Source organism: Notechis scutatus, chromosome 6, assembly GCF_049901735.1.
Source record: "Notechis scutatus isolate UNSWTSFEM ecotype Mainland chromosome 6, rNotScu1.2, whole genome shotgun sequence".
NCBI lineage: Eukaryota > Metazoa > Chordata > Lepidosauria > Squamata > Elapidae > Notechis > Notechis scutatus.
The window spans coordinates 45,946,539-46,071,320 of record NC_142014.1 but is presented as its reverse complement, the minus strand read 5'-3'; the positions used below and the strand labels follow the sequence as shown (position 1 = coordinate 46,071,320).

General features: G+C 37.1%; 2 protein-coding genes across 3 annotated transcripts; one reads left to right on the top strand and one right to left on the bottom strand.

Moving 5' to 3' along the window:
• Positions 1 to 10,234: 10,234 nt before the first annotated feature.
• Positions 10,235 to 51,626, top strand: CEP83 (centrosomal protein 83). 2 transcript variants are annotated; one of them, XM_026693834.2, is made up of 16 exons: positions 10,235 to 10,353; positions 13,419 to 13,682; positions 14,370 to 14,520; positions 19,194 to 19,286; positions 20,639 to 20,770; positions 22,678 to 22,929; positions 24,419 to 24,550; positions 29,574 to 29,688; positions 31,931 to 32,075; positions 32,743 to 32,892; positions 34,748 to 34,823; positions 42,854 to 43,011; positions 47,847 to 47,976; positions 48,350 to 48,453; positions 50,170 to 50,347; positions 50,940 to 51,626. In XM_026693834.2, the coding sequence occupies exons 2-16, from the start codon at positions 13,531 to 13,533 to the stop codon at positions 51,123 to 51,125; spliced, it is 2,154 nt and encodes a 717-aa protein (XP_026549619.2). In that variant the 5' UTR covers positions 10,235 to 10,353; positions 13,419 to 13,530; the 3' UTR covers positions 51,126 to 51,626. The 2 variants fall into 2 exon arrangements, with proteins under 2 accessions (XP_026549619.2, XP_087824237.1); XM_087968111.1 differs by having other exon boundaries at positions 10,297 to 10,469.
• Positions 51,627 to 56,392: 4,766 nt separating this feature from the next.
• Positions 56,393 to 122,395, bottom strand: PLXNC1 (plexin C1). The gene is made up of 31 exons (XM_087968113.1): positions 121,212 to 122,395; positions 103,810 to 103,938; positions 102,710 to 102,844; positions 99,679 to 99,779; positions 97,906 to 98,020; positions 96,896 to 97,052; positions 89,685 to 89,760; positions 89,317 to 89,401; positions 89,153 to 89,212; positions 88,321 to 88,457; positions 86,882 to 87,061; positions 85,473 to 85,557; positions 82,118 to 82,324; positions 81,825 to 82,013; positions 74,861 to 74,951; positions 74,091 to 74,192; positions 73,077 to 73,180; positions 71,923 to 71,970; positions 71,501 to 71,601; positions 70,489 to 70,687; positions 69,451 to 69,597; positions 67,635 to 67,812; positions 66,330 to 66,433; positions 66,099 to 66,153; positions 65,431 to 65,462; positions 65,233 to 65,340; positions 64,454 to 64,617; positions 60,311 to 60,458; positions 58,909 to 59,049; positions 58,584 to 58,658; positions 56,393 to 57,363 (listed from the first exon to the last, which is right to left on the bottom strand). Exons 1-31 carry the CDS (start codon positions 122,289 to 122,291, stop codon positions 57,259 to 57,261), a joined length of 4,638 nt encoding a protein of 1,545 aa, XP_087824239.1. The 5' UTR covers positions 122,292 to 122,395; the 3' UTR covers positions 56,393 to 57,258.
• Positions 122,396 to 124,782: the final 2,387 nt, after the last annotated feature.

The following is a 124,782-nucleotide window of genomic DNA, read 5'->3' as shown; positions in this document are numbered from 1 at the left end:
CCCTCCCTTTAGCTTCCTTATTCAGCTATCTGTCATTCTCTATGATACTGAGCAATACTGCTTTCGTACCAATCTGCATAACATTGGGGCAGTATTCTCAAATTACTGTGTTTCAGCCTACAGTAACACCGTAATCACTGTGAAGTTTGTATAGAATCAAGACTTCATCTAAGAATACTCTTGTATAATCTTATTGAATAGAATTGGCTGGGAAGTGAAAAGATGGGATATGTAATAGTGTGATTATGTTCCTTGTTTTAAGGCATGTATTTTATTTTTAGCACTTTCTTGTATCTAATTGATTTGGTTGACCTTACGATATGCACTGTAATCCTTTTGCACATTTTCTGTTGGGTTGTGTTTCTACTGTGTTTCATGAATATAATGGTATGGATGCTGTAATAATAACAGCATTGCCCAATATGGTTTTTCATCTTTTGAAAATTTGGATGTGTTGTTTCAAAATGCACATGAGCATAAGCACAGCTCTCTTTAAAGCATCCACATCTTTTTTTAAGGTTTCATATAAACTTGAAAAATAGGCAAAGCTCTTTTAACAAGTCGAAAACATGTGACTACTTTAAAGAAATGCTGTGAAGTATTTCCATGCAGAACGAAGCAACTTCTCCAAATCATGTTTAAGTATGTGCAATGGTTTTATACAATGTGTAAATAGTTATAATGCTTGCACTATAAAAATAGTCTATAAACAATATGTGCAATTTTATTTTTTAAAGTAGAACTGGACTTAACAGTAAAAATGAGAGCCCTTCACTGTATCAGGCAGTGCTAATGTTAAAGTTGATCATACTGAATCCTGCAAACAATTACTAGCAATCTGGTAAATACAAGAGCATTGTTTTAAGTATGTGCATTTAACAAATTAGTCCTATGAAATTCTGATCAATATCTCCATAATTGACATATCATACCTTACAATCTGTTCTTAATATAATACTTTCTTTCCCTCCAGCGATTCTTACTAGATGAATACATGGCATAGAAAATTAAAGAATTCATATTATCTTAAAAGGGGGGAAATAAAGAGGATTCATATTGTATCCTATTTTCCACATCTCAAATTCATACTGTATCCTGTTTTTCCACACCTCAAATTAGTAAAATTCTAAAAAAAATTAAGAATCTAGTTTTTTTTATCACATTTCATTATTTCCCTCTTATTGTATATTAGGAGCATATAATTCCTATTAAAAATTATGTTTGAACAAATTTTAATCTAGTAATTGAAACAAATCACATGCGATACTATAGTTTATTTTATAGTTTTGTGCAAATCATAGAATATTGGGTTAGATGGGCCTTGGAGATCATCTACTCTTTATATCAAAGCTGAGAGTTGGCTTTATTTTTTTTCAGCTCATATTAATGAAGTTATTTCTGAATTCTTCCCTGACCGTGATATCACCATTTCTCCCTCTCTGTCCCTCTCTCTCTGTGTAATAAAAAATCATAAGATGGTTCAAAATTCTAAGCCAAGAACTAAACTCCATGTTCAGAAATATTTTGTATTCTTCTATTTGCAAAAAGCGATTTTCTCTTTTAAAATTTTGAAACTATTTTTCTAAACTACTGATTATTCTTTTATAAAGCCTCTTTCTGACTCTAGTTCAATACTTTCGAATTGTTGGATAGAATAATGGACTGATTCAGGCTGAATATCCTGGCTCTTCCTCTCTCTGGGAAGGCAGTGTTTATATCATGCAGCCTGTCTTGAGCTATAAACTAGTTAAGCATAATGGAAAATATTATTTGGTCACTAATATTGTGACATGATTCAATTGCCACTAGTTTCTACATGTGAGATGTAGGAAGGCAGGAAAACGCCTTAGGCTACTATCTCTCAGGATACAGTAATATTGTATATATTTTTCTTAATACATGGCCCATTGCTGTGAATGACGATCTCTTGTTTACATTTGATATATATATATATATATATATATATATATATATATATATATATATATATATATATATATATATATGTGTGTGTGTGTGTGTGTGTGTGTGTGTGTGTGTGTGTGTGTGTATGTATGGCCTTCAGCTTTGTTGGGTATTTTCCCACGTCATAGTAGTGGTGCTTTTAAAGTTGTAGCAACGTTTCAGCAGAATCTCATCTGCCATCATCAGGCTTCTGTATTGTCAGATGATGGCAGATGAGATTCTGCTGAACGTCTCTTTAAAAGCACCACTACTGACGTGGGACAACAGCTGAACCATACATGAATACCGATGAAAACTTAAGAAAATATATATATATATATATATATATATATATATATATATATATATATATGTATGTATGTATGTATGTATGTATGTATGTATGTATATATATATATATATATATATATATATATATATATATATATATATATATAATACATACATACATACATATATATATATATATATACACATACATATATATATATACATACATACATACATACATACATTCATAAGTTTTCGCGGGTATCTATATGTATGGTATTCAGCTTTGTTCGGGTATTTTCCCACGTCATTATAGTTGTGCTTTTAAAGTTGTAGCAACGTTTCGGCAGAATCTCATCTGCCATCATCAGGCTTCTGTATAGTGTTCATCTGTGAGTCAGACTTTCACAGCCGTTTCTGTTTTAAATTTGGTGCTAACCTACTGCTGTGCCAGAATGGTTTTTTCTTCATCCTGATTGGTTGGGAGTCTTGGTCTGTGTTTATTGGTCTTGGAGTTTGCTGTTTTCTGCTTGATTGGTGTTTATAATATCTTCTGTCTGTTTTGTAGTTTTTTTTGGTCTTGATTGGCTGGCAACATTGTGTTTCCTGTATTGGAGGCTTTTAGTGCGGCTTGGCTCCAAGTAAACGGATGGCTATCATTTATTAGGAAGCAAGGTTTCATCCAGGCGGGTTCATCCAGACAGACCAATAGTACCCGCCTGGATGAACACAAAAATGCAGTAAAAAAGCTGGAACACACTTCGTCACTAGTCCAACACATGAAAGCCACAGGTCATAGCATCAACTTCAATGGCACCAAAACCCTAGCCACTATAGAAAACCCCACCTACAGAATTATCAGAGAATCCATAGAGATTGAAAAAAGACCTGAAAGCATGAATAGAAGAGATGACTCCACCAGACTGTCAATTATCTGGAAGCCCGCACTCTCAAACAAAAAAATCTCCACACCACAAGCCAGCCAAACACCTGGGCACAAACAGACACCCCCCCCCCCGATACCTCCAGCTCAAACACACCCCAACCAAGCACCCAGATGAAACCTAGCTTCCTAATAAATGATAGCCGCCTGTTTACTCGGAGCCAAGCCGCACTAAAAGCCTCCAATACAGGAAACACAATGTTGCCAGCCAATCAAGACCAAAAAAAGGTACAAAACAGACAGAAGATATTAGAAACACCAATCAAGAAAAACACAGCAAACTCCAAGACCAATAAACACAGACCAAGACTCCCAACCAATCAGGATGAAGAAAAAATCATTCTGGCACAGCAGTAGGCTAGCACCAAATTTAAAACAGAAATGGCTGTGAAAGTCTGACTCACAGACGAACACAATACAGAAGCCTGATGATGGCAGATGAGATTCTGCTGAAACGTTGCTACAACTTTAAAAGCACAACTACAATGACGCGGGAAAATACCTTGCTGCTTTATAGTACAGTCCTCCAAGTTCTTTTGCTAAGTGCAATCCTCTGTTTCACTGAGCGATATTCATGTTCTTGAAATTGAGTTTTTTCAGAAGTGCTTGAAGCCACAGAGAGTGCACAACAGTGAAAATGTAGTTATATTCACTTATTTGTGTGAATGATTAAAAAGTGTTAACCTAGAGCTTGTCAATCACCACATCAGAGCTATCTCTGTTTTCTTGAATCTTAGATAACTTCTTGTATATTTTTGGTTCTCACTTTAGTTCAAAAATGGTTGCAATTTTCTAACCAGAAAACTCTGGCTTTAAATTTTAACACCATTTAGACATATGCCACACAGCCAATGTTCCTGTGTCAAATACAGCTTGCTTAATTAAATTACTGCTGCTTCATAGAAATCTTTGACTAATTTAAAAACTAAATAGTGATGCAATTGAATTTAGCACTGCTGAACAAAGCATGCTAAAAGCATTGAAGACAGTTTGCAATCAGGTCACCTTGCTATAAATAAATTCCATCCATAAGCTTTGTCAGATTGCTTATATATATAACAGTACAGCTTTTCCTGAAGTTGGGCTAAACGAAGTATCCAAACATTAGGTCATAACATGTCAATGTCCTTACAGTTCCTATCTGAAGGGTCATTTAGACTGAAGCCAAGAACCAGAATATTCATTTGAAGCTTATTACATTTTTCCCCTACGCCAACATTTTTTTTCCTTTTCTATTGCTTGAAGAGTCAAGCAATCGGGAATGTAGGGGAAATCTTGAATCCTGGAATAACTCACCATTATAGCATAACTATTGCTTTAGATACCTTGAATTAAAAAAAAAACTATAATCATTTTAAATATTAGATTTAGAAGGCAGATCGTTCTCTTGTATTCATTTGCCCATCTGACCAGATCAAATAGGACCAATTTCTTTCATCCCTATTGGATTGCCACCTGAGGAAGCCTTGGAAGGAAGCATTTCCAGTAGATGCCCTCAACTTTTAGAACTCCTTTCATTGAAGATTTGACATGCTGTGTTCCTCTGGTCTTTAGGACCATGGCGAACATTTAAGTTGTTCAGTCTTGCACAAGAGGGGGGCATAGTATTACTGAAAGTGAGATTTGCAAGTGATGGCATATTTCTTGATTCTTTTTTTAAAATCCTTTTTTGATTTTGTTATTTTATATATATATATTATCTGGAGGAGTGGTCTTTTATTTTAAGATCATTAGCCACACATAGCTTCTGGAAATAGATAGCAAACAACTACAGTAATACAAACACAAATACCCCTTCTGGAGCAACCTCTATGTGTGGAGCCCAGTGAAATTGCCTTAATTGACTGCCATAGCTCACTTCAGTTTACTTAGTGAGGCTATAGGAATTCTGAAGTTACCAACTGGAATATGTTGGCAATATACCAAATCTAGAAGCCTTTAACATTTTAATCTCACAGAAGGGAATGCAGCAAATAAAGAACTTCAAACAATTATTGGGATCAAGGAAAATCTGTTTCCCGGGTTACAATTTGCAATTCAGGTGTTTCAGAAAAAAATGGAGAGCAGAGATGCTAGACTGTAAGCAGGAGATTGGAAGCAGAAGAAATATGAAATTGTCTAAAATCAAAAGTGCACCTCAGAATTAGTATGATCACACAAGGTTCTGATTTTCATCATTTCCTACAAATGTGCATCAAACAAATGATGTGGCAATGTTGGAAAGATTGCTTATACCAATAATTCTGTTTCTCTGCATATATGTGTGAAGAGAAAACAGTGATCTGATAATGAACAGAAAAACCAAATTAACAGATTAATGAATTAATATAAAAATGTTCAAAAAGTGTAATGTGCAATTTTAGTACAGACATTTCTACAAAATTGATAAATGCTAAGGGATAGCATTTAAATCAGTTTGTTAAATTGTATTATAAAGGAATAAATTAGTTAAAAAAGCACTTTGAATAACAACTAATCCTAAGTATTTTTGTTTGAAAAAAACCTTCAATTTTCTTACGTCAGGTCCCATCCTGCCTTGTTAATCAGGTTCTCTCTGCTTAGTAGTGATGCATATTATATTAGCTTTAGTCAAGTCAAGTCAACATTTAATTACAAAACTACACACACAGACATACAGTACACCACAGTATTTGTAGACTATTTTTATTAATAAAATATTTCCAAGAAGTGAAAATAATAAGATAAAACATAGTAATTAAAGAGCAACAAACATAGCCAATGGTGTGATACAACAGAATCATGTGCACAGGTGATAACAATTCAACAGTACAATTTAACAGAACCATATCTTCAAAACCTTCTTAAAAGACGTAAGAAGGTGCCTCATAAATCTTCAGAAAAAAATTCATTCAAATTACAACACTATCATTTTTTTCTCATTTCTACCTTAAATTGCTAGTGGACGAGGGAGGTAAGTCATTTCTTGCAGTAATTGCACATTTGTATATACACTGTCAAGCCAGCAGTAACAGCCAATTCCAACTTATTGAGAGATGTTCTAATAAAAAAACCAAGATTAGCTGAGGAACAGTCTTGAAATTTGTTCATTCTTCCTTTGTACAATATATCTATTGGGAATATGACGGACTGTTTCTTTGCTATTAGACTGTCTTTGCATTCATTTTGTTGTTTCCTGTTATTCTTATAAAAATGGACATGAAAAATAGAGAAGAGGCAGATGGATTATGGGACATTGGTGTTGGCTTAGGGAGGGAGGGAGGAAGAAAAATTGTGGGAAAACAAGTGCCAGTGTAAGAGTATGGATAACAGGTAATAGCCTTATTCTACTGCTCTGTAAAAACACTCTTCAATCTCTGAAAATTTTGTTTCAGCTGAAACCAAAAATAATAAAACTTCTAGGTTTTGTTTCTGCTGAACCACAGCTATTCCAAAATGATTTGGCAGAACTTAAAGAATATGATATTTTATTAGGGTTCAAAACTTTTTTTCTACATTTGATGAAGACTCTTAAAATATATTATTTTTTGAAAACGTATCTGTTTGCCAGCCTCCCATATACTGGATTGTTTTAATTTTCATTACTGTATATTATTTTCTACTTTTATTATTCTCAAATTTTATCTCATTTATGGAATTATATGTTTTACTTCCTCAAACGATCAGTGATGACTGCTTCACTATTGAACACAGTAACCTACAGTTTTGTCAATAAGAATCAAGGATTTAAATTCTATATGCATATTTTATTGTTTAGCTCCTGAGAAAATAAAGTCTTCATGGTCAGAATTATTTGTACTATAGATTCTATTGCATCATGTTAATGACATTGATTATAGAATGAAAATGTGCAATATAAAACTAAACAGGTAATGTGTTGCATACAATTTTTGCATTGAATAAAGATTCATTTTAATAACGTTACAGACTACTGAAACATTTATAGAACTATCTCATGATAGGAATTTTAAAGACAGTGCACATACTATTTGCATGGTGAATGATTGAACTGTTGAACTGTTTTGTAGATTTTAATTTATTACCTATATTTCATGGATTAAATTGTACCTCAGGCAGCCTTTTTTCCTCCTTATCTTTCCTTTGTAAGATAATGACAACTGGGCATCATTGATAAATGTTTAAAAATCTACTGAATCCCTTTGCACTGAACTGACATTTTGTCATTGTATATGTAACAAATATTCATGCCATGTTTGTTTTGTAAGGCACTGCAAACATATAAATGTGCTACTATTCTTTATTGTGTTGTACAAATTTCATAGGGAATTAGAATTGCCTCAAGGACACACTGACTTTTATTTTTAAATAAAGTTTTTAAATGTAGTTGGTATTGTTTATTTAAAATAGCTACTGAACTATCCAATGTGATACACAAAATAGTTTATATTTTCATGTATACCTTATTTTTTATTACAATTGTTTTAATTATTTGTGAAATAATTTATTCAGTCAGATAAAGATTAGAACAGCAGTGAAATCTGCATATCCCCTTATAGGAAATAACCCCCCCAACTCCAGATTAGAGGAGATGTAATCATTAGATCCAGTTGATTTCTCCAGGATGGGAGGATGTTGGTATTTACAGATATTGTGTTGGCACAGGCAAATGTAAAATGGGTCACAAAGCTTGAGATCTGTATCTGCATTGCAGGAGATTGAATGAAGAGTTATAGAGATGTGCCAGATTTTTTACTTCCCATGAATAGATTAAAAGTAGTCTGTTATTCTATCCACAACTATTTGCACTTTGATTTATTGTAGGGTAGAAAAATTGATACAAAGTGGTATAAATAAATATTGTACTTAGCACCAGGCTATTCCCTAATAAGTATACCTACAAAAACCCTGGCATATTCTGAAAAGGATGTTCCTGGCACTTGGTCAGAATAAAATGAGATTTAATATATAAAAGGCAGTCAGAAATACTTGTACTTTTGGGGGCTTAAGTGTAAATCATCTGGAAGGTTCTTTGCAACAATGGACTGGTTGCAGCCTTGAATGGACATGTTTTAGAAATATTTCCCTTGTGCTTCTCTCTGATCTTCAAATGTCATAGCAAACAATCATATAGGCATTGCCCATGCTCCTTAGGCATGGTTATTACCCATGAACCTAAAAGAACTTCTTGGTTTGGCCAGTAACTGATGCTAAAGCAATATTATAATGATACATGGCTAATAAGTGATATGCTGTTTAGTCAAAGGGATGAAAAAGAAAAACTTGAATAATAATAATAATGGTAATAATACATCAAGTAACTACATTAAGAGAGTGAGATCTTAAAATCCAAAGTCAATGGAGGAAATGCCATCAAAGCAATTAACACCTGGGCAATTCCAGTCATTAGATACACGGCAGGAATAGCGGACTAGACTTAGGCAGAACTAAAAGCAATGGATAGTAAGACCAGAAAAATAATGACAATCATGCCCTTCATTCTTGCAGCAACATTGACAGACTACCTACTAAGGCAAGTAGGTGGGCATGGAAAGTTGCAGGTACATCAGATCAGGGTGGATTTGATTTAAATCAAGTCGATTTAAATAACAATTTAAATCACTAGCAAAAAGGCTTGATTTAAAAAAACTCGATTTAAATCATAATTTTTAAAGAGCAACTGTCATCTGTCCCGTAGCGGCTCCTCTGACCTGCTGTTGACTCACCAAGTCCCAATATTGCAGAATATACAGCGTCATGTTATATAACTAAGCTCTATTTCACGCTGAATAAACTAAATTGTTAATGTATTTTAAATAGAAAACCATCTTTTGATAGAGTTTTTTACTCCCCCAGAATAAAAAAATTCCGATTTAAATTAAAAAAATCAATTTAAAAATAAAAAATAAAAAAATTATCGACCCTGCATCAGATGGTTGAAGAAGAAAAAAATAGCCTTGGAAGAATATCTGAAGGAGAATGATGAAGATGCACTGAAATTAGTATATCAGGAAAGTTTACTGACTACTGGAGAGACCAAACTGGCCTACAAGAAAAACCAAATGAACAACAGAACAAAGGCATGGAAAGTCAAAGCACTACATAGACAGTACATTGAAAAAATAGCAGGGAAAGCAGATAATAAGACCTGACAATGGCTAAGAGCAGGAAAGTTGAAGAAAGAGACTGAGGGACTAATTCTGGCTGCACAAGACCAAGCCTTAAGGATAAATGTATACAAAGCTAGAATTAAGAAGACAGCAACAGACAGGAAGTGCTGCATATGCAAAGAAGCTGAAGAAACAGTGGATCACCTGGGCTGCCACAAAGAAGAGGGGGTCAAATTATTCTCCAAAGCACCAGAGGGCAGGACAAGAAATAATGGTTGGAAAGTAATCAAGGAGAGAAGCAACCTGGAATTAAGGAGAAACTTCCTAACAGTGAGGACAATTAACCTGTGGAACAGCTGGCCTCCCGAAATCGTGGGGGCTCCATCACTGGAGGTTTTTCAGCAGAGACTGGACAGTCACTTGTCTGAGATTGTATAGGTTCTCCTGCTTGAGCAGGGGGCTGGACTAGATGACCTCTAAGGTCCCTTCCAACTCATCTAAAGTTGGCAGCTTCCTTGAGGGAAGATCAATAAACAGAAACTTAGGACATGTGATGACAGGCGGGGGAGGCAGGTGGAGTTATGCTTAGGAGACTGAGGAAAGTAGGACAGGGAAGTCAATGGGCACATTGATGGATGGGACTATATATATACTTTGTAGTTGTGCTTTTAAAGTTGTAGCAACGTTTCGGCAGAATCTCATCTGCCATCATCAGGCTTCTGTATACTTATGATGGCAGATGAAATTCTGCCAAAACGTTGCTACAACTTTAAAAGCACAACTACAATGACGTGGGAAAATATCCGAGCAAATCCGAATGTCCTCCACGCGCTAAATAGGAGTTCTGCACACAGCACGGAACCAAGGAAATTAACATCAGAACGAAGAACTTTCTATCCCAAACAGACTCCAAATGCCGTTTCTTTGCCATAAAAGCTACCTTGGCAACAATACGATTGGCTGAACGCTAGAAAGACAGGAAAGAAGCCCCGCCTCTTATCTTCCCGCGTCACTTCGCGCTTCGATTCCCATTCCAACGCGGCGATCTCTTTTCCGCATTCCCGTGGTGCTTAGCGATGAAAACCTAAACCGATGAGGGGTCCAACCTGCAGTTTACAAAATGGAAAGGTAAAGAGTGCATACGGGTCCCGAGAGGTCTCAAATAAAAGCAAAGGGGCGGGGCAATAGTCCTGAGGCGCCATTTTTAAACAGCCGAGCAGGCGTCCGACGCCTGCTCTGAGCTGGTAGGTGAGGGAAAGAGACGGCGAAAGGGGGCTGGTAGGGTTAGCATACTTCCCGAGACATTTGGCGACCCACGGTTTTCTTCTACAAATGTGACTTTATTGCAGAATTTCGTAATGTACAGGGTTGTTTTTAACGAACTCCTACGCTTTCGCGTTAACTCTGCAACAGCCTCTCCCGACCTGCTAAATATATGGAAAGTCTCGAATTTATACTGTTGATACTTCAGAAATGACGCTTTCTTTTACTGACCAATGAGGGGGGGAAATACTATTGGGTGTGGTCTTTTACTTGATAATCACTTGAATGTTGGGGAGTTGATGTCCTGTACAACTTAAGGAAAATTGGTGTAAGACATCTCAACTGAGCTGAAATCTCCACAAGAACCCTTTATTGATATCCTAAAACAGACTCTATCCCTTTGCATGCTCATTGGGTGGAGGTGGGAACGACTGGGAATTACTGGGGTTTATATCTGAGCAGCTGCTTATGAGATTGTGCTAAATCAGATTGAATGCGACAGGATCTTTCACTACCTGAAGTTTAGGAGGAAAAAAAGGCAGGAAAGCTTTGTATTGTAAAACTCAGCTGCTTACTTATTTTTGAATGTAAAACAAATTTCTGCAATTATCTGCTTGGTTAGGTTGATAGTGATAAGATATAAATAACAGATTTATACTGATAATTATTGTACCCAAAATATGTTATCTAAAATGACTCAATTTTCCCTGTTAAGCCACCTTGATGCTTATTTTGATATTGTTGTTTTTTGAAGCCCAAAACAATCAGGTTTTCGTATATTCATTATCACAAAACCCTTAAAATGTTCAATGTTTTTATTCACTCTTTTATTCTCGTGAATAAAATGAAACAATTTCATCAGAATTAGAACTAGACAAGGAATAAAAATACCACTTCTATGATTTTCACCATAGCTTCTTGACATAGGCTTGCTTTTATCCCAACAGTGATTTTTAGCTTTGCTGTTAGTGTCACAAAAACTTTCCATTTTAAAATAATGGATCAAAAACCGGGACTTCATTAACAGACTAAGCCAGTATTATTCCACACTGCGAGGCTCTAGGTCTGCAACTATGATTGATAAATTGTTTTAAGAAACATAAAATTAGCATCTCTCAAATTTCACTTTAGGTTTGGCACAAGCTTAGGCTGAGTGAAATTGTTCTCAAAGCCTACTTTGTAGAAGCCAGCTACTCCCAGGACAAGCCTGTTCAGCTTTTAAAAAAAAATCCTCCCCCTAAATTGCTTGCAATCAAGGGTGTGATCCCCAGTTTGGGCACCTGTACTGTAATTTCTTTAGTATATTCTTACGAAGGTAGTCATTTTTAGTAATCCATAATAGTTTAGAATTGTATATAAATCCAATGTATTGTACTTTATTAATTAATCCAGTGAGTATGTTTCAGTAGTTTGTATGAAAAGGAAAAGGTGAAAGAAGGGGATAGGTATCCTCATCTACTTTTGATTCTGCCTATAATATTGCTTAATTCAGTGAAGTCTCATTGTACAACCACAGCTGTTATGGAGTGTGTCACAATGAAAAATAAATTACCCACATTTTAGTCTAGAGGAATTATTTTATTTTTATTTCTAAGTATTTATAAAAGCTGTCAGTAAAATCTGAATAATTTTATTATTTCTTACTAAATCATTATCTTTAATAGTTAACACATAATTTTAAAAACAGTTTATAAAGAAATAAAACTAAATTTGAGTATTATATCATAAGTAAATGTTTAAATAGGGACCCCCATACATATTACTGTATACAGTGGTACTTCAGTACTTGATGTTAATAGTTTTCAGGAGACACGCTGAGTACTAAAAACAATGAGTGAAATAAACCAGGTATCTTACCATATGATCCTTTGTTTTGGCTGGGAGGAACTTTTTGACTATCCTTTTTCCTATGTCAATGACCTTCCCAGCATGGCCGATTTCCTATCCACCCTCTGTGGCTGTCCCCCTTCTTCCTTTTGTAGCACACCAAATACCAAAGAAACTACAAATACTGGGACAACATTTTCACATCAAAAATGCAATCAAGTACCAAATTCGACGAGTTTTGAAGCAGTCAAATACTGAGGTACCACTGTAGTTTTCATATATTTGGTATTTATAGTTAATAATTAGGTTGGTATCCGATCTTTTCCCAGGAACTCAAGTCAGTATCCAAATTATTAATTATGGCAGCTCTACTTTTAATGTCCATAACATTCAGTTGAAACTCCATATATTTCAGACAATTATTGCAGACAATTTATAGATAATAATGCTGCACAACTCAGGGTAGAATGGTATTTTAAGGATGAAAATACAAAACATTTTACAATTTAAAAAAAAAATCACAGCAAAAAAGTCCTGCTCTATTTCAGAGTTTGAGATTTTTTCTTTTAGCTTGAGATTTCAAACTAAAAATTTGAAATTTTTTATCTTTTTAAAAATGTATTTCCTCCCTAAGATAATTTAAAATCCTGCAAGGTTTAAATATGGCCTACTGTACTCTGTATACTCTGTTACTTTTAGGTTTGGCGCTCATAACAATAGGATATTTTAGCAAGAATAGAATAGAAGTAAGGGATTCAGATGTTGTAATAGCTGAGTTTTTGTAGTTAAGTGAGATACATTCTCATCAAAGAACATGGTCAAACTTGACTGGCTTTCATGCAAAGTTCACAGTATCCCTTAGGAATAGCTCTTTTACACCCATAGGAACAGCCAATACTCTTGTAAAGAAAAAAAGTTCAGATAATGGTGAATTGCATGTATTATTCACAATTTAGCATATTTGGTTTACTTTGAATTGAATTGTTTGGCATGAATTCTTACTGAACATCTGATCGCAAAAGGAAGTTTTCAACATGTATTTAAGAAAGTTTTTTTATCATGATGTACTAACTATTTAATTGGGTGCTTTTTTGTTTGTACAGATAATTTGGTCTCTGGGGATGTCCTTAGGAGAGAAAGCAGTCTCTGTGACGGTGATAGTCTTGCACTGACAGCATTTTTACCTGATTGTCATCTCATTAGTATTCAGTCAAAATGGATGCTTTGCCGAATATCCTTTCTTCAGTAGGAGGAAGTGGTGATCTTGTCAGTTCACAAGTAGAAGTGCAAAAATTGCTAATTGATGAAAGGATGCGGTGTGAACATCATAAAACAAATTATCAAACACTAAAAGCAGAACATACTAGGTATCACGTTTACTTTAATAAAAATGAATTGGTCTCAATAGATTGAATATATCAAAGCTATTCTTTCATGAACTTTTTATAATAATATGGTTTAAAAAGTTGAATTTATACGATAAACTATAACACAAGAACAGTTTGCCCACAGAGCAAGGGGCTGTAAGAAGCCATTCTAAGGCTATTACCTTGTGCAAAATAGATATTAGTTTCTTGATCTTGAGTTTACTATGGAGAAAAGCACTTTTACTATTTTAAGCCTTATTAACATGTTTTAGCACAAAAAAAATTTAGTTGTCATATTTATTAACTAAACTTAAACATGTATTTGAAACGGTTATACCTCAGTTTATTCTATTTCTCTTCCTTCGTTATTTTTGCTGTAAGTTATGGATGATTAGTCTTTTGCAAAACCTTTGATAAAAGTCTCTTCTTCCTGCACATTACAAAGCATAAAACAGTTGCTTGGCTGCCTTTATGATCCCCTAACATTTTCTGGGCATATCTGAGTTAACTGGTGAAGCAAAGTAAGTACTGCTTAGCTTTGGCAGTTGTCTTTGATAAATTATATTCTGCGTATGCATGCATGTACAGAAGTCCAAAAGCTAAAAAAGTAGCAACACCAAGCCTTCAAATACCTCCTTCATGCACATATTTGTTGCATGATTTAAATTTTTATGTTGCTTTTTGCAGGCTACTTGATGAATACACCAAATCACAAAGTGAGTTGAAACAACTGTTACATGAAAAGCAAACTGTCCATGATAAATTTCAGTTGCTGCTTGCTGAACTTAGAGGAGAATTATTAGATAAAACTAGAGAAGCAGAGGAATTAAAATTACAGGTAAGACAATATTTCCAAGTTTTGAAAATGTCAAATGTCTGGTATATTGTTCAATACCATAACCTATAGGCCTGATAATTTATAGTTAGCATGTTTTCATCGATGCCTATCTTTGTTAGACTGGTATGTCATGAACTGCTATGGCTAATCTTTTGCTAGTAATTTGTGGCCACTTATAAGACTGAGAACAAACCAGGCTCAGTTTATCCCATGCTTGCATTTTGTGGGGGTTTCCTCAGACTATAGAGTAGTACAGCAAAACTGTCAAAATGATGGCTCTGATAGTTGATCAGAGCTCCTCTATTTTTTATCTGCAACAGCTTTGGCATTTAAGAGCAAAGATAAGTTAGTTGCTTTTCTATTAATCCTTAAAAACTCTCCTGTAGGGACCCTGCCATGGTCTAATTCAGACTGGAAATATAGCCAAGGAAAATATTTTTCCCCAGGGTGGGGAAGGCCGTGGGGAGCCTAGTGATAGAACCAGCCCTCAAGGCCTCCCTGACCCACTATGATACCTCATGCTTCTTCCACCCTTCCGGTCACATCTTGCAAACATCTGTCTCCTCTCTTTGTTTCTCTGCTTTTCATGTCGAGAATGGATGCTCCTGTGTGCTATTATATCATGCAGATTCAGGCACCCATCCTTTTTTGCAGAGTGTCAGGGACCCAGAAACTTTCATTCTTGGCACAAAAGGTGTTTGCTGATCTCGTTTAAAGCCTTTATGACTTTATGACAAGATGCTAAAAAACGAATTTTTTTCAGAGATAAGGGGTAAGATAATTTTATAAAAATGATTCTGCAAAAGTACCGTATTTATCGGCGTATAACACGCACAGGCGTATAACACGCATCTTCATTTTAAGAGGGAAATTTCAGGAAAAAAAATTAAATTTCTAAATAAAAACTTTGAAGCAAAATAAGGGTAGCTCAGAACTTTTTTTATTAATATTATTACCACTTATAAGGTAAATCAGTGGTCCCCAACCTTTTTGTACCAGGGACCGGTTTCAAGCAGAAAATTTTTGCAAGGACCGGGGGAAGAGAAGAGAAGGAGGCTTTGCTCTCTCGCTGCTCCACCATCCAAGGAAGAAACTGCTTCAAAGAGCGGGGGCTTTTCCTGTCGCCGCAGCTATTCCGAGCGCCCGTTTCACCCCCACTCCCACCCGCGCGCTTCAATCCACAGTGTCCCATTCTGCCTGCCTGCCTGCCTGCCTTAGTTTCTGGTTGTTTGGGAGCAGCTTCGGCTGAAAATAATAACTATTCGCCTCTTTTACTCAGCCGAAGCTGTTCCGATTCAACCATTAACGAGGCAGGCAGGCAGGCAGAACGGAGCACTGCGGGCGGGCGGGCGGGCGGACGGGTGGGGTGGGGAAACGGGCGCTTCAGGGAAGCTGCGGCGACAGGAAAGCCCCCGCTCTTTGAAGCAGTTTCTTCCTGTGCTGGTGGAGGAGCGAGAGAGCGACTGAGAGAGCTGACCCAGAGAGAAGGACAGGCTCGGTTGCTTCCTCCCTCCCCTTCTTTCATTTGTGTCCTTGATCCCCGATCCCAGCAGCATTCACCGAAGGCTTCTTAACATATATCGGCGTATAACACGCATACATCATTTGCCCCCTATTTTCAGGGGGAAAAAGTCGTGTTATACGCCGATAAATACGTACATAAGAATGTATTGTAGACATTAGTATTTGAAGCTGAGTTAGAAAATTAAAATATTATATGAGTTAAAAATGTATTAAAGGGAAGCCATGATTTAATTATAGAGTTTAATTTCTTATGAAATATTGTTTTTATTGTTTAAGAATTAATAATAGAATCTAATTTCCTATGAAACATTGTTCTTATTATATTATAAATTTAATATTCCTTTTTCATTTTTTTTTAGTTTTATTATTACTTATTAAATCCAATATTATTTGTTTGTTTTATTATTTTGAAATGTAATACTTAGAATGTACGGAGCAGAATCAGTACGGAAAATATGTATTATTTTAAGTGTTAGGGGAAAGATAAAAAGTTGTCATACTTCAATCAGTGTTTACAGGAGAAATATTGTATTAGATAGAAAGGATAAATAGGTGATTGAAAGAAAACGGACCAAAGATGCAAATATAATTATTTAAATTGAGATGGAATAAATAAAATAGAATTAAAAGAATGAGTAGGAGAGAGAAAATATATGGAAAATAGAGAATGTTAAATAAGATATGAGATAGTATATTAAGAGAGTATAAACTTTGACTGATGTCTGTATAAAAAGAGTTAACCCGGGGTAAGCCGCTTTCCAAAAAGAAGTTTTATGTATTTATGTTTTGTGTAATGTTTGTTTAAGTTTGACAGGATGTGGAAGAGCACTAATGAAATTATATTCAATGAGTATATAACTTCAAGGCAGAAGAAATATGATTAAATAGAAGGATTAAAAAAAAAGTGTTTGCTGATCTCCTGCTCCCTCCCCCACCCAAACTACTTTCCAGTTAACTACTTATGAGATCTTGTCCCACGGAGCACACTTGAATGCAAATGGAGTAAGACAGAGCACTCCAATGCAACCTCCGTTTGTGTTTGTTTGTGTGTTTGTTTGTGTGAACCAACGTGTGTGTGTGTGTGAGAGAGAGAGATCTTCAAGGCAATCTGCTAGCAGTGGCGTGGGTGGCAAGAGCCACCTGAGCAGCAAGGCGATGGGGGATAGAGTACAAAGCAAAGCAGAGGGGTGCAGAGCTGCCCCCCCTTGCCCTACACTGGCTTACCTGAAAGCCCTGCCAGACAGGCACTGAAGCGCCACAACTGCCACTGCAGAGAGAGAGAGAGGAGGGGCGGCTCTCCAAACTCTGTCAGTGTCTGTATAAGAGAGAGCATGCAATCCCTGCTTTAGTTGGAACATTTAAGCTGCTGGCGGGAGAAGGGGGCAGGAGCCGTTTTTCTCCTCGTTCTCCCTACTGAAGCAGCGGCAGCCACCTAATGATTGCCCCCTCCCCAACGAGCCAGCCGGCACTGCCTGACCTGCTCCCTGCCTGGCCAGCAGGTGCAAATCCTCACTGTTCTCCTCCTCCTCCTTGTTGTCCTCCCCGCCCAAGCGCCAGGCCTGTGGGACAGGGTCCCATTCCTGCCCTGGTGCAGTGAGCTCTAGCGACCTGGACGTGGGTGTGATGGGCCTGGCCCCTCAGTGCTTCCTCATTCAATTGAAGGCTTCATTCAGCCTTCAAAAAGTAAGACCGGCCCTGGAATTGGAATCAGTTGGATGCCGGAACCAATGCCGTCATGGCCCTGATGCGCCGCTCACTTATGTGAGCCAGCCTTACTGTTTGAAGGCTGAACAAAGCCTTCAACTGAGTGAGGAAGCACTGTGGGGCCAGGCCCTTCACATCTGTATCTAGGTTATAGAGGTGAGCAAGGAGAAGTGGCGAAGATTGAAGGAACGTGAAGGCGGGTGGAGGAGAAAGTAAGACTGAGGTGCAAAGCCACCCTGTGTTATTTGAGGGCCCGCCAGCCAGGCCAAATCCTCACACACACACACAAACATACATACACCCTGCCACCCAGGGCAGCTACATCTCTTCACTAACCTTTCCAGCTCCTTTCGCTGCCACTATGTGCAGAACAACTAAATCTCGCGAGGTTGGAAGGTCTGAACTATTTTTTTTAATTATAGTCCCACAAACTAGTTTCTCTGCACGTGGCGATGGAGAATAGGGCCTATGTCTGCGTGCACACACCGGGATGGCGTGGGCCAGGCTGAAGTGACATGGGCCGACCCTTACAGTTTTCAGGATGGCCAAACGGGCCGGATTTGGCCTCATCGTGGACCAAATTCAGCCCGTAGGCCCTGAGTTTGACACTCCTGTCCTAGAGTATTATCTTTGGGGATGTTATACTTGCAGACTTTGCTTTCTTTACACATCTCAAAAAATTTGCCATTGCATATTCTTAAAAAGCAAATATCATAGGCTGTCACAGTTCTCTGTGGTTTACTATGCCAACTTAGTTTGATTATTATCCACATTCAACTTTTTGGGGATTGTTGAAGAATTGTGTAAAATTATGTTGCTTTTATAAATGTTTTACTCATCTGTTTTGGATTTATAGATTAGAAAATCTCAATTTGATTATAATAATTTAAGAGAATTAATTTTATGGCTTGTAGACCTAAGAGGATTTGTGATTTGTGTCATATAAATGATGTTTCATGCTATTGTTCCTCCAAAAGCTTATAGGAGATATATTATTCTTTCTGTTTTTATTTTATCCTCATGAAGTTAATGTAGGATAGTTGCTGGACTTGTACATCATGTAAATTCATTTTATGGATTTTTGGTGTTATGCTTTACTAAATGAGTTGGACAAATCTAGCACTATATTTCCTTGGCCCATGGATTCCTTTCCACTAACCCCAATATTGTTCCCAGGGTCTCTAGTAACCTTGACTGGGTAGTGTACTTACTTGCTTCTTCCCCATTTCTGCAATCGGTATGGTTGCTGCACTCATGTCATCAAGTAATGAATGGCTAATGTCCTATGACTTCCTTCAAATTTGCTTGTCCCTAGATCTTCCCTCACAAAACGTTGGGAGATAAAATGAAATAGAGACCCACTGAAAGTCATCCAGTCATCTAATAAACAGTTCAGTACCACTGCAATTTAGTTATTTGCTTTATTGCTATTTCTCGTCCTGTAGGTAATAACGCCTCAGAAGCTCGAATTGCTGAAAGCACAAATGCATCATGAGTTAGAAAGACCTATGAGAGAACGCTTTTCCAAGCTGAATGAAGTAAGTAGAATGGAAAGAATTTTACTATAACAGCAATTTGTTAAACATTTCCTGAAAATATGAAAGCAAGATTATTTGACAGATTAATTCCATTGATGAGTTTTTTTTAATGGATAACTCAGACATCTCCCAATCAAGTCCTGCCTGATTTAAGTTGTATGCCTAATTTAAAGCTATATGAGTTGTGTACTTTTAAGGTTTTTTCATTATCAGTTGTTTTCCAGACTTCCTAAATGCTTCATGTTTTTCTTCAAAATCCCATTAAATATATTGCATCCTCTATAAAACTGAAGTTTAAGGCAAACATTACAAATCTTATGTTTTCAGGTTGTGTTTAATGCAGTGGCACCTGTATGAGTATTATATTTATTATAGACTAGTAGAATAATGAAAATAGGTTGAAATCTACAATGGACCAAACCTTCTACAAGAAAAGGCATAGAATGGTTATCTGGCTTGGTTCTATTTCATGGCAATATAACTTAGTTATGATTATACAGATAGTAGTTGGTTTATGAATGTAATTGAGCCTGGAATTGCAGTTGTAAATTGTTGTGGTTGCAAGTCAAGGAATCACATGACTGGATCATGTTTGACATTTAAACCACAATTAAGATTGGTAATATTTATTTTATTGTTTCTCGGTATATAAGCTATTCAAACATTATAATCTTAATTTTTAATCAACACTGTATAAATACCATTGTGTTAGAATAATGTAATGTAATTTTTACACCAATGAAATAATGTTTAATGTTTTTTAAAAATCCCCTAATATTAAGCATAACCAATCCTATAGTTCAAATGTTAGGTTAACCAATATTTTTAAAAAGTTTGTCTATATTTTGATTTCTAATAAGTCCTGTTTCTTTTCAGTGTAGCATGTTTGACATTTTATGTACATCATTTATATAGTTGCCCATTTTATACAAGTAATTCTGGGCAGTTTACAAGATTGGAAACCAGCCAGCTCTCCCAAACAAACATAACACAGAGAACTTTAATTAGTTTGCTTTTAAGAAGAGACAAAACTCTTCCAAGGGATTGACATCTGGGGTTGATTAATTGAGGTCCATAAAGAAACTGCACAACATCTTGACCTCAAATAATTTTAATGTTCCTGGGAAGTACTATAAGGCACAAGCAGCTTTCCTTGCAACTCTATTAGGCATTTAGTAAACTATTAGTAAAAAAATACTTCATGTGGTACTTCAATAAGAACACTAAAATAATAAAAACTTACAATTCTAATTCTGTTTATGCTCCATATAATTTGTCCACTGGGAAGGCCAATTTTTTGTATTTTTGTTTGCTTTGGTCCAATTGAATCACACATGCTGTTTTTAATTTAGGAAGTAGAAAAATATAGAACAGAATATAACAAACTTCGTTATGAACATACTTTCCTCAAATCAGAATTTGAACATCAGAGAGAAGAGCATGCCCGTATATTACAAGAAAATAAAATAAAATATGAAGTTGAGGTAAGTCCTAATATAAAATTATATCTGTAGAATCATATTTTAGATTTTTTAAAAAGAGATTGATCAATGTATCCAGCTTACAGTATGATTCCGTGTTGGTAATTTCATTTTTTTTTCATTGAGCTTAATCCCAAATAGGTTTGCTTAGGATTTTAATTTTAAATTGTAATCATGCTTTGAGATGTGTAAGTGGATTACTTTGTTTTTCTTCATTTCATTTGTAATAGGGCTGTATATTGAACATAATTTTCAGTTCAGGGTCCATTTCAGAAAAAAAATATGTTTCTGCTCAGATTGAAACAGGTAGCTTAATCCAAGACAAGATCTATCCCACTGACTAGCATGCAAAGAATACAAATGGCTCATCTTTTCCCCTTATGGAAGGGAATTACCTTTGAAGGAATGTGAGGATACTGAGAAATTGAAGACTGCTGTTAGGGATAACATGGTTACCTAACTTAGTTTGGGTAAAATAACATATATAGACTATGATTGTGATTATCCCTAACAACTGCCCAAGTGTTAGTTATTTAGGTTGAAAGTATCTTGTGGTGAAAAGATTTTTACAAATGTTTATTTAAAGTGTGTGTGGGAAAAGGTACTGCAATGCACACCGGACATTGGACAGCAGTATTACTGGTATTGTGCAGGGTGCTACTATTACTACTGCTTCTGTTGTCAAGAGCACTATAAACTGGCACAGTGAATCATTTTCTGATTATAAAATTGATAAAGTAAGTGTTTTTGTCTCTATCATCTTCCTAATCCTGGTGTTTTATTAAAAATGAACAAAAAAGAATGGTTTTCAGATTGAGCTACTTCCCCTTTAAAGAAGCACAGTAAAGAACAGAATCATTCATAAAATGTTTTTAATTTTGATTGTGTTATAGGGATCCTCTTAAAATATAATCAGTGTCCTGCTGGATTAGACCCCCTGGCCAATTTACTCCAGCAATCTGTTTTTACAGTAGCAAATGAACTATACAAGGAAGCATTATTAATCTCCCAGCAGATACCTTCAGAAGTAGTAATTCGCCCCTTGACTTCCATTAATTGATTCAAACTTTTGAAGTTAGCTAGGTAATTTGGAATAGAGGTTAAGGCACCAGACTAGAAACTGGGAGACCAGGAGTTCTAGCTCTGCCTTAGACACAAAGCCAGCTGGATGACTTAGGACAATCTCTCAGTCCTAGCAAGCTACTTCAGGAACCTTGCCCAAAAAACCCTGAAGAGACATGTCCAGGCAGTCAACAGTGATTCAATGGCACACACAGACATGTAAGCTGGTAGCTAGCTTCATGGTAGCAAATCCCAAAGTTTAATTATGTCTTGAGTAAAAAAAAATTGTCCTGATTCTTCCAGGATTCAATTCATAACAATTTATTGTCATCGGCAAACTTGGCTATTCATGAATTAATGTTTGATTATAGATCCTTTAAGAAATTGGAGAAAATGTTAGAAATGTTTTTAAAAGCACCAGTCCTAGGCCTTTTCTATCTTTCTGGATACAGATTAAGTCTAAATCTGCCTGCTTGGATTCGTTTTTCAGATTTTGTCTGAATTTGATATATAGATCTGATTTAACAGATGTACTCATACTTTAGAAGTATTATCCCAAATATGACAAGATGATATTTCTTGTCATGCTTTTGCCATTCTCTCTATGCTTTATACTTTGATCCCCTTTTCCCCGCCATTCCCTGATACTAATTGCTTATCAACCACATTTCCTCTTCGACTGCTATTTTAATAAAGAATGATGAGTTCTGATCAAAACTTAAATCTCATATGTGGTGGATTCTTGTATTTTCATTTCCCCGCATATTGTAAGCTTTGATATTGCTTCATATGTGACTACCCTGAGGATAGTGTTGGGACGTTACTGTTTTCTGTTCAAATTCTAATAGTTAACAAGGCTGGATAAAGATAAAGAAGAATTGCATAATCAACTGCTTAGTATTGATCCTACAAGAGATAACAAACGTGTTGAAGCACTATTAAGAGAAAAGGCCCAACTATTGCAGAAATTGAAGGGGTTAGAAGCTGAAGTGACAGAACTAAGAGCACAGAGAGAAAATTCTGGCATGCAAGCAGAAAATGTGCAAAGAATACAGTTGCGACAGCTAGCTGAGATGCAAGCTACAATGAGAACTTTGGAGGTAAAAAAAAACACTTGAATTGTTTCTGTGTAGGTATAATAAAAAAAACATGCTATGTGTATGAATTTCAAGAATTTGGCCAATAGTTTAAATGCACATCAGGCTATCAGTGAATCTTAATAATCAATCTTTTTTAAAAAACAGAAAACCAAATTGTACAGTACTATAAAATGTATAAATGGTTCCTTTTACATTGATGAGATATTATGTGACTAAGTTTTCATTTTTGCCTTCTGAGAGGAGGCTTCTTGGTATCTGAAACAGAACAACTAGATTCTGGAACAGCTTTGTTCCATATAGTATCAAACTTTTTAACTCTCAAGACTTTTTTCCGCTAGGTATTAAAAATGGACTGTGATTATAAGTTTTTGTGCCATTTTTGTATAACTTGGCGTTTTTGGTATTGTTATCCTTGGGATGGTGACATTGTTCAGTGGGTGACGTTCCTTTTGGGAACGAGGCATCAGAATTTCATTTAATGTGTGCTATTGTGTAGATAGGTAAATGGCAATAAAGGTTATTTTAATTATACTTTTGGAAATTTCTTAACCCCAGCTTAAATACTTTACACCTATATAATGAAGTATGCATAGTGTAGTAGAAGAAGCATTTTCTCTCTCAAATTGTGCACATCATAATCCTTAATTAGTACCTTCTGATTCTTAAAGTAAACTCTTAAGGATTTCAGAAAGTCATTGCTTATGAACTGTTCTTTTTAAAAGTTGTGGGTTATTTTCAGCTATGAAGCCTAATTCTTTGGAGAATTGAGTGACACAGCCCTTTCCTTAAATCATAATTAGCACTAAGCATAATTCTTAGCTATAATAAATTGCCATTAAAAATGAAAGTCATCTGGAAGAGAGAAATGATAGTAGTCTTACACAACAATTTTCTTGTACTTTAGGCTAAATCATGAGTTAATACTGAATGCTAGCTAGACTATTTTATTATATTAGATAAGCTTATATAAACTAGATGACTTATTTTCCTTAGTCTTTTCCCACACACACCCTTCTTTTATCTTGACCGCTGTCAGCAATCTGTAAAATTCACAAGTGCTTTTGAAACAGGTTTAGGAGCATTAAAAACAATATGTTTCATTTACCAGTATGAAGCTACTATTTCCTATTCTGTGCTGGTTCTCTTTGGTTCCAAACTGATGGAGTGTCAACTGAGCTTGCTGAGGTTTTTTTTGCTTTTTAACATTGTACAAATATCTACTTTTGCTTTGTAAAAGGCATAATAGCATCATAGCTTTACAAAGTTAAAATCTATTATTATCCAAATGAACATTCATCATAATGTTAATAAAATATTATGTTTGGATAAATACTCAAGACTACAACCTAAAGATAATGTAAGATAATATAAAGATACTTTAATTTACATCAGTAGAAATGCTTCAGTTTAAACAAATTTCAGATTATAATTCAAGCGTAATTTTTCCCAATGAATTCAATTTATTAATACATTTTTTTCTAATTTTAAGGCAGAAAAACAATCTGGTAAGTTGCAGCTTGAACGCATTGAAAAAGAATTGCAGCTAAGCAATGAACAAAATACAGACTTAATAGGCAAGCTTCACAAAGCTGAACGAGAGATTGATGCCTTGAATACTAAAGTAAGCATTTTATGTAGTCTAGCATGTATGTTCAGGTGTATTAAAGACATGTCTAATTGGGTCTATTACATTTACTTTCTTTTTGCCTTCATAATTTTATCTTTTACAAAGTGATTCTACTGATCATATTTTTTTTCATAAGCCATATTTAATAGCTATTATTATGAACCAATGAAGCTGCCTTATATCAAATCAGAATATTAGTTGATCTCAGTGTTATCATATCCAGGATTTAGTTCTCATTTGAAGTAGTTATACTGATTCTGGTAGAGTCATATCTCGCAACAAATCAAAACTCAAATGATTAAAATATTTTTTCATTTGACAGTTTTCCATTCACATGGAAAAATAGATGCCTTGGAGAATTTGAATTTAGTTTTTATTTTGACATACTCATTTTCTATTTGGAAAATGATACGGAAAACATTACATTCAGTCATGTGAATCCTTGTCAATACAGTACAGTACTACTATTCCTATCTCTAAAAATCTGGAAGACCACCAGGTGGCAGAAAAGTTACATATTCTTGCAGCCCTGACCCAAAAATAGGCCAAAAATAATAGGATGCCTAATTTTTGAGAGCTTGAACCAAAAATGCTAAAGACTGAGCCTGGTATCTTATGTGTACATTATTTATTTACTACCATTCAAGCAAACAACTAGTAATTTATTCCTAAAAATCTCTGAGATTATATAAAGTCATTTCTCCTTTAGAAATAAAACCAAAATGTCAGTGTAAAATGGAGGCTTCATTCTCCATTTTAAAACTAAAAATATATATTTATATTTCATAAAATGCATGTGTTGTAATACAGAGATTCTGTTCTACTCTACTCTATTCCTATTCATTCCTGATTGGCCCAATAATATAATAATATATAAATGCATTATTTGCTATGTAATTTTCTTAAAAGTTTATTATTGAAATTACATATTTTTAATCTTATTTTACTTTTTATATACCACAAAGGTTTAAATTAGTTTAAAACTACCTATGAAAAGTAATGGATCACTAGGTTTTGTTGAATCTATCATTCTTTGGATCCAAGCCTATATATATATATGACACAGTCTCAAAATATAATGAAATGTATATGTCATATATAATATTTAGAATAATAGAATCACAATAATGTAATATTCTAATACCAATTGAAGAGAATATACATAGCCCCAGGTTGAACTCTGGCATTGGTGTTCCCTGAATTTAGTTGTTTCTTTACCGATATTTCAGTAACAAATTAGGGGACATCTTGGTGATAGCCGGGAGTGGGGTTTGCTTTCTTACTCCATCCTGTGAAGGCTTGCATTTAGAAAAATCTGTTCTTAGATTTCTTGGTTAGCTCAACTAACCAATGTAAATTTGCGTACAGAAATTTGACCTGTGAGTATTGGTGGGAGCATTGTTTTCTCCTTGGTAGTTCCTTGATCTCTTTACAATATATTATAGTGTTCTTTATTCATAATGTAGCTGTCATTTTTATGGGGAAAAAGTGATAATCAAAATTAAAACATGCTTAATATTTTTGAACTTCCACACAATAGCAGATTTTAGAATACATTTAACATTGCAGATGGGTTTAAACAGTTTTCTTCTTGCTATTTAATTGTCACCAACATGTAATTATTGTACAGAAAGGCTTAAACTATAGAATGTCTCAGTTCAGACTGTAATTGTCTTTTGGATTTAAATTTTCTATTGAAAGCTAGATTTGTGTTGTTTTTTAATGAAGCAGGAAGATAAATATATTTAGCTTCCAAATTGTGTTGAATTGTAAATGAGCATGTTGTCATTTCTTTTCTAAAGATAGCTATATTCAGTGCCTGCAGAGTAAATGGAGGAGGGCAAAAGTATCAGTGAAGAACATCACTGGGCACGATTTAAGTGTAGTTAAGCGGAACATTTTTCTAACATAAATATGCATGTTTTTGAGTTGACATATTGCAATTGTAAGCATAAAGAAAGAGCAAATTGGCTGTATCAGAGACTGCTTACTGGTGCTCACAGAATGTTTTAGAATGTTTTGCTTTCTGAAATACTCATGATCTCAGGGCTTCACAACCAACTTGCATTTACAAAAGTTGCAGTATCTCATATCGCATGATTGCAATTTGTGACCTTTCCTGCCTGTTTAGCACAAGCAAAATCAATTGAGAGACTGGCAGGGAAGGTTACAAAGTACTCACATAAGTCTCTCTCGCATGCAAATCTTACCCCACCCCCCTCTGCACTTGTGTCTTGCTGGCTGGCCACCCTCACCTTCCCTCACCCACCAGCAGCCACCAGAAGTGCCCTCACCCCACACATCCCCCACTACGCACACACTCATCTGCACTCACTTTCACCTGGTGGTAGCCACCCTAAACTGAGCCATGCTCACATCTTCCCTGACATTCCTGCACCCTCTTCCACTTGTGGCCACTTCCACTAGTGGCCACTCCAAGCTACTCCATTCCTTGCCACTCTCACATCCTTTTGGGCACCCCCCCATCTTGCAGCAGCCATATATCTGCCTACTGGCCTGCCTGTTAGCCGCCTGGGACTTCAACTTCTTGATTGCTTCCCCACTAACTTTGATTGTTAGAAGATAGCAGGAAGCCACGAGGAGTCATTGTTATATCAGATGGCAATGAAGAGTGCAGGATTGCATTTGCTGAGCATTGCAGTCACATAATATTTCACTTTATGATTATATTGCTTAGTGATGGAAATTACCATCCCTATTGCCGTGGTAACTTGAGGACTATCTGTACATTTTAATTTACTGTAATAGGCTGAGTATATATTCCAGTGATACCATTGCTGAAAGGAATGCATGCATCAGTATAAAGTTACATAATAAGCAAAAACCTACTTCCTGATTTGAGAGCTAACTTTAATGGAGTTCAGTTCACAGAGCTATATCCTTTTAAAAAGTAGAACAGGGCAACAAGCAAAGAGTAAACATGAAAGATTGGGGTATGATAGATTAAGGTGTATATATTTTGTAGTAGGTAGAAATGAGAGTTTCTGATGAAAGTTCTGATAAGATGGAGGAAGGAGGTAGTCCGGAATAAACAAATTTAGTAGTGATGGGAAGAGTTAAAATACTAGAATGAAGACAGGCTATTTTAGGAGGAAGAGAATATGAAAATTTAGAGGAAAGGGGAAGTTTTAGGGGAAAGAAGAAGTGAAAATTAACACCCAGCAGGGGTTAACCCTAGGATTAATAGCTGGCCCATGATCAAGCAATAAACAATACTCTAATCAAGAAATTGCCAACTCAGATAAACAATCAAATAGTGAACAACAGCCTAATCAAGGAATTACAAAGAAGAAAACAACATTTTCATCAACACCAACTGAGCAAGCCACTGTATATAAACAGTAAATACCATTCCATTCTAGCATTGAAGATGTTACTAACTGGGTGATGAAAGATTTGCAAGAAAACAATCAAGCTGAGAGAGCACCAAGAACTCAAAAAAAATATGAAAAGTGTGGCTTATTTATGGGGCCTTTGATGCTCTCTCAGCTTGGTTGTTTTCTTGCAGACATTTCATTCATTATCACAATATAAACTATAAATCACATTTATAAAAGGTGCCCTATTCATTAAAAACTAAACTGTACAATAAAATTAATGATGACACTCAGTAATACAGTCAAACTAGATATTAATAGGATTTAATCTGGGACGCATATCCCACTTGGGGAAAAATGAGATATTCAGGACCCATTTAAAGGATGGCAGAGTAGCTTAAACCTTGGAGAGCAGGCCCTGCAACCGAGATGGCACATCTTCTACCTCCCATTAGATGTCACTATTTTAAAAAAGGAACTTAGAACACATGCCCACTCTGTCAGCTCTAACCTTATGGGCAGAGACAAAAGGAGGTAGGAGTTTTGTATTAGTGCATCAACATCAATCCCAAGGAAGGCATAAGGCTCATCCATTGGGAGAAACTCACATATATCAGGAATTTCTTCTAAAATAATTAGGTGGGAAGTTTTATATGTGTAATTGAGCCTGAGGCATAAGCAGAGAATATTGGTAATAAATTGGAAAGGATGGAAGGATGTACATGCCTGAAAGTCCCTGCATGTTGCTTCCCAAATATGACTCCTTTAAAAAATTTGTTTATATTTACTGCAAAGATAAGAAAAAGCTTGTAAGCACTTTTTAGACACCTATCCTTTGTAATATACATACAGGTAGTTCTTGGATTACAACCAATTGTTTAGAGACAATTCAAAATTATGACAACACTGAATAAATAGTATTTACTGTGGGTTTTCCAGCTATTGTATATCTTCCTGTCTTTCCCATACAACCCTTTGGCACCCGTGATACTCCCATGCTCCTTACCTGGGATTCCCACCTCTTTCCATTTAAGGATCCACACTATCCTAGAGTTATATCCCCAACAGCCAATCACTGCTATGGTCAAGCAATGTGGTCCTTAGATATCACACTTCATGACCATATTACTTGGCAAACCCAGCCCCAATTGCTTTCATAATCCAAGGATGCCTATAAAGAAATAAAATGAAATTCCCTAGTATTAAATTCAAAAGCATTGAGAAATATCAATATAGGGCTGGTCATTTTTGCACTAAAGTAAGAAGATACAAGAAATCAGAAAAGGAATCTAGTTGTAGCGAAAAGCCCAGAAAGAAAAATAAAGGACAAGATTTAGAAAATCTCTTTAGGGAAGAGGGTTTTTTTCAGTGAAGACCACTTGAGAAAATATCTTGCTCTTAACAAAGCCTTACAAAGTCTCATTTGGCAACAATACCTCATACAAAATATTTTATAAGAGCAGAGGAATGCAAATATTATTTCGGATTTTTAGCTAAAATTAGTTATTTTTCTAAAGCGGAAAGCTCAGAAGAACCATTGGTAGTGTTTGTGAATCTTGCCAGTGAGATAAGGTGGAATCGGGTATAAATCTTACCATTTTACTATCATTTCAAGAAAGATAATTTTGCAATATCTTTTTATCAAAACTAAAAAATGATTATACATTCTTTTTCTATAGATTGAAGAACTGAAGCATTCACAAAAGATAGAAATAACAAACATCAAGCTGGAGACAGCAAGAGCAAAGAGTGAGATAGAAAGAGAAAAGAACAAAATTCAAAGTGCATTGGATGGTAAAATATTAGTATTTCAATTATTTAATATACCAACTACAATTGTTATATTGGGTGAGATATAATACTGTCCTTGTTTAGTGCTGCCTTGGAGAGCGATCATCTGCTGTTATGATGGTGATGAAAAAGTAACTTTGCAACCAATGCTGGCATTTACAATCTTTGCAGCATCTCTCTGTCTGTGTCAGCTCTCCCAGGTGTTCACCAACCTGAAACACAACTATTCTACTATATAGAATAAGGCTATATTAACAGAATCTTCCAAGTCTAAAAGTTGAAACTCTCCGCCACCACTTTTTAACTGCTTGATCCATTTGGGCAGGTCCGTCCTAAGTTTCTCTCTGACTGTTAAAGCCTCAGGGGCTACTTCCTTTCTTGTCTGATTGTTTTCTAGGTGACATCTCTTTCCCTCATTCCCCAGGGTCATCCACACATTCCCTTACATTCAGTCACATTTTACCTTTACAGTTAGCAATTGTCCTGCGCCAGGCCCATTCCCACCCCACAGAGTGGAGAGATTGCTTAAAACAAGGAGCTGCTTTTCTCTGCAGTGCAGTGCACCCCTAAAAAGTGCTAACAGCAAGTTAACAAACTGACCTCTAAAGGCTTTCATTTGCTCTTAAGCAGCGCATGCTAATTATCCCAGTGCTGGGGTGACCACCCACTGCTTGGGATTGTTTCATTCCAATGCTGTAAAGGGAAGACTAAAATAAAATTAGCATAGTTGCAGTCACGTTGTTTTTAGTTTAGCGACTGTCTCCCTTCATGACTGAGTTGATGGTCTCAGATGTGGTAGCTAAATGAGCAATATCTGATAACAACAAGAGCAGTAATTGATATTTATTTGCTAACTGCCCAAATGCACTTTGTGTATTTTTGCACAGGTATGGCTGGTGCCTACTGTTAGAACATTAGGCACATTCCTTGGTGTACAGTAGGCTCACTATACTATTTTTAAAATGTTTAGATTGTTTTTATTTAAAAAGAAGAAGCTGGCATACTGCAGAGCATAAGCTGGCAGAAACAGCATTATCCAGCAATGGCTTAGTGCCACCATAGGCTTCTTAGAAAATAGAAGGCATGGGTGACACTATCTGGATTATTTTTGTGCCTACCTGTCTTTCTGGATGGCTAGATTGATGGATGGAGAATTTTATTCAGTAAATATGGGTTTTGTGACTGGCCGCACCATCTGTTTTGTCACTAGAAAACTCTTTGACTGTCATTTTGTAATAATGCCTACAACTTGTCCTTAAAAGTTCCAGTGACCCCTGTTACACTTCGTATGGAATCAGTCAAATGTAGGCAGTTATTCTATATAGCAGGGGAGGAGGATTATGTTCATTATTTTTTTTATATTAAAATTTGACTATTAATTTGACCATTCATGATCATGAGCTTCACTTTCTCTAATTATCCAAATATTACCTTTACCTCTAGCTCTATGCTCACAGAGATAAATGTAGTAATTGTGGGTATAATGATAGTAATTCCTAGAGGAGAGGAAATGTCTGCCTGGCTTGAAAATATTTCTTATACATTTCCAGTGCAAATATTTCTTTAAAATTTGTGACATTTTGTTTTTAGGTAAGAGGCATGTGTGTGTATCCATAATAAATTATATTTATATATTCCTACTAAGAAGTTATGTTATATGAACAGTGCAAGCCTATACAGGTAGTCCTCAACTTATGACCACAATTAGGCTCAGCATTTATACTGCTAAGTGAGAAATTCATTAAGTGAATTTTGCCCCATTTTATGACTTTTCTTACCACATTTGTTAAGTGAATCACTGAAGTTCTTAAATTAGTAACCCAGTTGTTAAGTGAATCTGGTTTCCCCATTGGCTTCGCTTGTCAGAAGTTCACAAAAGAGGACTCCAGGACACTGCAACCGTCATAAAGATGAACCAGTTATCAAGCATCTGAATGTAACTCACATGACCATGGGGATGCTGCAATGGTCATAAGTATGAAAAATGGTCATAAGGTACTTTTTTCAATGCCTTTGTAACTTCGAATGGTCACTAAATGATCTGTTGTAAGTCAAGGACTACCTGTATAGTATTTGGAAAAAAGAATGACCCAAAATGTCATTGGTTGTCTGGTTAGGCAATTATATGTGTGATAATTAGGAGTCTCAATTCTATGTTCTCGGTGTTTGCACAAAGATTTTAATATTTTTAAATACTCAGTATAATTGGGACTATAGAACAATAACTTTTTAAAACATATAACAGGATTACATTCAGATAACGAAATACTGAAGACAACTCTTGAGCGGCACAAAGCGCTTTCAGTAGAAAAGGATCGTGAATTAATACGTAAAGTACAAGCTTCCAAAGAAGAAGGCTTCCAAAAAATTGCAGCATTACAGGAGGAGAAGTAGGTACATTTTTGTTTGTTTTTCCCCAGCATTTTTAAAAATAAAAACTGCAATGTCTGCCTTTGATTCTCTTTGATTATAATTCATTGTGCTTCCTGTCCTGGCTATAAAATTTATATTATTTCAGTTGCTGTTGACATTTCTATTTACACTGTTTTAGATTACAATGTCTCATTTCTTGCTTCCATGTCCTTTCCATTGCCCCCAAAAATGTGTTGCCTTACAGCAACATCATCCATGAGGAAATACAGTATATACAGTTTTTGCTTTACTCCTGGGGCTTTGTCAATAAAAGTAAGTTGTATGTATATAATGATACCAACATTTCTTATGGCATGGGTATCTGATACCTGGTCTGGCTATGAAAGTCAAGTTAGTATAGTGGTGAAGACATCAGACTAGTCGCTTGGAGACTGATAGTTCTAATCCCATTTATGGCAAAGCCAGCTGGGTGACCTTGGGCCAGTCCCTCTCTCAGCTCTAAGAAGGAAGCATTGTCAAACTACTTCCGAAAAAATTTGCCAAGAAAATTGCTGGGACTCTTTCAAGCAGTTGCCAAGAATCCTTGCTGACTTGAAGACACCCCCTCCCCCACAAAATCTGACCTATGAAACATAATCCTATAATTTAAACAACGGCTTTTTACAGCTATTCACTATATTTCAGGTTAGAACTTGAAACTAAACTAACTGAACTAGAGAAAACCAGAATGGAGCAAGACGCTCAGAGGCAATCAGAGAAAGATCAGTATGAAGAAAAGATATCTGCTATGCGCTTGGAAGAAGAGTCCACCAAAAGGGAAATCCAAAATCTTAGGTAAGGTACTAACTATATAAGGATTTAATGTATTTAAAAAGTTAGAATGTAACAATTTAGTTACACAAGAGGAATATTAAAGCAAGCACTTAGTTTCCAATAAAGATAAAGCAGAACTATTACTATTTTTTATAAAGCAAATTAATTACATTAATTTGATAAGAATGTTTGTTTGCAGCAATTTCTTATACAGATTTTGCTATCCATGTCTAATTATTGAACATTTTTATTCCTTCAGCCTTATTATTTTAGTTTAAACAAAATTTATTAAACTGTATCTTAGGGTTGAAAACTTAATTGAAAAATCAATTTTCAGTTAGGAAGAATGAACACAAGAATAATAATAAAGATGGGATAAAAGCGGGGGGGAAACAAAATGTTTTTATTTTGCTGTTTTATAAACTCAGAAAATGTTTAAAGTTCTTTATATCTCCCTTATATCTTTGTCACTTCTTCCTTGGCTACCAGATTATTAGCATTTATAACATCCAAGGATAAATTTATAATTTGGCCTTACTTTATTACTTATGCAATAATAATGCTTTCCTTGAGTATAAAGCCTTGGCTGCTTCTTTATTTAATTTCTTGAAATTCAAAAGTTAACTGATAGCCCTAATATTTTTCTGTATCCCAAACAGTGTGGCATTTTATGCTCAATTAAGAAAGGAGAATTTAAGTTATTCAGAATATTTAAATACTTCAATTCTGTTATTTAATGACTGTTTGAAGTTACACTGGCACTGGACATGTGATACTTACAACCAGTCCCTGAAGTTACGCAGATGCAACTCCCTGTGGTCATGTGATCAAAATTTGGGTGCTTGGCAATCTACCCACATTTATAATGTTTCAGCTCTTGGCACCCACTGATCTTTCCCCCATATCTCTGCCATTTTGACCACTCTGCACAGCAGCCCTGCACAGCAGGACTCCTTAGTGGCACGATTGGGACGCCTCGTTTTCGCCCTCCATGGCCTCCTGCAGCACTCTGCCAGCCAAAAACAGGCCACGTGGCCCGTATTTGGGCTGTTTTTTGGGCCCGGTTTTCAGCCTGGGTTTCGCCCCTGGTTTCAGTTGGCAGAATGCTGCAGGAGGCCATGGAGGGTGAAAATGAGGCAGGGCCCCCCGCACGTGGCCCATTTTAGCTGCCAGAGGCACCGCGGGCCAGTCCCTTGATATTTCCAGCCCAGCCCTGCGGGCCAGATTTAGGCATCCCGCAGGCCACATCTGGCCCGTAGGCCTTGACTTTGACACCCCTGCTCTAAATAGTGCATGATGAGAATGGAGCAAGCTATTTGCAGATAGTTCAAGATAAGGTGATGGTTTGGAAAGCCTTTGAAAAGCTTCTGAGATATTCTGAAGCATCGAGAATGGCACACTTGTTGTTCTCCAAATAGCACAACCTGTTCTTGCAATGCTCTAGAAGGCCTCAGAAGCTTTCCAAAGCACAGGTAGGACAGGGCATAGCATTTGAAGATAAGCCGGTGGGACAGATTCAATAGGAAGCAGTTTCTTACCTTATCAAAGCTCAGGACCAGGAATGGCTTGGATCAGAGTGGGTCCTTGCCTAACAACTGGTGGGATTTGGCTAACAGCAGCAACAGGGAGTGCTAGGTTTTCTGTCACTGAGCAATAAGGTCATATGATATTTCCCCTAGCAACTAATTAATGATTGTAACCCACTCAGAATCGCTTCTAGGTGAGTTGGATGGCATATAAGTTGTATGAATGAATGAAAAATAGCATTGCTTAGCCATTGAAATTTTAGATCCAATTATCATTTAACTCAAGGACTTCCTGTATAGACATGTTTTTAAGGAAATATTTTACAGCTCTGCTTCGTATTGACTTGTAGAGTAAAGATTCAAGAACGAGTTACTGCTTCTGAGGATCTAGAAAAAGAGAAAAGTGAGAATGCAAATCTAAAGCAGGTACAAAGTTGGCTTATATTCTTTCATCTATTTTAATTTGTAGCAGTTCACGTGATGGTTTTATTTTATTTCATATTTTGGTTTTTTTCTGTTTTGATTGCCCTCTTCAATTTCAAAAATAGAAAAAGAGGCTCCTTGGATACAAAAGTCCAGAAGTCATCAGCATCACATACAAGAAAAAATATATACTTTTTTTGGTGGTAGTATTTGATGTTAGGAAGAATGATACAATTTTAAACTTTGATTTTGTTTTTTTTACATGTCAACCTGTTGTTCCCATGAAGTTGTAGTCAAAAATTATTATGCCATCGATTCTTTCCATTCTACCAGGTTTCCATTCTCATCTCTAACTCTGTAGCTTGGCTTGGAGGTTTCTAGTGTTGGAATGAGCCCTTTTCACAACCTTTTTAAACATAATTATCATGTATATCCATTAACCCGCTTCCAATATTGGCCTTTTTTTCTTGTATCCATTATTTCATTGCACTTTGCATATTTTATTTTTACTTTTTTATTATTTCTTTGACTGCTAAGAGTCGGGCAGCATACAAGTTTAAAAGACGCTGATGTTGATTTTCTGAAATGTCTGCATCTTTTTGAACTGGTTGGTGCCATCACTTGCCAACTTTCTCTCAGAGACTAGTTTAAAAGTTGCTTTTTGATGTCACCATCAGAGCTTTAAAGATAACAAGCAGCACATTAAGTTGCACCTGAAATATACTGGAAGCCAATGTTTCTCATACAGCTATGGTGTTGCACAGATGAACTTTGGAGTACCAGAAAGTGTGTTCATTGCCTCATTTTGAACTAGTTTAAACTTCCTAATATTGTTCAAGGAAAGGCTCATCTAGAGCACGTCTGAAGACCATTTTCTGGGAAACTGCTAGATTTTCGTACTCAATTTTTTGGCCGTTGTAAGAACCGGGAAGGGGAAAGAAGGAAGAGGAAGAAGGAAGAAGAGACCAACAGAAGGCTGGGAAGGATTGACTTCTTATTGCGATTAATCAGCACATTATACCATTCGCTCCCCGGAGTGCTGGGAAGAAACTCAAAACTTAAACCTTTAGCTTGAAGACTGACTATAAAGTTTATTTTATATTTTTTCTCTTATCACATTTCTTTATTTGTTGGAATTTCTATTTGGTAATACTTTAATATTACCATTTGGGCACTATTTTTACAATTTGAACCTCTAGCCCCTTGCTTATTGACTGCCTCAAATCAAGGTAAACTTTTCCCTCTTCTCTTCCCCCATTGTTCCAGTCTTTCTCCTTCCTATCTTAACCCCTTAAAAAGCCTGATAAATTTACCTACTCAAAAGGAGGGGGAAAAAAAGGTATATTGTCCTTATAGATTTCAGTGACAATTGATTTGATTGTCTTAAATAGTAACAACAAAGAGTGAAAAATAGTGTTGATTTAGATTATTTAGAATACTTAAGATTAATTCTTAAAGAAGTAACTGGGTTGGATTTGATGTATTATTGATGATTAATATTGATATTCAGTATATAAATTAATTATAAAGATTATTATATTATTAGATAACATTTTATAATATAGGTGTACAGACTGCCTATCTATATATTTGATTGAAGTATTAGAATAGAATTTTTATTTTAGGGTTAAACACTGAATGGTGATCTGGGACAATATATCCAATATAGTGCAACAACAAAAACAAATATTAAGAGAGATGACCTCCACGACAACTATGGCTTTGAAATCGGGAAAGAAGACCACCCCGACCCTAACAACTACTTTAACTTCTGCTTCACCAACAATCCAAAAAACCATTGAAGAATCTCTAATAGGGGAAAAAACAGTCCAATGTCTCTAACGTTAATATACAAGCTACCCTACTATCCTTGCAAGAAGCAATATCCAAGATGCAAGAAATAATGATTAAGAATCACAAAGAAACCAGAGCGGATATTAGCGAATTAAAAGATGAGATGGGAAAGCTTAAAGTGGAAATGAAAGCAGATTTACTTAAGGTGGAGGATAAGATAGGGTCCTTGCAACAGGCTATGGAGAAAAACGAAGTTAAGATAAGAGAAATAGAGAGTAGGACAGAACGGATGGAGACAAACTTTGAAAGGATAGAGGAGGAATTTAGAAATGTAACTAGAGAAACCGAAGACTCCTCGTCCACCTCGAAATGGATAAAGCAGCGGCATATTTAAGGTTTCAAAATGTGGTAGAAGCGAAAAATGAAGAACTAGAACAATTAATGGCAGAACTATTGGCTGAATGGTTAGGGAAAGAAAAAAGATGATCTAATCAAAGAATTTGACGAGGTGTATAGGGTCAGCACAAGTTATGCTAGACGCCATAACTGCCCAAGAGAAATTCATATTCGTTTCACAAGGAGGTGTGTGAGAGACCTAATTCTTAAAAGGTCCAGAGAAGAAACAATAACATATAGAGGTAAAGAGATTACGATCCTAAAACAAATCCCAAGGAAAGTGAGGGTCATAAGACAGGATTATAAATTCTTGGCCAATTATTTAAATAAAAAAGAAATTCCTTTTAAATGGTTAATCCCAGAAGGGATGTTAATAACTTGGAAAGAGAGAAAAATCAAAATAGATTCTATAGAACAGGCCCAAGACTTTCATGATCAGCTAATAGGCACGGATAACCAATACACCAAGGAGGAAACTAAAAGGAAACCACAGGATGATCGTAATCGCCATAGAAACCAAAAAGAAGGACTTCCTCAAAATTTAGGGAACGACAAACCACAACCAGGGAGAGAAGAACCAATCTCACAACAACAGCAAGAAGAAAACTGAAGCATCACTAGACAAAAAACTAAACAGACCTAGATAAATGGAGATAGGAAAGAAACTCCTCTCCATTAATATAAATGGTTTAAATTCAACATCTAAAAGGAAAAGGATATTAACTAAATTAATTAGACAAAACGCCGACATAATATGCCTACAAGAAACACACATTAGGAAAAAGGATGAAAGATATTTAATTTGCCGAAACTTGGAAAACTTTTTACAGCACCAGCAGACAAACATAAAAAAGAAAGGAATTGCAATATTTGTGAAAGATGATGTAAAAGCAGAACTAATCTGGTCGGATCCGGAAGGAAGAACTCTGGTTATACAAATTTGGATTAATCATATCACATTTTTATTGGTAGCAATCTACGCGCCAAATGAAGAACAAGGGAAATTTTTTAAAGATCTTCATCAGAGAATAATAGGTTTCGAAAAAGGAATATCTGCATGATGGCGACTTCAACTCCATTGCTGATCATCAAAAAGACCATAGTAATGTGAATAAGAACAAGAAAGGGAAAAGAGAATTTTCTATGCCCTGTAAGGACATGATGAAAGAATTAAACTTAATAGACTTATGGAGAAAACTAAACCCAGAAGAGAAACAGTTCACATATTATTCAAATCCACACAAAATCTGGACCAGAATAGATATGGCCTGGATGGATGGGGAATTGGCCAATGAAATAAAAGAAATTAAAATCCTACCAAATGAATGGGCCGACCACAACCCAATACAACTAATTTGGAGAGATAGGAGAAAAACAAAGAAAAGATGGACACTAAATACTCAGTTAATAAACGAAGAAGAGTACATTAAGAAGCTGAAAGAGGAATTAAATTATTTTCTAAAAGAAAATAATAATGAAGCAACCACGAAACAAAATATTTGGGATACAATGAAGGCAATTATAAGAGGAACAACAATCTCCTATAATGCCATGAGAAATAAAAGAATACATGCCCAACAAAATAAATTCCAACAACAAATTAAAGAATTAGAAATACAACTTCAAAAATCCCTAAAAACCAGAGAACACAAAATCAGTTAATAACAATTAAACATAAATTGAACTTACTTGAACAAGATAAAATAGAAATTAACTTGAAAAGGTCCAAACAAAATTATTTTGAGCATGCAAATAAACCAGGAAGATTGCTATCCCATAAACTTAAAAAAGTGAAAGAAAAGAGATTGATACACCAACTAATGGATGAGAAAGATGTCTTACAACATGAGATAGAGAAGAAAAAGATATCATTTACAACTATTTTCAAAGATTATATAAAAAGGAGGAAGTTAATGAAGATAAAATAAGAACTTATTTAGAGGAGACGAATGACAAGGTAATTGGAGAGGAATGGATAGAGTTATTGAATAAAGATATTACATGGTCTGAATTGAAGTCAGCAATGGAGAATCAAAGTAATAACAAATCTCCAGGACCAGATGGGATTCCGGCAGAACTATATAAAGCAATATTGGAACTAGTAGGACCACTGATGCTGGAAGTGTTTAATGAGGTACTTCTGGCAGCCAAGATGCCGGACTCGTGGAGGGGGCGCTGATTTCGCTAATCCCGAAGGAGGATGCAGATCATAGATACATCAACAACTATAGACCGATTTCACTTTTAAATGCGATTATAAATTGTTTACTTCTATCATAGCTAATAGAGTAAAACAAGCTTTAAATCCACATATACACGAAGATCAAAATGGATTTCTTCCGTCCCGACAAATAAAGAACAATTTAAGAACCGTTATCGATGTCCTAGAATATTATGAAGCCCACCCGGAGAAACAATCCGCACTCATGTTTTTAGATGCTGAGAAAGCATTTGATAACTTAAATTGGCACTTTTAATTCAAAAAATTTACAATATGAGTCTTGGCACCAAATTTGAAAACATTATAACAACTATTTACAACACACAACAGGCTAATATACTAATCAATGGCGAACAAACAGATCCAATAAATATAGAAAAAGGTGTCAGACAGGGCTGCCCTCTCTCACCTCTTCTTTTCATTTTTGCCCTAGAATCACTCTTAACACGGGTTAGACAAAACTCTGAAATTAGAGGAGTGAGGGTCAAATCAGAAGAATATAAACTACAAGCGTTTGCTGACGATATGGTTTTCTTTTTGGAGGAACCCATGGAAAAAGGTTATAATCTAATAAAAGAATTAGAACAATTTGGCACAGTGGCAGGATTAAAAATTAATAGAAAAAGACGAAATTAATGACCAAAAGTTTAACAGAAAACCAGAAGGAAGAATTAGAAACAATGATGGGGATACAGGTAACAAAAAGGGTCAAATATTTAGGAGTATGGTTAACACCACAAGGTAAATCACTCAAAGAAAACAATTATGATAAACTACTTCAACAAACAAAGAAAGATTTAGAATCCTGGAATAAGTTGCAGCTTTCCTTATTGGGCAGGATTGCCTCGATTAAAATGAATATATTACCAAAATTTCTTTATTTATTCCAGACAATCCCAATTAAGTTGTCAAAAATTTTTTTGAAGAATTAAATAAGATCACACTTAAATTTATTTGGCAGGGGAAAAACCCAGGATCAATGTAAAGGCCTTACAAGATGCGAAAAGTAGAGGGGTCTAGCCCTTCCAAATTGGGAATTATATTATTCGGCAGCTATCTTATTATGGATAAAAGACTGGGTGAACTTACTTAACAAAGAATTTTAGCATTAGAAGGGCATGACCTCCAGAGAGGGTGGCATGCCTTCTTATGGGAAGTGGGGAAACCCAAGCAGTCTTACTTTCATAGACACCTCATTAGGGACTCATTATTAATTAATTGGAAAAAAATATGCAAAAAACACTATCTAAAAATTCCGATCTGGCTATCAACAATGGAGGCAATGGTACATCCCAATAATTTGGACATAACAAAAATGATTAAATATAAAGATTTATTAGATCCGCAAGGGAAATTAAAAACTCGACAAGAACTACAGGAACAGGGATTTAAAATTGATCAGTGGTTATATATACAAATCCATAGCAGATACAAACAAGATATAAAGGACTTTGGAATTTATAACAAACTGCAGTATTTAGATAAAATTTTACTAGGATCAAACAAAAGAACATATCCAAATTCTATAAATACTTACTGGAAGTAGAATTAGAACAAGAGATAGTCAAAGGGAACATGATAGCCTGGAGCAGGAATGTCGGAAGAAGTATTACATTATCAGAATGGGAAAAGATTTGGAACAGAAATATTAAGATTACAAAATCGGCAGCATATAAAGAAAATACATACAAAATGTTTTATAGATGGCACTTGCCCCTTCGAGGTTGGCGAAAATGAACCCAAACACGAGTCCAAAATGCTGGAAATGTAAAAGCATAGAAGGAACCTACTTTCATATGTGGTGGTCTTGCAAAGAAACCCAGAAATATTGGCAAAAAATCAGAAAATGGTTGGAGGAGATAACCAAAGAACAAATCGAATACAAACCAGAGTTCTTCCTACTAGGGATCTCTGATAAACATTTACCCAAAAAGATGAAATATGTAACAATTCATATCCTAACTGCAGCCAGATTAGCGTTTGCCCAGTGTTGGAAATCACCCTATGCACCTACAGAACAAATGGGCATCCAGAAAATATGTGATTGTGCAGAAATGGATAAATTAACTATAGCACTTAAAAACAAAGAGGCTTCAACATTTTACGATAATTGGAACTCTTGGTATAATTGGTTAGTCCAGAGATAAACTGCTTAATGGACAATGGGTAATTTAAGCATAGATATCGATAAGATGTGTGTATTCAAATTAAGGTAGGAGAATTGGATCTTGCAGACTGTCAAAAAGGATATTGTCTGTTTTTAAACGCATCTTTTTTTTTCTTTTTTCTCTTTCTCTTCCTTTGTTTCTTTCTTTCTTTTACATCTCCTCTTCTCTTTTCTTTCCAGTTTGTAAGACCGAGTGTTCTTTTTTTGTTTTTTTCCTTTTGTGTATGTAATGTCGATATGTTTTTAATTGTAAATTTAATAAAATTTATTTAAAAAAAAAAAAAAAAAAACTTCCTAATATTGTTCAAGGAAAGGCTCATCTAGAGCACGTCTGAAGACCATTTTCTGGGAAACTGCTAGATTTTCGTACTCAATTTTTTGGCCGTTGTAAGAACAGACTGCTGGATCAGATGGGCTGGGATTTTACAGAAAAACAACTGACAACACAACATAAATCTGTACAAAGCCCTCTCTGGCTACAATTCACCTGTTTTTTTTAGCAGAAGCCATGAATCTATGAGGGCTCCTAAATTATACAACTATGTATAGGGAATGCTCCATATTGTCTTTCTTTTTGATGTTGGTTTCTAGAGATAGGAAGTCAGGATACTCCTCCTACCATCTTCTCTATTGAATTCCCCATTTTGCTTCCCCCATCATTAATTCTCCTGTTCCTATTTTCTCTCTCGTTCTCTTGCTCTGGTTACAAGCTTTCAACTGACTTCACATAATTAGAAACATGTAAGATGAAGGATATCTAAATAGGGTCATCTATCATTATAATCTCATTTTTAAATGAGCCATATTTTACGGTGATGAGTTGTGGTAAGTGGTTTCTGATTTTGATGAAATGTTTCTGCTTTAGTGCCAATCAATTCTTTTAGCTATTTCTGACTTACAAAGTTGTGCGAAGGGTAGTATCTTAATGATGATTTTTTAATATCTAACTGATTGTAGAGCAGTGTAAACTTTTAACACTGAAATATTCAATGTTAATTGTTCAGAATTCCTATTCATACAGAGATCTCTTTCATATCATAATGTATGTTCAGTTGAATCCCCCAAAACATCTTTGTTGAAATAAAGTACATATTTCAAAATAGCAGATTTGTGTGTTGGTGGCTACACTAGGGATCATAGAAACTCTATCCCTACAATAGAACAGGGAAGCCCAACCCCCGGGTTGCGACCCACTATTGGGCTGTGGCCTATTTGAAACTGGATTGCACAAGTGGCAGGCAAGTGTGTGCTCCATTTGCATGAGCAGCAGGTGCTTGTGTGCAAAAACTCCATTTGCATGAGCAACTGGCTCGTGCAAATGGACTTACATGCATTCAGATACACGCTTGCTACTCGCATGGAAACACACACAGCCTCGGGCAGGTCTCTCAAGCTGGAATGTTTGGGGACTGCTGCTCTAGAATTTGATAAATTGATTATTTCATTCCATTACAGCAACTGCATGATCTGCAACTTCGAGTGGCTTCCCTTTCACAGTCAGAGAATGATTTATTGGATTCCAATCAGAAACTCAAGGAAATGCTGGAGAGGTTAAAACATGAATGTCGTAATGCACGAAGTCAAGCAGAAAGAGCTCAAGCAGATTCAGAGAAGTATGAATTTCATTGTTAATGCAATGCTACTGTTGCATTTGGATGACATGAAGAGCAACTTGCCCTAGACATCTAGTATAGGTTAATGTCTGTAACAGAATTTTCTCTTGAGAGATTCAGAATATGGATTTATCAATAATTTTTCCAGTCTATTAAGGATCGACCAAATCTGTATCTTTGTTTCACTTCTTTTTAACTTTTTAAAAAATAAATATCATAATAAGTCATTTCAATATACACTTTATGCATTTACACAGAGAATTGTTGGCAGGGAAACATTCTATTTTATGCAGATAATGCGGCCTTTCCAGGATTCCCATAAAGCTCAGAAGACAGCTGGGAATCCTGGTAGAATATGGTTTGGAAACCATTTCGACATATCATAAAATTACGGCCTTTGTTGAGAGATCAAAGACTTATTCCTAACATGTAAATAGAAATATGATTGAGTAAGTTCCATGTTTTACATTTTGGGATAGTGATTTTCTGCTTCTAGGAAAGCTGCCCAAATTATTCAGAGAAGTGTTTCACCAGTCTAACATTTTAAAAAATCTAGATATTAATACACAAAGACCTTAAATTATTTGAAGCTAAGCTTAAAATCATCTTTGTAGAGCCTAGCTGTTTGACATATTTTTTCTAACTTTGTCCCTTTAGCATTTGTCTAGTACAAATTTTTACGTGCAGTGTTTTTGTACCTTGCTGTGCTTCTTAATGCCTGCACATGACTGGAGACAAGTGAAAGTCATAATATTTTGTACTCTATTTTGGTGGTGATTATTTTTTTTCTCAATGGATGTAGCCTCCCAACACTGAAGAATACATATGAATACTCTTGGAATTGAACTTTGTCAGTGAAACCAAGATCCCTTGGGCTCTTTGCCACCTGGGCTTCTGGCAGACCAGAACTCTTCTTAAATGGTAGACCTAAAATATCAAAATTATTTAACCATTTAGGGTCAGAACATTTTAGTCTAGCTTTCTCTGCAGAAACAAATTCTAAGTGGTTCTTGTTGGGAAAGTAAAGCAAAATTGATGTGCACTACTCCTGTGTCTCTTCTTCCTCTGATTGACCTATTTGTCAGCCTGCTCATTGATCTCAGCACATTCTTGCCCATAGTTATGGCTGGTCCATATAACTCTCCTCCAGCTTCCGTAAGCCAACACTATTCAAGGCCAACGACTTCTCCCTATAGTCTCCTACTCCTAGAATATTTACTATATATTCCAGATGCATGCACAAACCCAACACACATGATCCAGCTCTTTGTCCATAAAGAAGCATAGTTTGATCTCTCTAAAATTTGGCTTTTCCATGCTAGGAAGATTTTGCAAAAATGTCCTGACCTTGGGAGTTCTCACAAGCCTTCTTGGTTCTCTCAACTATTGTCCTTCCTTCCCCAAACATCTACCTCCTCAAACAGTAATTAATTGTAAATGAATAGGAATATGATCTAAAGCTGATACATAGAATTAAGTGGACAAAGTACTCTTGACCTTTTGTACTCTTCAGATTGGGGTCTCATATCACATCAGTTGTGATTGTCAGTAATTATCAATTGTAATTACTGTGTATTGTAGAAGATGAAGTTTACTTAACCCTTTGTCATCAATTTTAAGACAGTGGTATGCTTAAGTATTATGGGTATGTTAGTTGACAAATCGTTTATAGAAAAAATAAAACAATTGAAATTTTAAAATGCTCACAGTTCTTTAAACAATCTGTTTTATAAAAAGTGGTATATGCACAGTTGATGCCTTCTTAAAGTCACTTGAGAAATTAGGCACATAAGATTTTCTATAACTGTATATTTTGTATTTTAAATGCACCTAAAAATTTTAAACACCTAACTTTAAAACATCTTATTCTGTGCATGCAGCCTAGATGAAATTATTTGGAACTGAAACATTAGAAGAAGCTCCCCCCCATGACATATCTCTGCATATCTCTGTGAAGAATAGAGAACCTGATTTAAGATTCTGAAGATTTTATGTTTATTGCCTGATTTTGGGCTGTCTTCAAACATGATTCTCTTATATTTGCTTCATGCCATTTGTAATAATTGTAGCAACTCTTTTTCTTTTGGTCCTATAGCACGGGTCGCCAACCTTTTGGACCTCAGGGACCACCAAACTCATACTTTTAAATCCCGAGGATAACTAATACGATTTTTTTTTTAAAAAAAATAACATATTTAATACAATTTTTTATTTTAAATTTAGTATTGTGTGTGTGTGTGTTCTTATTTAATTATAATAAAATCATAAATGCTTAACTATAACTGGGGCAGAGCAAAGGGAAAGGAGGGGCCTCTCTCATCCTCTGGGGGGAAAGATGATTTTAAAATTGGGATTTGGGATTCAAAAGAAGCCACATGGTGCCTGGGGGCTGGGAAGATCTGGACGGGGAGGAACTCCCCCCCCTCAAATGGAAGAAAAGCAGACCCCGCCCCATCTGGTCTCCTGTCATGTCTCCCCCAAGTCAGAGAAAATCTCTCCCTCCTTTGCCAGGTGTGGTTTCCTGGAGGGAAGGAGGGCTGGGCTGGAAGCGCAGAGGAAGATGGGCTCCTAATAACCAGGCAACAACCCCCATGCCAAAGTCTCCCCAAGACTAAACTCCAGGTTTCTCCTGCTGCTTCCAAGCAGAGAATGGTCCCTCCCTATGTGGAGGCCGAAGGGGGAGGTGTCGAGCCCAGAAAAGCTCAAGCTCTCGCCTGCACAAACAGGCTGGTTATTAGGAGCCCGTCCTCCTTAGCACTCTTTTGGTCTGGGCATTTGGTTCCCCCCGCCCCATGCCAAAGGAAAGCCAGCCAGGCTTCTCCTTCCCTCCTACCCTTCCCCCTGCTCCCTTCCCCTCACTCCATCTTACTTCGGAACAGAGGAGAACGCGCTGGAAATGTGTGTTGGCATTTCCAACACGCATTTCTCCAGCGCTCGCCTGCAATTCTTTGCATTCCTCCAGGCCTGGTTTGCTGAGGGGGGGAGAGCAGCCCTGACGTCTCAGCTGCCCCCCACCCCCGAAAAGAAAGAAAGCAGAAACATAGCTCTCGCTGGGGCAAAAGAGCAGAGATTGGAAGGCACAGGCAACAGAAAGTGGCACTTTTCAGAGGCGGCAGCTTCCGTCTTCTCTTGCCTGTGCTTTCCCTGACCTCAGCTCTTTCGCCTCAGTGAGAGCTATGTTTCTGCCTGCTTTTCCTGTACGTTCACTGGGCAGCGATGGCTGGGGCCATGGGGGGGCAGCAGAGCAGAGCACCGAGAAGGAAGAGGAAACTGCTGCTGGTGCCCCATTCCAGACTTCTGAACTGGATGGTGAGCGCAGACTCCGCCTCCTCCCATCACCACCAGCCGGTACTTTTCCTGCCCTGGGCCTTCCCTATAGCCCGTGGCCATTGAGGAAGAGTCCAGGCTAGGAAAGGCGAGCTGGAAGGTGCGGGAGTGCCATGCAAATGCAAGTAGCGTGGCACTGCTACACCTTCCGGCCATCTCCATCGCCGCTTCAGCCCTCCTGTGTCGCCAGCCCCCTCTTACTGCAATAGCACTATCAACTCGTCCTGGCTGGCGAGGGATGTGCTGCTTTTTGCAGGTTTGCACTTGGCCGAAGGGTGGGGGCCATGTGGGCAGCACAGCCTTGTGTTCCCCTGCAGCCTGCATTAATTGCTTTGAGGGGTGCTTTGAGGGGATATTTCTCTGTGGCCCACCAAAATTTTCTCGCGGCCCACCAGTTGGTGCCCACTATCCTATAGTACCTATGACAGTGGCAACAGTGTATGGTGGCTGAGTGAAGAGTTTGCTTCTGAAGGAGGGAATTTGAGAACCCGATATCTTAAAATCTGTCTTACCACCAAGGTGTGTCTTATAACAATATTTATATTCTGTGTCAAAATGTTATTACAGTATTTAATGTAGGTGACCCATTATTTCCAGAATTTTTCAGTAATTTAGTAGCACAGTCCGTGCTTAATTCCCAATTAATAATGTTCTTGAAAAGACATTCAAAACAACTTATGAAGCAGCTGCCTATGCCTGAAAAAAGACTAAAAATGCAATAATATATGCTCTCATATATTATAGAATACTATATATTTTTCAAAAGATTTACACAATCAATAAAAATAGGTAGCAGGGTAATGGCAAAGATTTGCATGAATATTTCTGTATTTATTTAAAAGATTTATGTACCTTCCCCCAATCTTTTGTACCATGTATCCTGTGTTATGCTGGCTTAGTAATAAAACAGCCCAAACAAAACAAAAACCAAGAATTTCCTGCTCTCCCAAATACATAATACTCCCATATATCAACATTCACCTTTGTTTAATTCCTATCTCCTTGTACCCTAATATTTGTAGGAAAAGCCAGCAATTCAAGGCATTCCGGAAACCTAGGCGTAGGGGCTTGCTGGATTTCAGGGAGAAGGGATGTTTTCAAAAGGACAGCGATTCCTCTCAAGAAGACATGCTGCTAGGGCCCACTAGAAAGCAGCCTTTATGGGAAGGAGATTCACAGAGCCCCTTCTCTATAGCTGGGTACAGTTTATTGTAGCTTAAAGCAATGTTTTTCTGAAGGAAGTTTTTGAAGTTTTTCTGAAGCATAAGAAATTCAGTTTCTCAGCATGAAACCCTTCATAGATTATCTTTTTTCTTAGTGTTTATATTATAGACTAATAAGAAACATGCTTTTTAGGATTGTCGGGAATTCATCTGGGTATATCAAGTATTCTTTATGTTTTCAGGTAGCAAACAAAAATGTGACTCATATCTGTGGATTTATAGTGTTCATTTCTGTGAAGAAGTAGAATCGATTTGTAAAATAACCACTGTTTGTTTGTTTTTTAGGTATTTGGAAGATAAACAGGTAAAGTGGCTAGAAGACAAACATAAACTTACTCAGCACATCACAGAGATAGAAGACAAGTATAAAGTAACAAAAGAGAAATTGTATCGAGCATCGGTTGCTCAGAAAAAGGTATGTCTCATATGCATAATTTTGAAAGAAGCTCGTGCCATAATATAGCTAAAAGAAGATCCTAATCTGTAAAAAACATAACATAATTATTACCAAAGTTTATTTTAAGTTTGTAAGGCTGAGAAGCCATGATATATGAACTTAATATAAGCAACATGATGCTAATTTTAATTGTGCTAAATGTGGCCTTTTTCATATGAAGTTACTTTCAAAAGAACAAGAGTTGGTTCACTCATTACTATTTCTCCTGATGAATGTTTGTGATAGGGAAAGTTTTGGGCCAGGCTGCAAATATGCAACTACATAACTACAATATTTAAATGTGGGAGTCAACCTTAAAAATATAAATTTGTATATTGTATTAAATATGTAGAGAAAGACACTTAATGACAACAAGCAAAAGAAATTACTGAACAAGATAGAGCTCTTAGAAGCCAAGAGAGAAGAACTAGAAACAGAAAACCAAGTGTTAAACAGGTATAATTTTATGTTGTTTGATTCTGAATTGCATAATGTTTTATACTGTTGCTGTTAAAACGTTTTAGGTATAGTCTTTGCTGTCTTACTTAATGAGAAAACATTCTATTTTAAAAGGAACTTACAGCTGGCTATATATTAGTCCAACTTGGTCAAGACCCACAGCCTCATTACATTCATTTACAAATTTCTGAAAAACAAACAAACCAGAAAGCTGTATGTACTGAATATACACATGTTTTCTTAGCGCTAGTGTTACCTTGAAACTATGATACCATATATCATAAACTGTTTTATAAATAGAAAAAAAGGCTTCTAACTAAAAGAACCCTTTTTCAATTGGGTGCCTCTGCCAGCAAAGACAGAGCTCGGGAGGTCTGCGGGTGGCCCTCCTGAGCTCCATTTTTGCTGGCAGAGAGTTTCAGGAGGCTGTCAAAACCAAAAACAGAATTTGGGAGCCCATTTTCACTGGCAGAGCGCTTGGACCACCACAAGCGCCCCCAACACGAGTGATGTCGAACTGGCCATGCCCACTTTGGCCATGCACACCTCAGCCTCCTGAGGTCAAACGCAATCCTGATATGAACCCTTAATGAAATTGAGCTTGATACCCCTGGGTTAGGACATCAGGCCAGAAACCAGGAGGCTGTGAGTTCTAGTCCTGCCTTAGGCATGAAAACTGGCTGGGTGACTTCTGGCTGATGTTGCGGCGAGATTGAACGTGAGATTTCCACATTGGAGGGCTCCAAAAGGAGATAAAGCCACCCAGTAGTGGTGATGAAAAAAAGAGGGGTGCCCTGCCTGGGCAGACACTCTGGAGGTGTAGCAGCATAGGAGGATAGAGATGGGAGAAATATTTAGACTGAATAGTAAAGATATAAATGTAGATAGAGATAAAGATCCAAGACAGGGGTATGGGAGGGAAGGTAAAAAAACGAATAAGAATTAAAGTATTAAAACTGACGAGATGATGGATAGAAAGTAAATATATTTTAACATAATGTTGGCCTGATTAAAAACTAGAATAAAGGTAGAAATAAGAGTACACACTTTTATATAAAGCAATAGCTAGATGGAAAGATTTGAGGTTGAAAGATGGTATTATTATGTAAGTTTAAATAATATGGTAATTGGCACTAGAATGGTGCATTGAAACATTGAATAACTAAATAATGAAGTATTATGTCTCACTATAAATATGTATTAACACTAGCATTAGTAATAGTGGCCTGATTAGAAGCTAGAATAGAGGTAGAAATAATGGAATATTAACATAAAAGAAATAATTATATGAAGAGATTAGAGGTTGAAAGAAGGCATTACTATGCATGCTCCAATAATATTGTGATTAGCATTAGAATGGCACATTGAAACACTGAATAATTAGTTTAAAACAAACGCGTGTATTAATACTAGGATTACATAAGTTTGACTAATGTAATAAATATTATTAACATTACTGCTATTTATATCAAAATGAATGATACCCAGATACCACACTGTTCATATATTGATGTTGATGTACATTTAAAAATAAAATATATATACAAAAAAAAAAAGAAAACAAAAGAAAACTGGCTGGGTGACTTTGGGCCTCAGTGTCAGATATGAGTGACAAGTTATCAATTCCTACCACAATCAATGGGTCAGCTCTGCGCTTCAAGGAAAATATTAGTAGGAAAAGAATTTTTATTTAGTTATATATATTTGTTATAGGCAAAATATTCCTTTTGAAGAACAGCTCCGTCTTCAGAAAAGATTAAAAGATCTGCAACGGAGACATAATGAGTTCCGCAGACTGATCCTTTTTCCCAACATCCCAATACTGAATCCAGCTAATTTATTATCTTCATCTTTGATTCCTGGGCCAGAATTACCCTTCCCTCTCCTTCAGGTATGTAATATTCCCATATGACAGAGTAGGTAATAGTGTTTCAAAAAGCATACAAATAAAGTTTCTATTTTTCCAGTTTTCAGTAATAAAATTTAACGAAACAATATACTAGTATTGAAAGAGAACTGAGAATTTTATTTGTGACTGTGCCATTTTGCAGCTAAGATGCTGCCATTTTTGCAGCTAAGATGCTGCCATTTCTAACATTACCATGTTGAACCAAAAGTTATATGATAAATCCTAACCTTAATTATGCAGAAAAGTAGTAATGCCATTTCTTTAATTCTATTGATTTTGCTTAAAATCTTACAATTTCTGTATGATTTTTACAGTGACGGTTATCTAAACTTTTAGATAAGCTATATAATATTCTCTTAATTCCTCTAGTTACACGCAAGTTCCTATAAATCAATATAGGCGTCTTTATTGTCTCCATGGTATTAAAGTACTGTTTTTGGTTACAATCAGAACATATTATTAAAAGCCAGAACCAGTAGCCTGAATCTTCTATGGTTCTACAATATCTTTAAAAATGAAAGTGTTAAATAATGTACTACATTCCCTCTACCCATCTCCTTTATCTCTTATGAAGGAGGAGCAACATCAAAGAGAACTTTCACTGCTTCGCAAACGTTTGGAAGAACTAGAGACCACACAGAGAAACCAACTGCGAGAACTTGGTGCTTCTACTGAACGACCTCAGTCAGAAATAAGTACTGAATCAGACAGAAATAAGTTTGTGGAACAATATGATCTGTCATCTGGAGATGCCAAATAAACCATTAAACATTTTTCATCTTTTGCCAAAAATTCATCTACAAGTGCCGTGAAATAGGTAAAAGCTCTATTTTACATCATTTGTATTATTTTTAATACTTTTTTTAAAAAATTATAATTGAAATATTTGGAAAATAATTTTCTGATTTTACACTCTAAGAATCATGTTGCACTGTAATGTTTTGCTAACAATACTTTTCTCAAATTTTATATAAAATTTCCATTTTTTTGTTATTCACCAAGCTGGACTTTTATAATCTTAAAATACTGAGAAAATGGAAAACAACATTGTTTGAGCTCTGTTATCATATGAATTTTTCCCACAATTTTACCTTTGAAAAATATTTTGCTATCTGCACTTTAATATATTATGAAATATCAAGAAAAATAATCACGTTTTAAGTGAATATGAATGTTGCTTTACCTACATGCAAAAATGTGTGTGTTTCAGAACAAAGTTTTGTTAACTAATCAAATCTATTTATAATATATTTTTGTAAAATTATCTTCTCTGTGTTTTATTTAATTATTTAACAGCCATAAAAACATAATTTTGAAATTAGTGGATTGTTTTTATTCTACAGTTTCTTAACTTTTAATAAGCTAAGCAACAAAACAATTTCTAAAGCATTTCATTAATTTGTTTTAAGCAGTTTCCAGTAAGTCAGTAAATAAGCCTAAGCTAAATGGACAAATCATCTCAACAACAACAATAACAATAATAAAAAAACTTCTGCAGCTCAGATTCTGCCATTTCTTCAGGGATTTGATGACAGAATAGAATTATTCCACTGTCCAACAAATTTAAGTGGTTCTGCTATCTTTACTTTTTTTAGGATTGATATATAGGTGAAGACTATTTTTATTGCCAGTTCATAAGTGTTAAGTTAGTTGGTAGTGAAACATCTGCTAACTAGCATTTAATTCTGAATGGCTGTTGAGCCGACATATCACTGAAACTTGAAGAGTTAGGACTCATATCTCCAATAGGCTAATCAGCAAATTTGATAAGAAAACAGTGTGTGGGGACAGTTCATGTGCTGCCACCACTGACTTTTCTTGAGCTAGCTGTAATGGCCTTAGATATATTTATTTATTACATTTATTTATAACATGTACAGTTGTGCTCGTAAGTTAACATACTCTGGCAGAAATTATGATTTCTTGGCCATTTTTCAGAGAAAATGAATGATAACACAAAAACTTTTCTTTCACTCATGGCTAGTGTTTGGCTGAAGCCATTTATTATCGATCAACTGTGTTTACTCTTTTTAAATCATAATGACAACAGAAACTACCCAAATGACCCTGATCAAAAGTTTACATACCCCAGTTCTTAAAACAGTGTATTTCCCCCTTTAACATCAATGACAGCTTGAAGTCTTTTGTGGTATGCGTGGATGAGGTTCTTTATCTTCTCAGATGGTAAAACTGCCAATTCTTTCTGGCAAAAAGCCTCCAGTTCCTGTAAATTCTTGGGTTGTTTTGCATGAAATGCACATTTGAGATCTCCTCAGAGTGGCTCAATGATATTGAGGTCAGGAGACTGACATGGCCACTCCAGAACCTTCACTTTATTCTGCTGTAGCCAATGGCAGGTCGACTTGGCCTTGTATTTCGGGTCATTGTCATGTTGGAATGTCCAAGTATGTCCCATGCGCAGCTTCCGGGCTGATGAATGCAAATTTTCCTCCAGTATCTTTTGATAACAGACTGCATTCATCTTGCCATCAATTCTGACCAACTTTCCTGTGGAACTATGGAAGGCTGAGTCAACCTTGAGCCTGGTGGGATTCGATCTGCCAAATTGCAGTAGGAGCAGCTTGCAGTACTGCATTCTAACCACTGTGCCACCAAGGCTCCTCTATGCTATCTATATACTAAATAAATATGTAATCAGTTTAATGATGGACATTAAGCTGAACATGATTCATGATACTGAAAATATAAAACCAGATTCAGTATTTGTATAGGTTTACAATCTCCCCCAAAAGGTGGTTTGGATATTACTAGATTCCTAAGTGAGGGCTGAATTTGCCCAATTATACTGTGATGCTTATCTCCATTCATGAGCTATCCACCTTTGGTCAGCACCTTGATCCCAACATTATAGGATTTTCCTTGAAAAGGTGCATGGATAAAGCAATTGCACAATTTGGCACATAGATAATTCAAGATACAGGAACCAAAAAAATTTAAGGTACAGGCAGAATTGATAGTAGTATTATTGTTTATGTTCTAAATAGCTTAGGGTCTGAGTTTCTGATGGATCACTTCTTCCTTACAAACTTTGCAGGGTGCTAAATTGCTGGAAAGACCTTTTTGCTGTCTGGCTCATATGTCACATTGGAATTCAGTTGGCCTCCATTCTCTTCAAACTTAAGAACTGTAAATCTTCAATTTTAATACAAATCTAATGGGCTAACTTTCTGTTTTTTTTAAAAAAAAAACACAATTGTCAGCTCTAGTGAGAACACAAAGTTCTCCGGCAATAAGTACACATATACCATTCTGGCTGATTGAAGTTTTGAACTTTATTTTTTTTCCAGGTTTGAAAATTATAATTCTGGAATAAAACTGATTTCTGTAAAAAAAAACAAAAAAACTTCTAAACTATTTGCCCATTTAAAAATGCTATACTTGTTTTCACATTGATTTTCTTGAAAAACTGGAACATATACTAAAGTTTCAAATCAAACAAAAACAAACATCACAGTTTATATGTATGAAATGAAATATTTTACATATTCATACAATACATTTTCCAACTCCATTTATACTTGTAAACAATTACTTTAAGTCTAATAGATTGGAATTATATGCATCTATACAATTTTGTTTTACACATTTATAATAGGAATGCTAAAATTTGGCTTGTTTCCAGAGATTGTCAGAAATATTTTATTTCAGTAGTTCCTCTCAATAACGCAATATGCAATAAATACATTGCAATTTTCAAATAACTTTAAAATCCAGTTCTGGACATTCCCCTTCCCACCCTATGCCTCTATATCTATATGCTTATTGGAAATTATTTTCCCCTTAAATGAGTACAATCCCTGGTCCCGAATGTATTAATTTAGTAACTACTGATCAAAATGAAATAAAGTGCTCCACTTACAATACTGATCCTTTCTGCATGCACAAACCACTTTTACACAGAGAAATATAAGTATATATATACACATTCCCCAGTGGAAATGGAACATTTTTTTAAAAAAACCCAGCATGACAATTCAAGAAAGAGTGGCTGTTTGGGGAGAAAAAGAACAGGAGGAAAACAACTGAACAGAAATCACGAATTAGGATGAAAAAGGGAAGAAAGAAGGGGGGGATCCTGTTTAGGTATTTAAAAAGGGTTAATTTTGGGGAAATCCCATTCTGAGTACCTTCCTTGCTGCTCCTTTTTTGAGTAGGTTTAACAGTTACTGAAAGCAAAGCAACTCTGCAATGCCTAACAAATAAGCCTGAGTGGTCTTTTTCATATATATTATTTTTCTTTCACAAGCACCATCATCACCATTTTGCCCTTCAAAAGAGCAGCCCTTGGGCCTGGGCAATAACTGGCAGATATTCTGAAAGCAACATCTGTCAGTGTTGTGCAAGTGTTTAACTCAAGCTGGTTTAGAGGCACCTTCACCCCTTTTCCTTCCTGACTGCTGCATAACAGTAACTCTTCAAAATGAAACTTGAATTCAGGAACTAAAGTCAGCACGTCCTTCCCTTTTCCATTAAAAATACAGTTTTAAATATGGGGAGGGAGGAATTGCTTATTTACAAAGAAATTCCCTCGTATAGTTTTATTATGGTTTTATTTGATATAAAAACTAAATGCTAATTTTTTAAAATGTATAGTTATTTCTTGCCCAAGTTGGATCCCATTATAATCATTCATTTTAATTGTGTGGGGGATGGGAACATACAAATTCATTGTATCATTTCTGAACAGATTTAGTTTAGGAAGCCCTGGTCTGACCTTTAGAGACATCCATGCTATGTAACATTCAGTTGTATGCTTTGCTCATTCCTATGTTACTCATTAACAGGTAATTATTTAGGGGGGGAAATGTTCAGCACCTATTGGTAAATATGTCACTTTGTGCATAATATTCTTTTAATTTTTTTAAAATCTACTTTCCACATGATTGTAAAACATTTTCTGAAAAAAAGAAAAAACAAAGCAGCCTTAGTGCTTTGCTTTTTTATTTTTACATAGATGTATTCAATGAAAAATATACAGGTTTCTTCTCTACCTATCTACACCTTAGAAGAAACAGTGTGGGAATGGCTCTTCCCTCCATTTTCCTATCTATTAGAACAGTGGTCTCAACCTTTTTGGCTTCACAGACCGGCAGTGGCAGGCTGGGAGGGTTTCATGTGCACAACGTAATTCTATGCATGCACAAAGAGAGCTTTATGTGCTCACCTACTGTTTGCATGACCCAGTTTCCAAAGGGCTCTGGACTGGTACTAGTCTGCAGCCTGGAGTTGGGGACCCCTGTAGTGAAACACATCTTGGGAATTCTGGGAGTTGGAATCTACGTCTAAAAATTGCCAAGGTTGGGCAACTTCGCCCTAGAGAATCCTCAGCCTATAATGGCCAGTTAATCTTTCCAATGTCGTTAGAATTTTCCTAGCAAGAAGTAGTGGGACCAAAACCTGCAATTTGTTGAGGCACTTTTAAGTTTCTTTGTTTAAAAATTTAAAAATTGATACAGCACATGCAGACATCTGCTGATGTGTTCCCTGTAAATGTTAATCTGAGCAGGATGTGATAGGCAAGAAATAAACTCTAAATATTAGAACACAGCAGTGCTTCATATTTGAAGGCAAGGAGACACTTTAGAGTAGGGGTGTCAAACTGGCAGCCCGTGGGCTGGATGTGTCTCATGCTGGGCATGCCCACCCCCGGTTTAGCGAAGGGGGAAAAAGTCATGATACGTCACGTGATGATGTGGTGTCGCAAGTTTGACACCCAGGCTTTAGGGTATGTACATAGCACTCTTTATACCAAACTTATTCCTGGGATTCTGCTATAACTTTGGTGAACCACCCCAATCCCAGGAAAAGATACAACTTCCTGAAGGAGTTGCAGACAATATGGTTTTGCCTTCAAATGCAGGCACTGCAGGCCCTATAAAATATAGCTGAGAAAATTGGTATTCCAATCGCAGGGAAGGCATAGAAGCTGAGGAAGAGCCTAAATCTACGTGATGCCCTCATCCACATTTACTTTATATAATAAACTACTCAATAATAAAATTATGATACATTTATGAATCTTCAGTTGTTAAAAAACCCTCTTTGTAATTTTTATTTTTGCCCTTATATTTACAATGCATTTATATACTAATGAAAATACAGATAGGAAAGGCCACCAGCTCCATTTTTAAAAAGTGCAGATACAGTGATGGAAGAATTTCAAAGTGTAAGTTTGTGTTCGGAAGACGGGGAAACTGCCTTTTGCAAACCACTTCCATTATCATGCCAAGAAACTTACATGGATGCGTCAGTGACATCTTCAGTAGAGCTGGATATGAAACCGACTTTATCAAGAGGTGAATTGCATAGCTGTATCAATGTGCTGGGTGGTAATCTTCCCCTCTTTCAGTCCCACATCACTTTCAGTTATGCCACAATGTGCAACTATTTGGGGGAAGTTGAAAATCTGCACTTCATTATACAGCCATGTAGCAGTTGAAAGCTCTCTAATTTTGATGCTCAGACTATGAATAACAAGAGGATATATTTGTGCTTATCAGAAACCAACTGAGAGGTCTTTTAAGGCACATAAATTGCTGCTCAGTAACAGCATCGAAATTAGACAAAGTTGTGAACGATAACATAACCAGTTTGTTTATATAAGAACTGCATTTCAGGTGGTTTTTAATGCAAAAAAATAAACCAAAATTACTTGATTGTATCAATCTAGAAGGGAAGATCTGCATAGAGGGATTCCTTCAGATGCCAGAAGCAGGCAGGTATATGTCTCAGTCCAGGCTCCACTTTGTTGACACATCTGGAGATGACTGTTCCAAACTGAGGGCATCCGTTGCTGATTTTGTGTGAATGGAACTGGTTGGCCAATATTTTGAATTTGGTTCCATAACAGCAGCAATTATAAAATTAAATGACTACACCCATTTGCATTTTTTCTTTTCATCCATTAAGCCTTTTATATTTAAGAGTTGCTGTTGGGCTTCTTCCAACCCTCGTTCTGTCTCTAATTTATTCAGTATCTATGAGAACAAAGGAATGTATGTTTATTTTGCTTATTAAAAAAAAAACATTTCCCCCAACCCAATGTTAAAAAGTAAGCTCTGCTTAAGTAACTGTTCCTTCTAAAGCCAGGCTATTTTTGCATCTTCCTTTGCAAGTTATTATTAATCACAGGATGAACACTTCTGTCGGCACTAGCAACCTCAATTAAAGTCACAAGTGTTTCTTTAAATACAACTCAAATAGCAATAGATTCATGTTGTATATCTGTTAAAAGCAGAAAAATTCCAACTTCAATAATCAACAGGAATCAACTATTCAAGTCTAAATATTGAGCACTAAAATATTTTCATTACCTGCCAGCCAGATATAACATGTTTTTGAGATCATGAAAAAAAATGTCATTGTTTGGAAACTTAACTAGATTAAGTCAGTCTAGTTAATCTACCTCACATGCATTGACTTCTATGTTTTATTTATAGAAATCACAGTTTTCCATAAAAATAAGATTTGTTTCCAAAGGCTTGCCCAAGAGAAAGAAGACAGCAAAGGCCAGGGGACAAATAATGCAAAATCTAAAGGAACTCTGGATTCTCCTAAATTAATTTGTGGCTCTTATTAAATCTTAGAAAAGGGGTGGGTAACTTTTTTGCTGTGCATGGCTTTGCCAAACTACAGGTTACTTTCTTCACACACACACCCCTCCAGCCAGATGATCTTATTAGTCAGCCTGTGAAAAACAGTGCTATATTGTCAGTAGGAAACAGCACTGGCCTTAAGAATAAAATGCAAGGTGCCTGGGGTAGAATAGAAAGTAGGGTAGGATAGGGTAGGGTAGAATAGAATAGAATGGTAGAATAGGAATAAATGTAGATATAGTTATAGAAATAGGGTATAGGGATTCAGTCATTGTAAAAAGAATCACAACCTATTGCTTCAAGGTCATTAATCCATATGAGTTATTAGTCCTTAAGGGACAGTTTATTCACTTCCAATTAGTTTCTGTCCAGTTCCTCTCCCCTTCCCCTGTCCTGACTAGAAGGGCAGAGATAAGCATTGGAGGAGTGCCAGTGCACACATGGGGCCAAACAGGGATTTTAGAGTTGAAAATTGCCCACGTATATCATGTGCTAATACAGTAACCACTTTCTTCCCTAATTGGAATGTTCCTGAACATTCTATGGCTATGCCATTCAGTAGTCCACAACAGCCAGTCTAGATTAGGGGTGGGGGCTCTTACCTTATCAAAGTATCTTGTTATATAGGAGTAAATTTTATTCAAGGCCTCAGCCTCATTAAATTCATTTTCATGTTTCTATAAAAAAATGAGGAAGTTTGAGGAACTGTTTATATTTAAAGATACCACTATTATTATCCATAGTACATAAAATGGTAAATAATAATTACAAGTAAACATTGAAAGACAAAGGAAAATATTACTGGAACCTTTGATATGTTTCTGAATAAATCCATTAATGGGAACTGTCCTTTAAATACATTAAGACACAGCTCCATTTACAATACATGTTTAAGTTCCAGCTACAGCAGAAATAATAGACAGATACCTGTGATTCCAGAATTAAAAATTCTTCCAGCTCTGCTCTGGGCAGTGGAGGCAAATCCCTTATTGCTTTATAGAAAGCTTTAACTTCCTCTTTATAAAGTGGTATATCCTTAGCATACAGAAGTTTATTTGTTGGTGCTTCCTTTGAGGAGGAAGAAGAAAAGACATCATAAAAGTTAGCAAGAGGCCTCATTTGTTAGTGAACCCCCCCACCCCCGTGTTGTCAAAATTAGGGAACAATCAGTTCTGGTCATCAGTCATGTCAGGCTATCTTGGTAGACCTAATAGACTATTTGCAGGTTTACAACCATTCCCTGAAATCTCTTGAGTACAAAATTTTAGGAAAAGTTAATTATGAGACAACAAGACCACCAGCATCATTGGAATGTAGTCTTCCAGCCAGAACAGAGGAAAATATATGTCTGGTTCTTGCCAGGTGCACCAAAACTTTCCTAGGAACAGCGACAGAAGAATCGGGGAGCTCACAAAGCTAACATAGGGGTCTTTTTCAGGACACAAAAGAAATATAGGGCAGCTGGTCAGCCCTAGAAGAAAAAGGGGCTTTTGCATTTGATCCCAACTTCTGATAGTGTGATTCCACACACCCCATTTGTGCTCTGGGCAGCCTCCTGCCTATGAGCCTTTTCTTATAAAAGCAAACTTTGCTTGTGCTAAAACTATCATCACAAGGTTTTAGAGAAATTCATGCAAAATGATTGCAGTTTTCTGGTAATTAGGAAAGGTTAATAATTTGTTCATACAAACTGGGCCAAACTGGCTAGTTAGCACCCCAAGTGATCCTGGTCTAGCAGAAATCATAATATATCCAAGAAGCCAGGTAAGAGCTTCCTAAGCTAATACATTCCTCTGCACAGATTATGAAGCTATTCTAAAAAACTATAGACATAGAAGATATGAAGTTATACTCCCAAAAGAATGTGGACATGGCTCAGGAAATACTTTTTCAGTGAGTCACATTTAAAGATGAAATGACTATTTTCAATAGGAATAGTACAGTGCTTGGAAGACTGCAATCCTATTAATTCACTTATCTGAAAGTTAGTCCTGGACAACTTAACAGAACAACTTTTTAGTCTTGGGTTCTCTCTGAGCTTAGTTATTTGCTTGCAAAATCCACACTAATTAGTACTCATGATGTTACCTAGTTGGGTAATAAAATGTCTGCAAGCAAACAACCAAACAAGCCAGATTGAACCCTTACTACTACCATACAGTAAGAGGAGATTCTAGGGAAAGACTATCCTAACTCTTCTCCTCGATCTGCTACCCAGCTCCAGACCAGGCTGCCTCTTGTCTCCACACCTCCCATTCTGAATATGCTCCCTCCTTCCTGGGAAGCTTTTAAAAGAGGCTCTTGGTACGCATGAAAAATAAGACGTTACCTTTCCCAACTGTTGCTCTGATAGAGAAAATGCATCCATAAATGCTTGTGCAATGACTGACAGGCAGCCATCTATATGTGGAGTCTTTTTAATATCAAAGACAAATTGAGGATTCTTCAGAATATTCACCCAGAATCGAAGAGGCAGACTAGTCAAAAAAGGTATTTAAAAAGTTATGTTAAAATAATGAAATACAAATCCTTCATGGAAAATCTAGCAAATATTTACTGTAAAAAACACTAACTAAAAGTAACATAAAAATTATTTTACTGTCAATTGATGGACACATTTTCAACATGCCCTGCAGTGCTAATAATTTCTGAAATTGTAATGTGTGTGTGCATGCATGTTTATACGCAGTGGTGGGATTAAAAAACTTTTAACTATCGGTTCGTCCAGGGTCAGGTTGGCTGTCATGAGAGGCGTGGCCCATCTGCATCCTCCAGCTCTGCCACACATGTGGGATGAGCCTCCTATGACAGCCAACCTGACCCTGGGCGAACCGGTTGTTAAATTTCAACCCTTTGCCAAAAGGCTGTTTTGAGGGTGCTTGTTTGCACGTTGGTCTCGTGGCTGTTTCAGCCTTCTGGACGCGGCTCTTTTAAGAGGTGAGGAATGAGGAGGGAGGGGTTACCATAGAGACAAGGGGTTGATGCTCCAGAAAGCTCACGTGGGAAGGCAAAGAATTGGGGGAAGTGGAGGGATTCCCACCTCCCCATGGAGCTGCATGCAGCGGCTGTTGATCAGTCTGCAGGCAAAAGTGAGAGGGGCAAGGAATTAAGTTGGCAGCATAATCGAAGCTGAGTCCAATGTAGGGGAGACGGGGATTACTTTGGCCAGGCACCTTGCAATCGAAGTGGATTCCAGGCACTGGGCTGCAATGGAGAAATGGGCAACGCAGTGACTGGCATGAGGGGAGTAGGAGGAAGAGGGAGAAGAAAGGGAAAGTGGCCCAATTTGTTGCCCATTTCTTCCATTGCACCACCATGCCATGGAGCTTGCCCCACCCACCATGCCCTCACTTTTCCCAAGAAAAGTGGTCAAAGAAGGAGGATTCCATCACGTGCTAAATACTGTAATTAAAGCATGGCTTCTTAAGATGCCATCTCTGTCATTGGATAAATGAGGAGGGTGACTCAAGACAGTGAGCACCTCCAGCCTCAACAAAGTGAAAGAAGAAATGAAAGAGCAGCTCCTGCACGCGTCTTTTTTCCACCCCCGGACAATGTGCTTTTCTTGCCCGTGTTCAGGAAGGGAGCAAGTGATGGAAGAGGCAAAGCAGGTGGGTGCATCAAACTAAAGGCCTTTAGGAGAGGCGCTTTCTTTGACCACCTTTCTTGGGGGAAGCGAGGGCTTTTGGGTGGTGGTGAGAGGAGGAGAGAGAGAGACCCGTGGAGTCATCGGCACCTTTCCTCAGCGGCATTTCAAACTCATGGAGGATGGAAGGATTCCAACTTTGCGGGATCTTTTTTTTCCACAAGAAGTTGGAATTGACTGATTGAACTTTTATTTTTTTTAGACCCATAAACATTTGTTTCCCTGCACACAATGGCAAGAGCTGGGAATCAGGTAGGCAATGGAATGCTTGGGGGAAGCAAGGGGATCTGGGTGGTTGCAGGTGGGGCAAGGTCTTCTGCCCACAAAAACCTTGTCTTTGGTGGCCAATGCCAAAAAGCAGAGAAAGAGCTGCTGGGAAGAAGCCAGTCAGCCCGAGAGTTGGGAATAACCTTTCCCTGGCTGAGGCCCCATCCTCTGCCCCGAGGCAGAACTGGTGACAGACGGGGTCCTTCAGGCACTTAGCCTGGCCACCTGTTTAGGATCTCCAGCTCCTCCCTCCGAGTGCCTTGTCAGAGCTGCCTTGGAGTTTTGCCTGCACCAATGTTGCTTGCTTGGAGTGGGGAGGGGAGCCGGTCAGAGAAGCGCCAAGATGCCAAAATGGTCTCAGGAGAAGTTGGGCAAGGGGAGGAGGGGAGGGGGAGGACAAGCCACAAGGCGGGGCCAGGCGTGATGATTCAGCCAGTTCACCGAACTGCACACAAAGTTAATAACCAGTTCGGCTGAATTGATGTGAACCGGCTGAATCCCACCACTGCATACATGTATGTATTCAATTTCTTTGTAATTCTGGATGACTTACAAATAAAAAAAGAGTAATATTAGAGATACAAGTAAAAAAGGACCATGGCTGACTGGAGAACAATATATCCAGCTATTCAGCAAACACAATTAATATAAAGAAAGGCTTTGGGGAACAACCATCTTTTTAAAAATTTCATAGATTTTTAAAAGTTTCCAAAAGCTCCCTAAATGACTGGGACAATGTTGTTCCAAAACCCAGGCACTGCAACAGGAACCATGCTTCCTCAGTCCCACAAGATGGCACTCTTTAATCTTTGGGGCTCAAAGCGCACCCACCTTGCTTGTTCACACTGGATGGACAGAAACAATTGAAGATAAGCAGCCTTTCAGAAAGCCAGGCCTAAGCCAGGTCAACTACTTTCTTCCGCTGCTGCATTCTGAAACTGCTGTGGCTTCTGGATCGTTTTTAAAGGTGGTCCAGTCCAGAGCATGTTATAATAATCTAACTGTGAAATAACTGGTTCGTGCGTGACTATCTGAAGGGCTTCATAGTTCAGGAAACTGGTGCATTAGACTCTCTTCAAGCAGGAACTGAGAGTCCAGAAGGAACCCCAGATTGCACACCGTCTCAAATGAAGAAGTACATCCCACTGAAAGTTAGTATATTGAGGGAGGAGCTTGAGTAAACATAGCCACTTGGTTTTCTCAAGACTGAGACTGAGTCAGTTTTCTTCATCCATACCCATATAGCCTGTGGGCACTGGGCTAGGACTTTAACTGTGTCACTTTGCCAATCCAGAGTCAATAGATAACTGGACATTACTAGCAGACTGATAATACCTGACTCCAAACTGACAGTTGACCTTATCCAGCAGTTTTATGTATATGTTAAACCTGACAATTTCATGTATTATAGAATGGAAGAGAGCCTGTAGTACCTAATGAGTCCTCCTCAATTAACATAAGTTGATATTAGCTGCAGAGAAAAGAGATTATAAAATATGCTTTGCACCCAAGGCCCAGAGTCAACCTGAAAGTATACTATAGTCAATGGTATTGAAAGTTGCTGATAAAAAAAAAATCAGGATCAATATACCACCTCAGTCTTGGCTTCACCTTAGTCATCAACAAATGCAACCAATGTTACCTATGTATGTACCAAATTCTTGCCTGAAAACTGACTGAAATGGATTCAAAATAACTGTTTCCTCCAGGGTCTCCTGAAGCTGAAGTTTGACCACCTTCTCCATCATCTTCCTTAAAAGATATAATTGTCCCAGGCTTTTGGACTCCATAATGGTTTCTTGAGGATAGGACACACAATAGCTTCCTTCAAGGCCAAAGGGACACCCTTTATTCAAGAAGGCCGGGGGTGGGATTCTACTGGTTCAGACCGGTTGTTACAATTCTGCACAGTTCAGAGAACCGGCAAATCGTGCCCCTGGCTGGCCCCACCCCTCTCCACCCTCCCCTCCCAGCCAGTCCCACCCCTCTCCACCCTCCCCTCCCAGCCAGCCATCGCGCTCATGCACGACATCGCTGACTGCATTCTTCCCCGCTTGCTCCACCCCACCAAGTTACTCCTTATGGTATTTCTTTTTTTTTTTTTCTCCCAACGATCATCTGTTCCAACGATCAGCTGTGCTGGGATCCCCCTTGCTGTCTTACTGCTTTGCTGAGGCGGCTTCCCTGAAGCCCAGGAGGCAAAAAGAAAAGAAAAAAAGGAGCACGGTGGGGGTGCTGCAAAAAAAGCCATGCCACTCCCACCTAGCTACTCCCACCTAGCCATGCCCACAGAACTGGTAGCAAAAATATTTGCATCCCACCCCTGAAGAAGGCTAACACTAATGCACACGTCCAACCACAAGTCACCTCATGGGAAGCTTTAATCATAGAAGGGGAATCTGGATTTAGCCAAATGGCTAAGCTAATAGGCTTGTTCACTTCCTAAGGAATCACAGAATCAAATTCACTCCAAATAATCCCCCAGAACTACAAACAACTTTATCTGCCAAAAAGAAGAATATTCTATATGCTACCAAGTTACAGTGAGCACATAAATACCTGTTGGTTTTCCATATGTGAACCACATCAGGATCTGTAATTTTTTTATTTTCAGCCAGAGCATCCAGAAAATCAAAAAAATATTTAATAGCAATTGGAGCTTTATTGTTGGGCAAATTCCAAATACTTCTAAAGAGCTTTTCAACAGTTGAGTGGATAGCAACCTGTGACAAAACAAAAAAAGCATTTCATTACTCTGTGTGTGTGTGTGTAAAATTGCTTGGGTATAAATTAAAATAATTTATAAGAATGGAGCCAATACACTCCAATTAAGCTTAACATATCTATAACTTCATGCAAGGACACATATTAATTTTTACTAATTACACTTACATATCTCCTTCCATGTAGGAAGATTGACGCAATATATGTGCTTTTCCTCAATCTCCGTTTCCACAAACACTTTATCCTCACAATCATTTGATAGTCATGAATGCAGCCCTTCTTAGAGCTCCTCTATGCGTAACGTGCAATTATTCTCAATTTATGTAAGTCAAAGAGGAAGCCTTCTTATATATATGGATGGTCATATAACCATGATTTAGTGCATAATTATATGTACTTAATGACACCAGTATTTAATTACAGGTATATATAAAGCATTTCCAAAATGCTGTTGCTTTACATATGAAATAGAAAGTCTTGTCATATATTCCTTGCCCCAGTGCTTTTTAGCCTTCATATGCAAGCAAGTCATTTTGTAAAGTAACAGAATATACACTGAATAATTATAGCATTATATCATTCTTTTATGATTAGAAATAAAATCTCAGAATCACCTTAGTAGAGAGAAGTTTAGTGAGATACATTTCTTTGACTTTAAATTTTTGTTTTCCTTTATGTTTTGCACTCTGTGATTCTTTGGCTGCTTCTGCATCTGGTAATATCTATAAGAAAGGTTTACACAGATGTTCATGGAAATGCTGCGATTAAGTAGCTAAACAAATGACTAATTACTAGGTATTAAGCTGACTTACCAGATGGCAATAGTCCTCAGAATATTCTCCATCTGGTCAACATGTGAAGAGGTGGGGGAAAGGGTAAACTGAATGCACACATAAAGATCAAGCTATGACCTAGAAAGTAGGCTGATGCTCAGGAAAAATACACTAAAACATGCATGGTTAAATTTATTCCTATTCAGATTACTGCCAATTTAGATGCTAAGATCTTTAATCATGGTAGTCCTTTCTATTAACTGGTACAATTAATATTTAAGTGGAAATAGATGCTTGCTTAGAAATATCAGAAAATAGTAATCCCAACATCTGGAGGAAGTAAATGTTTTCTCAACTGGTTTTGAATTAGTTTTTCAAAATTGGGTTTTCAAGACTTCTATGAGTTGATTTTTGCAAGGCATGAAGTATTCAATTTGTCTTTCATATTGTTTGATTTGGAGAAAATTGAAATCCTGGACTGGGCAAGTGAGCTTCTTAGAATCTTACAACTGCCCAATATTGAGAACAGAATATTTAATTTTTCTTCAGTTAAATAATTTTAGTTCTTATCATATTACTGTATATCTGAAATCAGTTCTCAGTTCATATGAACTTCTGAATTATAATTCAATTATAATCCAAAGAATTACCACAAACTTAAAATTTCAAAAATCCAATATATTATATAAATATGTTATTTGTTTTACCAGCTGATATATCTTGTTTCTTCTTAAATACTTTCATTGTTGCTCCATCTGAAATCTGAAATCATACAATAAAGCCATCTTTCTTACTTTTCCTGAAATCTGTATCCAATTGTCATTCTTTACATATGCTCCGTATGTTAACAAAATGAAAATGCATGTTATAAATTAACATCTGCCTAATACTCCCCTAACAAAGGCAAATTTTCAACACATTTGGATGTTTATTCTTACCCCATAATGGCCTACGGTGTTCAGCTTAGTAACTCCATTTTCCAAAATCACGGAGGAACCATCTACATCCAGAAGTTCTTTTGCTTGGGAACCTGATTCAAGAGCTGACAACACAAATAAAATAGTTAATCTGCGCTTAGTTTTAAAAAGGTAAGAGCGGCCTTTTCCTGTGAAGTTAAAGCAGTATATTATGTGAGCAAATGTTAATGTTTGTTCTATAGTATTGTTTATTTTATATGTTTCACATAAAAGATGTTGCTTGCAATTGTATCACATTTCTTCCCTACACATTTCTTCCTTTTCCTCCAAATTCTTTATCACAGAAGAATTTTGTGAAAAGCTTCAAAGTGACTATGCAAGTGTGCTATTGTCACTGCTGAAGGGGATATTGCCAGTACGTATGCTAGGTCAACAAAAATTGCTACACTAATTGTAGCATTGCCCTAACACACTATTTGTGCCTATTGCTACATACTTGCTCACTGATGCAATTTAGAATTTTTATGATTGGATCAATTCGATTTGATTTTTATCACTTTCCATTTCTCTGTAACAACCCGGATGGCTAGTATCTTATAAAAAAACACAGTACAAAATAAAGTTCAGAACCAACAATGTATTAAATCCTAACATGATAACTGAGTAAAGTCTAACACCTTAGGGACTCCAGCTAACCTCCCAGCCCCCATGCCTGGAATCAAATCCATGCCTTAAAACTTTCTGACAAGTCAGCCACGTCATGGTCAGTCTAATCTCCATGGCTACAATAGAAAAGGATCACTTTCTGAGTCCTGCAAGATGACATTCTGTAACTGATGGGACTCACAACACGCACCTCCTGCCAGACAGGACAGATGGAAACAACTGGGGACTTTATTTGCAGTTCTACAAATAAAGACCCAGGCTGTGGAGAGTTCTGTTTGTTTGTTCAATTTATATAGCCCCCATCCCCAGACACACTTGTTATAGATGACAATCAGCACCTTGAATTGTACCTGAAAGCACTCTGAGAGCAATGTAGCTTGTGGAGCAAAGATATAATGGTCGCATTTCTATTGTGTCTTTTCAGCAAAAAGCCACAAAATAATCCAAGACATATTCAGGTGCTAAATTATTCTAAATAACTCCAATAGTTAATCTTATAATTCCTATGTTAAGTAGCAAAGACATAATAATGTTTAGTTTTAAAAAATGCAAACCGTACAATTAAAAGTAAATAATAAAAACAATTATACAGTTGTGAAGAAAGAAAAACTAACAGCTAGTTTTGAATTTATAACTAGTATAGCATTATCAATATCTTACTCAGGCCCATTTCTCTTAGCTGGAGACCATAGAGGGATCCGTTCTTGTTCAGAAAGGCCTGTAGGATCTTCTCTTTGGCCTGTTCAATGGTGTCACAATCCAATATTTTAACTTGGATATTCTGAGCAGCGCCATTGGCCTCATTTTCTTGCATATTTTCAAAGACAACATTTAATACCTGGAAGAGTGTGAATGTTTATTCAAAGTGACTTAAAAGTTGAAATTGGATAGAAAATACACATAAGGATTATTAGGAATACCTAACAGTATTCATGATGGCATTCACCGATTTCTAAAATATTATCATACATCATTTTTGTTTCTCTTGGATGAAACTCCAAATGCACATTCTGCTTCACTTAGATACATACACAATGAACAACCTTCACACAAATCTTTCCCTGTTTTCTTTCTTTATGACTTCTATGTCCTATCACTGCTTGTCCAATGTTTTCATTCTGGCAAGGGTCTTCCTCTTGCCATATTTCATTCTCTGCAATTCTTTTTCCTATATGGTCCAGTCTAGATTTTGTAAGATAAACTCCATAATATTCACCATCTCCAAGCTTTGGGAGTAGTATTTATATCCAGTAGTGTTTATTTAGCATAGTACTTATTACCCTGAATTTCAGTAATTCAAGGTAACAGATGACAATTTGCTGAGATTTGCTTTATTATGTTCTCAAATCTATAGCTAAAGAAAAAACAATCACCAGGGCTTTTTACAGACACATAGGAAGTAATCCATGGGCTTTTTAGGATTCTGATCATGCTGCCCATCTACAACTTGGCCTTAGGCTGTACAAATACAAACCTGCTCTTCCCTTGTCTCACTTTCTTTTCCTTTGTGCTTAATAAGTGGTTTAGAAAAGCAATTTCACAGAAAACCCATAGTATTTGATAATGGATATTTCCAGGGCTAAAGAATGAGGTTAGTTCCACACTATCCTGTCAAACCTTTCTGTAGCTGATCTTTTCCACATGGACAAAATGAGCATCAGGTGGTACAACTGCGATGGAACAAACTATCAGAATAGTTTTCGGATTCTCCCACAGCTCCAAACTACTTAGATCATCTTGGGCATATTGGAAGAACATTGTTTATAACACCACAAAAATCACGGAGACACGTAAATAGGTCTCCTTCTTTAATTTCCAATACTATGCTTTCCCTCGTATCATTCACAGAGATAAATGTAGACACTTTTTTCAGTGCCATAGTGATTTTAAACAGTCACTAAATGAACTGTTGTATGTCGACTACTTGTATAGTCTAATTCATGAATAACATGCAACTCTGCATCCTTAATAAGAAGGGAATGGTATTATGTACATATTTTGAAAGTTGCTTCCTGTTGAAATGACTGATTTGTGGGTGGTGCAAACCACTGAGCCTAGTTTCAGAAATAGAATGATAAAATGATTCCACGGAGCTTTATGCTACTTCTGACCTAGATATACAGCCATGCGTTGATTGTGTTGAGATACTTAGTACCACAAAGACAGGATTGAAAAGATGAAACAAATACTTGGATGAATTTTTATTGGATGGAACTGTTTTTAATTTTCTGGGGCTAATTTATCTTCAACAAAAATATAAAAATAATAGGAATAATTCTTTGCCAATTTCCATAGCTAGATGAATAGATACTAAGGCATATTAAACATCTGTAAATTAAATTAAGTTAAAGAGTCAGCCTTTCTTGGCACTGAACCTTGATTTTTAAAATATGTTATGCAAAGCATTTATTGGAATATATGCTTTTTTTTATACAAACTGTCCTGGTTTCAGTCATAAAGTCATTAGGTAACATACCACTGTGCTGAATTCAGGTGCTTGCCACAGTAACCAGTCTTCATTTAGAGTGTATAAGGCCTTGCAAGATATTATATCCACAGGACCCTTGATAATCCTTTGATTTAAAGTTGTTACAAGTAAAAAGAATGGTTCCCCAACTGTTTCCTATGAAAGAAAATGAAAGACAGTTATTGTCTTTTGCAGCATTTATTTGCAATTGTTTAATGAACATAGTGTGAAAAAAGAAGGAAAAGGGAAGTACTAAGTATGCCCCAGTTGTAGTTCAAATCTGTTTTGAAAAATATGCATTCTCAATTCACACAAAACCTGGAAAACAAACTATTTCTTTGCGTCTATATTTGGCATATGAATGCTGAAAAGCTGTAATGAATATGATATCTAATGAATTAAATTAACATGCAGTTGGTCAGATTTTTTTTCCCTCATGCCAAAGTGGCTTCTGCAGGAAATATTCAGGAATGTTTAAAGTAATAGATTACTTATGCCTCATGTATCAATATGAATTTATTTAATGCATTCAGAACACCAGGTTTATGAAATTTGAAATTATGAAATTTAATTAAAATAAGAGGCTGTCTGTTGAGCTTGTGCCAGTAGTCCACAGTGTCAAAATAAAGCAAGACTGGGTGCAGGGGTGGGATGCTGCCGGTTCAGACCGGTTCGGGTGAACTGGTAGTTCTGATGAAACTACCTGTCCCGCCCACCTGCCCCTGTCCTTTATTTCCTGCTTTGTAGCTCATCTCAGTTGCACGGCACAGCTGATTTCCCACCCCTCACTGTTCTACTTATCATTGTTGACTTGGAAAGTAAGCAGCTGAGCTTCTAAATGCTCCATTTTCAGTGCTGTGTGCAAGCGCCTTAGGCAACATGCGTGTTAAACCGGCAGCATCCCACCAGTGATCACCAGTGACTGGGTGATCAACACTGCTAGAAGACCAAGTGTGGAAAATGTGAGCAGGAAAATCTGCCTGCAAATTAATCAATCTCTTGCTCACTGATGTTATATAGTAAAAACATATAATACATAATACTTGCCCGAAGAAAACCAGAAAGGCAAACTGACATCCAGTTTGTAAGCAGTTTTTCTACTACTGATTCTGTGCGCCTCAGCATCAGCTTAGGTTGTATATTGCTAGACTGCTCCATCAAATCTTTTGTCAAAACTTCTAGAATATTAGTTAAATAGACTAGATTTGTCTGTAGTGCAATTGTTAAAAAAGATGCAAACAAGCATCTGTTGAAAAAGAAAAAAAACAGGTTAACAATAACTCTGCATGTTAGGAATCTAAATTATTACCATATAATAACAGCACAAGCTTGATCCAAACTCACCCACATCTTGTCATGTGCCATACAAAAACATGAGATGATTTCTGGAACTACTAAATATAAAGGGTCTATTTAACAGATAGATAATCTGTTTATTGATAATCAAAGGTAGTCTGGTACATCTAAGAGCAGAGCATTTTTGGCAAGATCAACAATTAAGGCTAGAAATATGAAAAAAATCTGTACAGTTTGGAAAGTTAAGAATCTGAATATCATGAATGTAAACTCTGTTAGCCATTTTACAGGTGAAGAAAAGGACAGGAAGCATAAAACTAATGCTTATCAATAAATACCTGTGTATTGTTCAGAAAATAAAATTGGTTATTCTTCAATCACCTAATGGCTCAAATTATACAAATGATGCAACATAAAATTAACCTAACCCTAACTTTTCCACATCTGAATTGGAATAAAAAATGGATTTATTATGAATAATATAAATTTCTTATTTCTCCATCTGTTTCAGTTGGGAAATATTCACAAAATCTTCCAAATGCAAAGGCTAGATTAAAGTGAAAGTATTGATTGATAAGACTTATATGTCTTATCATAACCCAGGGTGACATATTCTATTCAAGATGAGAAGAACTAATTTTGACTATTCAAAAAGTGAAGAAATCAGCAAGTATATTTTGACTATTTTAACAAAAAAATGACAATTTGGTGTCTTTTGTCCCCAGTTTTATATAACTTGAAGAATTTAAATTTTATAGCATACCTATCTTTTACATCAAATGTTTTCTGTTTTTCAAGAATGTGAATCAGAGTAACGAGAAATTTTTTGTTACAAATTAATGCATATAGACCCTGATCTTTGCTCTGAAAGAAATGAAAGACATAAATTACATTATTGTTCACCTATTTTTAATGTCGTATTTATTTAATTCTTAAAACTGTACAAATCATAATTTGATAATTAGAAATCCTGCTACAGATATTGATGTTATACGAAATACAAAGGAGGCAGATAAAGGAACACATTATTCCTGTGAGTAAAACTTTTCAGAGTTTTTCCAATATCTGTCCCAGTTTGGATATGCAATATTTCTAAATTCTGTAAAAAAAAATCTAAAATTTTAGAAATATTTTTAAAAGCACAACAAACTTAAAAGAATGAAAATTATAGATATTTATACTTACTAGTGGTTCATTGGAGTCTTCAATAAATATAGACGAAATATCTTTAGCCTAAACAAAAAAATGTGAATACAACAATAAACATTTTCTAAACATTTGCAGCATAAATATAAAGATGATGCTGATTTTGATGAGGTATAATGACATGTTCTGAATGTTCCTCCTCTAAACTACAAACGAAAGTGATGTGAAAATTCTTAGAAACTATGAGCTTATAAATTAGCTGCATACTGAAAACTACATAGCGCTTAGACTTATATACCACTTTACAGTTGCTTTTACAGCCCTCTCTAAGTGGTTTACAGAGTCAGCATATTGCCCCCAACAATCTGGGTCCTCATTTTATCCACCTCGGAAGGATAGAAGGCTGAGTCTCACCTTGAGCCTGGTGAGATTCTATCTGCCAAATTGCAGTCAGCTGGCAGTCAGCAGAAGTAGCCTGCAGTACTGCACTCTAACCACTGTGCCACCACAGCTCACATGTTCAGAAATAATTTCTTAAGAAAAGAAAAACAAAACTAATGCTGGTTCAAAGCTGAAATATTTGTCATCTGAAACCCCTCTTACTCACACTACATCCACAGAGGATGGAAACTGATAGCGTGAGTGCACCAGGATATTCTGGAAAGTTCTCATTATTCAAATATATATATATATATATGAAGAAATAAACAAGAACTTAGCAACTTTAAGACTGGCCAGGGAATTCTGGGAGTTGAAGTCCATAAGTCTTAAAGTTTGGAGACCTCTGATCTAAAACACTGCAATATTTGTCCTTTTTTTTAAATACCAAAGATTTGCATATGTTGGGAAGGAACCCTGAAATTCACATCTATTTTTATTATCTTCATATTCCATCACATTTAAGGAAGATGATACTTTGTAAATGGATTGATGAATTAGAAAAACTTTTTCAGTTACAAACTGAATGATCTTTGGCATTTTTAAAATAATAAGATCCTTATCAACTATCTGAGTTGTGAAATGTTGATTGTTTTTTTTCCAGATGTTATTTTTGTGTTGTATGGTCTATTTTATTTTTGAAAAAAATGATACTATACATCATCTAGAGTTGTAATGGAGTTGGCAGATTACATTTAATAAATTGAAATACATTATTTCAATTACTTGTTTGTTGTAGACAAATAATCATTTACCTCTGGAAAAAATGTCCTAAGAACAAAATGTTTATAATCAAGAAATGGAATTGTTCCAAAGCTATCAACTATATCCTGTTCTTCAACTTGTAGTTCAACAAATCCTATAAAACAAAAAAGTCAGCTGTAGTGTTTATTTTTATAATGTTACATCCTAATGACAATTTTCACTATGATTCTGGAAAGGAATGATAAAGAAAGGAATGATTATCAGTATGTGTGTTTGTGGCATACATTTGTGTATGTGTATTTATTTTTCTGGAATATGCAAAACTGTCTATCTTTTTAATATACAGATTTTTAAAATCCATTTTTGTATACAACATAGAAATGACCAATGATTATTTATTGTAAGATCAGCAAAAAATACTCTATGGAAGAATTTAATCCAAACTCCAATAAAGACAATTATGCATTATGTGTCAGAACAGGCTCCTACAATCACATGAAGATTTAAAATAAACACATAAAAACAGTTTCTCTCTTAATATGCAAAAACTTAGTATGAGATATTTAAGGAATGGCTTTTGCTATATTAAATTGGACAAATCATGTGTTTTAGGTGTAGCATTAACATTATTGCAAATGCATAAACCATTTGTCTAGTCTAACAAATTTCTTTGTATGTTATTTGTGATGTTGGCAAGATCTACATACATTTATCTATTACTGACCTCTTTCTATGAGAGTAGATCTTGTAGGTCTATTTATATTTGTTTATTTGTATATATAGTTCTTGTTTCCTACAAACAAGGGAAGATTGGCTAAAAGGAGCATTGAAGCTTTGCAATAGTAAAGACAGCTTACAAGACAATTTTACAAAGGGTTTTATAAAGAATATTAAAGGATTTTTGAGGAAAAACTCTGTCATGTAGTGTAGTAATGTAGTTACAAACTAGATTTCTGTATTTGATACAATGATAAAATAATTGCATAAAAACAATGCAACAATTCTGGGGACTTTTACATCCACACGTGAATTCATTCACATGCATTCTGCTGATATAAATTTACCTTCCCGTATTTCTTTACGAAGTTCACATTCCAATAGCTCCAGATGTTCACTCAATTTTTGATTTAATTGTTTGGACTTTCGCTGGGTGACAAAAACTGCAACTAAAAAAATAACATCAAGCTAACAGAGGTGTTAACATGCTATCTGTCCTAATACATACATATTTATAATTTGTTTTAAAAGGACAAAAATATCTGAAAACTGGTGCCAAGTGGCCAAGTTTAAAATGACATTCAATATATTTAAATCAATTCATTAAAAGTATCTGCAGGCTACAAACAACCCTAAAAATAATAATAGAACTACAGTTAGTAGTAGAAGGCCGAAGCAACCTCCGGAATTTTGGAAGTAGGGTTCTCCTTTCTCAAATGCCTTCCTTTTTGTCACCTCACACTGTCACAAATCTTGACAAAATTTGGAGGCCTCTGCCTAGGAAGGAAAATCTATAGGGTTCATTATGTTGATGGAACTGAAGAATTTAGGCAATTCAGTCTGAGGCCTTGGAAAGATTTTGTGTATAGCAAGGGAGAGAAAAGAATAGGATGGATCATTAGTCAGATGCAGTATAAGCAGAACTTCCTGAGCTGTGAGATGATTATAGGTAAAGTGCTCTCTGATGACTCTAGCTGATGGTTTTGGTGACTGGAAGAGCTTTGAGCTGTATCAAATGACTTGGTTTATTTTCATTTATTTTATTTTCATTGTCTATCCTTTGCAGCCACTGTTTTGTAATAAATTAATGGGTAAAGATAAGTATGCAATCACTTACCCACAATTACTATCGGGATTAACAAAAGAATGTAGAAGAATGAATAGTTCTTTTCATTAGGAATTTCATACACAAAATTCCCCACCTTGACCTTTGGATAAATAAGACATAATAATATATTATATATTTCTAGAAGATTGCAGTCAGTGTATGCAGAATGTGGTATAGGGATAAACAGAATTGGTATACTCTTTATATTTCCAAAATAGCTGATAGTAATTATGTTAATTTATTATATGACTCTTCTTTTATTAGTTTTATTAGTTTTATATTCTGTAAGCCACCTTGTCGCCATGTGCGAATAGGCAGCAATATAAATTCAATCAATCAATCAATCAATCAATAAATGTTTTACATTTATTTGATTATACTGTGATGACCTGGGTCAAGGCACAGAGGCAACACAGTCAGCTGATAGTTCAAATCACCAATCCTTTATTGCACCAACTTTCCCCCAAACGTTCCCAATTATGGCAAGTCTCAGAGCAAAGTGATCTCTCTCACACACACACACGCCTCTGGCTGCAAATAGTGCAGCAAAATGCTGTGAGCACAATGGCTGCAAAGTAAGAAAGGCAGCAGGGCAAGGGAATAAGTCGTTGTCCAGGAAGCAAAGGAACAAGGCAACTAATCCAGGAAGCAAGAAATAATTCAAGAAGTCCAGGAAACTCCAAATGTTGGAAACAGCACACTAAAAACTCAATGAATTCAGCATTTGTTCCCAACAAACGTCCCTCCCCACAGTGTCTCCTTAAGTCTCAATCCACAGGTGTGCCTTGTGAAGAGGGGCGGGGCACTCCCCTCCCAAGTCATTGGGTTGGCCTGTGCTGTTCCCACTTCCTCTCCACTCTCCTTGTTCAGGGATCAGGAAGGGGTAGTTCTTGCTCATCGCCTGAACTCCTTCACTCCTCATTTCCACTGTGTGCCCTCTGTTGGTCACCTTGGTCCCATTCCTCCCTGCTAGCAAGCCATCCCACTCCTGAGGGGCCCCACCTGGCCTCCTCCCTACATTCCTCTGAAGCCAACGAAGCCGCCTCCTCGGTCTCCCTCAGCTCCAGCTCTGGCTCATCTTCCTCTGCAGATTCAGGCTCCGATGGGAACATGACATATACCTTGTCCTTCTAACAGATTTTTCTTAACAGATAATCAGAGCTGGAAGGGACCTTATAGGACATCTAGTCCAACCCTCTGCCCAAGCGGAAGACCCTACACCATTTCTGACAAATGGCAGTCCAATCTCTTCTTGAAAGTCTCAAGTTCTACTTAAACAGCACTCAAGAAAAAATATTATTGAAAGATAAAATGCACTTTCCAATTAAACAATGAGAGATCTCTCCTTGTTACAGAATAGTATGCAACATAAGCAGAGGTCCAATTTCTCCTCTCTTAAAATGAAGAGCAGGTATTACATATGCTAAGCATAACAAATGCAGATTACTTGTAATATTTAGTATGTAGGTATTCTGTTTATTTTACAAATTATATCTACTTTCCTGATTATATGGGAAATTGTAGATAATTTGTGTCTGCAAATAAGACTGAGGATCTATAGAGAGAGAAGCATACAGAAAAGGAGAAAAAACGTAGGGCTAACTTCTGCAATATTAAATTGTATAGATCAAGATATGATACACTTTTATAACCTGAAAAACTAGAGCAAATAAATCTAATACTAGACTTTATTCAGAGATATTTTCTGCAAGTAAATATTATCCAATTTTACAGGATTGTATTGTAATAATACGTGTCATGATTAGTGACATCTGGTGTCTTGCTTTATTTAAATACTTTATTAATTCATTAGTAAAGAGATAGTAAAGTGCTAAAAGAAACTGAGAAAGAGAAAGAAATGAAATATTTTACAAAACTTTATATAGATTGTTATACCTTTTGACTTTTTCATAATGTTTTGGAACCAGGGATAAGTAAATTTCTTGCTAAGTTTGCTAATGTTATTCAATAACTTGAAACAGGAAAAGACAACAATGAAATTTCAAAAAAGCTATTTCCAGATCAAAGAAGAGGCAATGAAACAGTGGAAATTAGAGGTGCAATGGGTATAGTTTTAGACATAATTCAATCTCACATATATGTATTTGATTAGATTTGAACTGTCTGTTTAAAACTTCATACACATGGTAAGTTTCAAACAAAGGTTAATTGAAATAAGTTTAAATAAATCTCCTTCTCCTTTCCCTCCCTCTCTTCCTTGGGCTATTTCAGTAAATAAAGATGAAATCTACATTAATTTGGTTTGTTTTTTATTATTAGTCACAAACAGATGCACAAGTGAAGTCACCACCATTTTCACTTCAAAACTTCAGAAGTCATCCAAAAGTGATCCATGATCATCTTAGCATCTGCCATCAAAATGCTGAACAAGGAGTTAAAATTACTGTTACACAGGTCCTGCAGTAATGAAAATCCCTACAGAACTATCTGATACCAAGGAAAAGAAAGAAAGCGGGGGGGGGGGATTCCTCAGTTGCTTGGCACATGAGTTGCCCACTGAGCCTTTCAAGAAGATAAAGGGAAAATAAACTCTTGTTAATTTCAGCACTGGCAGCTTTTGCTAAGGACATACCCCAAAGACATCATGTTAGCATTCCAGTTCCAGAGCAGGAATCAGGAAAGATTGTTCTCAACAGGGAAATTGTCAAGACAGAAAAGCACTTAAGCTTCCTGTGACTATTATTGCTTTTCAACTTGCCAATGAACTGGGGGAAGGGAAGGGTGAGATGGAATTCATAGGTTACAATCTTCAACCATGAGATCCAAGGACACATTTGTAGGTGTCTGTCGAGATATGGACTGTTATTAAAACAACAGGCTGATTCCTAATTGGACAATGTGACCCGTTTCATGGGAGGAGAGGATGAAACTCATTTTTAACTATGCAGAGTTGCACGGGAAAATTTAGGGTTGGTTTTGCTTTCTTCTGCGACAGAATGATGTACTCAATAGAGAAATGCTTTTGGGATTTTAAAGTTGAAGTTGAAGATGCCTGCTTTTATTGAGACTATTAGTTGGAAGGTTGAGAGAAATAAAGTTCCAGAATATTAAAAAAATAAAAACAGACCACCAAGTAATCAACATCCAACATTAGGCATGCACGCCCCTTACTTCCTCCAGACTCACTACTAAATATCTAAAACGCAAGAAGCCTCGCAAACAAAATGCATGAATTCCTCATCTTATTAGGCACGACCACATTCAACATTATATTTGTCTGTGAGACATGGTTAAATGCATCTTTTCCAGACTCCATTACCACAGACAGCGAATATAATGTTTATCGGTCAGATCGCGAAATCCGTAGAGGAGGTGGAGTTGCTATCTTCTACAAAAAATCCCTAAATCTAAAAAAGATTCAAATTACACAGGAACTTGCTCTTCCAGAGACCATCGTCTGTGAACTGTCCGTAAATACCACAATCCGCTTCTTACTATGCTACAGAGCCCTGGATTATGACATAGTTCATGTAAACAAGCTAACTTCACTGTTAACGTGGGCTGCCTCTTGCCCTCACCTCTTATTTTCCTTGGTAACTTCAATCTACCTCTTATAAATTGGACCCTAAATGAATGTACATCTGAACCCATACATGCAACCCGGTACAATGCTGTTACTACACTGGGACTGGATCAATTAGTAACTAACAATACTAGATTCAATAACTGCCTTGACCTTATCTTCTGTAACAGCTCAAACTCAATATATGGCCTACAAATACAAGAACCCTTTTCAAACAGTGACCACAGTATGATCGACTTTTGTCTCAATTTACGCCCTCACAAGGAGGATCATAATGATGGATCCCCAAAATACAACTTCAAAAAAGCCAACTATGATCTCATAGATGCTGACCTATCATCTCTTGATTGGCACATTCTGTTCTCTAGATGTAATACTACAGAAGACCATTATAATGCATTCTTGTTTGAACTTGAAAGAGCCATTAAACTATATGTACCATTAGTAACCCCCAAAAGTAAAAAAAACAAATTACCCATAACAATAAGGAAACTCCAATAAAAAAAAAAAAGATCACTATGGTGTAAAAACAAAACTGGCTACATACCAAACTTTAAAAACCAATACAACACCCTATGCTGACAGATAAAGGCAGAATGCACAAATTACTGCTGCAAGCAAGAGAAAAACGTCCTATGTACAAAATCCACCCGCACCTTCTACAATGTTGTTGATACCAAACTTAAAGACTCATGAACCATCCCATCTCTAAAAGGACCAAATGGGAAAGACTGCAACAATGAAGCTGTTAAGGCCAATCTTGTCAACACATTCCTCAGTTCAGTCTTTGTAAACAACAATGGTTCATGCCCCACATTTCCTAGTAGTACCACAACTAACTGCAATGACCTACTACATATTGAATTTACAGAAGATAACGTAGAAAAGGCACTACATAACCTAAAACCATCCCTATCTATTGGCCCTGTGCATACTTCTTAAAAAAAGCTCTCCTCTGCCATAGCGGAACTCCTAAACATTATATATGAGATATCATTCAGAACCAGCTCCTTACCAAACCTATGGTCCTTAGCTACAGTCATCCTATCTTCAAAAAAGGTGATCCCAGCCTGGTTGAAAACTACAGACCAATCTCACTGTGTTGTGTCACGTGCAAAGTCATGGAATCAATCATTAACCAATTCATCACTCTCCACTTAGAGTCAAACAACCTACTCTCCAGAAAACAATTTGGTTTCAGGAAAAAATTGTCCTATAATCTTCAACTCCTACACTGCAAAAACATATGGACTACTCTACTTGACCAGGGTAAAGCTATAGATGCAATTTACATAGACTTCTGCAAAGTTTTTGATTCAGTGGTCCATGACAAACTACTGTTAAAACTAAACTCTTACGACATTTCCGGATCCCTCCATAAGTGGATTACTGCATTCCTGTCAAACAGGCAACAAATAGTAAAAATAAGGAGTGCTATATCAAACCCCGCTCCAGTTAACAGCGGTGTCCCCCAAGGCAGTGTTCTAGGACCCACACTCTTTATACTCTATATAAATGACCTTTGTGGTCACCTTATAAGCAACTGCATCCTCTTTGCAGATGACGTGAAACTATTCAACACCACCGACAATGCTACTATCCTTCAAAGCGACCTTGATTATGTGTTAGAATGGTCAAACATCTGGCAACTCCAAATCTTGACCAACAAATGCTCTGTCCCTACATATTGGTAAAAAAAATCAGTACACCAAATACAAACTAGGCAGATATGACCTAGTTGATGATCCTCACTCTGTCAAGGACCATGGAGTTCTCATATCAAATGACCTAAGAGCTCACTGTAACAGCATTGCCAAAAAGGCATTAAGAGTTGTAAATCTAATCTTACAAAGCTTCTCCTCTGGAAATATCGAATTGCTAAACTTTTGCCAGACCAATACTCAAATACAGCTCATCAGTCTGGAATCCGCACTGCATATCAGACATTAATACAATCAAGCGAGTCCAGAAGTATTTCACAAGAAGAGTACTACACTCCTCTGCTCGCAACAGAATACCCTATATCACCAGGCTTGAGATTTTGGGCTTGGACAACCTTGAACTACGCTGCCTACTATTAGACTTAAGCACAGCATACAAAATTGTCTGCTACAATGTCCTACCAGTCAATGACTACTTCAGCTTCAACCATAACAATACAAGAGCGCACAACAGATACAAACTCAATGTAAACTGCTTCAAACTCAATTGCAGAAAGTACGACTTCAGCAACAGAGTGGTCAATGCCTGGAATGCACTACCTGACTCTGTTGTTACATCCTCTAACCCCCACTCCTTTAACCTCAAACTATCCACTATTGACCTCACCCCCATTCCTAAAAGGTCTGTAAGGGGCGTGCATAAGTGCACCATCGTGCCTACCGTCCCTGTCCTATTGTCCCCATTTATTCATACCTATTTCCTGTATTCTTACTCATGTTTATACTTATACCTATTATCTTGTAAGCGATTGACAAATCAAATAAATAAATAAAAATAAATAAATAATCCTAGCTTTCTGCAGCATATACTCCATAACTGAGACAGAAATAAATCAACACTTTCCAACACTGAAGTTACAAAGGATCTGAAATTTATTTCCATTGGTATGGAATATGTAAAAAATATGTTCTAAGTAAAAAAACGAAGCAAAAGCTTCCAACTGCTTGATCATGGAATCCTGCTCCCATAAGATTAATTTATTACTATGTGAAATGTGCATTCATGCAGCATCTGAAATATTATTCTCAACTGGCAAAAATCTGAAATTAAAAAAAAATGCTAGAGACACTTCCCAGTTTGAGAAATTGCATTGACACTGCAACTCTGAGAGAAAAACAGAAGGTATAATTTCATTTTAGAGATGTGCAGGATTTAATCCAAAACAGGAATAATGCCTTGGAATCAATGTAAGCACTTGCTGTATCTGTCAGCAGAACATAAAACAGGTCACACATTTTTCTTATCTTCCACAGTGCTGCATAGCCCCTGAAAATCCTAAATCCTAAATGTGTATTTTCCATGGACCATACTGGCCAACATGCATATTTCAGATGAGCCAGGAAGAGTTCCAGATTCTCTAAGGTGCAGCTGACAAATACAGCACATGCATCCACATCCGATCCAAAGTACTTTTCTGTTTTCGATTTGACTATGCACAGTTTAGAGTTTTAGATTAGATGAATGCTTAGATTCTAAAATGCTTAGATTCAAGCATTACTCACATTGAAAGCTGTGTAATTCTATCTATATGTACATAATGCCAAGGACTGTTTTCAGAAAGGAGACATAAAAATTTAGCATATGGAAAAATCTAATTTTGAAGTATAATATGATATGATTTACAAACTCAGAGAAGTATTTGTAAGAATAAAATTTAATAATACAAACTTAACAAACTAAAAAAATATATAGTCAACATTTACTCACATAAACTTTCATGCTTGACTTATTAATCTTCCTGGTAATGTTTTTTTCCTGTTTAGCTCTACAGTGTATTATGCTACGAGTGGCTGTTTTGGAAATATTTTGGATGTTGAATGTTATGTTGATCAGATTATTATCAGATATGAAAACTTCAAGTTCATGTCTAGAAAGATTTAAGTTGTCTTTTTTTTTCTAGAAAAATGAAAAAATAGAATGAATCATGCAGTAAAATTCAAACAATGAAAATTGTTTAAAAGAGAAGGTTTAATCAAAGAACTTAAAAGCTCACAACTTACATGTATTTTCAATTCCAGGTCAGGTTCCAAATCAGTTATTAGTTCATAATGAATAAATTTAGGATCAGGATAATATTGAAAGTCACCGCAAGATATATTAATATTTTCAACTTTAAGAATAACGTTAATAATCTTAGGTCCTTTCTCCATCTTAATAGCAGGGGTTGTAAAATTGCATTCAAAACTATTTTTATGGCAAGTAAATTGCTAAAAAAAAAAAGCAGTATTGAGAAAATTATAAATTATAGCAATATAAATATAAATATAAATATAAATATAAATATATATATATATATATATATATATATTTGTTTTCTTAAGTTTTCCGGTACTTACATGTATGGTGTTGACTTGGTTCGGTTTTTCCCGTCATTGTAGTTCTTTTAAAGTTGTAGCAACGTTTCAGCAGAATCTCATCTGCCATCATCAGGCTTCTGTATTACAGAATACAGAATACAGAATTCTTCTGTATTACAGAATACAGAATACAGAATACAGAATTCTGTATTACAGAATACAGAATACAGAAGCCTGATGATGGCAGATGAGATTCTGCTGAAACGTTGCATACAACGTATATATATATATATATATATATATATATATATATATATATATATATACACACACACACACACACACACACACACACAATATTGCTAAATGCTGCAGATCTATGCACAGTTCAAATGTTTAAACATCACTTAATTCAATGAGATTTGATATTGCTTATATACAATATATATTCATAAGTTTATTCACATACATTAAAAAAACCCTTAGCAACCTAATTAACTTTTAGACTGAGTCATAACAGTTTTAAATTATTCACAAATATATACATATCCAAATTTGATCTTTAATACAAAACCATTAATCAGATGATGTTGTATTTAGAAATGGTGATAAGCTATTAAAATTGTTTTTACTTGCTGGGATAAAGAGCAGAGGTGGGCTGCTATCAGTTCGCACCAGTTCAGGTGAACCGGTGGTTAAGATTCTGTGCAGTTTGGTAAACCGGCAAATCCTACCACTGGCTGGCTCTGTCCCCGCTTGTTTTTCGGCCTGTTTTCCAGGCTGTTCTCTGGGCCATTTTTGAGACATTTTCAGGGCATTTTCCAGGACGTTTTCCGGGATGTTTTCAGCCTGAAAAATGGCCTGAAAACAGCCTGAAAACAGCCCAAAAACACCCCCCAAATGGCCTGTTTTTTTTTGTTTTTCGGTCTGTTGTTGGCTGTTTTTCTGCCTGTTTTAAGGCATTTTCCAGGCCATTTTGGGCCATTTTTCAGTCATTTTCAGGCCATTTTCTAGGCCATTCTTCAGGTTGTTTTTTGGCCCCAAAAATGGCCTGAAAACAGCCAAAAAATCTGACCAAAATACTGGCTGAAAAATGGGTGGGGCGGAGCCAGCCGGCTGAATCCTACCGGTCTTTAAGATGAGTGGTCAGGAGGCGGGGCTGGGTGTGATGTCACCCACCCAGTCACACGACCAACCGGCCATGCCTACCCAGCCAGAGAAACGGTTAAGTTATTCCAATCCACTGATGAAGGACAAAGTTACTTCTTCTGTTTGTTTATTTTTATTTTTGTATTTTACTGTTGTTTTTTTGTGGCTTGTATTTTTAATTTTTTTTAATATATTTTATTTTATTTTTTGCATTTTTATTTTTATTTATAGATCTTAATAAATTTGTTTAAATAGTATTGTTGTTGTTAGAGTTTATACACTCAACTTAATTAAATTTTCATTTAGACACATTAGATAAATACATTTTACTCTTTACCTATTTACATGCAAATATAGGTTACCAGCAGCTTGGCAGCACTCTGAAACAGCCTGAAACTGCTCTTTCCAAATTTGATCATACAGACTCTGGCTTTAAATACAGTATTAATGTCAGAGTAAAGAAATCTAGATGTTTCCTTGATTTCTCACCAGCTTCAGGTAATATTGTCCATAGCATCATTCTGGACTGGCTCAGGGCATAAGAGTTTCCTTTCTCCAGAATTGGCTCCAGTTGGTGTTGATAAGCTCTGTTTTGCAGGATCCCACTGTTTCTCTCCACTCCTATTTTACATTTTTAGGGAGCCACTGATCTGTAGTTATCCAATGGCACAAGATCAGGTATCATCATTATGCTTGGTCAGCCAGGGGTTGAGAGGTATAGCTGAGTGTTTTTATCAATATGTTGATGATAACTCAGCTGCACCTCTCAACATCAACCAATGAAGGATGCTCTCAAATTTCTTTCTCAGTGTCTGAAGGCTGTAGAAATTTGGACGGGGAATAAATAGGCTTAGGTTCCATTCTAGCAGGAGTGACTAACTGTGGGCTTTAGGATTCCCAAGCTGGTAATTTTTCACATTGGCTCTGAATGGGGTTGCACTCACAAATGAAGGCAAATATAATACAGGATAATATTGCAGGATCCAATCTGGGTTGGTCACTAGGAACAGAGTTTTAATCTTCTGAGCTTTCACCCTTGTGCTGGAGCCCATCCTCAGGGAACTTCTGTCCCACCAGAATATTGCACAGCCCAAATTAGAACTAGTGTACAACTTGGGGATAGTCCAAGATTACTGGATCCTGTTCAAAAGGTATGTGGTAGGCATGGCTAGGAGGGCTCTTGCACAAGATCATCTGAAAATTGCCTGGATTGGGAAGTCCAGCTCAAACATTTGTGTCCAGTGAACACCTTTTTGGATTACTGCAACATTACTGCTGTGTAACATGTGACTTCCTTAAGAACTACATGGTCACATCTAGTTCTTAAGAACTACATGGTCACATCTAGTAGTGTACCCACTACTGTCCAAACTATATTGACTCCCAGTAGGTTTCCTGGTGTAATTCAAAGTTCATGTTGTCATCTATAAAACCTCTCGTAACAATCTGGGTTACATGGGGGAACCATCTTTATCCAATTATTTCCGCCCATCCCACAGAGTGAGCATATGATAGGTCCCCTCAATCAAATAATGTCATCTGATGAGATCTACCTTGTCTGCCTTGTGGAAAGCATAAATCCTGGAAATTTGATTGGCTCTGATCTATTGGCCTCCTATAAGACTGGCTTTTTCTCAGACATTGGGGAGGATAGTTAGAGAACCTATTTTTTTAGAGGATTGTGGATATTAATATCCATGTTGCCTCTGGTATGATTTTTTTTCCTGTTTTCTGTTCATATTTTTATTATTAATTTTAATTGTTCAACATGCAGACTCATATGTTGAGTGAGTGGACTTATAAATCTAAATTCTTTACAAGCACTATCAATACATTTGGGCACAACATTCATTTTAATTCATTTAAAGGCAGGGACACTTGGAGAAAAGACAACGTATACAGTACCTACCATTACGGTCTGTGGGAAATCACTTAAAATAACTTCATCTGTGATATTCAGATATTTCCCATGTATAGTCATCTTGCGACCTCCACTGGGGAAGGGGGGAAAACAATAAAAAAATAATGTTAAAATAGGAATTTCTTAATAAAAAAATCCAAAAAATCACACAATCTAATTTTCAGAGTTGAACACGAAGTACATTAACTCAGAATTTCAAATTTTAATTTCAAATAATCAGGCAATCTACACATTTCTGATTTCATTTCTGATTAAGAGCCACGGTGGCGCAGTGGTTAGAATGTAGTACTGCAGGCTACTTCTACTGATCACTGGCTGCCAGCAGTTTGGCAGTTTGGTTTCACCAGGCTCAAGGTTGACTCAGCCTTCCATCCTTCCAAGGTCGGCTAAAATGAGGACCCAGATTATTGGGGGCAATATGCTGACTCTGTAAACTGCTTAGAGAGGGCTGTAAAAGCACTGTGAGGTGGTATATAAGTCTAATTGCTATTGCTATTCAATTATCTTCTCTTATGGCACTGTACAAGGCAGACTGTTTCAGGCAACTTGCTAGCTATGGCCTTAGATATTGTCAACATTGGAAGTATCTACACAATAAAATTGAGCTTGTAACACAATTCCTGCCATATATAATTATGTTTCCAAAAACTGAATTTAAACATATATGTATTCAGTGCATTACAGAAAGAAGCATTAAAAATGTATTATTAAAATATGCATAAGATACCACAAAATATAAAAGGCTCAAAATGTATTTCTTAGGTTACTTTCTCCTTAGATTATATAAATAGCACGTGGCATTCAATACACAAGAGTACAAATAAAAAGGCAGGAGAGAAATGCTTTTTTTATTGATCAGTAATTTGTTACCCCTACAAAAATACACAAAACTTGGGACAATTCTACAACTGACTTGGCACATATGAAAAACTATCATATGTTATGATTTGATTACATAATTGTTTTTCATATATATATCAGAGTTATGTGAATTTGCTATGCTACTAAAGTGTTCTAGTAACTTGTAGTTTTACACTGAAAGAATCTGCTAAAAGAAACATAAAAATGTTTCCTGTTTATGAGGAAAAAAGTGGTGAGGAAGAGAGCTTTCTGTAGCAATGTTAGTGGTACAGAAAAGTTCGTTCTAGCATTTTCACCTACTTGCTCCTTTGGTATGGTAGAGGAATAATAACCTGGTCTCCCGCTTGGGCGGGGGGTTGGACTAGATGACCTACAAGGTCCCTTCCAACTCTGATTATCTGTATTAAAGGAAAGTTGTAAAGGGAGAGTGACAAAGGTCTATAAACTCAAATGATCTACTTTCAATAACAATGCTTAGATTAGACTATAACTTTCAGGTGCTGTAATCTTTTATGATAGTACAAATTAAATATTACCTCATCCAAGTAATATTTGGAAGGATTTTAGCGCATGATGGAAAAGAGACGTAATGTAGTGGAAGAGAGGCAGAACATTCAAACCCGTTTTCCTTTATGCATGCGCTCTTGACTTCTTTACGACTTGGTGGTAAACAGAATTTCATGTGTGTGTCATTTAACACTTTAGTAACATATCCCCTAAGGAAAAAGAAAATAGTGTCCCTTTTTAATGCATCATTACTCTCACTGAATATTCCTGCTGCCTGAACTCTTTTTAAAACTCTTTCACCTCTTCTGCATTATCTTCTATCTTTTCCTTAAAGGCTTAGAACCTCCCTTCACCTCCATGGGCCTCAAGGCTGTTTCTTATTATAAAATATTGTCTACAGTTCTTAATTCTTGTTGACACTCCCATTCACTTCTTTCTATTATTATCTTTCTTATGGAGAGTTGCTTCCTCTTTCAGCTAGCATTTCCTTTGCTTGATCTGATAAAACTTTATTCTCTTATCTAAATACTGTTCACTTAGAATGAAGATATGATAGATTTGTAAACTCCATCAGCACACTAATGTTTGCTCTCTTTGTTGCTTAACTCAGAGTGCTTCTTGGAATCTAACTGCCTCCTGTCATTGCTTGCTTAGCAGGAACAGGCCATCTAATCAACTACAGTATAATGGACAACTATCAGCTCTCAGTATGCATTGCTTGTAATCAGTAACTCTTTGGGATATTGTCTTGTTACTTTTCACAGCTGAATAAACAGTCCCTCAGAGAATTAGCTTCTCCAGAGACTTTTGTCCTTTCTTTGCTTCTTTTTTATTGGCGATTTCTCATTAACTATCCTTGTTTACTTCCTCGGTGTATTTCTCCTTGGAAAGGATTGCTATTCCTTGTACAGTCTCTGCTTACTCAGGAGGTATAAATCACCTACAGTGAGCAATCAGCAACCTTCAGGAGACACTCCTGGCAATCAACATTTCCCCCTTTACTGTTGAACAAATAATCTCAGAATATACAGTTTCTCTGATCATTCTTATATCTTGTCTCTTTTGCATATTGAAACTGTGGATGAGGTATACAGTAAATTCTAAGGATGACTATGGAAAATATGAATAACTACTGGGAGTCTGATGCCATCCATATTTAACTCTATATTTCATTTACCCTATATTTACAATTAATTTTGCTCATAGCTTTATGTCTTCATATGTATGTTTCAGACAAATTCAGTCCAATATTTCACAGAGAACGAGAAAGAGATACACTAATGGATTGTACTTCCTTATTACTAGCAAAATTCCACTTTGGGAGTTAACATGACAACAGAACAGTTTCAATTTCCATGTATAGGAGCTGTAAATCTATGTTTCTTAGGTAGACACTATCTGATTATATAGTACAATCACTAGTGCAGATGGTTTCAAGATAAATCAATATGCTGTTATTTTGACTCACACATCTTGTTGGCAGCTGCTGGTTCCAGTTATCTCCATCAAAAAATTTGATTTTGTAAAGTTTTCTCCTATGACTAGCACTTCAGGTTTACCTAATATTGACATGTAGTTCGGTTCAATGGAAATAATTTTAATAGGCTATTGGAAACAAAATAAATGTATGTTAACATATCTAGACAACTTTTTTAAAGTAACAGAATTGTGCATTTATAAATACCTTTAACATTCTTTTGATATTAATGGTTTGGCAGCTAATTTGGTCTAGTGGTTAAGGATCAAGTTAGAAAGCAATATGCCATGAGTTCAAGTCCCTGCTTAGCCAATACAGCCAGCTGGATGAGGAGTATTAATTATAGCAGATATATTCAAAAGATAGGTAATAAAACTAGATAGATAGATAGATAGAGAATATAAATTTTTAAAAGTTACTCTTTTTCACTGAAATCAAGGTCTGCACAGAGGTGAGAGAATTAAGTTAGTTTATATGCAAACCAGGTTGTGTCCTTATTCTGTTACATCTGGTAAATGTACAAAGCCAGCTTCAAAATATATAAATATATATTAGTAGTTTACTTCTCATAAAACAGCCACATTAAGCTGTCAGTAAGGAGAGAGTCTGCCTATCTCCAAAGACAGATCCATGCCAAGAAGTTAAGGGATAGAGAACGTGTAACTTTCCAGATGTTGTTGATAATTCTCAGGATTATTTTCCATTGGCCATGCTTAACTGGGTTTCTGGGTAATCTTAACAAAGAAGTCCATCTCCAGTGTAAGATATAAAATACATATTTTCCTTTAAGTTCTAATATATCAGTTTCAATTTTTTTGCTGACCTTTGATGTTGCTGAATGATCTTTTTTGTTTAATGCATTGATAGTTGTACTACAATCAATCTGAAAAATAAATCAATAAAAACAAATCAATTTTAAAAAAATCACTTAAGGGAACAAATTTCATTAAATGATTTTTATAATTCTATAAAATCAAAACATCTTACTTTTTTGGCACAAGTCATAGAAGAGGTAACACATTTTTCTTCTCTAGCATTCCAGGTGCAGTGCGTATGATCACATTTTGAGCACCTATTAATATATATATATAAAAACAGAATATGTAGCAATTAGCAAAGAGAGAATCAGCAAAAGTGTGAACAATGGCTAGTGGCTAGGTCCTATTTATGATATTTACATGTCATAAATATTAAATATTTGATATTGATGATATCATATGATATTTATTATATTTATCAGTAACAAGCTTGACTATACTTTGTTTTACATTTATGAACTGTTTACATTTCTAATTCTTAATGATAAGTGGAATATTATAAATCCATACAAAACAAATTTGGTAAACGAATCTTACGTTTTTGATAAAGAACAGATGTCAAATTCAAATATTTCTGATAAATTCCAAGTTCCTGAGATGAATGACACTTGAACTGAAAAATGAGAAAAAAACACTTGTATTATTAACTGCAAATCTGTGTATAATGAATAACTTAAAAACAACTGATTTAAATATAGAGCTACAGGTTTCCTTTATATTGTGGTTGCTTTTGTACTCTATATTATTTATAGCCTATTTTTCAGTCAGGACTGGATGCCTGAAAGGCTTACAACAAGTGAAATACAGTACTAAAAAAATATGAAATGTCTTCAACAACAAACCTCTAAATAGATCGCACCTCATATTGTTTTATATGTCACATTGAATTAACAGTCTCAATAAAATGATGTTCTATGTTCTTAAATATTACAGTTAGATTACTTTGCACAGAAGCTCAAGTTATGGTACAATTGCATAGGGTATATGGATCTCACCCACTTCCGCATCCATTATCTTTACAATACCATTAATATAATATCTGGGACTATGAACTTGGTTCTATGAGCAAAATTTTTAAGACTGCTTACGTCAAATGAGTGGGAAGAAATCCTATCCCAAAGGTTCAGATATGAAAGAGTTAAAGAAAAACTGAAATTTAATCCATCAGTTAAATCTAACTTGTCCATGTAGATAATGACCAAAGACTATCAGGGCCTGGAAAAATCAAACTCCAAGGAGCAGGAAAATCCCCTTATTGGGGTGCTTTTTTGAAACAGAGTAGCAGAACTCCATCTTGTATTTTGTTCTAGTTGGAGTTCTTTCCCAGGGCTGACTGAATGCCACTTAAGACCCAATTTTCAGTCATTCTGTTTCTTTTAGTTTTTAGTTTCTTAAGCTAAAGGATCTGCATTTCTTATGCAATCAGGGCTTTCATCTTGACAAGTTATTTCTAGTATATTCCAGCTATTTAGGGAAGATAAGAGGCTTGCCATTTTCTGCATATGAATTGAAATTAGCTGAGAGTATTTTTTTTCTGGAATAACTCTCCCAAAGAGTTGTGGGAGGATTATGGGTGGAAGATCTAAAATAGTTTTCTCAATTTTAGCAGCTTGAAGATGTGTGGACTTCAGTTCCAGAATACTGGATGGGGAATTCTGGGATTTGAAGTCCACACATCTTCAAAAGGTTGAGAAACAGTAATCTAAAAGAACTCTACGGGAGCCAGGAGGTTTTATGACTTTTTCTAGTAAGTAGTATACATATACTTATATAAAGAATATATAGAAGAAATAAACTGCAAATGGATTTGCAGAGCAACTAATTATACATATATCTGCAATTCTTTTACATCTGCTATACATGCTGAAGCTAATAGATTTGTTTTCAGTCTTCTAGAACTTCCTTTACTAAAAAGATTTGATTAATATTAATTAAAATTGCTCTAATTGTATCACCACAAGATTGTATTCAGCAGATCAGATTTTATTTTTGCAGAATGCTGAATATTTAAAGCAACTTCCTTAAACTTGCATTCACAGGGTGTGGTTATGTGAAGGCAAAATGGATCTTTCATTTCTTTCAGTTTTATCAACCACATCTTCTTCTATTCCCACGCAATATCTACCCAGCCACATCTCTCTGTAACAAGGGTTCAAAATTTGTCTGCCAAAGAGGTACCCTTTTCTTTTAAGCAAAGTTGTTGAAACTCAGTACATATACATATTTCTAGAGGTGTGCATGAAGAATAAGGCCATAATAATTACTATAATTTCTCCAGATACCCAAGACCACAGTCATCCTCCAAATATATTGAAATAGTATCTTCTAGGAAATTCTAGAAAAATATTGTCTCACTTCTAATATACTTAAATCACAAGAAAACACTTTCTGGAGAAGCAAAGTCTCCTGAGTTCCATCTCTAGGACATCTCTTCTGTTTATGCTATTTATCTCAGCAAAGTGATAATTGTTCTTGGTTGAACCACTGATCTTATACAGTCATTTTTTCCAGCATGATTTCTGTTTCCATACAGCGTATTTACAAAATCAGTGTAATATCTCCACTACAGATCTAAAGCATTCCCATAATGTAATATTTTTTCTTGTGTTGAGCCCCATTACAAAGAACTCAAGGTGGCAAACATATCCAACACACTTTCCATGTCCTATTTTCCCCACAACAACCCTGTGAAGTAAGTTGGGCTGAGAGAGAGAGTGACTGGAAAGTCACCCAGCTGGCTTTCATGGCTAAGGCAGGACTTGAATTCACAATCTCTTGTTGCCTATCTAGCTTGGTGCCTTAACTGCTATGTCGGGAGCATCCAACCTTTTGGCTTTCATGGGCTGCATTGAGAAATTGTCTGCACCATATAAATATATAATATAGTTAATATATATAAATTCACATAATAATGTTAAAAGTTTACAATCTTGTTAGGCCCCGTTACTAGCTGTCTAGGGCCACATGCAGCCTGTGAATGACAAATTGGACATGCCTGCATTAGACCAAATTGGCTCTCTTTTGCAGGTTGAAAATTGCTATCAATTTATAAAATACTTGGAATTAGAAGACTTTCATCATTATTGGGTGTCCTAATCCAATATACAACCAGGCAAACCCACTGAAAATACATTGTGATGGATAATTTATATATGAGAGACACCAAATTATTTTACAAAAGCATATAAATGAAATAGACAGAAGATGTGAGTAAATATGCCTTATGTCATATTTCATACAATTGAAAGATATGATCAATACTGCTGGAACTCTTTTAGATACCTTTTTAGGTACTTTTCTCCCTTTTTCTTTGTGTTGCTGTGAGGAGATTGAAGTTTTTGTTTCATTTAACAGAAGTTTATTTTTATGTCCAGATCTTAAGATGCAAGTGCTTATAGTGAAACTTCAGGAAAGTAGGATAATATTCTTTAAAGTTAATCACAATTTAGGTGTAGCACAATATTAAACTGTATTTAACTTTAAAAAATTAGTTGCCAATCTACTCTTATTAAAGGAAAGGAAAAAATAGATCTGAAATTTGTTTATATAATTATCAATCATTATTTAGCATTATGTTTGAACAAGACCTTAAAATCTATTGTTAATGCAAATTTTAGTTAATTATTATATTGATATTTACTACCTTTCTCTTAAAAATGTATTGTTATGGTTCATTCACTGTTAGCCATATGTTTAGATTGGATTTTGTATTTTTTAATCCATCTATCAGGTCCTTCTCCAAGGACCTGGGATAGGGACGTGTTGTTGTTTGATGGTATTAAAAGTATCATCACAGAATGTAAATTGTTCCAAGTAACTTCTGCAACTGTCTGATGATGATTTTGTCAATGGTGACGGTGTCCAACTAGTGGTCCAGATATTTTTGGATTGCACCCAAGGCACCTAGAACCATTGATGCTATCTTTGGGCATTTTTTTGGCCATAATCATTTTGTTTTTATTTGCAGGTCGTTGTATTTTGTGACACCCCCCCTCCCCAGTTCTTTTTCTTCCACTCTGCTGTCTCCAGCTCTTGCCATGTCCACTATCCAGCCTTTTTGTATTTATCGACAATCGTTATGTTGTAGGTGAAACAAATGAGCAATGTTTTCACCCTTAAAATATAGTGGTATAGCATCATTCAACTTTACATCCAAACTCGATACTTTCTTCCTTTCTCATAACCTCTTTGAAAAAGAAAGTAAAAATGAGGCAAAATATGCACAGGAAATGAGTTACTATGTATTTCCCAATATGTTTGCCAGTCAACGTTAATGCAGTGTTGGTATCTAGCTGAGGTTGTAGAAGAGCACTGAGAAAAAGAATTATGCAATTCATTTTTGCCCATACATTTTAAAAGCTAATAGATTTATGCCCCCCACCAATTTTGAAAGAAAGTATTATAGCTGACATTATTTATTAATGGATATGAATGTACTTATAATTGCACTGATCTTAGAAGGCAGTTACAAAATATGTATGTCCATTTTGCTTCAATAAAAATGCAGGCAGGAAAGCAAGTGATTGAAAAATACTACTGCATAGTATGGCTGACTGTTGAATATGTTTCATAAAGAAATGTGTATTAGTTCTGCTAGAAAGCTCTTATAAATAATGCATAAGTAAAAGTATAATTATAGCAATGAATAATACAAAGCAGCCCAACAATAAAATGGCCATTCAAATGGACTGCAGATTTTTCACAGCATATGAGAAGGTTGATTTGCTTGTAGATTAACAACTTTATTTTTTGGAAATGTTATTCAACACTTAAGGAGAAATTAGAAATACAGCTGACCTTTCTTATGCATCTTACCTGTTATTATTATATTAAAGAAAGGGACTGGTGGATTTCCCCAGAATTATTTCCCTCTTTTTCCCCACAAAATGTCAACAGCTGACAGAAAAGCATCCATTGCTTAACATTGGATAAGGATAAAGTGATGAGTTTCAACATTCAATCTCCTGCTGCACCTATCATTTCTTTCAACTGCCTCACCCCTTCCACTTTTCTCAGATTGAGGATTTCCTTCCATCCTGCTGCACAGCTATCCTCTTTCCCCCTCCCCAGCTTCTTTTAAAACACAGATAGACACAGATAAAACACAGCACTAAACACAGGTTTAAAAGTAGCCTTGATAATATTGATATGGGGCAGGACATGTACAGTGCAGTGGGAGATTCAATCTCACTAAACTATAACACCATGCTGTATGTAATTTCTCTGAATGCCTGTCAGTCTACCATGGGTTTAGTAGTAGTAGAGTGCTAATCCTATGCTTAAAAGCAGCCTGGTTAAGAGGAGACAGGCTCTTTAGGAAGACTTCATAGTGCAGATGAGTCTCTCTCCCTCTATAGCAGGGGTGTCAAACTCATGCCCAACCCTGGTTTAATGAAGGGGAAAATAGTTGAGATACATCAGGTAATGACAATGTGTCGTGTGAGTTTGATACCCCTGCTCTGTAATGTGTAGACAGCTGGTTTCTTTTGATTAGCTAATTTAAAATATGAATCAGCTCAGAGATCTGCAAGTAGTAGAAGGATAGAGATTAGACTGAAAGATCTGAACTCTTTCAGTCTTGCTGCCCAAATCAGAATGGCCCTGGAGGACAATACCCAGGAAGCAGAGGAGAGTGGCAGAACCCACATCAACCTAAAATATCTTAACCCTTCTAAAGTGGTCAAGAGAAGTCAAGTCAAACCTTTCTCTTGGGATCACTTTAATACACCCCTGAGAGGATGATTGGCAAAGCTTGTCAGTTTATATCCACTGCAACAAATATGTTGTGGTAAGAAGAAAAACCCACTTTAAAACCAGAAGAGTTAAAGATACCTGAAAGCTGCCTCAGATAATATCAAGGGATTAGGTCAGTATCAGACAGTGATAATGTTGCCAGGGGTGGTTAGATGCAAGTTATGGTGTGGTTAGATGCAAGTGAGGGAAGGCCCAATGTCATAAAGTGGCTCAAATATTGATTTTCTATCTTTCAGGAAACACTTAAAGAAATGAACCTCTGCCAGAAACACATGTTTGTAATCTGATTCATGTTTATATTAGCTGACATATAATTTAGATTCTAATGGGTGTATTTTTTTAAAGAAGGGTATATGGTTGATACTGGCTGCAAGAAGTAAACTAGCAAGAAGTAAACTAGTGGACAACCCATGAAAGTTTAACTATGATTCCTAATTTAAAAATATTAGGCTGGGTGGAAAAGTCCATATTCTGTGGCATAATGGCCAAGGTCAGAATGCTAGATCTGGAACTAACTAAAAAGATTATAGTTGCCAACCAGGATTATGATTCAATTTATTTTAATCATCTATGTAGTGTGATCTAGGATTGAGTTGAAGAATCAGCTTCCCCCCACCCCATGTGAATATGAGCCACTGGGCACTCTTAAGGGCAGGAAAACTTGTTGACATCAGGTCTAGGACAACTTGCCATGGCCAACTTGCCACATGACAATTCATCACGGGCCACAGCCAACTTGCCGCGGGACAATTTGCCATCGGACAAAGGTTATATAATATCAAAAAAATTGTGAAATAGAATCATCAAAAAAATGATGCAAAAGGAAGGACAAAATGAAAGGTGAATGGCAAAAATTAAAATAATGTTTTAATTATTTAAAATAATTAAATAAAATTGTTGAATGTCCAGTGGTGAGTTTTCCCATGGGGAATTGGCTTCAATGAGTTGTCCCATGGTGAGTTGGACATCGTGAATTGGCAGCAGTGAGTTGGCTGTGGTAAGTTGTCTCATTCTTTGTATTTATCTCTAGCCATCCAGAAAGGCAACCTCCAGCTGTTTTTTCTTGCTCTGTATAGGGATTTTTTTAAAAAAATTACATTCATACTAGCAATGCTGTCTATGTTGTCTTCTGCACTTCATTTCATTGCAGGTAGCCCACTCTACTCCAGCTGTGATTCCCTGTTGCAGGAATGTCCACTCCCATCCTATAGCTGGTTACAACCCTTCATGGCCAACAACTTATTTTACATGTTCATTCGTAGAGAAATAAAAGGCTAGCTTTTTTTTTTTAAGTTACATGATAGAACATTGGAACAGTGAAATGGTGGGACTTTTTTTCTTTCTCTCTTTTTCAAATTAGGTAAAATTGACACGATATTACATTTTTGCCTTCTAGTCCAAGGCAAAATGGTAATTGTGCTCCTTCTGTCATTTCATTCCTGTCTTCTCTCCTTCACTCCCTTGTCAACTATGAGGAAGCTTATACAAAAGAATTGTTACTGGAAGCCATGTGTCCTTGAAAGCCGCCCTGTGTCACTGTTGCTTGCTTTCCTGTCAGGCATAGGAGGGGTAAAGAAGTAGTGGAATCCATCAAATATGGTAAACATAATATAACCATATATCAGGCCATCACCATGGCCAAAAGTAGAAGAAAGTGGAATCTGGAAAGGGCTTTCTTAAGCTGGCTTCACTTCCATGATTTAAGGCTGGAATGTGGAGTGTTTTTTTTCACACAGGTTTTTCACACATCAACCAGAGCAGCATTTTTAATAACTTAACTGAATTCATTGTTACATTAAGTAAAGCTTTATGATATAGCTGAATCTAAATGGGATTATGATGAATATGCAATATAAATATTAAATAATATTGTAATATAACCTCCCTTTGCATTGAGTTCAATCTTTAAGAGTAATTTGTATGTATAACTGGAGAAAAGATATTACAAGATATAGAAATATCAACTTACAAAGCTGAAATATAAAGAAACCCACCTTTCTCTGATAGATCTTTAAATGTTATATTACAGGAACAATTTAGATGGTGTTGATTCACATTACAAAGAATTTCATTGGTCCTTGCATTTAACATCTTACAATGGGAATGTGCTTCAGAAAGACCAAAAGAATTTACATCTACTCTCACATGAACCTAAAAGAATAAAAACATTGAAAACAATAAATTTATTCAGTGCTAATTATAAAATTGCCAATTTTATCCTGACAGTGAGGGAGGAAGTAGAAATCTGATGAAATCTGTGCAACTTTAATGATTAAATCCAAATAATCAACTACAAAACAGCATCTATCCAGATTTCCTTCCTTCTGTTCCCAGTTTTAATAATGATTTAGCATTATACAGTATAGATGCATGGCTTCTTTTGTTTAAAATGTAGAAAAAAATTACTTGAAAATTAAAGTACATCCCTATGATGATCATAGATTTAGAGAGTGCCAAGTTAGCTACACTGGTTAATCTATTTTGTATATCCTTTTAATACAGATGGATATTTAGAAATTTGAAAGTCATAAAATACAAATAGTATTGGTATGATAAGTACAACTGGTAGGAAATCTCTATGGCACGGGTTACTTTCTACAGAACAAGGGTGTACTGTTCTCCAACAGCAGCAAAAATATTAATTAAATATACAATTCTGTATTACCATTATTTCCATTTTTATGTACTTGTGTTTAATTTACTGGATTGGATCCAAAGGCAAAGTATTATAATCATGACTATGTATAGATCTGATCCATTATTGTACTTTTATTGGCACAATGAGAGGAGATTATAAAAATTACTGAGGGCCACTGATGTTACAATTGCACAACCCTGCAACAGGTTTCATTGGTAAAAACAGAGAAAATGGGCAATATTTTTATTCATATGGCCGGAACACTACAATAATGCAATATCATCACAGTCTCAAAATCACCATTGCTAACCATTTTATTACTATTACTCATTTTAATCTATGAATAGAGAATTATGAATTACATACCTTATTATTTTTGAGTTGAGAAGTGTAGATTTTCAGGCACTTATCTATGCCATATGAAATATTTACCCAGTTAGGTGAGTTACTAGAAAATGAACATTTTCCTTTTAAAGTGCAGCTGAAGAAAATACAAGTATATTTGTTATGGAAATACTAAAAGATGTTTCGACTCTATATAGCAATTCACACTAACTGTTTTTCACTAGTCATTTTGAATTTTTTTCCTCAGCTCATAACAGGTTAAAAGGATGTGTTTTACATCAAATATGGTTTGGGGGTTCTACCCCATTTTGATTCAGCTATTTTTGTAAAAAAAAAGTTATTGTACTGTTTCTGCAAACAATGTAAGCATTCCTAAAAAACAGATTAGCCTAATCAGATTATCATCCTCTGCTGCATTTGCTTATTGTTGCATATTGGTATTGTTTGGATTTTTATGATTCTAAAAATCATTTTACAAAACAGCTAAAACCAGGGCTCAGTGTAATGGCTTGAAGTTCATATCTGGAAAGTCCTAAATTTGAAATTTTGGGAGCCTATAGCACTCACAATTGCTAGCAGGGACTGGTAATCCCTACATTCTGGGAAAACAGCATCATTTTCTGTTTAAAGCTGGCATGCAAGCTATTTCTGGGATGAACAGCGTTATTTATTTTGCTTTGAAAAAACTAAATGAACCTTAAATGCAACTTCAGATTTCTCTCATTCGGGCACTTAAAAAGATCTTAAGCAAAGATCTTGCTTTGTTTGAACACTATTATTGAATCCAATATTCTTTGGAGCAAAGACATTCCTTTATTTTTTTCCTGAACATAGGTGCTAAAGAATGTCCATAGATCCATCTAAAAAGACAGTCAATGTGCAATAAATACTGAAATATATTTTGGCAGAAATTCATTTATAATTTTTAGGAGTCACATAATTGCAAAGTCTGAGAATCCCTGCCTTAGTAAAAATCCCTATGAAGCACAGAAATAGCTTTTGTGAAGCTTCTTCTCTGGCAACATTGAATTGTTAACTAGGGCATACAAAACCTTTGCCAGACCAATTCTCAAATACAGCTGGTCTACCTGGAATCCACACTGTATATCAGATATTAACACAATTGAACAGGTTCAGAGATATTTCTTGAGAAAAGTACTCCACTGTCCACTCACAATAGAATTCCCTATGCCTCCAGGATTGAAATTTTGGACCTGGACAATCTAGAACTGTGCTGCCTGAGGTCCGATCTAAGCATAGTACACAAAATTGTCTGTTACAATGTCTTACCTGTCAACAACTTATTCAGCCTCAATCACAATAATACATGGGCAAACAACTGATACAAACTCAAGGTAAACCGCTCCTAACTCAATTGCAGAAAATACATCTTCAGCAACAGAATGGTCAGTGCCTGGAATGCCCTATCCGACTCCATTGTTACAGTCTCAACCACTCACAGCTTCAATCTCAAACTGTCTACAATGCACCTCACCCATTCCTAAGAGGTCCTTAAAGGGGGCGTGCATAAGCTCACCAGCATGTCCCTGTCTTACTGTCCCCATTTATCTGTATTTACTCCTTTTGTTCTTGTTTATGTTCATCTTATACTTGTTATCTTGTATATGTATGACAAACAAACAAATAAATAAAATAATCTTTCTTTCTTCTTTCTTTCTTTTTCCTTCCTTCCTTTTTCTTTCTTTTAAAAAACACATAATTTTGAACAGGCATTCAGACTCTCCATGAAATATTAATTATGTTGTATTACAATATTAATACAAGGATAATTACCTTTTCTTTGTGTGACACCATCCACAGTGTGGGTCCATTGCAGATAAACAATCTCTGCAGGAAATATATTTGTTGCAATTTGCAACCTGTATTCTCCTAATCTAAAAAAAAATAAAAAGTATTTTTTGCAAATTCTTTATCAGCCATTCCAAGCAAAACAAATAATATTTTTATGAGTTTGAGATACACAAAAAAATAATAACTATTTTAAAAGTTATAACTCTTAAAAATATAGGGAGGTAGTCAAACAAATATGCCTCATTAGGATACTAGAATAAGGCGTGTTTTTTGGGTATGTTGATACCAATTTCTCACTTTTTCAGTCTTTTACAAATAACCATTTGTGAACTTGATTTGAACTTATCCTGGCTGGCAAAAGCTGGCTGACAAATAACAAGTCTCTGGCTGCTAGTTTATATTGATTCTGAGTTGATTCTGGAACGAATTCTAGGATTAAAAGAGAAACATATAAATTATAGCTGTTTTCTAATGATATGGTGATAATTTAGAAGATCCTTAATAGAAATATTAATAAAAATATAAATAGTTTGGGGATAATAGCTAGTTTTAAAATTAGCAAGCAAAAGATGAAGATGCTTACAAAGAATTTGAAAATGGAAAAACAAAGGGAACGGTTGGAAATAACTGGTTTTAATATTTTTCTTGAAATACGTATGTATTACTATGACTAGCATGAATTGTATTTTACTGCAGAACAATTATGTAAAAGCCTGGAATTAAGAAGGATATACTGAAATAGGAGAAATTACTATCATCTAGCATGCAAGGCAACTGCTGACCACGTGAAGCTGATTTCCACAAGTCTCATGAGAATGGGAGCCCTAGTTGGAGACCCACCTTGTTCTTGTGATAGTTTGGAAGAACTTCCAAAGGGTTTCTGAAGCATTGAAAGAAAGGGAACCACTATTTGCACAATGCCGCAAGTGATCTGGAGAACGGTCTGACTGGCCTCGAAAAGAAGGCTTGGCATAGCTAGCAGCAAGAGAAAGATGGCAAAGACAGCTAGGCACATCAGGGCCTGTACGGGAAAAGCAACGGAAGCAATGGCAGAGGCTTGGGGCAATGGCAGCTGGCTGAGACTACCAAAGTTTCAGGTCTCTACTTCAGCCTCAGGACTGCCATTGCTGCCGAGGTTTGTGCTACTGTGCAGGGTGGCCAAAAGGGTGAAAGAAGATAGGAGGGAAGGAGTTGAAGTGTCCCTGTGGTTATAAGTGGCTGAATTTTGATCACATTCGGTCAGCGTGGCTTTGGCCCGGTCTAGCCAGTGCACAGAGGAAACATGCCAGCAGTTTGGGGAGTGGGGTTAAGATGGCCACAGCCACCTAGTCAGTCATGCCCACCCAGTCAGCCACGCCCAGTGAGTGACATCAAGATGGCCATGCCCACCCAGTCAGCCATGCCTGGCTGGCTCCCGAGGTCAACCATAGCCCTGATATGACCCTCAATGAAATTGAGTTTGACATCCCTGTTCAAACATAATGACGGAATGTTTGGTGAAAAAGATAAAAGTAGTAGAAATGGCAAAATTGACTGGTTTGATTAAAGAAAGATTAACATCTACATTTATTAGTAGCTGGAAACTCCTTATGGACTTTTTGCTATAGAAAGAAAAAAATGATCTATGACGTTAATGATTGGAAAAAGTAAATTATGGAAACAAGAACACTTTGATGTAACTTTAGAAATAGAGGGTAAAATAAATGCATTTATAACCACTGTTAGGAAGATCGGAAACTGTGTCTTATAACTTTTATTTTTTTCTATTTTCTTTTCTTACTATTTACTACTTTTATTATTATTTTAATTACCATTCAATATTTATAGTCTTTGCCTTGTTAAAACACACACACATGTACAGTATATCATTAAACATACACACACACACACACACTGTAGCTTCAAATTAGTATAACTTTTAATTATTGTTTTAAATCTTATGAGCCATGTTCATTGCAGAGCCTCTATATTTTATTTGTGAACTGAAATTGAAATGTAGTGAGTTGCTATATTAATGTTTTAATGTTGTATTTAATTATTTTGTAGATATCTAACTACAGGCAAATTCACCTAGGAAACTGGCAAATTCACCTAGGAAACTGGCAAATTCACCTAGGAAACTACTGCTAAAATTCATTTTGAAATACACTTCTGGCCAACCTCTGAGTCCATTTTCCTATTTCTAGGAAGATTGGATTAATTATTGCTCTTAAGTATTTTATAGACTTAGAAAAACATATTTTTTTCAGATATCAACTATTTTAGGTTTTAATGTGGAAAAATTGTAATTGTGGTTGCTCATAATAATTTTTGCTAAACTCAGATGGTCTGTATTAATCCTATGAAATCATTATTAGCATTTCGAATCTCACCAGGCTCAAGGTTGACTCAACCTTCCATCGTTCCAAAGTGGGTAAATGAGGACACAAATTGTTGGGGGCAATAAGCTGTAAACCGCTTAAAGAGGGCTGTAAAGCACTGTAAAGCAGTGGTAAGTCTAAGTGCTATTGCAATTGAGCCTTTGACCTTCTAGTGTACAGTATTTACTCCATATCAATGAAGAGTTGGAATAATGCTAAGTCATCTTACACAAAAAAAGACTGATAATGTTGATGTCCTGGACCAATCACAATGTGGAATAAGATAAATAAAGGCAGTGAAATGGGGAGTAAAGTAAAAGAATGTGAATACTGCAGAATGTGAAAAGGGGCAATATTTCCAATATTAAATTACTAGGATGAGGTGACTCTTAGGACCTGATGGTGTAAGAATCTTCCAAAGTCCTCCCCCTACCCCACAAAAAAGATCCAGTGTGTAGTAATTTTTCATAATTCTCTAAACTTTTTCCATGGGCATTCCAGTATCCTTTTATCATAAAACTTCACTAGAAAACAATTTGAATATTTGCAATTGCTTTGCTGGCCTTCAATACTTGGCTACATGAAGTTTTATATACAACTTTGAAAACAGCATATAAATGGAATTCTAGAGTGTAATTTAGAATTCAACCAACCATATTATTAGATGGTAGATAGATGTAATTCTGATCCGTAGGGTCAAGTTCAAGCCTATGGAAAATGGGTGTTTCTTCCTTAATTTCATATAAAATTTCTGGACAATTTGGCTTCATTTTGTCATCAAGGACAATCTATAAAAACAGGATATATTTAATGAACATAAGCTTGCAAACAGTTTGGAATAGAGTTGTCCTGTACTCTTTTGCCACCTATTCCTCATCACAACTTCTTTTCCCATGTGGTCTTAAATAACTGTTGAGGAAAAAGATTAAGGCTGATTTTTATCTTGTAAAATTATTTAATAAAAAGATGATAGATAGATTACAGATAGATAGATAGATAGATAGATAGATAGATAGATAGATAGACAGACAGACAGACAGACAGACAGACAGACAGATATGGTAAATGATAGAGAAAATAGATGATAGATAAATGATAGATAAATGATAGATAGATAGATAGATAGATAGATAGATAGATAGAGAGAGAGAGAGAGAGAGATTAAGGCTGAAAAGAATGTAAACAGTTATAGATGCTGTTGTTATAGTAAAAACATATACTATCTTCCAACATTGTACAAAATCATTATGTAACTTATAGTGGCTTAATGTATGACCCCAGCCTTGCCAATTTGTAAACTTTAGCATATGTAAGTTCTATGCCTTATTCAAAATACCATGTTTAAATCAAATGAATATATTATTAAATCAAATGTACCATAGCAAACAATGTATTTTTAAAAAAATATTTTTTTCAAATGCAAAGTTATAGTGAACAATATAAAATCTGTCTTCCTTCAAAATCTTTTCTATTTGATTTATAGAAAATGGAAGCTCTAAATGTGCAAAGAGTGCAAATGTGCAAATGCATGCACCAACCTGTTTTACTTCACTAAAAAAAAGATAAATTGTATGTGCAGCTTATTTGTGAGTTCTTAAAAACTAAGTATACTGATTATTTATATTAATACTATTAATTTTTTTATTAAAAACTTATTGAAAAAATTGATCCAAATATGAACACTGTTTTCTGCAATTTTACATAACCTGATGTATGAACTGATGAAATCATAATGATTTATGGCATAACCTACCTTCAATAGCTGCCCATTTCCTGTCCCTAAAAATAAAACAGTCTTGTTTAGAAGCACAGTGGCATAAACTGAAACCAAATTAAAATGATTCAGAGAAGTTGAATTGTTCATTGGCCATGTAACCTTTACCTGAAACAGAATGAACAAAGAAACAAAACTTTAGTATACACCATTAAATCATAACTGAAAGAAGAAATATTCAGTAGCTATCAATATCTGTGGGAAGATTAGTTGCCATATTATAGATGTTGGGTGGTATTTTATCTCAAGTAGACTTCAACACAATATTATTAAATTTTTCATTAGGATTAATATAATATATATTTAATATACTTTTTTTTTTAAAATCAGCATAATTAGATCAGAGAAAAATCTGAAACACTGCAGCAAGCATGTACTTAGAAGCATCTTTTCTTAATTAATGATGCCTGATTAACCTAGCTAGTTTGTTGCTTAGCTATGTGAATCCAAAAAATGCAGGAAGAAGTACATAAAGAGCCAGTTTGGTCTAGTGGTTAAGGCCCCAGGCAAGAAAACAGGGGACTGTGAGTTCAAGTCCTTCCTTAGCCATGAAAAGTCAATTCTGTGAGTTTGGACCAGTCATGCTCTCTCAACCCACAGGTTCATTGTTGTGGGGAAAATAGGAGGAGGAAGGAATATTAAAGCAATAACATAGAGACTGAAACATAAAAACCAGAAAATGTGAAGGTCTGGATCACAGAAATGTAAATATGTGTGAATTCCTTGCTCTCAATAATTTATTCTGTTTTGAAAGAAGATACCCCAAAATATCTGGAAGGCACTAGATAGAAGAAGGCTAAACTACACATTATGGGTTTTGTATTCAGAGGTGTCCATGTAATGTAGTTATAAGATTGGACATCATTTAATGTATAATTTTCATAACATTTTAATACCAAAAAATGTGCGGCATTTTTAGATTGTGAAAGTGCTCATAATGCGATTAGTGAAGACTCCTACTGCTCTTTCCCATGATACATTAAGGAGAGGAAATAAGTAAACATAGGTAATCCAACAATGTATATAGTATATTAGTGTCTAAAGAATTATAGGTAAATGGAAACCATTCAGTAGCATACATTTATTTTTCCGATGTATGGGTCACCATTTTAAAATTTAATTTTTCTTATAATGCAACTAAATCTAGTATTTATATTATGCCCTCCATGTTTGTTGCTTTTTCTTTAATATTTCACAGTGCTACAAGAAAGTAAAAAAAACAGGAAATCCTGTACAAAATCTTTCACCTCCTTTTTCGAAATGCCTTTTATAATTTCATTTTATGTGGCTCTTTGTTTCCAGGGCTCATGGAATCATAATAAAAAATCTATTTTAAAACGACAAAGCTCCTCTATTATCTTTTATTGATATCAGTTTTGTATGTATTCCTTAAAATTCTATTTATGGTTCTGAATAATTATTTATGACAACTTTATTGTGTTATTATATTTGTAATTAAGTTAATAAAAAGCCTTCATATTTAACAGTACTGTTAAAATTTGTCAGATGATTTTTACATTGCTATAAACCAAAGTGTTAATCAATTACTCCAATCTCCTTCAACCAGCTGTAATACATTTCATAATTCTCAGTTAACACAGAATATCAATCGGAAAAAGCTGAATTAGATTTTCTCTGTATTGTCTATTATCTATTACCATTTGGCATAATAGTTTTCTCTTTATAACCAAGTGACACAATTTGGTTTAATAGTTATTTTTAAGTTATCCTTTCAGCATTGTTTGTGATATAAATATCAAGTGGCATAGAAATATGCCACAGAAAAAGAAACACAACTTTAATATGATCCTTTTAGGTTTTTGGAGCATCTGGCATATCCTGCAGTGCATATCTCTGTTTAAACTTCTTACCCACTTAAAGGGGAAAACAACTTTAATACCAGAGCACCTAGGGTCAACCTTAATCTCCCTCAGATATGGATTGGGGATGACATGAACCATGCATTGCTTAGTTCCAGGCTAAATATAAAAGACCACTCAGGGATCACTCTCGTTATGCATTATATTCTCCATTGAAGGCATATTTTCACAGTTCATTACCAGTTCTATTATTTAAATAGAGAACATAAGAAGAATCATCCTGTCAATACCGGTACTTCCTAATACAATTATGATGCCAAATAAATGACTGGGAACAGAAGACAGCTCCTCATTTTTGAAGCACTCTGTTCTCTATAAAAATACTTTCCTATTTAGACATCCAAAAAGTGTAATATTATCAGGTCCCAGAATCTAGATATACAATTTCCCCCAAGACAAGTAGGTTTAAAGCTGGGGAGATTGGATGTTTAAATCTAATTTAAATAGATTTAAATCTGGGAGATTGCTTATCCTGCAGTTCTTACATATTGGAAGAGTTATTCCTCAGGATGATGACAAAGAAATAAACCTAAATAATATCATTGTTAATTTTTCTAGGCAATGTTTTCAGAATTAGGAATGAATATCACCTTAGGTTAGAATCTTCAGAATTCAAAACACATATTCTGTTATAAATCATTGGATGTGATCACTCAAAGAATCAGATTTAAGAATTAATATCACAGATACACACTGGCCTACAGTTTGAAGGAATTCCATGTTACAGTCTATATCAAGGATCAGGAAAATTACTTTAAAATGATTCATATATGATACGCTACCTCCATACAAATTGCTAAAATTTCTGAGACCCCTACAAATGTATGGGGAAGCAAAGATTGCCAATCACACTCTTAGTCTAACCCATGTCAAAATGTATTTCGCCGCTTTGAATTACTTATAAAATTAATAATGCAGGATTAAAAATGAGATAAATACATGATGATGCTGAAAGATTAACAGCATGGATACCAGAAAATTTAGTTACAAGTCTCAAGATATGCTTGCTGTCATTATTTAAGTGAGACAACACAAAAACTAAAAACATCGACTTTTCATGTGGGAAGCTGACAGGGAATGTGGTCACATGACTATGGCTTGCTGCCACACTATAATTGCAAGTCACGCACCAAGCTCCCAGATTGTGATTACATGGCCAAAGGAACACTGTGATGGCTGGAACTCAATCATAAGTCCCACTCATGCAGGGCCATCACGACCTTGAATGGTTACTGGATGAATGGTCATAACCTGAGGACTACTGGTGCTCTCTGACTTAGGAATGCTATAGCAGCTGAGACACACCTGGTGCTATCTTTATTGTGCTTTCTGCCAGAGAAACGTATTTTATTTTCCTCGGTCCTTTTAATGATCTCCTAATTTCACTATGATTTTTTAATTATCATTTTACTACTGCTTTTACTGTTATTATTATTATTGCTTATTGTTTTTCTTTCATATTATATTACAATGCAATACTGTGATGTACTTTGCTTGTATTAATAATTTTAAATTTCATTTGAACTGTTTGAATTTAATGGTTTAATAAAGTGTAATAATAATTGAAAAAAGAATAAATTAACTAAATTAAATAAGAAATATTGCTTACTGTTCTATCTTAACAGATACTTAACAGATTAACAGAGTTGGAAGGGACCTTGTAGGTCATCTAGTCCAACCCCACCCACCCAAGCGGGAATCCCTACACCATTTCTGATAGATGGTTGTCCAGTCTCTTCTTGAAAGCTTCCAGTGATGAAGCTCCACAATTTCTGAAGGCAACAACAACTGATGACCTTCTTTTATCGGTTCACTATAGAAAGCATCCTTTCATATTGCATTACGGTGTGGTATGCTGGCTTGACAGCCATGGACAGAAAGACATTACAGAGGGTGGTGAGTGTTGTGAATCAATAAAAATTACTAGCATAAATGCAAATCAGGGTTTGGAAACCCGCACACGATTGGCCCTTATACAACAACTAGGGATTGGTCCATAGCTAGTCCCTGATTGGCCACTATTTGACACTCTCATTGGTTATAAGTTTGAACTTGTTGCACATGTCATTGGTTAATAAGGTAGCAGATAACCCTATAAAAGGGTTGCTGTTGCCCATAGCCTTGCTCTGTTCTGTTCTATTTATTATTATTAAAGAGTTGAAGTCACTGTCAGATGTCTGGTCTCCATTATTCCCCAAACTTAACACTGGCGACGAGGATGGGATTCGGAGACCGAAGAGCTGACTGAGTTACAGAGCAACCAACACAGCACGTGGTCGAACACGCACCATCAACGGCAACATGGCCAGTGGTGCCGTACCACCCGCTCCATTCAACCCAGAAACCGAAGACTGGGAGTCATACATGGATCGGTTCCAGATGTTTCTGGAGACCAACAATTTGAAAGATGCAACAGCCGGCAAAAAAAAGAGCTATCTTTCTAACTCACTGCGGGCCTACCGTATTTAAAATGGCAAAATCGCTTGCCAAGCCAGCCGAAGTAAAAGCGATGGACTGGGACGTCCTCGAGCCTTTACTACGGGCTCACTACGCGCCCACCGTGCCAACCTTAGTCAGAAGACACGAATATTACCAGAGGGACCAACGGAGGGGCGAAAGCCTTGCCAATTACATCGCGGACCTCCGCAACTTTGGAGGCCTCTGTGGATTCGCCAACTTAGAAGAAGCCCTCCGGGACCGCCTGGTTCTGGGCCTAGAAGACGGCACGATCCAGAGCAAAATTATGGCTAAGGGGGACATCAGCCTCACTGATGCCCTTAAAGAAGCCACGGCAGCGGAGGCGACCAAGAAGTCGGCCGCCCGAATGCGCCGCACCAACGCACCGCTACGTCAACTCGCCAATGATACCTCGCCTCGCTCAGAGAGACACCCGGTATCGACTCACCACGAAGACCTAGAATCCCCATCAGAAAGCGATGAGGAAGAGGTCAACCGACTCCGAACGGAACGAGACCAGTTCACACAACCCTCATCCCGATCGTGTACAGGATGTGGGGCGAATCACCCACGATCCAGCTGCAAATTCCTCGACGCACTCTGCCGCAATTGCGGGAGACGAGGTCACATCGCAAAGGTTTGCAGAAGCAAACAAAACTCCAAACCCCGACAGGCCAAATGCCAATCTTCTGGATTCTTCGGCACACACCGAGAAAAACTGAACCACCAATGGGGAAACCACTCCTACAGAAGCAAGCCGTCCACCACTTCCACCAGGCGTGAAGAAACCAGGCGGGAAGAGACCCACCAAACAATCACCATAGGCCACGCTACATCCCTTGATGCCGGGAAAATCCGAGTAAAGGTCGCCATCGAAAACAAACCTTGTGTGATGGAGGTAGACTCGGGATCTTCCCTCTCAATGGTGTCGTGGAAAACGCTCCAACAGCTCATTCCAACGATTCGCCGCCAAGACCTTAACCCTCAAAGGGTTATACTCAAAGACTATCAGGGCAACCGAATTCCCGTCGTCGGGTCCCGCAGATTCCAGATCTCTTTCAAGGACCATACCATCGCTCTACCACTGACTGTCGTGGACCGTGACAGGCCTAGTCTTTTAGGCCTTCAATGGTTCAGGCCGCTCGGAATCACTGTAGCCGGAGTCCACCGAGCCGAGAGCAGTGATTGGGAGGAGGCACTCGTGCAAGAATTCCAAGACGTTTTCGCGAACGGACTAGGCAAGTACAAGGGGACCCCGATCTCGTTTAACTTGAACCCTGAGATAGCACCCATCCGCCTTAAGCCGCGTCGGGTGCCATTCGCCTTGAAGCCTAAAATCGACGAACAACTCGATAAGCTAATAGCGCAGGGCGTGCTGGAGCCCACCGACCACACCCGCTGGGAAACCCCTATAGTGACGCCTATCAAGCCTGATGGGTCACTAAGAATTTGCGGAGACTACCGGGCCACCTTAAACCACGCACTGCAGCAAAGTGCATATCCAGTGCCGGTAGTGCAACACTTGCTCCATTCCCTGGGTGGCGGGAAAGTTTTCGCTAAACTAGATCTAGCCCAGGCGTATCAACAATTGCCTGTAGATCCGACCACGGCCGAGGCGCAAACTATCGTAACGCATAGGGGCGCATTTAAATGCAACCGGCTCCAGTTCGGGGTAAGCGTTGGCCCGGAATCTTTCAGAGCTTAATGGAAAGGTTATTACAAGGGATCAGAGGGGTCGTACCATATTTCGACGATGTACTCATTGCCGCCCCTAACAAAGACATTCTAGAAAAACGACTCAGAGAGGTTTTACGAAGATTCCAAAACGCAGGCCTCAGAGTTAAAAAAGATAAATGCCAGTTATGTACCGAAAAAGTAGAATTTTTGGGATACCTCCTGGACAGCCAAGGAATCCATCCCACCGAAGACAAATTAAGGGCGATTAAAAAGGCCCCCACTCCAAGGAACAAGGCAGACCTACAGGCGTTCCTTGGACTTATCAATTTCTATAATGTCTTTTTACCCCACAAAGCAACGGTAGCTGAACCATTGCATAGACTATTAGACAAAAAAGCAACGTGGGTTTGGGGACAACGGGAACAATATGCTTTCCAACAAGTAAAAGAAATTGCTAACTTCTGATTCTGTACTTATGCAGTACAACGAGACTCTTCCGCTCACTATCACGTGTGACGCATCACCTTTTGGGGTTGGGGGCAATTCTGGCCCACGTATTACCAAATGGAGCGGAAGCCCCCATCGCGTTTTTTTCGCGAACCTTAGCTAAAGCTGAAAGAAATTATAGTCAGCTGGACAAAGAAGCTTTAGCTATTGTGGCTGCAGTTAAAAGATTTCATGAATATGTTTATGGCCGTGCGTTTACGATAATTACTGATCATAAACCACTACTGGGGATCATTGCGGGTAATAAACCAACCCCGTATATATTGTCCCCCAGAATGACCCGTTGGTCTGAATTCTTGGCGGCCTACAATTACACCTTGCAACATCGCCCGGGGAAATCAATTCTCCACGCTGATGCATTGAGCAGAACGCCGCTCCCAGACTCTGTTGTAGATCCAGCCCCAACCATCTCAACACTACAGATTGAAGCTCTACATGCACCACCATTGACGGCTAGAGACATTGCCTTTGAAACGAAACGTGACCCAGTTCTGCAACACATCCTACGCTGGGTTGAACGGGGGTGGCCGACGGACCAAATAGCACCGGAATGGGCGCCTTTCAAAGCCCGCCAAACCGAACTGTTTTCCCAAAAAGGCTGTATCTTGTGGGGCGATCGAGTCGTAATCCCTGGCAAATTGCAACAAACTGTTTTGGCGGTATTGCATGAAGGACATCCGGGTATCATGCGGATGAAAGCACTCGCACGCAGCTATGCTTGGTGGCCGGGAATCGACAAAAGAATCGAGGCCTGGGTCGCTACTTGTCAACGTTGCCAGGACGTCAGCAACGCCCCGCCTAAAGCAAGCCCAACCGAATGGGAAACTCCGAGGGGACCTTGGTCCCGTATTCATATTGACTTTGCGGGACCTACCAAAGGACACACTTTCCTTATTACTGTCAACGCCTATTCAAATTGGCTCGAGATCCATCGAATGAACACAACTACAATGGACTCAGTTATCAATAAATTAAACAGACTATTTGCCACACACGGGTTTCCGGACGTGTTGGTCTCGGACAACGGCCCACAGTTTACTGCATTACCCTTTGAACAATATCTTGCTGATCGGGGCATCCGCCATGCGCTAACCTCGCCCGCGCACCCTGCGGCGAATGGATGTGCAGAACGCATGGTACAATTTGTAAAAAAGACCCTTCACAAAATGGAATTTGGCAACATCGATGAGAAAATCAATCGATTTCTCTTGTTGCAGCACATCACACCCCACAGCGTGACCAACAAAACGCCCGCTGAACTTCTTATGGGGCGGAAACTACGATCGCACCTTGACCGGCTCCACCCCTCATTCGCACCGGAAAAGCCCTTCGGCTCCAGCAGCAAATGCCGGGAATTTAAGGTAGGCGATTTAATCTTTGCCAAAAACTTTTCCGGCGACCCGTTATGGATATCCGCAACCGTTACCCACCTTACCGGGCCTAGATCTTACCGCCTGCTAACGGACGATGGGAGGGTGTGGAAACGCCACATAGACCAACTCCGATCGAGATTACCACCCAGCACCCATGACTCCCCGGGTTCACCAACTCAAGGGGGAGGAAATATCGAGGAAATTGACTTTGATATGACAAATAGCAGGCCAACGGAAACCCTACGGCCCAGCGAAACACCGGAACTTGAAGTGGGGAGGGAGTTGAATTTTTCAGGGAACTTTAATACAGGGGAAACCGAACTGCAAAACCCCGAAGAAACACGGAGTAGCGGAGACAACCACAGTGAAAGCAGCACGGAATCACCGTGCAGCGAAACAGAAATAAATAAAGATCATCCAAACGCTCCACCGGAACCGGACCTTAGACCAAAACCGGTGGAGCCACGGAAATCATCCAGACAGACCAAACGGCCTGTCTATCTTGAGGATTTTAATACAGCTCCCCTCAAACGGAACCCAAGGGGGAGGGGTGTTGTGAATCAATAAAAGTTACTAGCATAAATGCAAATCAGGGTTTGGAAACCCGCACACCTGATTGGCCCTTATACAACAACTAGGGATTGGTCCATAGCTAGTCCCTGATTGGCCACTATTTGACACTCTCATTGGTTATAAGTTTGAACTTGTTGCACATGTCATTGGTTAATAAGGTAGCAGATAACCCTATAAAAGGGTTGCTGTTGCCCATAGCCTTGCTCTGTTCTGTTCTATGTTCTGGTCTCCATTATTCCCCAAACTTAACAGTGAGCACAGCACAAAACATCATGGGCTGTTCCCTGATACCACTAGATGACCTCGCTAGGGCTTGCTGCCTTAGAAGAGTGAGGAAAATTCTCAGGGACGACTCACACCCTGGTCAGCACTTCTTCACTCTCCTACCATTGGGTAAAAGATGTAGAAGCACAGCCAGCCGCACCAACAGGCTGAAGAACAGTTTCTATCTGTGGGCCGTCAGACTCCTGAACGGAAAATAACTTCATGTCAACATAGTATGATAGACTTGCGGGGCCGGTGCATTGTGCAACAAGGTCACATGGTGTGACTGGGTTAGGGACTTCTATCCTCACTGTGAGTTGTGTTGGAGGTGTGTGCACGAAGGGAGGCTCAGCTAACCTCATTGTACATATATTGTACTCTGACAATAAAAGTTGATTGATTGATTGATTAAACCTTTAAATTATAAAAATCATCTAAATTGTATGTTACCAATTCCAAGTTACCAATTCCAAGTTCCTTCTTCCTCTATTGAGTAATATCACATGATCTTTTGCAATATATGTTCAGCTAGTTAGACATTATTTTTTTGCTATTTACCAATGATAAGTATTTTTAAACCCACTGTCTATAATAGAAATTTAAACCAGTTGAAATCATTTCATCTGAAATCAGTGAGGCTTGGTAATATTTAATATTGGTTGAGTCATCCTCAGGATTACATTTGCTTATTCTTTATACATATAAAAACTCCAAGATCTGAACTAATTTTAACATTTCTTATATATAGAAGACTGTTAAAAATAACATTATCTGACATGCACCAGCTTAGCCTACTCTGTAATTGTCTAAATTGCACTTTCAGCTCCTTTAGGTGATGGAAAGTTGAAACAGAATAATATTAAAATACAATCTATATATATAAAAGCGAAATACCACTCGCGCATCATCACAAAATCTCCAGAACTGTAAAGCCTACAAACTTGAAATTTGTCATGTATGTTCCTCTTGGCTTCTAGGTTCTCACTAAGAAACGCTTTTTCGAAACGACTATCAGAGCATTACTATTTCGTATATTATTACTAACACGCTCTGATGCTAAGGAGTTCTAGTCCCCCTCCCCACCTGAAAAGAACTTTGTTCCAAATGCAAAACACAAGCAGAGGAGAAGAATTTCAGTTTTAATTTCACAGCACCAAGCAGCTTTAGTGCAGAACAGTTGAGCTAAGCTATGCCCAGGCTCCTTACCGTCCCCTTCTTGCTCATACAGCAAACACTGTTTCACTTTCCAAACAGCCCTCAACTCTCTCACACATTGACAGGATACTAGCCAGATGAATACTGATGGATGCTGGTAGGCAGAATTCCCCCCACTTTATTTTCCTCCCCAAAAACTAACTCCAATCATATAGTTTTGTAGTGAAGCACGGGTATCAAGTTAGTATATTATATATAAAGGGGAATAATTGCTGCAGGAAATAACAATTCCTCAATATGAAATTTGCAAAAGTATATCTACTAAAATTATAAGCCAATTTTAAGAATTGTGAAGATTTTAGAAAACAGAAACTATATTATTGGACTATGGAATATATTCCTTGTAGTTAATACCAAAACAATTGGATATAATATTACATTGTACAGTGTTATTACATACACACACACACACACACACACACACACATATCTGCTGAACATTAAATGCAGGTGAGATCAACATGGGATATTGTCCTATAAATTGGTCCAAATTTTATGCTGCAGAACATGGAAAGTAGCAAAAAAAAAAATGTTTTTTATTGTACAATAACTGATATTTTAAATGGCTTTTTATTAAAATGTTTTAAGGCAGTCCCAAATAAGGGATACACAATAATGCATACACAATAATGAAAGAATGCAATAATATATAACCTCCAACAAATATTTACTTAGGAAAACTATCTCGATCTAAGATCCACTGACCTATGTAAACACCTTAAAAATCCCATATAATTAATATTTCTAGATTTTAAACAGATTAAAACTGCAAAATATAAGTACAATTAAAATCCAAAACTTCTTTAACACATTCTTTGGCTCAGTATTTGTAAACAACAATGGATCATGCCCAGTATTTCCTAGTCAAACCACAGACAACTACAATGACCTAATACATATCGATGTAAATCTAAAACCATCTCTATCTATTGGACCAGACGGAATATGTGCCTACTTCTTAAAAAAGCTATTCACTGCCATAGCCGAACCTCTAAGCATAATCTTTAAACAATCTTTCAGGGCCAGCTCCTTGCCAAATCTATGGTCGGAAGCCATTGTCATCCCCATCTTCATAAAGGGAGACCCCAGCCTAGTTGAAAATTACAGACCAATCTCTTTATGCTGCGTCACTTGTAAAGTCATGGAATCAATTATTAACCTCCACTTAGAGACAAACAACCTACTCTCTAATAAACAATTTGGTTTCAGAAACAAACTATCCTGTAATCTGCAACTCTTACACTGCAAAAACATATGGACTACACAACTCGATCAGGGCAAAGCAATAAACGCAATCTACGTAGACTTCTGTAAAGCCTTTGATTCAGTGGTACATGACAAACTACTCCTAAAAATAAAATCTTACAGTATCTCTGGACACCTGTATAACTGGATAGAAGCATTCCTGTCAAACAGACAACAAATGGTCAAAATTGGGAGCGTCCTATCAAATTCTGTACCTGTCAACAGTGGTGTCCCCCAAGGCAGTGTTCTAGGATCAACTCTCTTCATGCTCTACATAAATGACCTCTGTGATCATATTAAGAGGAACTGCGTCCTCTTCGCTGACGATGTAAAACTATTCAACACCACAGACAATACTGCTACCCTTCAAAAAGACCTCGACTATGCATCAGAATGGTCAAACAAATGACAACTTCAAATCTCAACAAACAAATGCTCTGTCTTACATATTGGCAAAAAAAATCAGAAAATAAAATACAGGCTGAATAGTCAAGACCTTGTTGATGACCCAAACTCTGTCAAGGACCTTGGAGTACTCATCTCTAATGATCTAAGTGCTAGAGCCCACTGTAACTACATAGCCAAAAAGGCATTAAGAGTTGTTAAGCTAATCTTACATAGCTTTTTCTCTGGTAATATTACACTACTAACTAGAGCATACAAAACATTTGCTAGACCAATACTCAAATACAGCTCATCAGTCTGGAACCCACATTTCGTATCTGATATTAACACAGTTGAGAAAGTCCAGAAATATTTCACAAGAAGAGTCCTCCACTCCTCTACTCGTTGCAGAATATCTTATGCCACCAGACTTGAAATTGTAGACCTAGAAAACCTAGAACTATGCTGCCTTTGGTCCGATCTAAGTATAGTATATAAAATTATACATTGCAATGTCTTTCCTGTCAATGAATACTTCAGCTTCAACCATAACAATACAAGAGCAAACAACAGATACAAACTCAAGGTTAACCGCACCAAACTTGATTGCAGGAAATACGACTTCAGCAACAGAGTGGTCAATGTCTGGAATACTCTACCTCAGGGGTCCCCAACCACCGGTCCGTGGACCGGTACCGGTCCGTGGGTCATTTGGGACCGGGCCGCCTACTTTGCTTCGGCGCCATCTTGTTCCGACGTGCTGGATCGAGCGCTGTTTTTGACGCTGTCCCTTAGCCTCGCTCGACCAAAAACGTCAACTCCATGCCGTGCGTGGCTAGAGAAAAGGGAAACGTGGTAGCCGTGGAGAAGCTGCTCTCCCTAAGAAGGAGGCTTATGATTCGCCGGGCTTACGCCAGGAGTTCTGCGAGGCTCTGGTGAAGGGAGGCTACGCTGCTGCCGATTACCTCAATCCCAGCCTGCACGAACTCCCTCGCCCTCTTTGAAAGCGGCCGGCGACCTGGTCAAGGCTCACGAGAAGCTCTTCTTCAATCGCCTCACCGACACGCGGCTACAGGCCACTCAGGTGAGCGGCAGGAAATGGGAACTGGGCAGCCACAGACCAGCCGTCTCTCTGTTTGACGGCCTCGGCAGAATCTCTGCCTCCCAGCGCGCTTGGTCCTCCGCCCGCAGGCTTCCCCGACTCCTTGCCAAGTGGGTTTTCCACCCCAGCCCAGCAGGGCCCTCGCTGCCTTCCCCTCGCCTGGCCGGCCGGGCTCCTTGGGCAACCCCGCTGTCTCGTGCTGAGAAGCGCGCTGCCCGGCGGGGGCCACACGGCGCAGGGCAACATGCCACCGCCCGGCCCTGGTGAGGGAAAGCAGCGGGCGCTCCCCGGGCGGCGGCCGTCTCTCCGTCTGACGGCCTCGGCTGAATCTCTGCCTCCCAGCACGCTTGGTCCTCTGCCCGCAGCCTTCCCCGGCCCCTTGCCAAGCGGGTTTTCCACCCCAGCCCAGCAGGGCCCTCGCTGCCTTCCCCTCTCCTGGCCGGCCGGGATCCTTGGGCAACCTGGCTGCCTCGTGCCGAGAAGCGCACTGCCAGGCAGGGGTCACGTGGCGCAGGGCAACACGCCACCGCCCGGCCCTGGCGAGGGAAAGCAGCGGGTGCTCCCCGGGCGGCGGCCTCGGCCCCGCCACCAGGGAAGCGGCTGCCCAGCTCCGGAGCTGATCCATACCTGACCGGCTGGAAAGGAAGGGTGTGTAGCGTTGGTGTTGTGTGTGTGTGTGATTTCTTGGCACGCAGCGCGGGGTCTCTTTTGGCTGGTCCCGATTTCTTTTTCCAGAAGGGAATATCATGCCTGTATTAACCATGATTATTAAATCCAATCCAACTTTGATTATAATTAAATTAAGTCATAACTAGCTTTTCAATGAGTGGAATATATAGTAAAATATAATAAAATTAATTAATTAATAATAAATAAATAAATAAATAAATAAATAAATAAATAAATAAATAAATAAATAAATAATAACCCTAACCGGTCCTTGAAAAAGTGTTTCTGCGTGAAACCGGTCCCTGGTACAAAAAAGGTTGGGGACCACTGCTCTACCTGACTGTGGTTTCTTCTCCAAACCCCAAAAACTTTAACCTAAGACTTTCTACTATTGACCTCACCCCTTTCCTAAGAGGTCTGTAGGGGGCGTGCATAAGCGCACCAATGTGCCTACCGTCCCTGTCCTATTGTTTCTTTTATTTTTCTGATATGTATCCATGTATTCATAACTATGTTTTTATTTATACCTATTATCTTGTAAGCAATGGACAAACAAAATTAAAAAAAATATCCACAGCACTGTACACATAAAGTATAGCAAAAGTCTTAATTCTTTAGTTCTGAAAAAAATAATTGCTACAGGCAGTTAGCACTTAGGGCTATGTCTGATTATTGTACATGGAGTGTAAGATTTGAAGATTGACGTTTCCAGGACACATAGAATTGAAAACAGGTGTCCAAAGGACTTTACATGTTCAGTTTGGTTATTGTTGTTTGAACAAATATAACAGAGGCTATCATGCTGCTTAGCAAATACAGCCACATTGATTGTTTTCCAGCATTTTGTTCTGGCAATATAAAGGCAGCATCTGTAGCTCCACCACAGCCCTATTTGGGATAGAACCTGGATGTGGATCTCCAAAGGCTTGTTTGAAGCTCTCCCCGTTAAAAGTACTGGCTCAAATAAATCTATGAGAATGAGTTCCTAGTCCAATTAATATTGATGGACAGAGAGCATTGACAGACACAATTTCCAGGGAAGGAGCATATCACTTCCAAATTATCTAAGGTAGTTTCTCTAGTTAAAGTATATCTAGCTGAAGTATATCTAGTACAAAGTATATATATGGCTACATATATTGGGCTCAGACAAAGCCTGGAGCAAAATCAAGCAAAGAATTTTTGATCTTGATGTATAAACACCTCAGATCTCTGCTACAATGAGATTGTGGATCCATCTTTCAGCATCCCCAAATACTTTCCTTGTATACTTGCTCTCTTACTTAGGAGGGCACTCAAACTGACATGCCTAGAAAATTTGCCCGCAAAGGTATTGATTAGGAAATTCAATAGTATCCCCTATTCGGAGCTCTTACACATGTACTCAGACACTGACATTGAGATGGTGTTTTTGAAATGCCCTTTTATCTTTGAAGGATGGAGTTAATCTCTCTTCCATTTACAAATTACGTGGTCCCTACAGGCAATTGTATGCTTCCTGTTAAACTCTTAGGATACAAAAAGTTTTGGAAATTCTTTGCCATAGTAATTTCAGCCAGAAACTGTTGGGTCTGAATGTATTACTGTATGGGACATGTTAGTTTCTGCTTTGAATAAGCTTTTATCCAATTATTTTTTTATGTTGATATTATTTTCTTCTCTCTCTTGCTTTGACTTTTTTGAATGATTGTAACTTTTTAAAATAACATAAGAGAATGAAAAATAAGGTGGATTTACACACTACACTAATCTATGATGTGATTTCCTTGTTTATTAGACAAGCATGTTTATAAATCCAGCCAATTATAATTTTAATTCAAATATGTTCAAACGATAGTTAAAGCAAATATGACTCAATATTATAGGTGGTTATTCAACTTTATCCAAACTACTGTATGATTAAAACAAATTATTGTTACTGATACATGCATTATTTGCATACAAAGCATAATGCACTACAGTTTTAGCCACCAATTTAAGATCAATGTTAAGTAGCTTCAGGAATACAACAGCCAGCTAAACTGTGTTGCATTTTCAGTATGACTGAATATTCCAGCACAGCTTTCTAGGAATTGGTAAAAGATAAAAGATTCCACATTACAGTTCTGAATGGGTATCATTCTTGATGACATCAAAAAGCAGCAAGACATCCAGAAAAATAATGGGACTGAATTTTTCCCCACATTCTGTTTATTTGGTTTTGGCAGGAAAAATGTTTTAGTGCCCAAATTTGACTGAAATATATTCAGGGGGGGAAAAAGGCAGCCCCAGCCACAACATATGCTTAGACTAAAAAGAGTGTTTATCATTAGCCTGTTATATTCTTTAGAGCCCTATGGAGGTTCATGTCTAGAGGAACGATTGTATTAATTTTAAGGATGGAAGGGATGGGAGGATTTCTTCTTTCTGTGGGATGTGGCAACTTCATGGAATCAGTCTTCTGTCAAAAGTGGATAAGGACACACAATATTTTTCTCTTTCCAATGCTTCCTTTTTTAAAGAGTCTTTAGTGCTGAGCTTGGTTGTTTTCTTGCAGACATTTCATTACCCAAATTAGGTAATATCATCACTGCTAGCATTGATGGTGTTACCTAGTTTGGTAAAGAAACATCTGCAAGAAAACAACCAAGCTCAGAGGGCATCAAATGATCACCCTCATTTCAAGCCTGAGTTACAAATATTCTCCTTTGTTGCTTCCCCCTTTCTCTCTCCCATTCTTTTTCCTCACACCTTTGTTTCTCTTTTCCAAGCAAGAGGCTGCAAGAAATTAACAGACACTAAATTACAGCATCTGTTGCAGGGAATATGTAAAATTAGGCCAATTGTCATAATTGCTTAGAAAAAATCACCCATCCTTTAAAAAACATGTGAACTTAAGATTCATAATTGAGGGAGAAAAATATTTTCCTCTAATTTTACCATTATCATCACACATATTAAACTAGGCAATGAACTCTTACTATTTTCTACCACTGCCATTCTAAATGATGTCATTACTTTTACAAATATACCAAAGAGTAATAGAAGCAATATAAAAGGTCACTTGAAAGTTCCCAATCTATTATTTCATTCTGCAACTGAAGAGGATTCTTATAGCAATGTCAGCTATATCAGTCAAGACCCCAGAAATCCTAAAATCAATCAATACTTTAGAACTCATTGCTTTCCACCATTAAAGAGAGAAATAATTGCTTTTAGTCCAATTGAATCTGGATGTGGAGGACTGCTATTCATTGGTGGAAAGATTAGATATAAAATAATTGAAGTATTTCACTTTTGGCTTGGACCAGCTAGTGGTTTCAAGCATGAATGCCAAGATTTTTCTCCAAAGGAATTTTATCATCCAAACTGCCTAACCTCATCCATGGAATTTCATTCCCTGCTGGTTAGTCTCTATTTGTTCCCCCTTTCCACAGACTTAGAAGAATAATTGTACCTTTAAATGAGGGGACCTTGGTACTAGTGCTAATCCTAATGATGTTACCTAGCTTGGGTAATGAAACATCTGCAAGAAAACAACCAAGCTCAGAGAGCACCAAAGACCCTTAATTCAACCCTGAGCTACATTCTTCTTCACTGATATCTTCAAAGCATCTCCAAAACCCCAGAGTCTCACACTGTCAGCTTTCTTCTCATTACATTAGCATTCTTTATCTACTGGGTTTCTTTTTCATTGAAGCCAATGAAAAACAATAACAATGCAAGAACCTGAAATAACTTTTTGACTGCTGCGTCTCATCACTGCAAAATACAGTAGTGAAATCACTCCTTCAGAAAAGACATCTTACCCCACCATGGCACCGTCCTGCAGAAAACGCTAAACTTTCCTTTTAGTTTTGGCTTCCATTGTGATCTGCTTGCTAACGATGGAAGGCTATGCCTTTTTTGGGGTGGGGAGCAGTCTGCCCAAATATTCCGTATCTTTCGGAGGTCCTGCCTCACATAAATACATAGCTTGTAACAATTAAATAAGTCGACCCTAAATGTAGCTGAGTTAGCCAGGCATCTGGCCAACGAATAATCCAAGGTACTCACACATTTTTCTGGAGGATGAGATTCCGAAGTGAACTCGGAAGCGGCGGGCTCCTTGAACTCGCAGCTTTCCGCATTCTTCAGCAGCTCTTTAAGAGAAAAGATACAAAGGGCCGTGGAAGTCGGGCTGGCGGCGGGACTTGAGGCCGAGCCGAAAATCCCGGCCCAGAGGTCGCGTTGCTCCAGGTACGCCGAGGAAAGAATTTTGCCGCCGGCGCCACATCGCAGGATCTGGCTATTGTACCAGAAGGTGTTCTCGTACAGAGCGATGAGCATCTTGGCCTCCACTTTGTCGTTGTCATAATAAGGGAAAAAGAAGTACTCCTGCCAGCGAAAGGCATCCTCGAAGTGCAGGTCGTACACCTTCTTCATGGCCACCTGCCTGTTTTCGGCCACGTTTTTCTCGCTTTCTTTTATGAGGAAGACCGCCTTGTTGGCGATGCTCGGCGGGGGGTCATCGGTGCAGTGGTTCAATTTGTGGGCCGTGGCTACGAGCAGGGACCAATGTGAGCAATTGTCCTCGCAAAACATCAGCCCGGCCGCCGCGCCTTCCGACGCGTAAGTCACCAATTCCTGGCCCAACGCTTCCTTGGAGCTCCCTTCGGTGAGGTTCTGCAGATAGCAGACGCCTCGCGGCTGAGTCCAACAGGTGAGCAGGCGGTCGCGACCGAAGGGCAGCAGGAGCTTGTTGACCGAAGCCACCGTCTCCCCGCAGAAGGTGACCGGCTTCTCGCAGAAGCGCTCCTCCTTCCACGCCAGCGAAGGCGCCACCTCGTACCAGCAGTTGCCGCTGGCCACCAGGAAGCGCTCCCCGCTCACGGCCAGGTTAGCAACGGCTTGAGGGAACTCGAGGGGGCCCTGCCCTCGGACCCCCGCCGCAGCCCAGGCTAGCAGCAGCAGCAGCAGCGACGGCGGCGGCGCGGGCAAAGCCGAGCTCCCAGGGTCACGGCGAGCCAGCTGCCTTCTCGTGCCCCCCGGCCCTTGGGCCATGGTCCCCTGTCTCCCCCGGCTACCTAGGGCTCCTCGGCTGGCGGGAGAGGCTCTGGCACCACCGACATGCCAGCAGCTGCGGCCCCGCCCCATCCCTCGGACGAGCAGGGAACCGCTCCCACGGCTGCCCTTCCCCCGCTCTGTGGCTTCCTCTGTGCCTCAGCTGCCTCGCGCCTCATCGGTTCCTCTTTTTCCCTGGGAGGTGGGAAGCCCGCTTCGCCTCCTTCACATGCGGGGCCGACCCCGTCTCTCCCCTCCTTCCCTTTCTCCCTGCCTCCCTCCTACTGAGGGCGTGCCATCTGGGGCTCTCCACGTGCTTGTCGCTTTCTTCCCGAAGCCTCGAGCTCGCTGTCACCTAGGCGGGAAACGGGCTGCTGCAGATGTGTGCAGGAGAATGTCCTGGCGGAGCTGAGGCCAGCTGGTTCTTTAAGGGCGGGGGCTAAGTGGGTCTCCTCGCCGGTGCCAGAGGGTTCAATTCTTATTCTTGTCTTCGGCCTCCGCTCCGCCCTGGCGCTGGGTGCCCCTTCCAAAAAACGTTTCCCAGCTGACTTTCCCACTCTAGCCGGGTTTTTTTTCTCTCTCTCGAGAAACTTACAGCACCAACCAACCAGCCCTGGTCCAATATAACAAGCAGGCTTGATCTGCCCTCGATAGACCTATGATTTTAACTAACTAAAGACAAAATGGTCCATGTGGATGAAAGCTGTTTTCAGAGTAAGTAGGAATAAGGCTTCTAGGGGAGCTTGGAGATCATTTAGTTCAATTTTCTGCTCAGAACAAGACTGTACAACAGCATGGTAAGATGGCCATTCCAGCCTTGCTTCAGGCACCCCCAGTGAGATAGAGTCCACCTAGCTAAGCTGTTGAGCAGCTTTTTCCATTACCTTCTCCCCTCCCCCATGCCTACTTGAAATCTACCTTCTTTTCATTTAAACAGTCCCCCCCCCCTCCTGGAAAAACTCTGAACAATTCCAGTCCATCTTCCACAAGACAAGCCAGCAGATATGTGGAAACAACTATTATATCTCACTGCAGTCTTCTCTTCTACAGCACAGCATAAGGTAAAAATACCAAGTGGCTCCAACTGTTCTTGTAATTTTCCTTCCCAATTTCTTGTCATCTTGGTTTCTGTTCTGTGGACATCCTTCATTCTGTCAGTGTCTTTCCAAACGGTGCCCTGCACTAGATATTCTAAAACACAGGTGTCAAACTTGCGGTGTCACATTGCCATCACATGACATATCACGACGTTTCCCCCCTTCATGGAACTGGGGTGGGGGTGGCCTGCGTGTAACACATACGGCCAATAGGCCACCAGTTTGACAACCCTGTTCTAGGGGCATTCAGTTGACCAATGCAAAATACTGTGGAATGATTGTTTCTTTAGATCTTGACATTAGACAACTGTTGATACCAGTTGTCAGATACTAGGTCAGAATTACATTTGCTTTTCTTGTAACTGTTTCACATTTTGGGCTCATGTTCAGATTTTGATCCTTCAAGACACCCCAACCCTTTAAAGATGACATCTGCCCAGTATGTCATTCCATTTTAATCCCATAGATTTGATTTTCATACCCAAATATAGAACTCTGCATATTCAATAACAAATTTAAACTTTGCTACTTTTCTATCCATTTCCAATGTATCAAGTTCTTCCTGATTCTTCAGACTGTTCTTCAGGATGATGCTGTCCTTACCTCCATGTTAATTCATGAAAAATTGATAAATATAATTTCCAGTTCCAAATCCAAGTCATTTATAAGTATGTTGAACAATGCAGGCTTTATAACAGAAACTTGCTATACGCTGCTTATTCCTTTTTTCAGCTTTACACAATTCCCTTAATGTTCACTTATTGGGTATGTTCATTCAACCAGTTCTGAATCCATTTACTGATAGCATGGTCTAGTGCAAACTTTCCCATCTAGTCCATTAGAATCTCATGGGAGTGCTAAAGTCAAGATGCATTGTGTTCATTACATTCCTGTCATTAACTAAACTGATGACTCTATCAAACAGGGAGATAAAGCTAGTTGACATGACTTATTCTTTTTTTTAATAAAGTTTTACTGAGTTTTAACAAATAAAACATCTTATTTGAGTACAGCATTGTTCCGGGTTATCACATTTCCATACAGACACAATTTCATATGCATATTCATCTTATGTATTCAACTTCATATCTTATTACTCTTTTTCCAACTTCTCACTATTTCTCTCTTTACTTCTCTTAATTTTCTTTTATGGTTATCTCATTTTCTTCTTATTCAATTGTATTTCTTTTACCTAAATTTCTATATCTTTTTATTCATTGTACTTATACTTTCGTCTGTCTTGTTTACAATTTCATATGTTCTCTTCCAACATTCTTAAGAAGCAAAATTCCCCCCATGATTGCCAATAGAAGTGCAGCACCTTTAAATCTTATTGTTATTATCATGTGAAATCTCATTAAACATTGAATTTGTGCATTCTAAAATTATAACATTCAAATTTCTAATATCTATTTTATATCATGTAGATCTCATCATTCAGACTCTGCTTGGTACTTCCCCTTGAAAATGTAAAAAGAAAAATTCTA

Excerpts from the sequence above, each read along its gene's own strand:
- PLXNC1 (XM_087968113.1), bottom strand. The coding sequence starts at position 122,291 with ATGGGGCGGGGCCGCAGCTGCTGGCATGTCGGTGGTGCCAGAGCCTCT. Across the intron at positions 103,939-121,211 it reads CTCATCCTCCAGAAAAATGT|GTAAAGGTTACATGGCCAAT; the intron begins GTGAGTACCTTG and ends ATTCTGTTTCAG. Across the intron at positions 82,014-82,117 it reads ACCTGGAATTGAAAATACAT|AAAAAAAAAGACAACTTAAA; the intron begins GTAAGTTGTGAG and ends TCATTTTTCTAG.
- CEP83 (XM_026693834.2), top strand. The coding sequence starts at position 13,531 with ATGGATGCTTTGCCGAATATCCTTTCTTCAGTAGGAGGAAGTGGTGAT. Across the intron at positions 29,689-31,930 it reads AATTCAAAGTGCATTGGATG|GATTACATTCAGATAACGAA; the intron begins GTAAAATATTAG and ends AACATATAACAG. Across the intron at positions 32,893-34,747 it reads AGGGAAATCCAAAATCTTAG|AGTAAAGATTCAAGAACGAG; the intron begins GTAAGGTACTAA and ends ATTGACTTGTAG.